The 108,940-nt window shown below is 30.4% G+C and overlaps 13 protein-coding genes, 2 long non-coding RNA genes and 1 pseudogene across 24 annotated transcripts; 7 read left to right on the top strand and 9 right to left on the bottom strand.

Annotated features, from left to right (window-relative positions):
* Positions 1 to 7,859: 7,859 nt before the first annotated feature.
* On the top strand, positions 7,860 to 20,232 carry LOC132952303 (uncharacterized). Of its 3 annotated transcripts, XM_061024577.1 has the most exons (7): positions 7,860 to 8,362; positions 8,673 to 8,778; positions 9,383 to 9,863; positions 10,260 to 10,523; positions 15,964 to 16,090; positions 16,872 to 17,051; positions 18,740 to 20,232. In XM_061024577.1, the coding sequence occupies exons 3-7, from the start codon at positions 9,770 to 9,772 to the stop codon at positions 19,758 to 19,760; spliced, it is 1,686 nt and encodes a 561-aa protein (XP_060880560.1). In that variant the 5' UTR covers positions 7,860 to 8,362; positions 8,673 to 8,778; positions 9,383 to 9,769; the 3' UTR covers positions 19,761 to 20,232. The 3 variants fall into 3 exon arrangements, with proteins under 3 accessions (XP_060880560.1, XP_060880558.1, XP_060880559.1); XM_061024575.1 differs by having other exon boundaries at positions 7,860 to 8,778; XM_061024576.1 differs by having other exon boundaries at positions 7,860 to 8,358; positions 8,673 to 9,863.
* Positions 10,103 to 12,705, bottom strand: LOC132952307 (uncharacterized). Its single transcript, XR_009665460.1, has 3 exons — positions 11,954 to 12,705; positions 11,706 to 11,788; positions 10,103 to 10,504 (listed from the first exon to the last, which is right to left on the bottom strand). It is a non-coding gene; the product is annotated as an uncharacterized LOC132952307 (long non-coding RNA).
* LOC132952306 (uncharacterized) lies at positions 12,787 to 18,840 on the bottom strand. Its single transcript, XR_009665459.1, has 3 exons — positions 18,702 to 18,840; positions 16,839 to 17,066; positions 12,787 to 16,079 (listed from the first exon to the last, which is right to left on the bottom strand). It is a non-coding gene; the product is annotated as an uncharacterized LOC132952306 (long non-coding RNA).
* Positions 20,233 to 21,387: 1,155 nt separating the features above from the next.
* LOC132952305 (UPF0547 protein C16orf87 homolog) lies at positions 21,388 to 23,743 on the bottom strand. The gene is made up of 3 exons (XM_061024580.1): positions 23,442 to 23,743; positions 23,082 to 23,321; positions 21,388 to 22,481 (listed from the first exon to the last, which is right to left on the bottom strand). Exons 1-3 carry the CDS (start codon positions 23,496 to 23,498, stop codon positions 22,233 to 22,235), a joined length of 546 nt encoding a protein of 181 aa, XP_060880563.1. The 5' UTR covers positions 23,499 to 23,743; the 3' UTR covers positions 21,388 to 22,232.
* A 3,185-nt stretch (positions 23,744 to 26,928) lies between these two features.
* On the top strand, positions 26,929 to 30,096 carry LOC132952302 (protein arginine N-methyltransferase 5-like). 2 transcript variants are annotated; one of them, XM_061024572.1, is made up of 2 exons: positions 26,929 to 27,324; positions 28,118 to 30,096. In XM_061024572.1, exon 2 carries the CDS (start codon positions 28,119 to 28,121, stop codon positions 29,889 to 29,891), a length of 1,773 nt encoding a protein of 590 aa, XP_060880555.1. In that variant the 5' UTR covers positions 26,929 to 27,324; position 28,118; the 3' UTR covers positions 29,892 to 30,096. The 2 variants fall into 2 exon arrangements, with proteins under 2 accessions (XP_060880555.1, XP_060880556.1); XM_061024573.1 differs by having other exon boundaries at positions 26,929 to 27,306.
* Positions 30,097 to 30,765: 669 nt separating this feature from the next.
* On the top strand, positions 30,766 to 38,888 carry LOC132952304 (cell-death-related nuclease 7). 2 transcript variants are annotated; one of them, XM_061024578.1, is made up of 8 exons: positions 30,766 to 30,925; positions 34,725 to 34,904; positions 34,960 to 35,134; positions 36,943 to 37,186; positions 37,279 to 37,482; positions 38,047 to 38,152; positions 38,220 to 38,364; positions 38,458 to 38,888. In XM_061024578.1, the coding sequence occupies exons 2-8, from the start codon at positions 34,777 to 34,779 to the stop codon at positions 38,560 to 38,562; spliced, it is 1,107 nt and encodes a 368-aa protein (XP_060880561.1). In that variant the 5' UTR covers positions 30,766 to 30,925; positions 34,725 to 34,776; the 3' UTR covers positions 38,563 to 38,888. The 2 variants fall into 2 exon arrangements, with proteins under 2 accessions (XP_060880561.1, XP_060880562.1); XM_061024579.1 differs by having other exon boundaries at positions 30,775 to 30,925; positions 34,704 to 34,904.
* Positions 38,889 to 40,063: 1,175 nt separating this feature from the next.
* LOC132952301 (cytosolic 10-formyltetrahydrofolate dehydrogenase) lies at positions 40,064 to 47,054 on the bottom strand. Of its 2 annotated transcripts, none has more exons than XM_061024571.1 (16): positions 46,435 to 47,054; positions 46,230 to 46,371; positions 44,571 to 44,805; positions 44,348 to 44,513; positions 44,124 to 44,232; positions 43,839 to 44,059; positions 43,516 to 43,727; positions 43,148 to 43,427; positions 42,665 to 42,999; positions 42,403 to 42,596; positions 42,136 to 42,329; positions 41,948 to 42,067; positions 41,200 to 41,450; positions 40,928 to 41,127; positions 40,782 to 40,854; positions 40,064 to 40,591 (listed from the first exon to the last, which is right to left on the bottom strand). In XM_061024571.1, the coding sequence occupies exons 1-15, from the start codon at positions 46,486 to 46,488 to the stop codon at positions 40,799 to 40,801; spliced, it is 2,769 nt and encodes a 922-aa protein (XP_060880554.1). In that variant the 5' UTR covers positions 46,489 to 47,054; the 3' UTR covers positions 40,064 to 40,591; positions 40,782 to 40,798. The 2 variants fall into 2 exon arrangements, with proteins under 2 accessions (XP_060880554.1, XP_060880553.1); XM_061024570.1 differs by having other exon boundaries at positions 40,064 to 40,596; positions 46,435 to 47,052.
* Positions 47,055 to 60,311: 13,257 nt separating this feature from the next.
* On the top strand, positions 60,312 to 66,963 carry LOC132951563 (aspartate aminotransferase, cytoplasmic). Its single transcript, XM_061023334.1, has 8 exons — positions 60,312 to 60,750; positions 60,842 to 61,020; positions 62,832 to 62,940; positions 65,571 to 65,788; positions 65,895 to 66,045; positions 66,130 to 66,295; positions 66,379 to 66,521; positions 66,590 to 66,963. The coding sequence occupies exons 1-8, from the start codon at positions 60,642 to 60,644 to the stop codon at positions 66,730 to 66,732; spliced, it is 1,218 nt and encodes a 405-aa protein (XP_060879317.1). The 5' UTR covers positions 60,312 to 60,641; the 3' UTR covers positions 66,733 to 66,963.
* Positions 66,964 to 69,141: 2,178 nt separating this feature from the next.
* LOC132951567 (uncharacterized) lies at positions 69,142 to 71,496 on the top strand (annotated as a pseudogene).
* Positions 71,497 to 71,923: 427 nt separating this feature from the next.
* LOC132951566 (protein FRA10AC1 homolog) lies at positions 71,924 to 74,042 on the top strand. Its single transcript, XM_061023337.1, has 4 exons — positions 71,924 to 72,873; positions 72,936 to 73,098; positions 73,528 to 73,687; positions 73,750 to 74,042. The coding sequence occupies exons 1-4, from the start codon at positions 72,776 to 72,778 to the stop codon at positions 74,022 to 74,024; spliced, it is 696 nt and encodes a 231-aa protein (XP_060879320.1). The 5' UTR covers positions 71,924 to 72,775; the 3' UTR covers positions 74,025 to 74,042.
* LOC132951564 (CUE domain-containing protein 1) lies at positions 74,019 to 83,477 on the bottom strand. Of its 2 annotated transcripts, none has more exons than XM_061023336.1 (6): positions 83,148 to 83,477; positions 81,766 to 82,099; positions 77,690 to 77,834; positions 75,924 to 76,036; positions 74,457 to 74,548; positions 74,019 to 74,312 (listed from the first exon to the last, which is right to left on the bottom strand). In XM_061023336.1, exons 2-6 carry the CDS (start codon positions 82,047 to 82,049, stop codon positions 74,179 to 74,181), a joined length of 768 nt encoding a protein of 255 aa, XP_060879319.1. In that variant the 5' UTR covers positions 82,050 to 82,099; positions 83,148 to 83,477; the 3' UTR covers positions 74,019 to 74,178. The 2 variants fall into 2 exon arrangements, with proteins under 2 accessions (XP_060879319.1, XP_060879318.1); XM_061023335.1 differs by having other exon boundaries at positions 74,457 to 74,552; positions 75,928 to 76,036; positions 83,148 to 83,473.
* On the bottom strand, positions 77,869 to 81,634 carry LOC132951562 (piggyBac transposable element-derived protein 4-like). Its single transcript, XM_061023333.1, has 2 exons — positions 79,370 to 81,634; positions 77,869 to 79,286 (listed from the first exon to the last, which is right to left on the bottom strand). Exons 1-2 carry the CDS (start codon positions 80,901 to 80,903, stop codon positions 79,174 to 79,176), a joined length of 1,647 nt encoding a protein of 548 aa, XP_060879316.1. The 5' UTR covers positions 80,904 to 81,634; the 3' UTR covers positions 77,869 to 79,173.
* A 4,482-nt stretch (positions 83,478 to 87,959) lies between the features above and the next one.
* Positions 87,960 to 95,106, bottom strand: LOC132951842 (nucleolar protein 56). Its single transcript, XM_061023845.1, has 9 exons — positions 94,966 to 95,106; positions 90,332 to 90,536; positions 90,090 to 90,257; positions 89,597 to 89,795; positions 89,346 to 89,533; positions 89,036 to 89,288; positions 88,828 to 88,976; positions 88,185 to 88,327; positions 87,960 to 88,123 (listed from the first exon to the last, which is right to left on the bottom strand). Exons 1-9 carry the CDS (start codon positions 94,966 to 94,968, stop codon positions 88,028 to 88,030), a joined length of 1,404 nt encoding a protein of 467 aa, XP_060879828.1. The 5' UTR covers positions 94,969 to 95,106; the 3' UTR covers positions 87,960 to 88,027.
* On the bottom strand, positions 91,679 to 95,105 carry LOC132951841 (RNA-binding protein 39). Its single transcript, XM_061023844.1, has 2 exons — positions 94,966 to 95,105; positions 91,679 to 94,379 (listed from the first exon to the last, which is right to left on the bottom strand). The coding sequence occupies exon 2, from the start codon at positions 94,366 to 94,368 to the stop codon at positions 92,863 to 92,865; it is 1,506 nt and encodes a 501-aa protein (XP_060879827.1). The 5' UTR covers positions 94,369 to 94,379; positions 94,966 to 95,105; the 3' UTR covers positions 91,679 to 92,862.
* A 2,547-nt stretch (positions 95,107 to 97,653) lies between the features above and the next one.
* On the bottom strand, positions 97,654 to 103,994 carry LOC132952711 (ADP-ribosylation factor-binding protein GGA1). 4 transcript variants are annotated; one of them, XM_061025104.1, is made up of 13 exons: positions 103,478 to 103,994; positions 101,690 to 101,931; positions 101,090 to 101,250; positions 100,791 to 101,024; positions 100,560 to 100,733; positions 99,988 to 100,210; positions 99,481 to 99,624; positions 99,145 to 99,270; positions 98,942 to 99,068; positions 98,692 to 98,864; positions 98,432 to 98,598; positions 98,245 to 98,355; positions 97,654 to 98,182 (listed from the first exon to the last, which is right to left on the bottom strand). In XM_061025104.1, exons 2-13 carry the CDS (start codon positions 101,799 to 101,801, stop codon positions 98,090 to 98,092), a joined length of 1,845 nt encoding a protein of 614 aa, XP_060881087.1. In that variant the 5' UTR covers positions 101,802 to 101,931; positions 103,478 to 103,994; the 3' UTR covers positions 97,654 to 98,089. The 4 variants fall into 4 exon arrangements, with proteins under 4 accessions (XP_060881087.1, XP_060881085.1, XP_060881086.1 ...); XM_061025102.1 differs by having other exon boundaries at positions 99,145 to 99,279; positions 103,478 to 103,950; XM_061025103.1 differs by lacking the exon at positions 103,478 to 103,994 and adding an exon at positions 103,126 to 103,149 and having other exon boundaries at positions 99,145 to 99,279.
* Positions 103,995 to 105,682: 1,688 nt separating this feature from the next.
* Positions 105,683 to 108,362, top strand: LOC132952775 (uncharacterized). The gene has a single exon (XM_061025201.1). It carries the CDS (start codon positions 105,841 to 105,843, stop codon positions 108,241 to 108,243), a length of 2,403 nt encoding a protein of 800 aa, XP_060881184.1. The 5' UTR covers positions 105,683 to 105,840; the 3' UTR covers positions 108,244 to 108,362.
* Positions 108,363 to 108,940: the final 578 nt, after the last annotated feature.

Below are 108,940 nucleotides of genomic sequence, written 5' to 3' on the forward strand. Positions count from 1 at the left end.
ATAAATCGTAATATTATTATACCGCAAAGTTATAATAATATAGCCACCTGGATCCTAATATTCTAATTCCTTAGTATTAGTTTCACTTTCTTTGCATTTGGAGTCTTAAATCATAGTTTGTACCTACATGGGACACATAAAATATACATAACTAGATACTTAATTTTATTTATCTCGGTATTATCCATTCTGTTTTCTTTAAATAGAATTTTATTGAATTTATTATTTTCAAATCACATATCAGAAATTAAAGTGTAAAGCATACTGCATGTCTGCATACATTACTATAGTGAATAATGAACAATAAAAAATTAAAACATTTTACAAAAGTCAATAGCAATTAGCAGCATATATTTATGAATAAATAGTATACATTATATGAACTTAATCATATTATAATTAATGAGCTAATGTAATAATATTTAACTTTACACATTTAAACAAGTATTCTATAAAAGTATAAGTGAATTTTTTTTATTTACTCAAATACATTAAACAGAACGTAAAATTGTATTACCATTTATCACTATTTAATATAGTAAATTAATGTTTATGTTGTAATTGTAAATATACCTATATGTAGGTAAAGACTAAAGAGTATTGAGTAGCTTATACATGATTTAATTTCAGTTCATTGCAAACAATTTTGAATTTTTTGTAGGTATATTTATACGGTTTCATTAATTACATATTATAATATTAAAAAAAAAAATCTTTGGTTCGACTGACGCCTGGTGGAATAGCTAATAAAGTTGGTCCTTTTTTTTGGATCCAATTCACATAATATACGTAAATAATAAGCTCACTAATAACCTTAGCAGTTGAAGCCTGTAAACTTTTAAATAAAAAAAAAACAAACTCATTAATCATTAACATACTATCATAAAAACCAGTAATTACGTATACGTAACATTAAAATGTGTTCTAATGGATAATAGTTTAATTTTAATATTATGGAGAACAAATTAACGCATTTTGCACTTTACTTTTAGAGAATTTTGTGGTGGAAGGATTTCCGAGCGAACTTCAAAACTAAGCTAGATAGTTTACGCCTTACGGCACCACGCACCGCCGAGTAACAATTTTGTCAAAAATAAAATGTTCAAATATGTTAGTTTTAACCTAAAAAGGATAGAAAACAGTTTTTAAAACGACGTTTATGTTACTTAGAAACTGCGCTATACTTTTTATTCAAATGGCGATCTATACGTTGAGGAATTATTTTGATTTTAATTTACTAGCAGGATAATTAATATAATATAAATAACATTATAAATGCTACGTTTTTTTTCTAAAAATCATTTATTTTAAAACTTGTATTTAGTATTGTTTTGTTTTAATTATATTACACTAATTAGTCATATAGTATAATAAATAATCACCCAACATCCAACCACCCACCCACCAAATTGTATAATATGTGTTGCTGAAGCAACACATGGCCATAGGATCGCCGCCACTGAATCTCGGGTAATAATATTAGATATACTATTATAATCTATAATATCGTATTATATAAGGTAAGCCTTTTTATTAATAAATATTTATTGTTTTAAAATTAAATTACTATTATAATCTATAAAACCGCAAATTATAAGAAATGTTTATTAAACAGATTACATAATTAAACAGATAATTGTATTCATCTATAGTCTATACATATAGTATACGGACGTGATGTACAAGTTAGATATGATTATTTACATAGTATAATGTATAATAATGGTTCATATTGTTATGTAGCGCCGTGTCCACATAAAATTCCTAATTTGTTCGTTATTGCTCTTTTTGTATGGACACACGCACATCACGAGTTTATGTAATAATTTCATGATCATATTATGGTATTTAAAATATGCGAGTGATTATTCAGATTAATATTCTTTTCGAGCGATATCGATTTCACCCCTTGACCTTTTGTTTTTATGACGCGCCTATTCTATTATGACGGAATACCTCATCTCGCATTGTAACAATAAATAGGCAAACGTCATATTTTGTGATATGCGCGTAGTATCTTAAGACCATTACATCAGCAGTTAATTGTTCAGTTGTATTTTGTATTTTCAGTTTTTTCAGACCTTGTAAGTCGTACAGTAGGTATAGTAGTAGTCAGGTTTTTCTGATAAAAATAACGCTTCACGCGTAAATTCGCACAAAATTAATGTTTCAAAAACAATAAGTTAACCTGTGTACACGTCACAATATTTCAATACATATATTTTTATCTGTAATATTATGTGCACAAGTTATTTTCTCAGTATTTATCCGCACATAGTGCGTAAGTATTTTACTAAATACTAAATAGTACCTACGATAACAATTCGCACCCATAATATTTACTATTGCGGTTTTATGGTTTTCTACGAGTTGTTATTTTTAACAGAGTTGAAACGTGTACTTATAATCATAATAAGACAATAATATTATTATTAATCTTTTAAGGATGAAGGTATAGCATGGTCGATTGTATTCCAAGTTCCAACTTAGAGGTACTACGTACGCTATGCAGTGACGGTCGTAAAAAAAAATAAAAGAGCAAGGGGAGCGTAGTCTTTAAAATTTCCGACCGGACTTAGAAATGCCGACTATCCTTCAGTTTGTCACTAACAGCGTTATAGTACTTGTTGGGCTACGATTGATCGTTTTACAATCAGATTTGGCCCATAAAATTCGTCCGACAACCGAAATAATTGCACCCCAAACCTCTAGTAGTGGTCTTGCGGGAGTGGTGCCCCCCCCTGGCCTATTTAAATGTGTAAATACGTAATAACTCTAAAAGTCATCATGATCATCAAAACATAAAACAATTATTATAATTAATATATTAAATATTTTATATAGATATAATTAATAAGTGTAAAACACATTAAATTACTGTTTATTACCTATCAACGGGAGGAAAGTGAAATGTGTATGCTCAATGCTCATATAAAATTGTATATGCGAAGTATTTTCACCTTTCTCCCCCCAGTCCCATAGGACTTGTCTCAATAACTGCTCCTGGATTGCCTCTAAGATATATTGACGATACAGTCACTAAAATTGTTCGAGCATACACTCTCAAGGTCAATATTTCGACATTTGTGCGCTAAATTTAATACCATGTGTCCGCGAAAACAGGGTACACTGAATAATTAAATTACCCATATTGGCCATATTACTCAGTACCTACCCTATACATATTTTTTAATTATGTTTACAGGACATAAAACTAGACTATTGGATCATAATTTTCACGCAGACGGAATTCTAAAATATATATAGGGTACTTATAGTAATGTAGGTAACTGAGTTATAGAGCGTAACCAGTTTTAGCGGACAAACGGTATATAAAGACACTTTTGCATGCGGGTGGAAGAGGCATATCTTAGCCATGACACTTCATCAATATTTGAAAATGAATGGGCACCGTCAGAACCATCATTACGAACAATAAGGGTGCACTTTTCCCAACCCTTGCACTTTGACAATGTAATTAATTTCCCCAACGAGACTGGCGAGGTTGTTTCAAATAACAATTATTGTCGAGAGTTAAAATTAACAACTGTGCAGTGTGTTTACTCACAGACAGGTAATTACTATCTCTATACTTATCTATATACCTTTTTACTTCTAGTTTGAACTGTACGCTGATTCGTCAAAACCTCGATCAATAATATTCAAGGGTGTATTGACGTATTGCCGCACTGTTTCATTTTAGACTGAAAAAGTATTTCGATATAAAATTGAAGTTATATACTTTGGTGAGTAAGCACGTTATCAGAAATTCTTCGTTTTTTGAAAAAATAATAAAAGACGTGGTTAAATCTAATATAATTATTATTTATAATGTACAGGGTGATTACCAAGCATGCTCAAAATTTGATAGGAATATTTATTTTATATTAGCGAGAGACTAAAAAGATATCTTTGCAATAAATAAATATATAAATATATAATATATAAAAAGTAATAAGTTATTTATTATTATATATTTAGGTACCTATATTCAAATAAAACTCAATTATTTAAACTCGTAATATTATAAAATTCACCTATACCGTTCCGTATTATATCATTTATATCTCCCGATTAAAATGATAATAACTTGTATGATAAGTTTGTTTGGGTTCGGTCTGAGATCGGTATAATATGTTTGCGTTATATACACGGTATAGTGTATACGTATGTAACATCTTCGATATCAATTTACACGATAGAAGCTATGTATCGAAGGTGTAGATGCTGAAAATGTATGATAAAGGACATAGTATAGATGCCAGTGGTTTAACATAAACGATACTATAAACTTATATTATATTAGTATAGTTTGCATATTTTTGAGTACTATTTTTCATAAATATAGCTCACCGATAAATATATGTTTCGCAACGACATAACCCCTGGAGTGAAATTTAAAAAATACAATTTGAAATGGTATTTTGCATAATCCAGCGTAGCTTATCGGTTTTTTTGTTTTTGTTGTTTGTTATATTTGCATGATTGAAGATAATATGTATTATTTCTAAAGCGACTGCGTGGTTTGATGACTCTCAATGCAACCGAAGAGAAAACAATTCGAATAAAAATGTCTAATTTATAATATAGGTAGGTATTTACATATTTGAAAAAAATGTCCACTACTTTTCGTTTAAGATCTCACTAAACGGCAATCTCATAATTAATAATATTTTTCTGGTTTTCGAAGAAAACATGCGCTCAAAATCACAATTTTTTAAAAACGTAAGCGTGATTTTTGTTAATGTTACGGGTCATGTAATGATGTTTTTGTGGCGTTCATATGGTAACGTTCTAAATAAAATATTATTTTATTTTATACGCGTAAACTAATAAGTAAATTAGAACTTATTTAATACCGGGTGATTCATTTAACTTAGAACACTATCATTATTCAACAAGTATTAATGTTTTTGAATATATTTTTTTTTACATGGTTTCAATCATTACAAAAATGTAAAACAACGTTTTTGTTAAAAATTATACTATATTTTTAAGTTTCTTACGTTTTTGACTTACAACATACAGTTTTAATTTCATCTGCGAAAGCAGAATATTTTTCTGAGTATTTCTATACGTACAAATCGACTTTAGGAGTAGTTTTTTAGTTATAACTCATAAGTCATAAGTTATATTCTATATCAAAATACTTAGGAAAATATTTTGCTATGGAATATGAAATTAAAATTGTATGTTATTCAATGATTTCTGGTCAGGTGGCACTGCTGGGAGCCTTCCTTCTCTTGTTATTTTTTTTTCTTATAATACTTACTTACTCTGTCACCACACTTACTCATTATACACTTATGTATAGATTGTAAATATACTTTATTTTTAATAAAAAAAAAAAAAAAAAAAATGTTATTCAATAAAGTGAAAAACTTAAAAAATTATAAGGATAAAAATAATTTAAGTCTATATTTTTTAAATATTGTTTTTAACGATTCAAAACCATGTAAAAACACATGTTTTCAAAAACATTTATACTTTTTGAAATATTGAGTGTTCAATGATAAAATGATCACCCAGTATGCATGAATGTAAATATTATTATGATATTATTTTTCAACATTTTTCTTATATTCAAAATTAATTTACAATAAAAATAGTATTTAGCTCAATTTCTGCAGGTATCTGTAACAATAGTAAAATGATAGCGTTTTGACTGTTCATCTCTCGGGTTAGTTTTGTTGTATTTTGTATACCCACATTCACATAAACCTATATAAATATACGTAGCTCAAATAAAGTTAAACAATACCTCGACGGGTTGTGTATGATGGATCACGAGCAAACATTGTTTCGATGATGTAAAATTTCCGGTTGGATTCGTTCGCGACTGTCTATGACAACAGGGTCACATTATTTGACGTCTATAAAAATAAAGGTGCTCATGTACCACTATATTTATTTAGTCAGTTGCTGGAATTATTTTTAATTATTATTAATTACTATTAGTATGAATTTGGGTTTTTTTTCAATTTTATAAAAGCAACTACCCGCCCATGGAAGGATTTCTGGATTTATAGATAATTATATAGTTATTTATTTGCAAAGTTTAAATGTGTGCCTGGGTTCTAAAATTATTTTCATTTATGTGAAATTTGAATCATCTTAAATTAATCTTTTTTTATTATTTTTGAAATTATAATAATTTGACCAAAAACATTGTTAATAGCGGGGATATCCATACAATATATAAAACGAAAAATAAACGGATTAATGAATATGTGCCTTATTTGTGAATTTGAGAAGTTGACAAATATTTATCTAATTTTGGATTATCTTTAATAATAAGTGTTTCTTTTTCGTTTGAGCTATCAGAACCACAACCAGTGGATTCAAAAATTCTAAGTTTTGCTGATCATTTATTCAAAAATAACATTTCAAAAGGTTTAGTCTTCCATCTATTTGCAATAATTTAAAAGAGTTAAATATTAAAGTAAACTGTCGCCAGGTAGTCTTATTCATACAAAATTAGGTTTTAATGAGGTTCCCTGCCGAATAATTTATACTTTTTTAGATGTTATTCATAAATAATTCAAACCGATATTGAAATATTAGCGGTAGAAGGTCGATAGTTTCTATACGGACAGTTTAGGAAATACAGCCAATATAATGTTTTATTTATTCAAATTAAAATCACCGAATTAAAATAATGTATATCAAAAAACTACTAACCTAATTTTAATTGTACAGGTGTATAATTATATTTATTTTATACTAAATTTGATTACATCTAGAGTTGTCATATTATATTTTACTTAAACCGGAACAAACATTTTTTATGTTATTTGTATGGGAACTATCATAACACTCCAGGGTACTCCACTATCAGTTTTAGAATCGTATATTTTCGTAACTGCAGTTTTGAGTACCACACAATAATCAGCATTGGTTAACGACATGCGTATAAAAGGTAAAAGTAAAATCGAACCTAATGTTACAAATCCGAAAAAAATGACCAAAAAAAACATCAAATTGAATATCATCCTATATCTATGAAAAAGTGATAATGAAAATTATCGTAGCCAAGTCGGGAATGTGATTTCAAACATAGATTTAGTCAATCAATCAAGTAATCAATTTGATTATTTTATTAATATTTTTATTTATCAAAACAATATAGTTTTTCTAATAGAAATTTTTAGTAAAAGATTAAAAGTTTAACATAAACAAAAAAATGATTGAAGTTTAGTTCTGGGACAATTGACAATCTCGAAACACTATTGGGACACCGGGACGATAATAATATAATCAAAACCGGTATACAGTCTCGTATGGCAACCCTTATTAGTTATTACATTACAATATACATGACAAATATATTATTGCTATATCATAATGTATTAACTTTTTAAAATCCTTTGATTATAATTTAAAAGACTATTTACGAGTATATTTCATTGTGTTTGGCTATTGAGTATTGATTAAATTCAATACGTATATGTTTGATTTATTACATTTCATTTCAATTTTTAAAACTAAATGTTTGATAGGTATACAAATACATTGTCATAATTATTTATTGTGATTATTAATTGTATTACTATAGTCGTTTAAGAACAATATACGAGCAATACCCAAAATACCGGGACGCAATGTTAAAGTTCACCACAATCTACGACCTACAATACCCAAGATATTACATAAAATTATATCAGATATGGCGAACCTATGACACGCGGACACTAATCAAGCCACACCCATATAAACGATCTGGTAAGCCGGGTCTGACGAAATTATATTATTTTGGTTAGCTATAGTGATTTTTATTTTGTATATTTTCATTTAATTCGTATTTCGTTCGCTTATGAAAAATAATAATAATATCTATTTTCTGGCAATTTAAACGGCGCCGGTTGAAGTGGGCGAGATGTGTCGTTTATTTTTATCACCCCTTCTATGGACCTAAACAAGACGTGCATGCAAGTGTTATGATTCTCACACCTATAAATACTGATGGGGCCAATATACACGTCCACCTTGGCTGGGATCACCGTCGCCGCCGTGTGTCGTCACTCGAACGAACGCGACCGTGATAAACATCCGGAATCGGTTTAGAGTCTTATACTTATATAATAATATTATATTATAATATAGCCTTTACCGAAAATATAACTTCTTCGCGATATACTAAATTACTAACCATCATAACGATAAAATATCACGGTGGAATTTGTCATATCAGCTGTCAACGATGAACGAACTACGAACTACGGTGAAGTGATGTGACTAATCCGGATTTGTAATTTACGTAGTTTTTTTTTTTTTATCGCGTCACGAGTAATAATAAAATCTATTATACATTTTCCAAAAAGTCCTTTGGTCATCGTTTTGCAGATTTAATAATATTATGTAGGTATGTATACGCCATATAATTGTTTGTATATAATATTATGTGTGAGTGTCAGAGTTTCAGAGTATGTTAATTGTTAAATGCTAATGCGATGAATTATGATAATATTATATTAATTATAATTGATTGATCGCAGCTGCGGTGAATGGTATTACGGTCTCAGATCAAGAGGAGTATATAAATAGGCGATGAGATGAGCGAAGAGCAATAAAATATATATTGTAAATTTACTTATGCTATTAAAAAATTAAGTTTAAGTGATATATTATACATAATATATAGTGATATAATATATTATTATTTTACTGTGTAGTTTTGTAGCGTTATCAGTCCACGCTGAAAGTTAAGTGATGATGAACACCGCCGTTCGGTGGGTGTTATTCGACCACGCACGCCGCTCGCGAACCGAATTCCGCTAAGTATGTTACAATATTATTATATTATTATTATTTTCTGACGAATAGTTTATACGACGAACGCGACAGTCACACGCGGCACTCATCGCGGTGAAGACCGACGCCACGAAACGAACGTATGATAATACATAACAATATTATTATTTTTATCGAACCACGAGACACACACACACACACGTGACAATTGAAATTGTGACGATTTTAATATTATATATTATTATAATACGTCGTGCTTATAGGATATAGACACCTGTTGAGTAGGTACCTATACTTACATAAGATTTGCGAGAGCGTCTCTCTCAAACGGAGTAAAAAAAAAATCACGTCTATGATAGGTGCCTATAATATTATATAATATACCTAATATACTATACCTTGTGCATTTACGATATCATAGTTTTAATACTTGCGCGTACGTATATAATTATGATAATTAATTAATAGGTAATAATAACAAAGTATAGCGACATATTTACATAATATTTGATATTATATACGCAGGACGTGGTAATAACACATTTAATAATAATAATATAATAACCGAGTGCGCCGTTCTCTCGCATTATCGTAGCATTAATTCGTGTGAGTAATATTATAACATTCACAGATCGATCGTGTATAATATACCATTAATACAATAATACCTACACTCGTAGTCGCAATCAGCTTCCGGACTCGCGATTGTTTATCGCTACCGAGGCATCGGCCGGTATGGGCACACACGCACCGCCGGACCAGGCGTATCAGTCGCGTCCGATAGGTCGTTCAGGTGGTACCTAGCAATATAATATTATTATAACCGCCACGGGCGCATCATGCCACCGCCGCCGCCGCCGCCGTCTTCCGAGTGATATAATAATATAATATCATGTGAAATAATATTATATTTCCGACTCGCCGTCCGGCCGATATTATCATATTATTATACCCGTCGCAGTCCTACTACGTCTGCACTGACCTACTACACACACCGGATTATTTGATTTACGGAAATATGACCAACGAAACGACGGCGAGCTGCAGAGGTCCGGCGGCCGGAGACCCGAAATCTGAACCCGACGAGTCGTCGTACATGCTCCGGGACAAAAGTGCGTATCTACACTATATACAATATTATGTTATATTATTAAGCGGTTTTAATTTCCTCGGCAGACCGAAACGGATGTTTGTCGTCCACACAAGCGCGTAGTCAGAATTTTGTCTAGGGGGGGTCTTAATTTATTTATATTTAAATATAACATGTGGAGAGCTCTACACACTCTCCATTGTATTCATTAGTCTTCACATATCATGAAATAGAACCATATGACTACATATTCTGTAGAAATCTGAATCATATGGTTCATATATTTTTTGATGCCCCGGGTGTTTAAGCATCCAAAATTCACCCTTGGCCAAGCCACTGTTTCTACATGTCCGGTGTCGTTTCATCACTTGTTTAGTCGTTTGTACATTTTTGATGTGTGTTTCTCGTAACGCCGCAGGACCGTCAACGTCGATTCGCCGCGACCAACATCACCAAAATTCGCGACAGGAACGTCAACACCGGACGTTCGACGACAGCTGGGCCTGGTACGTTGTGGGCGGGTGCGCGTTCGCCAACTTCCTGTTGCCCGGCATGCTGAGATCATTCGGTCCAGACGTCCTGAACGGGTTCGTCGAGGTACACGAGCTCGAGTTCTCGAACCGGTCCGTTGTCGGTTGCCGGTGGATACCGGCCACGTTCAACCTGACGTTTTTCATATCGGGTAAGTGCCAAAAACGATTAATATTAAATAATAATAAGACATAATAACAATTTATATATGACAGCTGGGCGCATGTATAAGTTTCACTGGGACATTCAGGAATAGTCGATTTTAGGGTCAGATTTATGACATTCAGTATTAGACAAATCTTTTGAGATGTAGCGTATTAGGAGGTAGGTACGCTTTATCACAACATAACGTCAACTTAACAACTGTATTAGGTAGTATAAGACATAAGTACTAAGTACTATCGTAATCTACACGATAATAATCATGAAATCAAATATTTATTTTAAGCAATAAAAATAATATAGACTATGACATTGAATGCGTTGTGTAATTAATTTTTAAAAAATTTAAAAATAAAATTGATCAACCAATAATATAGTTTAGGTTTATTTAACAAGTCAATATTTGGTCGGTACCGCAGTGGAATTTACATGTTTTCACAGGTAAAATCAATGGAATTTACATACAAAATAAAGGTACAATAGGTGGAATTTAGTATTTACAATCACCCCGGCTATAGAGAATCGATAGATTTGTATAAGAGATTTTGTGTAGATATCTACCTATTCATACACATTAAACATGCCGATTTTTGTGAGGTTTCACACAGACTCGAATAATATTCGCGTATAGAAAATATTGTTGATAATAATATGTTATTTGTTTCGCTGTTCGTCTATAATACGCATAAAACAAATATTGCGTATATTGTGCGTGAAGCGCGTGTGTCATCGCTACAGACCTATAAACTTATATAGAAATGGACTGCAGATAACAGCTAGCGAGAGAGGTCTGGGGGCCAACATTGTTGGAAAAAGATAACTTATACAATTTAAGACCATAAAGTTTAATTTTAATAGCGAGAGAGAAGAAGAAGTTCAATAGCAATAAGATAACAGAAAGTTTTTAGAAAAAGATAACATAATATGCACTTAGGTCCAATATTATGCATTTATGCACTGCACTATCTCTTTCTAACAATGTTTTTTTTGCTCTCGGCAACCTATAGCCAGTGTATGGGGGACGCACATGTCAATTTATCCTGTGTCAATATTATGGCCATCGCACTCTCGGACCGCCGCGATATTATAATATGTACCTATTGTACCTACCTATATAGTTTGGGTAATCGTTCCTATTTGTATATAATGTACCTATATAATATATACGCACCGAAAATACTGGGTCCGCTGCACTTTAGACGTTCAGCTCGAGTCCGGAGTACCGACTGCACGCGCGGTATCTATATGTCATACCTGTATAATAAATAATAATAATAAATCAGTAAACCATACCTGTCTGTATAGTGAGTCACGTGTGGCGCGGCGCACATTTCCATCGCAACCGTCGGGATTTTTTTTTCATTATATTATGTACCTTTTAATACTATATCTAACGTTTTGGCGCCGTAGAGTACTTACCTATGCTGCTCAGTGTGTGTGTGTGTGTGTGTGTGTGCGCACTAAACACTTGTAATTTATGACGCGTGCCAGAGAATCCAAACGCAGTCGCCTCTCCGCGCTCCCCGCCCGCGAGCCTCGACTCGTCGACTGCACGAACCGTCACGACTTTTTATTAATTGTGTTCGATGAAACAATCGACCCGGAAACCAGACGCAGCAGCAGTCGATATTGTATATTATACCGATCGAATGTTCCGCCCGGAAAATATTGTATAGAAGAGGCCTCATTATTGTATTATGACTAAACGTACGTGTACTTACCTAAAAAGCTACTGTGTACACTGTACACGAATCGTACACGTCAACACGTGTTTGGTTTTTTGACGAGTGACGACTGATACCGGTGCCTTCAGACGTGATTTCGACCCCTCAGCTTAAAAAACTATTCGCTTCTAATTTTTTTTTTTTAATCTGGTCACGCATTTTTACCGAATATATTATTTTCCAAAACGACATCTGAAAAAAATACCGTTTGTCTGCAGACTTCTGCGTGCAATATTATTGTTCGTAAATCGGACACAAGTACCTATATTAAACGTTTTAAAATGTAGATTGTATATAGGTATATTCCGATGATGCAATGGTTATAAATTTATAATAATTTTTTTTACATATATAATAATAATTATTGATAATCGTAATATTATAATATTATAATATTATAACATTGAGTCTTAAATATATTTTAATCAGTGCACTACAAACATTTATTTTGTCAAGTAGGTATTGAAAAAAATACATAATATATTATATCTATATAATAAATTATTTATTTGCTGAAGGATATCAGTTCGGTTGTACGTTATTATTTTAAATATAATATATATATTCATGTAAATAGTTTGGTTATAGCTATAGCATAAAGAAATTTGATATTTTAAACCATAGTTTGTTATTAATACATAGGTATTTACGTATTTTGACTATACAGCGTGATTTTTTATCAGTAAACACTGCTTATCTAGCAAAAGGTGTATTGACGTATTTAAAAATTATTTTTTTTACATAATTTATATAATTCACCAAACCATTTGGATAAGTCAATAACAAAATTATTAATGAAAACTAGCTATTTCAATACATAAAATTCGAATTTCGAATGAATGTAACTAGGTAGTAGTTGTGACTTATGTATAATAGTGTTTAAAGATTATACGAACAGAGTGAAGTAGCACAGGGATTCGAATACCCCGAAAAATGGTTGGTGTACACTACTCCAATCATCTAAACATTAAATAGGTGCATACTTATTTATTTATTAATTAACCACTCTTTCAAAATTTAATATATGTACATTAAAATTCTTTATATAATTATCTGTATAATGACTTAAATAACTATGTTAATATTTACAAAATGTTAAAAACATTGTTAAATAACTATTAAATATATATAGTTATGTAGCCATTGTTAAGAGGATGTCAGAGCATTATTTGCTATCTTATATACTTATCTCTCTTTCTCCCTCACTCTCACTCTCTTTCTCTCACACTCTCACTCTCCCTCTCTCTCACTCTCTCTCTCTCACCCTCTCTGACTCTGCAATGCACACATATCAAATTTTCGTTGTGTAGAACCAGTCTTGTGTCGTTATAGCTGACCTCTATTATCAAATTTAATGTTTAAAGCGTTATCTGTGTTTTAAAATCGTAATATTTTTAAATAATCATAACTTGCGTAAAAAAATGTCGTTAAAAAGTCAACATACCAACAATGATAATTTTTTGAACTTAAGGTTTGATAATAGGTCAATTCACTATGTAATATTCGATCTAACAACACAAGGTTGGTTTGCTATATAATAAATTATTAATAATTAATATTATGTTGGTGGGTCGGATAAATAAAACAAATAATGCACTGAAATCCTCTTAATATTTATCGAAATAATCAGTGATCACTGTTAAAAGAATCCTGTGTATGTGAATCAAGTGAACAAAATTTAATTTCGTTAAAATGTTTTATTGTTAAAAACGCTTCTCGCAGTCACATTCCCTAGTCGAAAGTCCTCCATTCGAACGGAAGAATATAATATAATTATATAAGTATATAACATAATTGCAGCAACCTCACTTGACCCGCGCTCCCATCGACAACAGTATTAAATTATAAAAATACTACTTAACACATATACACTCATTACTTACTATAAATAAATTCGTTTTTACGCGTGGGCGACAAATTCCAATCACCCTTCCACTATACCGGCAACTCTAACAACTCCTGCACCCTCGTCGCACATGAAATCCAAAACTATTTTAAACGGACGCCGTTGAAGCCTGCAGTCCCATCCTATTACAAACGAACCTTTGCCGCCCACAATTTGAATACAACATTATAGAACTCTTTCAATTTAGAAACGCGTTCTTCTGCGGTAGACCACAATTATTGGACTCGCTTTACAATTTACAAACACTATTATTATGCACATCATAATATTTTAGTCATATGGGCGTAACTATAGGATTTAATAGTTAATTACAGAGGCTATAGGAGTCCTAAAAAACCAAAGTCCAAAATAATCCGTGGGATGCAAAGCCCCTGTATATCCCTGTACTTAGACCCGAATGTATAGAAAATATCACTATCGATAATCGTACATCGTAGATAATTCTCTTTCTATATTTATTATAACCAGATAACTGTACATAGTATATAGTAGGTTCTTAACCGGTGGTCCATGGACCCTTTGGGGTCCGTAGATGGTTACTCGGGGGTTCATGTAGTGGCTGTGATTTTTTTTATTATGTAAATTTTTATTGTGATGATTTTGAATATAATTTATTATTTTTGTAGGTTTACGTGAACGGTTGTTCATATTTCTGTACAGTTTCCGATAACGTTTTTAAGATAACAATAATAGTTTTTTGCCCACATTTCACCACTTGAAAGACAACAACGAGACAAACCAGTCATTATTTTTATATACCAAACTTATATGGTTACGTACTAACTACTTACTAACTAATTATTACACACGAACATTCAAAAAATAATATGGCTTTATCCAGTTCCACAAACAAAAATTGTAAGCACCTATTGATGTGCAATATGTGCTTGAAAATTCATTTGGCAATTATTTCGATTCTACATATTTAAAACCAAAAATATGGTTATGTAACCCTTTTATCGTGGACTTAATCTCATGAATTAATGATTCAGACCTCGTTAATGATGAATTAATTGATTTAAGATCAAAATAAATAGGACACCACGATTTACAAATAAAAACTTAAATCGAATTTTGGTGTTCGTTGATAAACGCTTATCTGCGAGCTACATCCAGGAGTGCAGGACAATGTAATTTTTGATTCCATTCGCTATTATACATATCTCTGAAAGGCTGAATTTTATACAATACTTACAATTAAAAACAAATCAAGAACTCGATTGAACATTAAGGACGATAAGCGAGTTGCTCTGTCTAATATGGTCTCAGATTTTAAAGCAATATTGCAATCAATACAACAGCAAAATATGTCCCATTGAAACTTGTATACATAAATTATAAACTATAAAACAAAGTGATTATTTATAATGATTTAATAATGTATTAACTCTTAATATTATCATTAAAAATAATTAAAATAAAAATAATATTAATTTGGGGTCAAAGCCGGGTTATATTACAGCTATTATATCAGCAAATAAATAAATATTATATTATAATAGGTACCTACAAATATATATATTAAATATTTTACAAAAGAAAATTTTATTTTATGGATTGATTTGGATTTTAACCGGCGGGAGGTAGTAAGAGTAAAAAGTAAAAAGTAAAAACGTATAGGGAGACTAAACACGTCTATTGAAGGATGGAATGGATGACTAATCCCCCTCCTAGTCACGCCGATGCATATATAGCTATATTATAGTTTGTTAGTATTATGTTTTCAGCGAAAATCATCTAAGAGTTAAGACAAATTGTAATATAAAAATATACGATCGAATTTTGTTCGGTGGTTTCAGGGTCGCTGTCATGTCTACTGTGTAAATTGATTTCACACCGAGCCGTAACGTTCTGGGGTGGACTTTTGGCTTCCGCCGGTATGATGTACAGTTCGTTCGCCAACTCCATATCGCACCTGTACATAAGGTAAGTGTAAATAGTGGAATTTATTTTACTTTAGCTAACCGTAGAAGATGCATATATTTGTTACCTACGGGCAAAGTGCAAGACTATCGGGCAACGTAGTTAAATTATATATATTATAGAATGTTGCCCAGTCTAGCTCGGTAAATATACAATGTCAACCATATTATTTATTAATAATAATAATTTTATTATTATTATATTTATTATTTATTTATTATTGCTTTATTTAATACTGTTATTTATAATGCTTAGTATTAGTCAAATGGGTATTTGGACGTTTCCCCCTAAATCAATACATATATTTTTTAAAACTGGTATACCTACGTAGAACAAATAATATCTTGGAATGGTGGAGTAATACATTTACAACACTAGTCCAATCATCCAATTATATATTTTTATAAAAAATCACTACGTATACATCTTATTCGTAAAAAATTAACACTTTTATTATATAGGTATTATAAGTTGTCATCTATATATCTATACATATATTGCAATTGTATACATAATATATAGATATAGACAACGCCGATGCAATCATTTTTCACTCATTATTTTTGGATTTGACTCACTAGTGGCGTGACAGGAGGAGGAGGAGGAGGGAAATATATATATCACCAGTTCCTGTCACTAATGAGTCAAATCCAAATTATTATAAAATCCAAATAATGAGCGATAAGTTAGGTAATTGCATCGGCATTTTCTATCCTTAGTGTTATACTTTAATATATGATAATATACGTACTTGATCGATGACCGTTTTCCCGATTTTCCGCAGCTACGGCTTGATGGTGGGATTTGGCGCGGGCTTGTGCTACTCGGCAGGAATACTGATCGTCAACGAGTATTTCGACAAGCGCCGAGGACTGGCCAACGGGTTTTCGCTGGCAGGCACCGCCATCGGTGCTCTCGCCATGCCGCCGTACCTCGAGTTCTTGACCTTTTCATACGGCTACAGGTATATAATATTCTACTGTAATATGATGTTCATTAATATATTTGACCAACAAAAAATTGAAGAAAAAAAATGAGCTCATATTATTAAAGTCCCAAACTTCCAACCGATCTAAAATTAATTGTACATAATATTAGACAGGGTGATCATCCCCAGTTATTCACAATCTAATTCTCAGAATTTTTATCGCCGCAGTACACTTCTTAAGTAAGTTGCAGGTACTACAAAATAATTCTTGAATTTGAAAAGAAGTATATTTTGAGTATATATAAAAATTCCAAAAATAGAATTTTAATAAAATATAAATTCATTATTAAAAGGAAAAATGGGATGAGCATTGAGCATGCATGATGAATCAACCTATATAGTGTATAGCACCTATATAGAACTATTATAAGTTATAACTTACTAATAGTTTGGATTTTTTGTGGTCAATGGTCTATGAGCAGGTCTATAGCTTATGTCAACTATAAATTCTAAATGCTAATCATATTATTTGAAAAAAAAATCGACATATTTTATTTTGCTTTGTTTCATTTTTAAATATGTTCTGTATTAAGGTCCTTGCAAACCCTGTTAATTTTTCATCAAAACGACCTTAGCGACTGACAAAAATTAAAGTACTTCTAGTGGTTAGGTTGTAAAGATGTTTTAATTGGTCAACAAGTCTACTTTGCACCGGTCGGAGCATATTTTTTATATTTTAGATATTTTTTAATATATTCAATACTAAAAATTTATAAATTTATAAAATGTAAAACATTTATTCTCGTCAAGAATTTGCTAAAATTGAAAAAGTGCTCCGACCGATGCAAAGTAAACTTGTTTACCAACACAAACATCTTTACGTTTTTTAAATCAAACCACTAGAAGTACCTTAATTTTTGTCTGTGCGACGGCTATTTCACGTCCATAAATTGGTTTTCTAATAACTTTAAATAACTTGTGCATATGCGTGCGTGCGACCAAAAACCAGATAAGAAATAACAATGAAGTGTAAATTGATGTGGGTCACAGGTGATGGTAGGGGAGTATGCACACACTGATGATCATTTACTACACACACAAAGACGATCAGTAATCGCAGAAACGAAATAATTGCCTAAACAGTAAACACAACTCCTTAAAAAATACACATTTGCAAGGGCCTTAACGTGTATTAGTCATTATACTCAATTGGTATTTGCAATTATTTGAAAGGATAATATTTGTTATTATCTCGAATATTCAATTTCATGCCGTCATTATAGATATGTTTGAATACTTTTTATGTTTGTTTTTTAATTTTTTTCTGGTAATTGTTTATATTATGTAACTAGAAATGTTATAATATTAAACTATAACTAGTAGTAGTCACATTAGGAGTGTTTATTAGATTCAAAGAATAAAACAAAATTACAGTGGGTATCCTATGTCGTCTTATAATAGTTTATAAAAATATATTTTAGTGTTTTTTTTAGTTTTTAATCACATTCAAATTCGAATAAGCATTAGTTAGTAGACCGTGGACAAAGACAATCAAAACTTGTAAAATGGTACCGACCAAATAACAGCATAAGATCGGTACTTATTTCACGAACTTACGAGCTCTTCATTGAATCACTAGTAAAGTCTCGATAATAACCTAACCCAAAACGGTGATCTTTAACTTACTTCCGCCCCCATTACATGTCATATCGTTTTTCTTGCAGAGGCGGCATTCTGATCGTGTCCGGAATGATATTGAACACACTGGCGTGCTCGTTGACCTACATACCCGCGGTTGTTGATGCGGACAGGGTTCAACAGGACGAGGTGACCTACACGAGGCCGATCGCTTCGTCGACGCCAACGCCGACATCGATCAACGCGAGAGCAGTCGCGACGACGGCGTTTAAGGCAGCCACGGACCTGTACTACGCTGCGGTAGTTTCGTCACCGTCGCCGCCGCTGTTGAAATCCCAAACCACGGCGGCGGCGGTGTCTTCAACGGACGACGAAGACAATGACGACGACGAAGACGATGACGACGACGACTGCAAACGCTTGAAAAACACCCGTTGGTGGTGGTGGCTGAGGTGGCGACACCCGCAGTTCGGCGCCACGCCGGCCGCTGAGTTTCTGGCCGTGTCAGTCGTCCACGCGATCAGCCACTTGGCGTACGCCACTGCCGCGCCTGCGCGTGCCTCCGCCCTACAGCTGGCCGCGGCCGAGGCGGCCGGTCGTTTTCTTGCACCCACCGCTTCAGACCTGCTTTCGCCCGGCGGTTCGGCGTCAATTTACCTGTACGCCGCGGTGGTGGCCGTCGGCGGCACCGTCCTACTGACCGGCGCCGCCACCGCCGAATCAAATGCCGACCCGTTCCAGTGGCCACTGCGATCGGCAGTGCACGCGCAATGGTCGGCGTCCCTGGTCATGGCCTTCGGAATGGCATCCGGTGCCGCCGTCGGGCTCGAACCGCTGGTTGCGGTCCGAGCGCTAGGCCGCGAACAACTCGCCGCCTCCTGTTCCGCCACGTTACTCGGAAAAGGCGCCGCTCAACTGGCCGTCGACCTGTTCCTGCGCCAGTCGTTGCCCAGCCGTGGTGGACACTGGCCACCGATCTCACCGTGCGTGTTTTACACGCTCGGATCCATTCTTGTGGCCACCGCCGCTGCTTGGACGGCTGCGTTCCTTGTCAAGCGTCACTACACCTCCAAGACCGGGTGCAACCGGTACGTGAGAACCGCTTGACTACAGCAGCCACCGGTGGCAAAACAATCATCCTACTATATTGTATAGGTAATAACCGGAGTACCAGACGAGAATTGAAACACTTTGGGATCGGTTTTCAACTTAAGCTTTCAAAAAATCAAAATAATACCCATTCGTCATTACTCGTTTCTCGTTGTCCTGAAAAGTGTCAAAAACTATTTAATATTTTTAAAATTTAAAAAACTTTAGCAGCGATTAATGTTTGAAGTTCTTGTAATTTTCATAACTCGTTTAAGAGTAAAATTAACATTATTTTGTATATAATATAATATATATAGGTACCTATTATAGTAAGACGAGAAAATTTAATACAATCGAGGGCCTCAACAAAACACTACAGTACTCCAGTATCAAGTCGGTTAATAGCACTTAAGTGTTAAACCAGAACAATTGTAAAAAGTTACAAATCATTATTCCTGTTTGTGATGAATATAGTTGGTTATCTACTATAGATATGTACATTTAGAACTGTCATGTCGGATCCATTAAAATTGGTCGAAACAATAAAAAAAAAGTTCTGATTTTACATATGTATCTACCTAATTAACGTATTTGAGGCTTTCGATTATAGTAATGATATATACAATTTGTGACCATTAGTATTTACTATTTACTAGGTACCTGCATTGTTCTAGAAACCAAGACAAGAGTGCTTGATGTAAATACTCGTCATGACTCATGGGGCATAGTCCAATGCGTTTTGAGCACTCAGTTATGGTAAACATTTTAGTTCTAAAACTGTGCGTGTTGATTGCGAACCACGATTTTCGGGCTTAAATCCTATTATATATGGAAGTGCGCAGACATGTTCAACAGGTTTTGATTTCCAATATAGTGTGAATTTGCGGCCCCTGAATATTATAACATTATTGTTTCCAATACTGTAGAAATATTTAATTTTTATTATTGTATCTATTACTGAAATTGTATATATAATTAAGAATTATGTGTAAATACCTGTATATAAATATATAATTTATTATATTATGATCATATGATTTATGAACCAGGAATGGCCAACATTCATTTCAAACTTAATATTATGTTCAACAAAGACCAACATAAATATAAGAATATTTTTTAAATTATATTAAATTAATTAGTTATAAATCTATTACCAAATGACGAAAAATTAAGATCATGTAATTCATTACAATTGTTGTTACACAATAAAAAAAAATTATCAATAGTATATGAAACAACACAACAAAATATGGTCTATCAGTTGGTCTTTCCTGGCTTATACAATGTATTATTTTAAAACTTATACATAATTAATGGTGAAATGTGTTGTACACTGATACAACTAAATTAACCGAGTACTGATTTTTTTTTTTTCACTTTTATATCTGTGTAAGAATAAAATTGTATTTAATACCACAATGAAATTTTAATTTTAATTTGTTCCCAGTTACACATAAATAATTATAACAAATACAATGAAAACCAGTGTTTAATTAACATTAATATTACTATTATTATTTTTTATTTTATCAGTTTTTTTATGTATAATATATTATTCATAATCTAGTACTTATAAACTGAGAGGGGAGGGTGGATAAGTTTGCAGTTAAAAAATAAAAACTAAGGTTATTATTCAAATAATAATAATAACACTGTAAACTTAATAAAATTGAAACATATAATTAATTATACTCAGTTCTTTCTTTTGTAAATTTATCTTCAATAAACAACGCCAATAAACACAATATTGATTTACAAAAAAATCATGACACATAATAATATAAATTAAAAATATAATGAATATAATAGTAATGAAAAAAAAAAAATGATGCCATCATTAGTCTTAAAAAAATTAAAATACATTGACAAATATTAAGAAAGTGTATTACAATATTACGTTGATTAAAACACAAGTAATATAAAACAAACATTAAACACTAATTCGAACACATACTTTTTTCAAAATATAATATTTACAATCAATATAATATATTGTATGAAAATTAAAGTTAAAAACCTTATTTTTAATTTTTACTAAATAACTGAATGAAGATATCAAATAGTAAATTGGATAAAATACCCATTCAAAATCACTTATACAGAAATATTTAACTTTATATTTAACAGGAATTCTCAAAATAAATAATCGCTTATTGAATAATTGGAAATGCATGGCACATTTTTATTTAAAAATATATATTAAATAATAAAAATTAACTAGGAACAAAACGTTCCTGTTTCAATAAAAGTATCTTAGGAAGAAATATTTAGTTAATAAATCAATCAGAATTTAAAACTGCAGGTAATAATAAATTATACCTAGTAAAAATGTCTAAGTTAGAATCTAATTTTGATATTTTGATTATTTTATTTAAACATAGCTCACTTGAAATTTTACTTATTGGGAAATTTTAATTTTAATTATTCATAATTAAATGTTTTTAAAAATCTTATAGTAAGTTTATTAAAAAGTAATAAGTCTTGAAATCAGTTGTCTCCCGGCCTCCAAGAAGTTAACATTAACTTATGATTTAATTCAGATAAAATGATAGCACATACTTTTGCTTTTTCATTCTTCATGATAGTATGATATATTTTGTCTTCTGGATCTTGTACGACTTTTGTTTTATAATTTTGTTTTAGGGATGCCACACCTTTTTTAGGCTGCGATATCTGTACGCCTCGTCGACCTTGATAATTATCTTTTTGTTTTGCATTTGGTTTTTCAGTACGTTTCTGCAAAAATATATAAATTTAAGATGTATAATATAATAACTATTTATATTATATGTTTAGTATTAATTAAAAGAATTCAATTTTTTTATTTTAATAAGACATTAAGACACAAATTCTAAGAAACCTGAATGTTGTTATAAAAACATTATAAAATAAGTTTCTGCAGACAATATTTAAAAATTAAATAATGTTTTTTTTAATATTAGGAATTCCAAACATATAAAATGTAAACATTTAAACACTAAAAGTTTATTTTTATAAATAAAATTGTTCTATATTACATAATATCATATAGAGGAACAAATTTAAATGCATTTTTAATTTTTGCATTACAATGCATACCGTAGTTTAAGTAAATGGTAGAAATCAGTACCTAATTTTTAATGTTTGACAACAATCTATTTTTCTCTATGCATGATAAAAAATATTGCTGATAATATAAATATTAAAGGCTATTGGTAAGTACTAAGTATACTATATAAGTTAACTTAAGAAATTTAGATAGGTATTTTGTCAAACTCCAAACTGATTAGAACATCAAAAATCACTAATATATGAATATAACTCAAAGCGTACAATTTTTGTGATGAATCAACTTACCCGAGTTTTACGTATGAATGCAGAGGCGTCATAATAGTTAGGTTTTTCACGGCGTACACGTTCAGTCCTACGGCGGCCGTCTGAACGTGTAGTTGGAGCGGTTGTAACATCTTTGGATTCCTGGACAGACACGACCGCCGCCGCTGCCACCTTGGCTGGGGCGACTTTGGGGGTGATGTCTTTTTTGGACAGGTAAAACGAATGCTTGCATTTGGTACAAGTCTTCACAGCAACTGGGTACTGAAATCAACAACGATTTATAACAACGACAAACGAATAAAAAAAAATTTAATAGCAACGGTCGGATGACAAACAAAATGGCCATCAACCGCGGGTGGTAATTCATTTTTTTAACGTTACCTGTAAGCCACAACCGGGGCAAATTTTTTTCACGAGAACTTTTTTGTGTTTTAACATGTATTGATCTTTGTACGTGAATTTGACGGTGGAAAAACAACCGGCCGGCCCCGGTGAACTTGTACCGCGGTAGTCAGCAACGACGATCCGGCATCACGATTGACGGTCGGCGTGAAATCCAAAAAGTCGAACGACGCTTATTTTAACGGGGAAAACGAAGAAAACATCAAAACAAATTGATTTATTGCCATTTTAAATGGAAAAGGACGACGTCTAATCCAAACGCTGTCGGTGGCCTCTGGCGGACCATACGCCAACTACTGCCAAGTGGCATGTACTCAACTCGAATATTCCCAGGGTCCACGGTCGTCGTTATCACTGTATTTTCATCTGGCCGTTCATCACGTTGGCAACACTCATACGGTTACGCAGCCTTGCACCATGGAACGGTAACCGGTGGTGACTTTATTCTGTGCTGGGTATTCGAAAAAAAGGAGCCCCGAAGTAAGATCCCGGAAAAAAATCCCCGGAGAATAATGATCGTTAATTATAAATTTTATTTTATCAATATATCATTTTATAAGAATTAATACTTATTTATTTTATTATGTGACTTTATATAATATTATATTCATAGAATATTATGTTTTATGATTTGTATATTCTTTAAATGTGGTTTGTGATATAACTATAGACTATAGTTATTTTCGAATCTAGTATAAAAAATATAAATGTAATTTTTTTACAAACTTGAGTAAATATTCTATATTTTTATTTCTTATTCAGATGGTTTTAAAAGTGTTGTCATTATTATCATATATAATTACATAAATATATTGAATGATTACCTAATGAAAAACAATTTTTAGTGTACTTACCTATTAATAGGTATTTTAAAATTATACAAAATAATTATTAAATCTAGATTTAAATATGAAATTCAAAAAGTAAAATTTAAAAAATATGACTAATAAAACAATTATAAATATCTTATATTATGTATTTTATATTGTTATTAATGTTATTATTAATACGGTAACTGGTAAGTTGAAGTAATATTATTTGTATATTGTAATATTTATAAATTATAGCTATTTATATTATTATATACTTTAGAAGTTTAGAAGTATTTCAAGTAGATTCGAGTACCCACTAATAATATTTTTAAATTTCAACACAACACTAAAATTGTTATTCTTAATTTAAATATCTCTTTTAGACCAAATTTGAACCAAAGTCTTTAAATAACTAAAAAAAACTGTGTTTTTATATTTTTTAGATTTTTTGGTTATAGAATTAACTATTTACGTGGAACCTTGTTTTAAATTGTATTAAATGTAAAAATAAATAGTAAATAGTATCAATAATTAGAGCATAATCTCATTGAATGTTTAGTGTTTGTTGGTAAGGAGCTCTTTACCATGAGCTTTTTTCCTCAAGATTCTCTGTGCTGATACCACAGTTCTCCTGGACTAGGATAATAAGAAAAAGAAAGTTAGACAAGTTCACAACTCTGAACTTTAATCTTGGGTGACTGTATAACGACCATGAAGAGTGAAGACTAAACAGAAAATAATTAAAATGTATAGGTTTATCTCTAGTAGTATAATAGCACAGTTCACGACAGTACGACACTACTAAACTAAATAGGTAATGAATAATAATTAAATACACTGAGGCGTGGCCACGAGATATGCAGAATATGTAAACCTTGTGAAATTTGTCAAAAGTTCACACTAATTGACGAAAATTCATCAAAATCACCAGCACCGGATATAAGGAAGGTAGCCCACCATAGACGTAAATATAGCGTTTGAGATTTGGGGGGGGCTATGGACATTTTTTAGAAGGCTTAGACCCTAAAGCCCCCCTCCCCATTTGCGCCTATGCAGCCCACCGCAAGATTTAGTATTTTAACCGGCCCTAAAAGGCTCATTTTCATCTAAACATTACTAAAATGAACTACATTTTTGCGGCGCACCGAGTTAAATAAATGTCTTTAAAATTGTCTTGTAAAATAATTTCCCAAACACTCATGAACGGCCCACCGAGTTTTACCTACTCAGTAACTCGCCAGGCCAATCCTGCCCTGAAAATCACGAACATTTTTATACTATTTTGAGTTGGAAATAATTCACAAAAATGTTTCTTTTCAAATCTAATATTTTTTACGCTTAAAACGATGTTGTACATTTTTTTTACCGGAAACTATTATTTTAGAAGTTATAAAACTTAGCCTTCCAAAGTTTGCGATTTTACGTGTACGCGCACGCGCACAACGCTACATGACTAGCAACTGCCACGCGCAGGGCTATAACAAATTTTAATATTTTTTTACGTTGTTTAACAAAAAATAGAAAATATGCCTCTGTTTGTTGTGTAAAACTTCCTTGGGTAGGCCTCGGAATTAAATAAAGTTGTTAATATAAAAGCTGTATATTTGAAATACATATTTTTAAGCTGTTAAGTTGTATATTTCACCTTAATAATAACGTGATTCATAATATTTTTCACCCAAAAAATGTCCCGCAACTTGTAAAATACGTAAAAAAAAAATTTTAATTTGTTATATGTGCTACGCGTGGCAGTCAAGACTGAATAGTCTCTGAGCGTTTAGGTTCACGAATATTAATATTATCTTAGTTATGTACAGCTGTACCATACAGTGGCATAGACAGGGGGTGTGGGGGTCAGACCCCCCCCCCATTGGCTTTTTATTACCTTAGTAAAAAGTTTTGAGAGGGTGGGGGATTTTCCAATTTTCCCCTCCCATTTAGCTATGTCGTTTTCTTTTTTTGATCCTCCCCCCCTTTTAGAAATCATGTCTACACCACTGATAACATAGAAGAGTCGGATTTTTGTGTATTTTTTCTATAAAATATACTATATTACCTAATACCTAATTAAATAAATACTAAAATATGGTTTTGTCAATTTTAAAAACAAATTCATGTAGGGGATACGACATCCCCTGTAATTACGCCACTGACCGTCGTGCGATGAGTGCCGACATATAAACTAATGGACAGCGCATTCCATTCCGCCCTGCCATCAATACTATTAGGCGATCATATAACCACAGGTTAAATGAAAATAAAACTGAGAGATAAAGAACAAAAAGTAGTGAAGGAGCCCGCCATAAGGAACTGCATAAATTTTACTACTTGGTTTCTTTTCTCGCTCACACTATATCGTACCACTGACTTCTCTATCTAAGCGCTCCATTAGTTTATAATATGTCTGTGGTGCCGACTGCCGAACTTAATATTAATATTTACGTGTCGTGCACACAGATATTATACAATATTAAACATTTAATAATTTAATATTATATATCTATGGTCGTACATATTTTGTTGCGCATGTAAGTTGGATTAGTGATTACTGATTATTATGACCATAGGGCATAGATATCAATTGCCTATGATCACGACAAATTAAATTAAAATCATTACTGTGATGTGATCACAGTGATCACACTGTAGACACGTATTATAGACACTGTTGACTGTAGTTGTTGTTGTGGAGTGTAGACAGTCCACGGATATATAAACATACGTTATAACTTATAAACATATGTTTATATATCTGTCATCTGTGAGACAGTCACAGTCTGTAGTGATTAGTGGTGAAGTGCCGACCATTGAACATTGAACTATAATCTATATGATATAGTTTATTATTATTTAGTTCAATGGTGCCGACAAGCGACAACAGCTGACTTATGCAGTGCGCACGTGCGTTTTTTTGAACTTCGTCAACCAACAACCGCAATCAAAAATTAAAAGTCAAATTCGTACAGAGAATATCAAAATCAAAATACCTACTAACACTAAACACAATGTCTTATTCTGTGCTAACACTTCTTGTGAGTTTCGAAACATAAGTATGTATTTTTGAACGATGAGTAATAAGTACATATTCTTATTTTAAATGCCTATAATTCATATTATTATGATTTATTTATTATTTTATTAGTACTTTGTGTGGAAAAACAATACTTTCAGAGTTCCATAATTTCATATTATTGTGATAACAAACGTCCTATCGGATATCATAATATTTTCTGATTTTCATACCTATCTATACTTATAGTACTTACCTATATAATATTTCAAATTTGTTAAACTGTATAAAAACCATGGTTGTTTTGTTTTAATCAATAATCAATTTAAAATAGACGGTTTGTAAAGACTGTAGCATTGACTATAAATACTATATATAATATATACTAGTATTTATAATCAATGACTGTAGGTACCTTGATAGTTTTTATTTTATATTTGACAGGTAATCGATGGGTATTTCTAGGTATGCTATAAATTCTGATCATAATATAGGTAGGTTACATGACATTATAGTCTTATAGAATATTTAGGTATACTGTTTATAGTTTCATACTTCACACTTCATATAGTACATAATATTTGATATTTATAAATTATGGTCTGTGAATATGACCGATGCTTCGTATCACCATATACATAATATACACGTCCGTGCTTCATATTATTGTTAAGTATATCTCATATTTAATTAATTGAAAGCACTGATTTGAAGTTAATTTGTTAAATAAATATATGTAATGAGTACACCTATGTTATGTATATGTCCATAAATAATATAAAAATATAATTTCATATATTATATACTAATATATATTTTTTTTTACTCTATAGGATGAATAATAACAGTATGTCCATTATAAATACATTTTCATTGATAACGTCAAACATTCCTGTTGACTTGGCGTTTGATTTCATTACAAAAACTGATCTACAACAGTGTTTAGAATACCTTACAGCATGGTACTGCAAAGTTGGCTGTATCCAATTATTTGACAATGAGAAAATTTCAAGTTTGGATACAATACTATCTACGGATTTAAAAAAAAAAGTGATAGCCAAATTACCCACTGTGGATTGTGATGATTATAAACTTCAAAATGACATGGAAGATCAATTTAATCAAAAGCTTAATACATTGTATAATTTCAATATTAAAAAGTTTTTAATCGATTTTAAATTACCAAACAATTCAGATAATTTGGCTCGAGTGGTATGTAAATATTCAAATAAACCAATTATGTTTAATTTTAACGTACCAGCATTAGAAAATGCTTGGGATTCTTGGAATACTTTTAGAAACATGACTGGTTATAGTATACAAATTAGTATAGTTTTGTGCCTCACTAAATATGTGCCAACTCATGATGAGATAAGTCGATGGATTGGTGAACCCGTGTGTGCTTTATCTATTAGTACAAACCTTTTCAATTTAAACAAAAAAGGAAATCCAGTACTCAGTGAAGATCATGAAGATATTTTGAAAATAGCAATACAACAAAAATGGACAGTAATTTTATCAGGTGAACCGTTACCAAATATGAGAGACTATTTTTATTACATAATATTTATTGCTAAGAACATTCATATCCCAGCTCCAGTAATTTTGTGTGATGATCTTCTACAACTACCCTTGCAACCACTCAGGGACAATCTTATGTCTTGTGTATATCATGTTTTTGAACAGGATCCAGTTAAATATACACAATACCAAAAGGCAATATATTTGGCGATCATAGACAAAAAAGTAAAAAATATTGTTATAGCTGTTATTGGTGCCGGTCGAGGTCCTCTAGTTAAAGCCAGTTTGCGGGCTGCAGATTTAGCAGCCGTAAATGTTAAGGTATATGCAGTTGAAAAAAATGAAAATGCCATACCGACACTACTTATGTATCAAAAAAACATTTGGGGTAAATCTGTTGATGTGGTTTTCAGTGATGGTCGAGAATGGGACCCACCTGAGAAGTGTGACATAATGGTGTCTGAACTTTTGGGATCGTTTGGAGACAATGAATTGTCACCGGAATGCCTAGATGGAGCTCAGAAGTGTTTGAAAGATGATGGGATAAGTATACCTTGTGAATATTCATCCTATTTAAGACCTGTAATGTCACATAAACTGTATAGTCAGACTATAAGAAATGAAACCATCGATGAGTCATGCATAGCAAAGTCGAAAGATGCTGCATTTGAACAATCTTACATTGTTTTACAACCAAATAGTTATAAACCAACCAAGACCAAAAAATTATTTTCATTTTATCACCCCAAAAAAACACTGGAAAGCAATGCTCGGTATAAATGCCTTAAGTTTGAAATAACTTCTAACATGCAATTGCATGGTTTTAGTGGTTATTTTAATGCAGTATTGTATAAAAATATCATAATAAGTATTGAACCATCAACTGAGAGTTTTGGCATGTTCAGTTGGTTTCCTGTTTATTTTCCAATCAAGGACACAATGTTTGTTAAATCGGGTAATATTATATCTGTGCATTTTTGGAGGTGTTGCGATGAATATAAAGTGTGGTACGAATGGTGCGTATCTTCTCCAAACCAAACACCTATTTATAATTGCCAAGGAAAATCAAATTCTATAAGACTGTGATAAATTAAGTAGATACTAATTTTTTATTGTATTTGTAATATTTTTATATTATTGACTGATCTTTTACATTTTAATAGTAAATTTCCTATTTACCCATGTTGGACATGTAATAATTAGACATAATATGTATTACTTAATTGTTTATTTAGTTATGTCATACATATTTTATAATAATTATTAAATACACTTTTTATACAAATTATTATTTGATACCTACATCTTTTATTTTTTATTCAAATTGTAATTTAAGCTACTTATAATCTGATAATAAAAGAAATTGATGGCACAATGATCACAAAAGGAAGATAACTAACTTAAAATCAATTCTTATTGAGAACACTTACTTTTTTGTCAATCATTAAAAGTTACAACACATTATATTTTCAAAAATATTTTCCATTGATTTTAATTTTACTGGGTGACCATTACATTACCTATGTCGTTACGACATTTAAGTTTGAATAATTCCATAATCTTGAAATAGTCTGACTCTCCGGCTACTTGGCTCTCATCGGCATCCGGCAATATTATATTCAGTCATCGAGATGTATATACTACATGTAGTATGTACATCTCGATGTATACAGTATACTTTCGATAATTCGAAAAACTCTACGAATTGAGCTGAAGAGTTTAGAGGCTTGGTGCCCTGAGAAAATACCTATGTTATTCAAAGGAAATACGTATTTCGGTTCCCTGCATAAATTGAAAATAATTAAGTGGGAGACACTACATCTACTCTACTCAGTATTGATTTCATTAAGGTGGAAAAAAAAATAAATTTAAGAGTTTAAGACGTTATTTTTTACATAACCTTAAACTTGAGCACATACTTTTCGTATTGTGATAAGTAAAATCACGAATATAACAAAGGACATACTTAGTAGGTTCAGGCGGTGATCGAGATAAAGAACTAAAGGAGGAAGTTTTAAAGCCCTGAGAGGGTAGTCGAGAGTTCGAGATTGTATAGACAGTGCCTGTTGTATAATATGTACATTTGGAACATTTGTTAATTTTGTATCGTCTTTACACAGGTAGGTTATTATTTCTACTTAAGATAAAATAAAATGTTATGTTATGTCCAGGTTTTTTCCTGAGGTATTTTTTATTTTTTATCAATGAGCGTATTGCGTAGATAGTATAAACTAAGATATCTTAGTTCATGGTAGATAGACAAATAATTTATGATAGCCGACAGGGATTCATTTTTATAAGAAACTTAAACCAATATTGCAATTTCGTAATTACATTTTTGTAAAAAAAAAATGTATTCCAATTTAGGTACATTATGTCTTCATTACATTATTATAAGATAATTACTTACACTCATATTTATTTTTACTTATTGAAAACAAAATACTTATCGATTTTTTTTTAATACCTAACATGAACAAAGACTTATTATTGTTTAATGTTATCAGAACCGGAAACATATTCTTCCGATCTTCGTTCTTATTTATTGATGTATACTATATAGTGACCAGTTAAGAGGACGTCACACCCGCATGTGTTGTCTCCTTCTTAACAAATGTACAACATAGCAAAAACTGATTTGTGAGGGACAACTTTACTCCCTCTGTATTTATAGTAGAATTACCAAAATTCCACAACGCATAGGGAAGAACTTTATTTGTGTCGTAGTGTTTTGATTTTGTTGATAGCACAAACCAATAGTTTTCAATAATTGAATGAAAAAAAACAAAAAAAAAAAACTAATATTTTCAAACTGTTAGCTTTAAATATATTTTTGTTATCCAAAAGTAATAAGCCATAAGGTTAGGTACCTATATACCTGTTATTTGTTAAACGTTAAAAAAACGGGTAGGTATTTAGTATACACTATATTCTATTATAGAGTAGGTATTATCAAAATATTTCGAAACTGAGCATAAAATTGTCTACAAACAAAATTATTAAGTGTATGTATATTTTAGATTTTAGATTCTGAGTGGAACGATGAATGTATTGATTTTACAATGATGTGGGTTTTTTATTTTTGTTTCTGTCATCACGGTTTAGGTCAGTAAGACTGCATCGATTTTCTACAACAGTTTCTTGTACGATGGGAAAGTGAATCTAGTTATTGCATTCGGGAGGTCAAATTTGAAATTTCTCAATAGTTTTCAAAAGCCCCGGGAAAAACAACATACAAATTAAGAAAAAACGGGAATTTTAACGCAAAATCAGTTTTTGACAAAATCGATTTTGGTTTTTTTGTGTAATTTTAAAACAAATGAACATATTATATACATGCAATTTTCACGGGTCGTTTATATTTGCTTTTTCTATAAACGATAAAATTTTCAAAATATTTTGATTTGTTTTGAACTGTTTAGGAACATTTTCTGTTTCCAATTTTATTAGTCTTTTCTTCTATGATTGTCAATAAAACTTTATTTGTTGGTTAAAAAAGCTTGAAAATGTAATACAAGGCTCCTATTATATTGTTACAATGACATTTGAAAAATATTAAAAATCCTTACTTACAGTTTTTTTTATAAGCATCTCAAAATCTTAAAACATCATAAAATCTTGACAAAATACGGAAAAATCACGAAAATTAGCAAATTATTTTGAGTTGAGAATTCATAAAAAATTTTTCTTTTTAAATCCAAGGTTTGAAAATATAATACAAGATTATTCATAAGTTTGTCTACCTTTATAAAAAAAAAAAATGTCTTCAAGCAAATCAAATTAAATTTTTATGAGCGTTTGAAAAAAATATTTTTACAATATTGGATATTCACTCGATTTCTCATGTAGCGGTTTTGGTATTTTATTGTTATTCAAAAACGAATAACTGTAGATACATGTACATTTTACTGAATGTTTATATTAGCATTTTCTATACACCATAAAATTTTTAAAATATTTTGACTCGATTTGGGCTGTTTACGGACATTGTCAGTTTTCAATTTTTTATTTTTTTTTTCAATAAATATCAATAACATTTTATTTGTTGGGTAAAAAAGCGTGTAATTTTAATGCAAGACTCCTGATATATTGTAATAATAGCAGTTGAAAATTAATAAAAATACATAGGCACGATTTTCTTTATAAGAATTTAAAGTTCGAATTTTGACAACATTTATCAAACTTAAAATTAAATAATTATTTTCTAGTTAAAAATTTATAAAATGTTCAACTTTTATAGTTAAGTATTTAAAATTTAAAACAAGGTTCCGCGTAAAAAGGTAAATATATAAATTACTTTATTCACAATAATATCATGAAATATAATTAGTAATTAGTAAATAGGCTGAAATTTTGATTGATTGTAGATTGTACTGATAATAGATACCTTAAGTCTAGTACCTTCTTCAATTATCGTCGTCGATTCGTTGCGTGCATCGTGGTAGCAACGTCAATCGTGGGTATTATAATATTAATACTAGCTGATCCCGCTGGCACTTCGTTGCCCGTTAAATGTACCAATTCTGTATATGACACAAACTTTGTTCAATTCGTTATTTAATATTCGGTGTATGGTGTATGGTGTTCAAAATTTATCTTAACTTTTCTGTTGCCCGGAATAAAAATTCTGATTCGCAGCAGTGCGAAACCCCGTGCTGTTTGTACGTAAGTGTATGATTTAACTCTAAAGTATCAAAATTATACAAAGTTAGTCATTTTTACTTACCTACGGAAGATTAATATGATCAATTAATACAAAAGCCTAACGCAAACCGTACTAAAATCCGATGAATAAAAAAAAAACAAATTTAACACTTTTTAAATTAGCCTATCTTCTTACCAGAGGTCTAATCTACACACAAACATTCATTTTTATCTATACTAATATATAAAATGATAGCGTTTGTTTGTATGTTCAGGATAAACTCCGAAATTATTGAACCAATTTCGAAAATTCTTTCACCAATACAAAGCCACATTCTTTGTGAGTGTCATAGGCTTATTTAAAAAGGGAAGTGATCACAATCAAAATTTTTGTTTTTTAATGGTTGCTATGGGTTATATATATAGATAAAAATAATTGTATAGACGTTGTTGTTGTTTTTGGACATGTCGCCAGGTGTGCACTTAAGAGGCCATAACTCCGGAACCACTTATCCTACAGCGTACAAACTTCACAGAAACCATCTACATATCAATCTTAGTATGCCCTGAAATTTTTATCGAAATCGGTTTGGTTTAGTGGATCTTAAGTTATAAAATGTATTCAAAATGTACACTTATTTATATATATATAGATATAGTATTTATGAATTGTGATTGTAATATCATAATTAATTTAATTACGAAGTATGAGAAATACATTACTTCGATGAAATGTACCTATTAATAAAAATTTTTTTTTATTAAAATGTATATTATATTTAACATGTACTATTTAATTACTGTAAGCCATTCAATTATTATTATTTAAGCGGTAAGCGGCAACGACCGAGTCAATATTCCTAGACAATAATAGGTTTATTAATGATAATTGACAATACCTAATAAATTGATTCAAAAATCGCGATGAATATAATATGTGACCCCCATATAAAAATTATACAGTGAAACTTCCATTTAACGAAATATTTTTGAGAACCAAACAATGTTCATTTAATACTATTTAACGATTTCTCGACTAATTTTTGTATTGACCATGAGATTTCGTATTATGGAAGTTTCATTATAATAAATTGTAACTCGTTGACCTTTACATTTGAGATAAGAACGTAGAAATCGTTCAGACATAATAATATTATCTAATATAAGTATACCATAGTTGATTACTACAATTAGTATACTATGTGTTTGTATTTACTGTTTATTAACTGGGTTTTTATAACGTTTATTAAAAAGGCATATAATCTTGCTTGTTAGTCTTGCTGCTGCAGTCGACAGTCACCGGTGAAGTATTGTCACGATAAATTTAATGTCTAGTTACGACATGGAACGAACGTTTTCGACATATTATTTTGTCGTCATTTCGATAGCTGTCATTGCGGTGGCTTTGGGAGATCGACTGCAATGTAAAGACCGTAATGGACAACCAATCGACTGGTTAGTAAATATTTATTAATATTCAGACATTTTTTAAAATTTATCAAAAATATAGGTTCACGGCTATTAAGCTGCCGAATCTCAAGTCGAACTTGTCCGACGGGACAGGTTACGTCTATATGGACGCCAAGAACCCGGAGTGGACTTACTCAACCGGGATCACTACCGAGGAGTCAGCTGTTGGACACACAGTGGCGCAGATGTACACGACCAACCAAACTTATAACGAGGTAATTTTCATAACAACACGAGAATAATTATTATTATATTTTCATCTACAGATATATTTTGAGAGTGCACTTGCGTCTTCGTATATAGACAACAAAAATCTAGAGCTTAAAAAACTCGTTGTAAGCATAGGCATTGGCGCAAATTGGCTAAATTTTTCCCCATGGCCATATTGCTTAATACCATGGAATATAAAAATTAGTACTAATTACTAGATTTTTAACTGGGGGGACTTAGTCCCCCCAAGTCCCACACTATTTGCGCCAATGTACATGTATAACTGTATGAGTTCAGTGGGATTTGACGTCTAACGCTTCCGCCCCCTACCGGCTTTCATCTTAGTTAGTTTTAAATGGTTTCTGCGTTAGAAAAACAATTTAGAAACTTTTTTTTATCTTAACATCGGCAACTAGGGTCATTAGCATTTCATAGGGGGGTTACGATCAAACACGATTCTAGGACTACATTTTCGTATGGGCAACAGTACATATATTTTATATACATTTATAATTAGGTCTTAACTATACGAATAATATTCCTCCCCCACAACATTTTCTTAATTAAATATTTATGCTTATAGTCTTCACTGCGGTGGCGTATGCAGATGGGAGGGGGGGGACTGAAGCCCCCCCCCCAATTGCCAGTATTATTACTACTTTTTAAAATAAATATTTATCAAATTTCAACTGTCGTAAACTAGAAAGACGTTCGTTTTTCCAAAAACATTGTATTCGCATTCCAATTTTCCTAAAATGATCAGTCATTTTTTGGTAAAAGTATAAACTGCTTGTATGAGAGACCCTTCTATTCAATTTTCAAGCCTTAGCTTTACAAATTAAATATTTTATACATTTTAAACTACACATTAATTGTGGTTTTGTCAAAATTTTAACTTTAAATGCTTAGGTATAAAAAATTTAAGTGACTTTATGTATCGTTAATATTTTTAGATAGATAATAGATATAATAATAACTTGTATTACATTTTTTAGCTTTTTGACCAAACAAATATTTTTTTATTGACGATTTTAGAAAAAAAAAATGAATAAATACAATCCAAGCGAGGACGGTCTAAAAAAGATTAGTGAACAATTTTAACAAATTTTTCTTAATTTTTACTTTTCCTGATTATTTAAAAATATACTGAGAATTTTCAATTTTGACCTCCCAAGAGCCAATTTGCTTCCAAAAACCTCCATCGAAGTTTATGATCAAAGCATTTTTACTATATAGGTACTAGAAAATTTGAGAAATGAAAGTTGTACAAATATTTTCAAATATCTCACCTAAACGTCCAAAACTATTAGACTGGACAAAATAAAAATAAAATTGTTGGTAGTTAATTTTCAAGCTACCCCCCCCCCCCCCCCCCCCACTGAATAATATTGGGTACGTAACAATTAGTGCACTGATATCCTCGGATAACTATTAATGCTGTATGTTTAACTGCTTAAGCCTTTAAGCGTTTTAAATATAATTTTTGGGAGACAAGAGTGTGCCGCATGGATCTATAACATTTTAGCATTTCTAACAGTTTTTTTACTTATCACTTTGGGTCCACTGCTATTATGTTCGTATAATATGATGACTTTTACTAGTTTTACTACCTACTCATTACTCAAAAGTTCACAGATAATATTATACGCACGTTTGAGGTTACATTTTAGGAGAACACTATGTCAATACTCGTCGAACAATTAATTTTATTATAGTTTCTTGAATTATATAAAATACACGATTTCGTCAACTCTGAGGACAACAAGAACCATAAATACTTGTGGTCTATATTATACACCTGTATATTTCGCAGTCAATAATGTGGGCCGTGTACAACGATGAACCGACAAATGGTCCAGTGACGTTCTCGAAGGGCCATACCAAAGGCATGGTGGTGGCCAACAATAGTTCGGGCTTGTGGTTGGTGCACAGCGTGCCCAAGTTTCCGCAGTTACCTTACCAGAACAACAACTCGTACACTTACCCTAAGACTGGTGTCTTGTACGGTCAAAGTTTTCTGTGCATGTCCATGTCAGCTGAGGAACTGGACAAAGTAGGTGAGTTTGTACACACATTTCTTTTATTATAATGTTAATTGTTCAGAGGGTAACCTGGTTTTATAATATTAATCGTTGTATCGACCCTGCAGGCGATCAGTTGATCAACAACGAGGTGCTAATGTACGGCAGTCACTTTGGGGGTGATCTGAAATCGACGTATCCAGGTCTGTACAACGCCACTCTGCCGCACCATATTCCCGGAGTGATAAACGATGGAGTGAGGTTACAGCCTCTTCACTCTACTGGAGGCATTGAGTTCTTGTCCATTTCAAAAAACAGGCACTTTGGAAAAGGTACATTATACGCATGTAAATATGTACATAATATGTTGACTACTAGACTTTATATAGTTTAACCATACATAAATCGTAAAAAAAAGGTTATAAATTGTCGAAAATGTCAAGTATCTATAAATAACTCTAAATTTTTTCTCGATTATTTTGAAAAGGACTGTGTTTTTTCTACCCAAAGTACTAGCTATATCAAATTTCCTAATAAAGACCACCCACAAAGTTTAAAATCGAAGCATTTTAACTGTTCTATTATAAACAATCAGCGTTATAAAATTAAAATTGTATCTCTCCGCTAAGAATCTAAAATTATTTGTAACGTTTTTACAAATTCTATTCAATAAAATCTACTTTTGAAAAGAATTTGAGTATGATATAATGACAAATGTTATGAATAATGATATTGTATTGGAATATACCAATTCCTATATTTATACACCTATAGGTCTACCTAAACAGTAGCCTGACATGAATGACTTTCGGAGTATTTGACCAATTTTTGATATATAACCTGTTGATTTTATCACATTAGTTGGTACACATGTGTTATGTTTTATGCAATTGTAGATTTATACGAAGACTTAATCACACACATGGCACAGTCCAATGTGTACACAGAGACTTGGTTGAATTCGGCGGATAGGTTCAATTCGTCATGTTCCAGCAAGTACAAGTAAGTTGAGGTAGAAATACACTGAGTGGATTGTCAGATTATTTTGCTAAATAATAATGGTTTTAAGGGCTATGAACATTAAGTCGTTGGCCATGAAGGACATAAAGGGGCTGAAAAACGTGTGGTACAAGTCGGCTAAAGACCATTCCAAATGGGTTGTGACTGGGAAGAGTTCTGTACATTGGACTTGCATTGGCGACATCAATCGATCTGTATGCTTGTATTAAAAAATACTATAGTATAAAAAATAAATAACATTAATAATATCATTCAAGATTCAACATAAAAATGTTATGGTTTTTTAGGAAAAACAAACCAAACGTGGAGGTGGAACAGTATGCATAAAATCATTACCAATATGGAATCAATATAAACAACTAGTGTCAGATATTGAAAAGTGTAAAAATTAGTGCTATAATAATTATTCCTATGACTCTCACCAGAGTTATTATTGTTTAATATTCTGCCGTCATGTATTTAGTTTTAAGTACCTACCTACTCGTTTAAAGAATCTTCGTCTAATACAGACAAAAAATTATAAGTCATAATTTATGACTTATATGACTTATGAGTGTTATACTTATAATATTATATTATACGTTAGTATAAGTAGACAAATAATAATAGGTATTTTTAAAATAAGCTAAAATTATTCTTGTAACTACATTTAAAAAATATCGTAATTTATTCAAAATGTCGAGTCAAAGTTATTTGTAATAAACTATAATCACATATACTTCGTTGTTTTTGTTAACAAAATATTATAAAAAGCCAAACAAATATTTTTTGATTGATAAATAAATTTAAATTTGGGTTGAACTTTATAATAGTAATTACGATCATCGATGGACAAATATTGTTATTATGTTCTAATGTTTGAGTACATGACATTTCATGTGTGTTGAATAAAATCACGAATATAGTAAAGGACAGAGAGGGAGGGAGTGGCCAGGATAAATAACTGAATTAAGTTAGCATTACTGGCTAGACAGTATACTGTACATATGTCTGAAACTTTTTTTTTTTTATCTTAAACATCGACAGATATGGTCATTAGCATTTTGTAGGGAGGTATTACAATTAGTTGATGAAACGGTGATATTGCAGAATTGAGTGCCACAAATATTTTTGAGTTATCAGAGTTGAGTCCGACCAATATTTGTTAGGTTGTTCAAGTTGAGTCCCTTTAGCCTATTAGCATTGTTCATTTGATAAAACGCGGAAGTTGGCTAAGTAGTCTCCCAAAAAATCTGTGCGATTGTTTACAATGTTTTTTTTTTAATCAAAAATAATCATTAGGAAATAATAATTATGTGTAATAAAATAATGCTTAAATATAAATAGCTGCTGGGAAAAATTATTTAAACGATACTGATTTTAAAAAGTAATCAGCAAATTTGTTTTTTATATATTTGTTTATCTGTTCCCATAAAAATGGTTCCTTTTCCAATGTTTTTTGCATGGTTTTGTTGTTTTGCTTCATAATTGTATGATATATCTGACTGTATTCCCAGAAGATTGTCAACAAGAATAAACAATATTTGGATGTCCATGAATATAAAATTCCTAATTGTTGTCGTCGATAATGTGGGTCGTGACCATTAATACAACAAACAGTCCAGTGATGTTCTCAAAGGGCCATTTCAAAGGCATGGCGGTGGCCAACAATGGTTCGGACAATGGATCTGAAATCGACCTACCAGGGTCTATATAATGCCATTCTAGCTGTCGCACCACATGATGACACCATCATGTCAACTGGGGGCATTTGAAAGAACAGGCACTTTGGAAAATGTACATTACACATAAATATATATATATATATACTACTTATTATTTATATTTCAACTTTATTAATGTGCGGAATGGAGATACAAATATTAACAATAATAAAAATAATTATACAAAACATAAGATTTAACACAAATTGTATTTAATAACATGTACTTATTTAACAAATTGAACTGAATGTAAGTATGACAATATGAAAAAGTATTGGAATGCACAAGAAGTGACTAGAAGTTAATGGTTTTTAATTTATTGAACTTATTTTTAATATAATATAATCTGTTGGTTTTATCACAGAACAGATAAATATAAAAATTATAATATACAATTATAGATTTACAAAGACTTTATCATAGATATGGCACAGTTAAATGTTTACACTGAGACTTGGTTCAATTCCTCATGTTGCGGTCAGTACAAGTGGGTCGAGGTAGAAATAAATTGAGCATATTGTTTGGCTTAATAATAATGGTTTTAAGGGCTATGAACATTAAATTGGTGACCATAAAGGACATAAAAGGGTTGAAAAATGCATGGTACAATTCGGCTTTGGATCATTCCAAATGGGTTGTGACTGAGAACAGCGGCAATACTTCTAAACATTGGACTTGCATTGGTGACATCAATCGAAGTATATGCTTATTAGAAATACTGTACTATAAAAAATAAAAATATATCAATATTATTTAACTTGAAAACTTTTTTTAGGTAGGACAGATAAAACACGGAGGTGGAACAGTATGCATAAAATTGATGCCAATATGGAATCAATATAAACAACTAGTGTTAGATATTGAAAAGTGTAAAATATAGAGCTATAATAGTATAATGTGACTCTCACCTGAGTATAACTGTTGCTTAATATTCCACTGTTATGCATTTAGTTTTTAAGTATTCGTTCAAAGCTTCTTCACCTAATGCATATAATAATGAGTATAAAATATATTAAATAAAAAAATAAAAAAAATCTTAAAGGAATCACTGTACCTAAATCCTTGCCAAATCCAGATTTTTTGAAACCACCAAAAGGCGCGGCAACATCAGTTTTATTATAAGTATTTATAAATACAGTTCCAGCATCAATTTTTTCTGCAAATCTCAGTGCCTTGCTTATGTCTTTTGTGAATATGCCGGAAGACAAACCGTAATCAGTTGAGTTTGCTCGCTTGATGACTGCATCCAGGTCACTAATGTAAAAGTTGATGTAATACCAAGAATTATATAATATTGTACTATAAGTATACAATTATTATTTATACCTGCTACTAAATTTAGTAACAGCCATAATGGGTCCAAATGCTTCTTCTTGAGCAATAAACATATGATCTTCAACTCCTGTGAACACAGTCGGCTCAAAATAATATCCTGGTCGATCCACACGTTTCCCTCCAATCTTCAGTTCAGCTCCTTCATTCTTTGCTTTCTTGCAATAATTAATTAATTTTTCCAAATGGGCCTTATGATTTTGAGGGCCGTGATGAGTGTCACGTTCTAATGGGTTTCCAATTTTCTAACATGGAACAAAAAAATGTTAAATTATAATCATTTACTACTACTCAACACTTAATGAATTGCAATAAAATAACCAAATTCAATTTTGTTTTTAAAAAAAACTCGTTAATATTTTTTTAGTATTTACTTGCACTGGAAACTAGGAAAATTAAAAATGAACTACAAAGAACTAACAAGACTCTACTTAAAATTTGGAGGAACTTATATGAGCTTTATTTAAGACAAACTTTGTGTACTTTTTTAGTACAATTTAATATAGACAGCTTACAATACAGTAAAATGTTGGTACAATTTTGAGTATTTTCTGTTTTAGTAAAAATGATTTTTTTTTTTTTTTAATTTAGTCAAGTTTCTTATATAGGTAGAGGCATTAATTTTTATTTATTTTTTTAGCCACCTTCTAAGAAAAAATAACTATGTGTTCTTTTTACGATAGTATTTAGAGTACCTACTTTACATTAGTTAAATACTTCAATTCTTGTCTGATTTACTTACAATTTTTTTTACTTCTTCAACAACTTTGTCGATAAATTTGTCGTGTATGCTTGATTCAACAAAAACTCTACCTGCAGCTATACAATTTTCTCCTTTGTTGAAGAACACTCCTCCCATGCTCTAGTAACATCAAAAGTCAAATGCTTACAAAATGGATAAAATGCCATCAGACAAACATAGAAACACACCATTCTAACAGATTTATCCAAGTCGCAGTCATCGAGTATAATCAGAGGAGATTTTCCACCAAGTTCCAAAGATACTTTTTTGAGATTTGATTCAGCCGATGCTTTCATAATTGCGTGACCGGTTGCTGTACTGCCTGTGAATCCCACTTTCCTGATGTCTGGATGTTCAGCTATTGCTCTACCAGCCTCAGAACCTAGTACACCATAAGTTTTAGTACATTACAATTACAAAACTAAATTATTCACTCAAATCTACTGTAATAATACCAAGCCCAGGAAGAATGTTTATAACGCCAGCTGGAAAACCAGCTTCTACAGACAATTCAGCAAACTTCAGTGCAGTGAGGGGTGACACTTCTGTTGGTTTCATTACCACTGTATTACCCGCCGCTAAACAAGCCGCCATCTTCCAGGACAACATCATCAATGGATAATTCCATGGTGTAATAATACCACAAACACTGTTTTCAAACAAAATCATATAATAATATATTGTATGCATTTAAAGTTGTCATTTAATAAAACCTACCCGAATGGCTCTTTTTTTGTAAATGTTAAATTTCTATTGGGTCTAGCATGGGATATTGGTATTGTTTGCCCATGTATTTTATCTGCCCAGCCGGCAAAGTATTTCCAAACATCAATAGACATGCCAATATGAGTTTTCAATGCTAATGTGTACACTGCACCAGAATCAATGGACTCAATTGTCGCTAATTCTTCTCTATTTTTATCTAATAAATCTGCTATCTTATACAAAACAGCTCCACGGTCTCGGGGACTCATTTCAGACCATTCTCCTTCAAATGCCCTACTTGCCGCAATAACTGCTTGATCTACATCAGCTTCAGATGCACATTGAATCTAAAATTATATGAAGTTCCAATAAGTTAAACCCAATAAACTTCTTTGCAATTTGTAATATAAAATAATACATTAGAAAATTGAAATAAATAAAAAAAAAGTAAAAACTTTTCATTATCTATAGACAAAATTTTGGAGTAAGTCTTACTGAACAAATAACAGATTCGTCAGCAGGATTGATGCATTCCAAGGTCTTTCCAGACTCAGAGTCTACAAACTGTCCATTGATGAATAATTGTTTTGCAAACTGTAATTTCATATTGTTGACGTCAACCACAACTGGATCATATTCTACACGAATATTGTCATCGGTTGAACCTCTTGACCTCTTAACCAAGGTGTTACAGAAATCAGAGAAAACAGGAGACATGTATACATCATCATTCTTCAGAGTAAATTTTAATTTATCCTTGATCTCTTCAATTAACCTAAATTATTTTATCATAGAAACTGAGTGGTTATTAACTATTAAATAGTTATTTTGGAAAATTAAAATTACGTTTAATATTTTAATACCTCACAACGTCCATAGAACCTGCACCAGATTGGAAGAAATGAGTATCCTTTCCAATTTCCATGTTTAGGATATTTTTCCAAATGGATTCCACTACAGGGATGTATGCTTTTTCTTGAACTGTATAGTCAATAGTTTCTTGAACAGTGTCTGCATTACCGTAATTTGATGCAGCCATCATTTTGCCATCCACAGACAACCTCTCGATGTTTATCTAACAGGAAAAATTAAAGAGATTGCATTCAGTATATAATTAAAATGTATTGAAAAAATACAATTTTAGATGACAAAATTAATGCCTAATATTATATAATATCATATTTACTTTTAGACCATCATTGCAAGTAATCAATAAACCATTACTATGTACAATAGCTGGGAATTGGATTGTATCAACAGTCACTTGTTCACCAGTAGGTGTTTCATTTGTCCAAATAGATGATTTGTATAATTTTACTTCTGTTTCATTTATGATAGTCCAAGCACCTGGAGAACTGTCTAGCCCTCTAATGAAGTTCTGAATATCTACTCCACTCCTGGACCAATCTACCTAAAATCAAACACTAAACATGACAATAATTCCAACAAAATTATGCATTGTATGCGGTACCTACTTTTTGTAAAGCCTTTTTTCTAACAGATGGTTCAAAAGAAGACCCTTCTGTAGACTGAGGAATAACTGGAGCTGTACCATTAGCCACCATATCAACAGCTTCAGCCTAAGTAATTTATAACATAATTTTCATTTCATATTTATTATTGTGTAGACTAATTTTTTTAAAAAAAACTAGAAAAATTATTGCACTTTATTTTTAATATAGAACTAATAATTACCATACTTTTGATGCCTTCAGGATATAAAAAACGATTATACAAAGAATCAACGGTGTCATCTGGTAAGACTGGGCATGCTTTTTGAGACAGTATTGGACCAGTATCAAGTCCGTCATCAGCCCAAAATATAGAAAAACCTGCTTCTTTGTCTCCATTCATCAGTGTCCTAAAACACATATTTAATTATTAATAAATAATACAACTCATTATATTATTATCTTACCAATTTATGGCACTAACTCCTCTGTGTTTAGGCAAAATCGAAGGATGGTAACATATACTTTTATGTTTTGGATGTTCAATAACCTCCATAGGAATAAACTGTGAACAGAATGGTAGCACATTGAGTTCAGCATCAACTTGCTTGTACTGAGCCACAATTTCAGGTAATGCATTTTCCCCTTTACGCCACGATTTAATTTTAAACACTGGAGTATTGTTTTCTGAAGCAACAGCCGCTAATTAGAAAAGAGAGAGAAAATTATTAAATAATTATGCATGAAATAAAATAACTATATGTATTTATTTTTTGATCCATTTAACAATAGAACTATAAAAATAAATTAAATTAATATACAACAACTATAACAATTAAACCTACATAATTTGGTGTTAGATCGCTATAGTGTCATAACATAATATGAGTCAGTATTATATGCAGTTTTTGATTTATTTATTTTAGGGTAAACCTAGAGGCATGAACCTCATTTTTGATAATAATATAAAATATATGAGTAGAATTAAATATTAAATTACATTTAGTAAATCAAATTCCAATTTTTAAAAATATTTTTTTTTTTTATTGCATGAATGATAACATGAATTTGTCTTTTTTAAATCTTAATGAGTAGGTATACAAATTATGTAACTACTGATAAATATTTTATCTCATAACTAAGTAAGTTATTTTATAATATAACATTTAAGGTTGTGCGTCTTTAATATTATATTTAACTTTTCATTTAAATTTTTAATGAGCTGTATTTTATTTGTAATGGTATGCTTTGTTGCAAATTTATAATACACTAATATTATTACTATTTAAATTAAATATAATTTTGTTTTAGATAGTACCCATTCTTAATAACAATTATTCAGACAATTATTACTAACTATTAGAATTATAATTGATTATATTTCAATTAAATTTAACTATGAAGTATTTCTTCCTTGAAATATAGAACATTTTACCGGTGAATTGAATCTTATACAATAGTTCAATTATATTGGAGGATTTATTTAATATTAGTTATAATAAAGTGAAACCAATTTGATTTGATTGATTTCATAAGTACTATTATTTACATTAAATATTACCAGTTGTAAAGTTGTTCGTTGAACTAAAGTTTGAACTAGTTGAACTAGATAATTAATAATTAGTACAAAGTTTAACATTTGCAATTTGAGTTTCTGAATATATTGACATTATAAACTTTTTAGATATTAAATAGATAAGCAAATGATATTGTTTTATACATAGCTAATAATTTATTAAATTTTTATTTGACAGTTAGGCAAATAGAACATTATCTTCAAGAAAAGTGTAGACATGTTTTACTTATTTTAAACATTTAAAAAAATAAAATTAAAAGGATTAAGTACCTCCTAACTTTTTTTTTAATAACATTTTAAAATGAGTAAATTGTTAAAGTACCTAAATTATTATATATTGGACTTGGACATCAAAAATATATTTTTGTGTATAGTTTAAAAGTTTGTATACATAATAATTACAATTCTTTTTTTTTTGTTCTTAAACTGATAATAATCAGTATTAATATATTTTATATTAAAAAAAAATGTATTCCCTAGGTTTTTTGATAATTAAACATGAATAATGTAGGTCATACCAATGTGAAATTAGTTGGTACCTACTACCTACCCAATGGATCTTGCCGATTGCCTTTGTCTAATATGGTAAACACACCAACTACACGGTGACCATTTTTCAACAACAACTTATACACTTCAGCTGCAAATGTACTCTGACCGATGATGGCAACATTTAAGTCCCGTCTATTGGTCTACAATGAACAATAGACCGTTAGAAAAAGTGAGGTGATGAACGTTTGAAAAATCATACTTACCAGACCGAAACGGCCTGTCGGTCGACATTTAACAAATTTTCTGAGCATAAGCATGTTGAACACCGCTGGCAATACCACAACAGCTCGGATAAGTACTCAACAGGTTTCAATTAATAATTATTAAACTATCCTTACCTACACTTAACTTAATCCTAACGGGAGTGTACTTGCACAAAACTACTCACACCCGTGGACCGAGGTAGGTCCTAATATCTAAATACTAGTATAAAGAATTTATAATTCAATTAATGATCTAATTTGAAAGACGACCGGGTGTATAGTCGGCCGTCGGCGAGTGAATTTTAATTTTTCATAATTGCGTTTGGTGATAAGACGATGCACTTATAATATATTATCACGAAATAGGACAAACACGGCACGTCGGCACCGGTCCACACACGTGGACTGGTTTTTTTTTTTTAGATAAGGTAGCCACACAGAATTAATTCGATACCGCATAAATGTATTAAATGTACCAATACAAATTGAAATATAAAAATATTAAATGTAATTAAATTCAAATTCTATAAAATCAAAATACACGATCCAAATTAAAAAAAAAAGCGGTTAAGTGGATGTTGCTCTGCTGTACAGTAGGTTACAAGACGTGGGTCAATGTATAATGGATTCAAGGTGACGTATTGATAAGCAGATAAGGTGTCGTCACTTGATTGAAAATTTTACTACAGATAGTCGTCACCACCGGGAGCGCTGTATGTCCTAAAGAGGCCGATAAACGAACACTTTTGTACACCAAAGCCGTAGAAAATTGAAAATATATTATGATTTAAGGAATAAAATTCAAAATTTTATCATTGCATAATGTTCTAAATTATTTGTAAGCATGTATTTAAATACTTTCTTTTGATCAAATACAATTATTAATATTATTAAATATTGTTATTTTTAAATTTCCTATTACAAAAAAATATATGAAAAATGTGAGAGTTAATTCACTAAATTATCATACTTAATGCTTTCAAAGTGTTACAATTAACAAATAATAATTATTAATTATTGAATACATATATTGATTTTAAATACAAATCATAATATGTTGATATTGAGGACTGAGGTTAATACTAGTATTCATATTACCTATGTGTTACCAAAATGCATATATTTTGAATGTCTTTATAAGCATTTATTACTCAGTTGTACATATCACCATTGATTTTATAATATATTCATAATATTTATAGTATATTATTAAATCAATGTCATTACCTATATATTATTAACCGAGATCCTGGGGATAGAAACATATCTATATGCTAAATGGTTGATAGATTTATATGGTCATCCTAGATCAGTGCTTATTTTATTTAGACTTTAAGCGTTTATGGAAAAAGTTTAAATATTTAAATTTTAATACTATTATTAATATTTTTCAAAAGTATATTAAAACATTAATTTACTATACATTTTAATAATTTATCTGTGTGAAATAGTACATGTAATTTTAGTATATACCTAATTTAGAAAAAACAATAATTTTGATTAAGAGGGCCTTGACAGTTTTACATTAAATTTAAGGAGCCTCATGACAAAAAAAAATTGAGAAGCACTGTACTAGGTTATACTGTAGAATATCTAAATATATATAACTAGCTGTCCCGGTAAAAGATCATGTTTGTAGTGTTGCATTTTAATTTAAAAACTTCATATACATTTTTCACTGTTTATTTTTCTAACATAATTTGTAGTTATTGAAGAAATATAAAAACAACATTTTTGACCAAGGTTGGTTGCTCAATAGTCAATACACAGTCAAATATTAACCAAATTTATCATAACACATTATGTCAAAACAAGAATGATATTCACTTGCAAAAGTAAAAAATGAGCAAGTTGCTAAAAACAAGAAAACACCAAAAAAACCATACATTTTTTCAAAATTAGTTTGAAGTTTTTAAGATAACTATTATTGAATAATATTATAATATAAATAAAATACCTAATCATTTAATAAAATATGCAAAATATTTTAAACATGTTTTTAGAGTTTTTTATGAGCACTAGAAAATAATACTCCACTCTACCAGACTACTATTAAAATTAGGAGCAGAATCATAATAGTTTTAATTTAATTTAAAGATTTTAAGAAGAATGCAAATATCCAAAGAATAAGTGACTAAATTATACATCATATTTTATAATTGATGTCTACTCAATAGAAAATATTGCAAATGATTAAAATGCAAATGTTATGTATAATTACAGGCTCCAATTTATTATGCCAACTCGATTAAAAAAAACCCTTATTATAATTCAATGTTTTTGTAAATACTAACTTCAATTTAAAAAAAAAAAAATAGCATTTTAATTCTTAAGTTTTAAGACATTTTGCATTTAACAGTATGAATACACAGGCCTTCATAGGACAGGAAGCGCGCTCTGGTGACTATAGAACTGTGGTAATATTTTCAATCATAAGTGGATACGCGTATAGGCATAGAATAATATTATAATATTCTATGATATTAGTATATTACATTATTACCTATAATGTAGCAATATATATAAATTATGTTTATGTTCAAAAGTAAATTGAAGAAATATAAATATAAATTCATAAATTTTCATTTTTTAGAGGTTATTTTAAAATTGTATTTGTTTTTCGTTTACATGGTGATAAACTTAGATCATATACAATGGATAGAGCCATACGAACTATTTGTGAAGCCAACATCACTGTAGGACCTCGATGATATGCGCATGCGCGTGGTCTCTTATCATTAATGCTTGGCGCAGAGTGTCGGCATTATAATAATATGAACAGATTGAAATATTATGATAAGCAGTTGCGCATGCGCAGATGTCACAGGTCCTATAGTAATGTTGGCATCAACTCTTTTTATGCCCGTAGTATGCTATGACTCCATCCATTGTATATGATCTAAGGTGATAAACAAAGCGTTAGAAAAAAATAGCTTAGCAATGGGGTATTATGGTGGTTCTTAATTGTTCAAGTAAAAAAAATATTATTATTATTATTATCGAACTTTGACTATTTCATGAGGCTTGAGAGTTTTTCCTTTGATGCAAGTTTGTACAAAAACACGTCTGCTCAGACACCACCTAAACGTTACAGCTAGTCGTTACTATTAAATAATTTATTATAATACATTTTAATAATAATATAATTATGTTTTATATTTATTTAAATAATCCTCCCGTGTTTAGGTACTATAAATAGGTTTGTATTCTGTTGAAAAACAAATTATAATTATGATAACTGGTGAACTATTAATGACCAATGATAATTATAAAACGAAAAAGAAAATATAATTTTATTCATCAGGTAGAACTGATGTTTTCTAAAATTAGTAGGTATTTCCACTATGTATTTATCTGTTATAGTATCTTCTTCAGGTTCAGACGTTTAGGGTATTCCACTAGACTCACCCTCAGTATTTTCAGGTAATTGATTTTTGACATTAAAATTACTTTTTAAATAACACTCATTAAACAACGTTGACATATCATTGATTATTTCATCAGTTAGTGATTTGTACATGTTAAGGTCCATTGTTTTTATTTTACATTCTTTCGGTTTATTACCATTTACAAAAATAATATTATATTTTGTGAACACGTTTTCAATTTCCTCGAGTTCCACAGAAATTTCATTAATTTTCATCTCACTGTTAGTATACATGTTTTTTTCAAGATGCATAATTCGAAAAACTAAACTATCTAAATACTCAGGACAATCTATCTTACGTTGTAATATATCATATTTCTTTGTTTCTGTATCTTCAGGCTGAACTAAGCTGTGACCTCTTATAGTTTCTTTCCAATCGGCCTCTTGAATTTCTTGACTTAGAAATGTTTGGAATATTATTTTCATTTCATAATATAATGCTGCGATATGATACATGAAATATGTATCATAGAATATGTAAAGGTAGTGAGAGTTGAAAATTAAATAACTAAAATCAGCGTGCAGTTGTTGAATAGTTAGCCCTTTTCCTTTCCATTGAAGTTTTATGACGTTTTCATATACTTTTAAAGTTTTGGATTGTTTTTCATTTGTAATGAATGTATTATATAAATATTTATAGTTAAAACATCGATAACTTTGTGGTTCATTTAAGAATAATATATTTTTATACTTTTTTTGTTTTTCGTACATTTTTTTAGTATCATTTTCTTTAATTTTATTAATATGTGCATAACTGAATAACAAAAAAGGAAATTTTGGGTATGAGCAATATACGAGTCCCCAGCTATTTAGTTTGGCCATAATATAATTGATTATCCTTTTTAAGTATTTTACGTGTTTTCTTTCTAAACTTATTTCTTGACTTTTTTCAATAAAATCTGGCAGGTTTACCAAAACAGTGGCTATATCAATTCCTATTTGATGAAGCTCCAAATTGTTTCCTTCTATTTTAATGAAATTGATGAAATAATTTCTGATTTTATAAATAATGGTCTTTGCTTTTGTTAGAAAATAATTATAATAATTATTATTATTTTTTTTCCCCATAAAAATGTTTCTAATTTTGCTCTTGCGATTTTGATTGATGCTTCCATTAAGAAACATGACACTACTATAGCACATGTAGTACATGTCTGTGATAAAATAACATTCATTACAGTTTCCAACATCATCTTTCGATTTCTTTTTTTTATCATTTTTAATTTTATTTGGTGAATTATTATTATTTGGTAGTTGAAAAATATTATATGGTAGATATTTTTTATTAAATTCATTTTCAAAATGTCGAAAATATTTATTGAAACATATAAAATTACTCAAATTATTGCTAATTGTTTGCAGAAAATTTTTCAAATAAACTTCAAATGAAGTCTTTCCCATTTCTCTTATATAAGAATCTCCCTGTTTTTGACTCGCATCAAGTACATCGTCTATAGTAAGTTGAAATTTTTCAAATTGAATGTAGCTATATTTTTCATATTGATTATACAAAACGGACATTTCATATATATATTCATCATTTTTTAAGTGATTTCGGTTTTTAGCATTCTTAAAATGCGCAAACTCTTGAAGTAACTCTGTGGGATAATCTTTTCTACTTTTTTCTATTACAGTGACGATACTAAGTATCATATCAGTATGTTCTTGTGTTAAATACATATTTTGCATGCCCTCCATTAATGTATTGTATAGAAGTTTTACGATTGCACCTAAAATAGATTTCATATACCAATATATCATATTTATGTCATATGACAGTTGAATTTGTTTGAAAACATCTTTAATTTGCATAACCGTACCTTTTTCATTATAAATATTTGATTTTGAATTGCCAATATCGAGTGAAAAAGATGGATAGCTTGTAAGAAATACAAAACTTTGTAAAAATGTCTGTGGAAAAGTACAACTACTATAAGATTCTGTCAAACGAGATTTACTTATAAAAACAAAGGTTGTAACTGGTTCTGTTATCATGTAGCCATACATTTGGGAAGTATATTTTGCGGCACGGGGTGTGATATTATCGCAATTCAATGACAAAAAAATTTGAATTGCGTTCATTTCTTCAAGCATTTCTCGGATAACTATGACATCTGAATCAATCGATTCCGGCGCATTCTCTATTGTAAATAATATTATTTCAATTTTTATCTGTATTAAGACTAATGTTGTGAAAATAGAATTGTCCTTGTGATGTAGGGAATTCGATGTATTTTCCATAAGGTTATTTAACAGTTGTATGAATTTTTTTATGTTCGTTAACATACTAACCAATAATTTACTGTTTTTAATCAATTCATTTTTATAATTAGTATTTAAAAACTTCCGCGAGTAAAATAATGGAAATTTTAAAACAAAATCACATAAATAAAATATAGTCCATTCAGCAGCACTACAGCTTGATACTAAAACTAATGCATTTACTTTATCCATTGATATTTCATGTTTTCGATCTTGTATTTCAGGATCGGATAATATGTTGTAATGTAAATCATAAATGCTAATTTGGTTATTACTATGAACTTTAACTTTATTTAATATTGATTTATCACAATATATTATTGTAAACAACCACAGAAAAAAAAATAAAAATCCTTCCTGGCACAACATTTTAACTAATTTTTTGACTATAAATTAAAACGGAATCTTTTTTACTAAAAGTTCTTATTGGCGCTTACAGAATAATACATTTTGTAGATATGCCAGAGTCCTCAGACTCGTAAGAATGCATATTACGTATATTATTTGTATATAAACTGTTATATTTATTTGAAGAGCTGGTTAAATAAAAAATATCAAAAGCAATATGTGACGATATCGATACAATAGTATATAATTTTTGTAGTTTTATTTTCTGTATTATTTTTACCCACTAGTTAATAATTTTAAAAAGATAGCACAACACATTTTCAAATAACGACATGCAAAATTGTTTTACCATTTTCATAGTACCTACCATCATAAACTATAAAGAGACTTATATTTATTCTTTTAGTGGGTTTCAGCCTTTAAGACTTTAAGAGCCCTATTAATTGGCCGCCATCTTTCCCTGTTCTTTGCATTTTCCCATGCTTTAACATCATTTTTGCCATTGTCTTCCTATCGTAAACGCTGTCTACCAAACAGATTTTTCCCAAACGGATCTTCCTTAAAAAACCGTCGTTGTATATTATAAATAAATTTATTTTTATTTGTCTGCACTCTACATACATGAAAAATTATCAAAAAAAAGCTTTAATGTAGGTGTAATTTCATGTAGCAAATTAGGTAACAAATATGGACCTAATTGTTACTTTTGAGATGACAAAATTAAAAGTTCTCAATAGTTTCCAAGTGTCAGAAAAAACAAAACGAAAAAAGGTGGGCAGTGGGTGTTGCTCTGCTGTACAGTAGGTTACAAGTGGGTCACTGTAATGGATGATGTTACATTTGAATTCAAGACTAGTGTTGTACACGTCTTGTAGACTGTATTCGGTTCATGTACTGTACATTAATATGTACAAAATTAATATGGACAAAGTTACAAAAAATGTTTAGCAAGACTGATGAGTAAGCATACAGTTTTTTTGTAAGCAAAATGTATGTGTAAAATATTTAAATATATCAAATTGGAGCGTAGTGAGTAAATTTTTTTTTGATTATTTCCTTGTAAAAAATGGCGTGTATACTGTATACTATTACGGTCGTTATATTTATGTTTTCTCCCCAATACATTATCCCTTAATAATTACGGCCCTGTTTATTATAACACTGTTTTCATTATGGCAATAATTATTGATTAATATTGTAAGAATCAAGCCTTTATATTTATCTCTCTATTTTCCTCTCTTAATAATAATATAGTTGACTGTGTAATAGTAATATAGTATAATAGTTTAATTCTAAAAAATAGTTTAAATGTTGCGTTAAATTGTTTGTATAGTGGTTTAAAAGTATGACAGTGTATATTATGGACAGTATGGTTTATTTAATCACATATGCTATATATTATAACAGCTCTACAAACATAAGTAGGTATGTTCTAAGCTAAGAGTTAATATCACCATAAGCATAAACATAAGAAAAATACCAAAAACACAGAATATCTGTTTAGTAATACAATCTTGCAGTAAATATTATAATATACTATAATTTTGAAATACCTATCTAATTTTATTGTTAAAATGGTGAACATAAAACTATTTTTTTTTTTCGTTTTGTGTTTGACAGGTAAGCATTTTGAAGTTTTTTCAAAACGACTTGAAACAATGCTAAGTTCTGTAAAAGTTAGTAGCATAAGTGATAATGATTTATTTTACAAAAAAGTAAAAATTTCTGAAACAGAACAATCAACAATATATATGTACAATTCTGCAGTCGAGGCTCATAAAAAAATATTAGACCTAGAAGTAAATGTATTTTACATTTATGTAAACTGTAAGTTTTCAAATTGGACCATATATGAGTTGTATCATTTCGTTAGTAAATTTCCTTCATTTTATTTAAATAAATTACCAAATAGTTCAACTGAAAAAAGTGAATTTAGTACAGAATTTGAAAAATTCAAGGAAAACTTAGAATATATTTTAATACATATTGAACGCTTTATAAATGAATTGAACACATTTATAATCAAAAAACCGCAGTTTTCATATTACAGCGACAAGTCTACTTTAGATGAATTGCTATTATTAAAATTAAAATTAAATTTTATAATTACCAACAGAAATCTATCGGATAATACTATTATTGGTATGGTTCTTGGAACTATGAATGCAATTCAACGTTTTTTGACCATGAATTGTAACGATTCCCCATCCAATTATGAAGACCCGAATTTTTATGGTTTTTCAATAGTAAAAAATAATTCCGAGGCGGACATTTCTAATTTTTTACAACTTATTGAAAAAAATGATGAGGAATTTAATCCAACAAATCAGAAAACGTGTAAAATAAATGAAATATTATTAGGATCAATAGCAGAAACAATCTTTGATGAGGCGACTATCCAGACAGAAGTGTCTACTACGGAAACCAAAAGTATCATATTTAATGATTATTTAAAAGAAGTTCAAACATCGTATGACATTGAAAGTATATCCAGATATCAGACGACTGTTTTTAATGGAATCATACAACTAATATACACATTAATCATAATACTAAATGCTCAATCCAAAATTAATAAAGATTTAAATAAATCATGTGTCCCTTTTATAGAAGAATTAAAAAAAATTGAGGATGTTCCAAAAGATTTTATTATTTGTATAAATGAATTGTCAAACTTATTAAACGAAACAGCTGTTAAGGAAGATATTATTAAAAACATTCACAATCATAAAGATTCACTTAACAGTATAATGAAATTAGATTACTCTACGTGTGGAATTGATGACGTTCAAAACAAATTGATTGACACTTTAAAAGTGCTTTCATCTAAAATTGGGGAATTTCAATGTTTCAATCAGTATTTCAAACGGTTACATAGTGAACACAATAATGGATATTACAAACCATTTACTAAAAATACAAAGATAATTAAAACCAAGACAGAAAGTGAATTTTACATGGAATCGTTCTGCGGTTTTACCAAAAATATATATAAAATATGTTTTGAAATTACCTTACTTAATAATAAAGGTGCCAGTTCAGTGAAGAATAGTTCTCTTAAATTTTACAATGAAGTATTGAATGACTTTCAGGAAATCAAAGAATTTTTATTTAGATTAATTCGGAAAATAGGGACAAAAAATTTGGAGCTTCTCAAAACTGCAAGTAATATAGTCATTATTTTGGAAAACCGGAATAACTATTATCGCGATATTTCTAGTAATATAAATCGACTAGCGCATATTGTTATGCATGAATTAGATAGGTATGGAATTAAATACTGCAGTAAACCAGGCAAATATAATTTTTTGCACATTAACAATATATATTATAGTGAAATCGGAAATAAAAACATCATCACTAGAGATATAAATCAGTTTTTGGCTGATCGACCGGAAACTAAATATAATTATGATCATTATAATTTATCGTTCTTGTGTAATAAATATGTGAATGTCTCTGTTGTTTTCAATTCTTATAAGGATCGGATAATGGTATACTGGAAAGGAGAAAGGATAAATATTGAAACATTTAGCGATATTGAGCAATCGTTTACATTAAACCCTGACTTTTTATATGCATTTTTTGATATTTACTTCAAATATTATGTTGCTGCGTATTTTTACGAAATAAGAAATTTGTGGGATCATATAAAATATAATAGCTACAAATGTAAAGACAATATTATAACAACAGTTTTTGAAGAAGAAGAATTTCCAGAAGGTCTGAGATCATTTATAGTTAAAATAAAAGGCTTGGAAAAATTATTAGTTACATTTAAAGAAGATGAACATAAAGATAAGTTGGTTTCTGAAGTTGACAATTTGTTACAAAATATTGAATTACAATTTGATGAGTTTGGTTTTGATTTTGTTTATAATTTTAAAGAAAATGAAGCTCATACAAACGATAACTTAACGCAAATATCCTCGGAAATATCAACTAAAGTAAAAGAGTTTAATAATAAATATTATTTATTAATTAACCCAACGCCACGGTCGATTATAGAAGACAGTACGTGATCGCTTTCAATCCCTTTAATATCGATGTGTTTTTAAGTATCTTAAAATTACTGCAAATATAAAATTTCGTACATACATAAATTTATCAATTTATATTATATTTGATTAAAAATACTTTGGGTGTAAGTATACGATATGTCTGTATGATTATAGTAGTAGTATAATTTATAAGTTACCTAATAACTAATTACATAATTTTGTTTTTGCAATTTTACTATTAGGTACCTAATATTTGTGTATAATAGTTTTAATTGATAGTAAATATTGTTAAATTACACAAACTATTAAAATTATTAAGGGGACGTGACAGTGTTATTTGTTGTCTCCGTCTTACAAGTGCGTAGTATAGCAAATTTTACGCTCAGCAGATCACGTTTATCGCCGTTAATTTAAAAATTAGAGTGAATCGACTTATTATAAAATTTAAAGGTAAGATTATTATCTAGGCAAATTGTAAATTGTTTGCTCGCTTTAAAACTAAAATATAATAAAAATCCTATGTTTAAATAATAATCTCATCTTTAAATTGCATAAGATATCGATTTACTCAATTTTTAAACTAACGGAGCTAAACGTGATCTGCTGAGCACAAAATTTGCTATGTTACGCACTTGTAAGACGGACACAACAGATGTCGGTGTAATGTCCTCTTAATATCAAGTTATCTTTTAAGATACCCCAAGTCTCAACACATAAAAAACCAAACATGGATTAGGTATATATGCTATTTCCTATTGGGTAACATAATGGAAACATAATGGCATAATATGCAGACATTTCATTCAGTATAAAATGAACACTAACGAAGAAGCGACCATAATATCGTATATTATATCACTTATCACAACCATCGAGTTTTTTTTTTTACTTTAAGTTATTATATACTGTAAACTTATTTAATAGTTTTATTTTGTAAAAACGATAGTTTTGAACATAGTCATAAGTATATTATGTGCATAATAATTCCTTATTAAGTGGTGTAATAAATAATTTGTGTCGTTACAATTATACTTGAATTAAAATTATTCTATTGTTTCTTTCACGATACCAACTAAATATGGTAAAACATTATAAACATATACATATTAAAAACATGATCATTATGATAAACTTTATAGTTTCAACTTTTATAGGAAAGAACTTTATGATGGAGCTTGTATTATATTTTCAAGCTTTACTGCCTTAGGTGTTGAAATTAAAAAGTTGAGTAAGTCGCAAGTGAATACCGCTCTGCTGTACAGTACTGTCTTGAGGGGTCACTGAAATGGATATTGTGTTAAATTTTAATTAAATTATATAAAATTATTCTATACGAAAATGATTCTGAGCGAAGACGTCAGCCTATATTACTAAGTATATTTTATGATATTATTGCGGTTAAAGTAATTTATTATACTCAGATTAGACTATAGTGATAGGTTAAATACATTTTTTCCGAAAAAAATTGCAGTTATAAAAATTTTATTGTGTGTAGATATATAGGCTATATAGGTAGGGAACTTTAAAAATGTCAAGTACCTACGAATAATATTTTTCAATTACAACAAAATAACTAAAACCGTTGGTCTTCGTTTCAATGCCTAATTTTGAGCAAATCTGAACATAAATTATCTATAAAAAAACTGTGTTTTATATTTTTTGGTTAAAGTATGAAACTATATGAAATGTTTAGGTACAGGAACCTTGTTTTAAATGTTCAAAAATTGAACATTTTATACATTTTTAACTACAAAATAGTTTGTACATTTTCGAGATTTCGATGAATTTTGTCTACATTTTAACATTAAATGTTTATAAAAAAAAATCATGTCTATGTAGGTAACTAATATTTTTAAACTGCTATTATAACAACTTAAGAGGCCCGTTTCTTTGTGGCCCTTATTAACGTATACCTATGTTATATAACTTATAAGTTATAAGTATTAAAGTTTATGCACCGACGTGAAATCGTAGGAAGAAAAATTAATTTGGTTTGATATTTTGAATAAATAGCTGGAATATGGCCCCTATTTAGTTTTTAGGATAACATGCATAAGCGCATAGGTACTAAAACTAAATACGTCTGTAGTACGTCCTATAGGAATAGTCAATAAACACACATAATATTTAAAAGGTAGGTATAACGAATAATAACGTAACATTGGGCGTAATAACAAAATAATATTATATACTCATTAGTCATTATTAAACTAAGGAGGGTACAATAATGGATACAAATCGGGTACAAAAAAAAAAATGAAATTGTTTTCAGGAGGTAATGATGACTAACGGGTGCCAGTCATTGCCACTACCTACAACTCACCTATACTTATGTATCATACAATATACATTGATACATTACTTTAAGAACCTATTTAGTATTGATAATAAGTGATATACTGATATCCTATGATACGAGTATATATAACTATATAAGTATACCTTACTCGTATATCTACTTATAAATTATAGTGCTAATAGTAGTAAGTAGGTATCTATATTCTATATAAGGTATAATATTGTATATTATACTATACACATTACACAATGTACTAGTTTTATCTATTGTTATTAATTTCTTAATAATATGGCGTATTACTATAATATAATAAGTCTTATTCACAATTGCTGCCGTATCGTGTATAGTGTGTGCTATACAAATATAATAAAAAAAAATATCATATAGACTTATAGCGTTGATAAGACTTAAATAATCGTTTCATTGACGTAAATAAATTAGAAATACGTAATATATATTATTAGGTAGGTCATATGTAGGTACTAGGTACGCATATCTGGCAACTGCGAATTCTGATTGCTCAGTACGGATGATTTATCATGTAGATATATACCCAATATCATTAATTATAAATACTAGAATATACTTCCACCATTTACAATTTACATTAGTTAGGGCCTTAGAGTGGACAGTTATGAATTCGTGGGGCACGCGGGTATTTACGGTGTATAGTGTATAAATGTATAATATATAGGCACAGTTTATAATATGAAATAATATAATTTTCATATAATCTGTGACATGGGCATCCTAGGCCATCGTAGGTAAAGGGAGTGGCTTACCCTTTGACGGATTCCTTCCTCTCCATTCTGGCTGCCCTGTAATAAGATGTCACATGTCTCATGTGTAACTGTGTAAGCTTAAAAAATATTCTACAGTTATTTATCCTATTGGACAATAATAATAACCACGAATTAAAATATAATTTTAAATATTTTAATTCGTGATAAAAACTATTGGCAATAAAAATATTGTCAGATTGTTTTCAATAAAATATTGAATATTTTTCTGGCCAATTTTTTACCATCACCGGGTCATTTTAATAATAAAACTTGTGGAGGAGGGTGTGCACATGTTATACGAGTGATAATATCGATATTCCGGTAGGTACAGACTACAGACAGTTTTAGTAGGTACCTATAATAATACAAAACAATGAAGAAGGGGAAGTTTTGTAAAGGTGTGGGTGTGGTCGTGAGGAATGAGGTTAAGATGAATTTCGCACTCATTAAGGCCTGAACTAATTTTTCAAGGGAGTCACCCACTTATCGTAAAATGTTAAGTATGGTCTGAAAATGTTCGCTACCACGCTGGAGTATAGCGAACCTTTTTATAGGGTGATTAAATTACTAGTAGGTATCTAGTTGATTCTAACTATTCGATGGTTGATTTACGAACGCCCTTGCCCCTTGACTCTTTAGGCATAAGATGGCACAAGTCATAGGTCACACTGTCACAGCTGTTTCGTCCTCCCTGTCACCTGCTGCCAGAGGTCACTCACGCTGATAACATTTGTCATCATTCGCGCAGTCCGCACTCCGCACAATAATCTGCACTGTGACTGTTTGATGATAATATAATGATATATTTTTTTATACTTAATCAGTGCCGACCGCTGAGTGGCTGAGCTCACACTACTGCCAGTACTTAATCCAAGTTATTAAGTAATAATTAACAATAATAATTATTATGCTGTCTATTATTGAGAGTTAATCGTGTAAAAGTGTAATTCCGTTATTTCTCAGTCCTCACTCATCTGCTGAGCGTGAGCATAATTTAACTTATTTTAGTTTATGTTCATCTGTTTCATTACTAACGTTACTATTATTAATCATAAATCGTAATATTAAAGTATACCGCCAGCCACATTATGAGTATTTTCAGCGACGTCGAGGAAGCACAGCCCATCGAAGTGTTCCATTTAGTGAAAGTCTTTAATGAAGACGACGATCCATCGAAAGTAAATTTGACCATTGGGGGTATGTACATTTTGTAATTTTGATTTCTGTCTGCTATAGCTACAAATTTGTCATTTGTATCGACAATTTTTTTATTTTCATCGATTTTTAGCGTATAGGACAAATGAAGGCAAACCATATTATATTCCTGTCGTGAAAAAAGCTGAGAGTGTGGTACTTGATGGTACATTGAATCACGAGTATTTACCAATATTGGGCTTGGAATCTTTTACTAAAGCTGCATCGCAACTACTATTGGGCGATATCACTCAACGCCAAGAAGAAGGAACTGTAATAATTTATTTTTTCTTATTTTTCTTTTGAAAAAGTTACCTATATTATAATAGTTGTATATTTACTGTCGAAAGCTAGAGCAAAAAATCAACTCATATTAACTAATATAATATTATATAGAAAGATATTATATCCCCAATTAAACTAAACAAAACAAAAACTTTGCTATAAATATTTCCAATCATTTTGAACATATATCTGGATTATTTTATTTCAATTAAAAAATGAACTGTTATTCTACCCTTAACACATTTACAATAACTATAATTATGTAACTGGTTTCATATTTTAACTTATAACTTATATGTAGGACATTGGGGGGAAGGGGGGGGGGGGGTTTAGAGTTTTGACTGACAGATTCTACAACATAAATAAGATTAATAATATTTGAAGAAAAAATTTAGGAGGTGGGTCTGAATTCTAAACCCAAGCCCCCTGGCTACGATTATGTTCATATATAATAATTTTAAATTACAACAAAATAACTAAAATTGTTATTCTTTATTTAAATACAACCGTATGTAAAATATACACGCATAATATTATACATGGGGAGAAAATGTGTCTTACGATATGTCTATCTGCCATGGTTTGTAGTACATTCATTTTAATAATAAACTAATGCAAATGTTATCGGTGGTAGTTCAAAGGTATTATAGAAGTTAGGTTAAGTTACTAACCTAATAAAGGAGTTTTTTATCTCATCGATTTTATAGGCATGATTAGAGATGGGAATTTTACTGTAATTTTTTTTTTTTGTAAATTTACCTATAATTTTTTTAATACTGCATAATATTTTATATTATAAGTATGCATTGGCGCACAAACGGGAGTGACAAGGGGTTCTTAGTACCCCCAACTTATATTAATTATATTGAACTAAAAATATTGTTTAATGTAAATCAGAGATGATGGTTTTAAAAAATTGTCTTAGTAATAATTATTTGCTGGAAGATCTCACGTGCATGATATAAATATAAGTAGGTATATAACTAGTTATATTTATATCATGCATTGTGGAGATATGGAAGTCAATATAGCGTTGTTGTGCATATGAAAACAATTAAAATGAGTGGTCACTCATATTTTAAAACAGTACAATTTACCAGGTAAATTTACTGAGCTCCCATCCCTAGGTATGATTGACTATTGGAGTTATATCAGTTACCACTAAAATATGTATTTAGTCTCAAGAAGTCTATATTTAGTTCTTAATTTGGAGAATAATGTATTATTCAGACTAAAATAGTTTTGTTTCTTCTGAATGTTTTCATATACTAATTGTTATTTTGTTTTAGTCTAAACTGTTCTTAGTATGCTGAATGAATTGGATATAATTAGGCATGAACTATGATAATTTTGTCATACAACATCATTGCTTTTAACTTTCATAATATACATAATATATTAACAATAATTAATGTAAATTGATGTATAAGCATATCTTAAGCATTTGTTAACGAAATACAATACCAGTTACTTTTTACCATAACTGGTATTAATACATAATAGTAATTATTATAACCTTTAAAAAAAAATCTTAATTATATTATAGAATTATTTTTATAGTTGTCATAATATCTATAAATTATAAGCTTTGGTAATGAAATACTAGAAAAATTGTGTTTATTTCAATTGCAAATTTGTTTTGTCAATAAATAATAAAATACGACTAATGAGTCTATAGTAGCATAATAATCCTTGCTTCCCTATAATAGTGAATATTTATTTATATTCTTTAGTACTTTTAATTGAATAATATATAATAAAAATCTTGTAATTAATATTTTTTTATATTATTATTTTAGATATTTGGTGTTCAATCAATCAGTGGTTCTGGAGCACTTAGAGTGGGAGCAGAATTTTTAGTCAAACATTTGAAATGTACCACATTCTATTATTCAATACCGACTTGGGGTAATTATATGCAAATACTATTATTTTATTTATTTATTTATTTATTAATATTTATACGGACAATGTCCAATTTGCAATATAGAATAATAACAATAATAGTGTAATAATATTTGACAGTTAACACATTTTTAAATAATACAATATAAGCAGTACAATTAATACAAGGAATAAAATAATATACAGTTTAAATTAATGATAACATAGGTAGAAAAAACATAAAGTGAGGGACAGAGTAAAGCTTAGTGATACAAAATAATATTAAAGAAAAATTAAATAACAATCATAGTATTTTTTAATTAAATGATTATTTAAATAGTGTATTAAAAATTTGGTTATTTCCGCAAGACATCAAAATATTTAAGGGATTATTTAACATGTACTTTTGAGAGAAATGTGGTATATAAAATAAATCATTATTGCATAAGTTATAAGTATTGGTTTTAAAATTTATTTGGTTAAGTAAAAATGATGCATCATTGATCTCATTGTTTATTAACTTGAAAATATAGTTGCCATAAGTAATAATTATATGTGTTTTTAGTGATTCTAAGTGTAAAATATTTAAAATATGTTTGTATCCTGAGTGTGGGGTTCTGTTTGAGTTTAGTTTTGTTGAATCTAATATGAAATACAAAAGATAAATTGCACAATATACAATTCATTAATTAGTGTTACGTGTTTTAATTATTAAATATTTAGTAAGAACATCATTATAACTTGGCATACAACTGTAGAATAATACATTTTTAGTTATCTATTTTTGATTATTGTTTTGGCTGATTTTTTTTATATTTGTTGCGATTAAAAATAATAATGGATTGTGATGTATTATTTTTAGGTGTTTAATTTATATTGAGGTGTGGTTCATATTTGTATCTTATCTATACTCAGTAGTCAGTTCAATATGAAGAATAACAGCTTCTGCGGCTGGTGGGTGTGGTTGTTCTTCTTTAAATGTATACTAGTGGGGATATCATTGTATTTAATAAATACTAATTGCTCTGAGATTCTCCATAAACAGAATTTAGTAGTTATAATATAAGATTGAACCCGAATTGAACAGAATTTAGTTACTATTATGCCATACAAAAAAAAAAAGCAAATGTATCAACTTTCAAACTTTAATCATCCAGAATATTATTTAGTAAATAATATCTTTGAATTGTCTAAAATTTAAATAATGATTCTTAGGCTAGATCACTAGACACAATATTATTAAAATAACTTTAAAGTTTTTATCAAATTTGAGTTGTTAAACTGTGGCTTGCAGATAGTGGCTCAAATTATTCTTTAGAGTGAAAACTGTGAAGTAATAGTTAATAAAGATGTATAGTTAATAGTTATTAATTACCTACCAGTATACTATATAATAAAATAAATAATATTAGTTAAAATGTACTCTGTATTACAATTATCATTTCCCAAAGAATCAATATCCTAAGCTTTTGTATAGATGATAGATTACATAACTATATTATCTTAAATATACTTAATTCTTAACCACATAGGTATAGCTTAGCCCCCCAAAAAATTTGACCACCCTACGCCTATGCTTAACTATATTTGAGGTCATTCACTCATTTATAGCTATATCTTTCATATATTTAATTATACCTAAATTATTGCCGTTTAGCTTATTGTCTGTCTAACATTCTACCACCAACTATTTCCTTGAAAGCTATATCACATGTGGTTAAGTGGTTAATCCTATAATAGTTATTTCTTTTTAAATTAATATCCTGGATCAATATCTAACGGTTATAATCTAGTCTTAAAATAATAATAATAGATAGTGTAATTTAACACACATTTTCAAGTGATAATTAAAAGATTGGGCCTTTTACTTAAAGTAATAATTGGTATCTATTGTATGATTGTAATTAAATACTACAAGAATTTATTATTATTTTACTAGAATATCATTATTAAGTTTATTTGTTTTATACAGTTGCGCCTATAATCTTTTATTTAATACAATATACTTTTGAGCGAAGACATTTGTAAATATTAGTGTGAATTGTGATAGCGTTATCTTTATTCTATGGTAGACTATGTATACATGTACATTTTGTACAATATATAAAGAGTAACTGTGATACTGGTAGCTGGTGCGATTTAATTGAGGAATTTGTAGTAGTAAAACTATTAAATGAAAACCTACATATGTAAAATTATATTGATTTGTTTGTATAATTTATAACTGTAACATACAAATATTCTATTTAGGTTATATTTTAAGCTTTATGATAATAATATTAAATTTTAATTTTAAACACGTAATTGTGTAAAATAGTCGTACAATTATTTTCTAGTATACATTATAAAAATAACACATTAATTCTCCTCCAACACAAGTGACTACCCTCATAACAATGATTGAATGATCTAAATATATAAGTATACAAAATTAATTTGTTTTTATAAATAGATATATAGTTGAACTCTAAAAAAATAAACAATATATAATTAAATTATAATATGGAATATTGTTCTTTAAAAATTATACATTAGCATTTTATCGGAATAGTGAATAAGGTCATGTTTTTAAGACTATTATAATATATGTATATAGAAACTTTTGTTATATATTAAAACACTTGAAATAGTTAAATGTATACTTATTTGTTTAGAAAATCATCATTTGATTTTCATGACTAGTGGATTTCAAGATGCCAAAACTTATCGCTATTGGAATGAAGAAACAAGATCTCTCGATTTTGATGGATTTTGTGAAGATTTATCAAATGCGCCGGAAAATGCGGTTATTATATTACATGGATGTGCTCATAATCCAACTGGATTAGATCCAACTGAAGATCAATGGAAAAAAATTGCAGAAATTATAAAAGTTAGTATTGATATTATTTTGCATAGAAAATCTGATAATTATTATATTAGCATAAAAAAACATCCATATTTAAAGTTCCAATGTAATTTGTCGATATATATTTTAGGAACATAAATTAATACCGTTCTTTGATAATGCCTACCAAGGATTTGCATCTGGAGATTTAGAGAAAGATGCATGGTCTGTGCGGTACTTCCTTAGTCAAGGGTTTGAGTTCTTATGTTCACAATCATTTGCTAAAAACTATGGACTTTATAGTGAGTTAATAATATTAATACACTATTTTTAACTTTTGGAGGTAAAATGTAGGCTGTATTTTATTTGATTAATGTATTTTGAAGATGAACGAGCAGGAAACCTAACTTTTGTACTGAATTCTGTGGAAAATGTCAAGGCTGTAAAATCTCAGGTGACAATGATTGTTAGAGGGATGTATTCAAATCCACCAAACCATGGTGCACGTACTGTCAGTACAATATTAAATAATGATGTATTCAAAAATGAATGGTGAGTTTTAAATAATATATTATTCTATTTTGTTCTAAACAGTTATAAATGCATGTATGTATTTATATATATTTGATATTTAGGATGAATACCTTGAAGCTAATGACAGATAGGATTAAAGCTATGAGAAAATCTTTACGAGAACATTTGGAAAAGCTTGGTACAATTGGAACATGGAATCATATAACTGATCAAACTGGGATGTTTTCCTATACAGGATTATCAGGTAAAATTTTAAGAAGATACTTCTACTGTTAAAATAGTTTTATACTATAATTTATTAAAATATTACAGCAAGTCATGTAGAATATTTACGAAGCAAATATCATATTTACATGTTGCGGTCGGGGCGTATTAACATTTGTGGACTGAATACCAATAATATAAATTATGTAGCTGAAGCAATTACCGATACTTTATTAAATGTTGCCAAGTAAAATTATAATATTATATTGAGAACCATTACAAACAAATTGTTTTTATTGTTTATTTCTATGGACTAGAAATATTTTTAATTTAATTTATAAATAGATATTAACACAATTATACTAATAATTGTATATTGTTTTATTAATAATAATAATAATTATTATTATTATTGTAACTATCGATTTGTTAAAACGTTGTTAATAATACTCTACTATTAAATAATTTACTTGTTTGATTTACTATAATTTATTATTTAATAAGTAAATTATTTAGGGATGCAAATTGTATAATACATTTTCTAGTAGAAAACATGGTGAACAAAAATAAGAATTTTTAAACTTGGAGGACTAAATAAAAAATACTAGAAAATTTCATTTTATAGCACTTTAGCTAATTTGCATCTCTAATGTAACCTTGTGATAATAACAATTTGAACAATGTAGAGTATTCACCATTTAATACCTGATATTTATAACAAGACTTCTCAGTTAAATAACTATGTATGTTTGATGATAATGACAATAAAGTATAAATAGGTTACTTTTTTATATAAACTATAAGTGTTAAATATTAGAATTTAGAAAAATATTTTGATTTTTGGCTTAGTTTAAAATTAAAGTAGATAGTTCAATATTATATTAAGAATTTTCTGGTCTTAGTCTAATATTTATTTTAGTACCAATGTTAATGTGTTAGTACTTTATATCAATAATGTTGACAAATATGTACTAACAAATATAATGTATAGATGTTTTTGAGCTAAATATACATAAAAACTAATTAAATAGTAATTTTTATTATCAGTAGATTTTTATTTTATATAGACAATAGTCTGTAACATTTCACTATTTCAGTATTTAACAATTATTGAATTTTCATTTAAACTAGAATCTGAATTAACGGAAATAAAGGTACAAATATTTTCTAAAATTCATAATTTTAAATCCACGAAAAATTGTTAATTTTTTTGGTTCTATCTACTATTTTCTTAATAACGTATTTGTGAAGTAGAGAAAAATATTTGATGCGCAAGTTTTATTTCCATAGACCGTAGCCATAGTCCAGTTTCCTTGCAAGCATAAAATTAAAATTTATTTTTTAATTCTTCATACCAAAATTAAGCCAAATCAAATAAAACAATTAGATATGATATGCAACTTTCTAAACAGCCCCCTGGCTCCCTCCGGCCACTCAATAAATTATAAAATCTATTAGTCTAATAAACTACCAACAAATAATCCCCTGGATATGATTACTAGTGGTGTAGAACAGGGGTTGCAACCTTTGTATGTTAGCAAGTGGCAATCCAAGATATTGATCAAATTTTTCATTTGACATTTTTATAAATAATGTGCAATTATTATGGTCCACTTGCCCAGCTAGGGCCAAATTTAAAGGGGGGCAATGGTGACATTTGCCCTGGGCGGCCAATTTTTGACACATTTAGGGGCTTCCAGACGCCAGTGTATATTATAAATAACATTTTTTTTTTTTTTGGTAAGAATTTGTTTGAGTATCTATACTTGGACTTTTTGCATTGCATGACTATGATACGGCCATTTGGCGTCATTTATTCATTATCAATCAATGATTGATAAGTATTAATTTTTGTAATTTTTTTGTTGATTACATTTGTATGTAGTCATACATTTGACAATAATTAAAATAATAATGTATCATCGTGATCTGTGTTCTTAACAAAATTTTCATGAATAAAGAACTACAACTAAACTAATAAAAAAGTGGTTAAGTGGATGTCGCTCTGCTGTACAGTACAAGTGGATCACTGTAATGGATGGTGTTAAATTTTAATTCAATGATATAATATCATTGTATAAGAAAAACGATTCTGAGCGAAAATGGTCAGTCAGCCTATGATATTACTAAGTATATTTGATGATATAATTGTAAATAAAGTAATTTATATATTTACTTATTTACGTGGAACCTTGTTTTAAATTTTCAATCCTTAGCTATAAAAGTTGAATATTTTATAAATGTTGTCGAAATTCGAACTTTAAATGCTTATAAAAAAATTTGTGCTTTTGTATTTTTAATATTTTAACTGCTATTGTAACAATATATCAGGAGTCTTGCATTAAATTTTTACGCTTTTTTACCCAACAAATAAAATGTTATTAATATTTATGGAAAAAAAAAGACTAATGAAATTGAAAACAGAATTGTTCGTAAACAGCTCAAAAGAGTCAAAATATTTTGAACATTTTATGGTGTATAGAAAATGAAAATAAAAAAAAATTCAGTGAAATTTTCAAGTATCTACAGTCATTTGTTTTTTAATTACAATAAAATAAGAAAATTGTTACATGAGAAATCGAGTGAATACCAAATGTTGTAAAAGTATAAATTTCAGACGCTCATAAAAATTTAATTTAAGTTTCTTGTAGACATTTTTTTTTTTTGATAAAGGTAGACAATCTTATGAGTAATCTTATATTACATTTTAAAATCTTAGATTTAAAAAGAAAAATTTTTATGAATTCTCAACTCAAAATAATTTGCTAATTTTCGTGATTTTTCCGTATTTTGTCAAAATTTGAACTTTAAATGCTTATAAATAAAAACTGTGACTAAGGATTTTTAATTTTTTTCATCTGCCTTTGAAACAATAACCTAGGAGCCTTCTATTAAATTTTCAAGCTTTTTTACTCAACAAATAAAAATTTTTTGATATTTATAGAAAAAAAAAACTAAAAAAAATGGAAATTGACAATGTCCGTAAACAGCTCAAAATAAGTCAAATTATTTGGAAAATGTTATGGTGTATAGGAAATGCAATTATAAACATTCAGTCAAAATTTTCACGTATCTACAGTTATTCGTTTTTGAATAACAATAAAGTAACAAAACTGCTACACAAGAAATCGAGTGAATATCCAATATTGTAAAAATATTAATTTTAAACGCTCATAAAAATTTAATTTGATTTGCTTGTAAAGATTTTTTTTTGATAAAGGTAGATAATTTTATAAGGAATCTTGTAATACATTTTCAAATCTTGGATTTAAAAAGCAAATTTCTTATGAATTTTCAACACAAAATAATTAGCTAATTATCATGATTTTTCCTTTTTTTGTCAAGATTTGAACTTTAAATGCTTGTAAATAAAAACTGTGACTATGGATTATTAATATTTTTTAAATTTCATAGTAAAAATATAGTAGGAGCCTTGTATTAAGCCTTGTTCAAGCTTTTTTACCCAACAAATAAAGTTTTATTGACATTCATAGAAAAAAAGACTAATAAAATTGGAAACAGTAAATACTGTTCAAAACCAAATCAAAATATTTTTAAAATTATATCGTGTATATAAAATGCAAATATAAACGACCAGTGAAAATTTCATGTATATACGTTCATTTGTTTTAGAGTTACACCAAAAACCAAAATCAATTTTGTGGAAAACCGAAATTAATTTTTATTAATTAAAAATACTTGTTTTTCCTTATTTTTTATGTTATTTTTCACAGTGCTTTTGAAAACTATTGGGAATTTTAAATTTTGACCTCCCCAATGCACCAACAATATTCACTTTCTCATCAAACAAGATACTGAAGTTGAAAATCGAAGTATTATTTCGACTACCTATCGAGTACATACACAAAAATAAAAAACGCACATTGTAAAATCAATACATTCATCGTTCCACTCAGAATCTAAAAGGGATTATTATTTTTTTTTTTTGGTGGGGGGGAGCGATGGGGCGTACAAATATTGTTGACCTAGGGCGCAAAAAGTGTAAATACGGCCCTGCGCCTCGCATATTATATTTACGCGCGTTTTTCAAATGAACTAATGAGTGTGGGTTATTTATTTATGACGCTGGGGCACTTGGGGTTTGGTAATACGCCGCCCGGCACTCAACCCGCCACATTTAATTTTTCTATTCAATAATTACCATAATTCCATAACTAAAAGAAACAGTTACTTAAAAATTATAACTTTTCGTTTATTTTTACTCATATTACCTACCTACTTAATAATATACCAATAATCTTTATATAATGATCATATTGGTATTAATAGGTAATAACATAATTATAATTAATTTTTTAGCGACCCTGTGGTTTCCCCCCCCCCCCAAATTTTTTGTCTTTTAAACAAAATTTTTGTCTTAATTATTTTACTCACTCAGACAATGCCAATTGCATAGCAGACTTGGATGAAATTTTATCTAAAATAAATACTGATTCTTGTAATGACGAAACCATAAAAATAATATTTCAAGATAAAAATCCATTTAAATTTAAAAATACACTTAAAATAGATACCCCTGATTATAGGAATTTATCGATGTCTGAGAAAAATGCTTTTATATATGTTTGTGGGTTTTTGATGAAAAAATGTTTAGAAAACATAGTTGCGAAGTTTGTATTTATTATGCAAAATCACAAAAAAAATTGGATGACTCTTTTACTTTGTTATTTCAAAGCATATGAAAATTCAGAAAAATCAATGTTTGGCAATTTAATGATGCCACAACATGAATTTTATGATTTTATAGATGAGTTAGAAAACATTTTTATAAATAGGTTTCCACAATTGTCTATTGAAAATGAAGTAGGTATTAAGTTAAAGTTAAGCATGACTAATGTTGTATTTCGACATCCGTGTCCACTATTTAATAAAGAGTATTTAATTAATTATTTTATAAGATTTAGGATTCATGCTACTATTAAATTTTTAAATAGGAATTTAATATCAGAAAAACAAAAAAAAATAGAAAATTGTGTATATTAAATAATTTATAAATAAATTAGAAAGAAAGCCATTTGTAATAAAATTTTGTACTTAATTATGTTAATAATTTATAATATATTTAATTGTTTATAGTAAAAAGTATAAGGTATTTGTAATTTACCTACATTCTAAAAATTTTTAATTGTAAAAATACTGTTTGATATTGGGATAAATTTATATTAATATATTTTTGGAGACAACGATTTGCATTTTCTACTTTTCTATTACTTTTACCAAAGTACAATATTATGAGTATTGAGTTGCAATTGAAAAGTTCACTGAGCTTAATTCAATAATTCAAATTTCAATATTATGGTATGTAAGTATATACAATAAATTAGCATTGGTATTTGTGGTCACACTGATTTGGGAGACAACCAATCAGAACACCTTATTCATTTTTTACATTGCAGCATAGGAAGACGTGCACAATCTGTTTTCATATAATCTGTGTCAGTACGATAGGCGTCGACAGCGCTCCTAGTGTTAGTCTTTCTTCCCAATAGTAGTCGAATATTCTGTGACATTACTCAATTACTACAATTCGTGCTCACAACAGTCACAAGTCACATTAGTACATTACACAGACTGCTATAATACCACGACAGAGGATGTTTTTACTCAGATACACTACATTATTATAGAAATCTGTGCTACATTATTATATAGTCACGATTATGGCCCCGATGGCTTCATATATTCTGTGATTATAGTACCCCTTTATCATAATATTACATAATAACATGGTATATGCACAGAATATTCTGGGTTTCTGTGGTATAAGCAAAAAAAATTAGTAAATACACCGAGATAGATAGCAGATTTTGAATTGTTAATTTTCGTATTTTTGTTCTCTATATTATATTTTGTAGTATCTAACTAGTTATATAGTATAATGTACTATAATAGTTTTATAGGAACTTGTCGTGAACAAATTTAATCGACGTTTTAATAGCATTGTAATTACAATATTATTATATTAATTTTTATTATTTTCATTCTTTTTTTTTTTAATCAACTAGTGTAAACACTTGTTTGGTAAATATAATGAATATTATAAACTATAATTATAATTTAAATATAATTCATCGTAGCTTACTACTTATTGCAATTTAAACTGTTTAAAACTTCTCTATATACTGGTATCTATTTTACAATTCATATAAAATATGGAATTCGTTTTATTTAATTTCACTAAACTAAAATCTATCTGACCAATTATATGAACGTTGTGACACTCAATTATTGTTTATTTATAAATACAAACTAAATAGTAAACACTAACGCAATATGGATAGAAAAAAATTGGTTGCTCTACAGCCGTTTGAATTGCACAAAGAATTATTGGACAAGTATCTAGAGTACTGCAAATTCATTGATATAAAAAAGTATGTTTACCCTTAAGTTAGATTGGTGTATGGTAATTATCATCTTAGGTATTTTGTTTTAGACGTGAAAAACGTGATTTCGATGTTATACAGGAAAACCATAAGTTTGTATGGGAAGAAGACGACGAAGCTTCCACTTGGGAGCAGAAATTGGCTAAGAAGTATTATGACAAATTGTTCAAAGAATATTGCATTTGTGACTTGAGTTTATATAAAAAGTCTAAGGTTAGTAAAATATAAATAAGTATTTTTCAATCTTTCCAATCAATAAGTGTACCTTGGTACTTAGCAATAACTCTCTACACAAAAATTTAAAAATACAAACATTATCTGCACTAGCCTCTCAATATTACGATACACTCAGCATAGCCACATCAAACCGCCCAAATCCATTGATCTCCAATATTTAATAAACGCCTTACTAAAATACTACCTAAAATGCTACTGGCCAAAAGACCTTTTAAATATATAATACATAAATAATTAGTTTAAATTTGAGACTTTTACTTATTGTATTGTACTCATTTACAGATGGTAAATATATGCTTTTATAATAATAAAAAAAACAGTTTGTCATCTATTTAATGTACAATGTCTATTATGAAATTGTAAATCATTTGTTTTAATGTTAACCTAATATTATTTATTATGTAGGTAGCAATGCGTTGGCAAACTGAAGGTGAATTGGTTAGTGGTAAAGGTCAGTTCATTTGCGGCAATAAAATTTGTGATGAAACATCACATCTACGGACATGGGAAGTAAATTTTAATTACATGGAACACTCTGTAACAAAAAATACTCTAGTCAAACTAAGTATGTCTTACTTATAAGTTATAATTATATGCAATTTATTTTTGATATCAAAATGTATTTAGGATTATGTATGGATTGTTCCAATAAATTGAATTATAAACATAAAAAGAAAGAAGTCAAACGCCAAATTTCCAAATCGAAAAAAGATAAATCAAAACATTCTAACAGAGATCGAGAAAAATCCGTTAGTCGACCAACTACTAGCGTTCAGAGTGAAATACCAGTAACTTCTAAACTAGCCGTTGAAGATAATGTTTGGAGTGAACAGCAACAAATAGATGAGGAAAAACCAAGAGAAGATGATTTTGAAAATTACTTAGAACAACTGCTATTTTAAATAAATTGTTATATTTTATTGACTCTTTTCTAATCTATATTATTTAACACTTTCTATTAAATTATTCTAAATGATAATAACAATAGCTATAACATGATTGAATATAAAAGAAAAAGTTATTTTCTAAACAACAACAACAAGTAAAATATTTGTTTCAGTGTTCTTCCTCGTGTAGAAATAAATTGTCTTTTGTGTGAGTGTCTCCTTGATTCATTATATTGCGTGCAGAGCTCTTCTTCTTTTTTCCTGTAAATACTCGTGCAATTTGGATAAATTTCTTTCTGGAAGCTATAGAATATTTTTAATGATATCATTAGGTTTGATAATAAAATTCAATGTGTTTTTCATAATCTATAATACCTAAATAATCACTTGAATATTTTGATAAAAAATTATTCCGATACCCTAAACTTATCATTATTATTTTCATACCTTTTCCCATATTTTTTAGCCTTTCTTTAAATGCAGCATCGTCGTCACCCGGTGTCTGATTTGGGATGAAGAACTTTTGTTCTTCAACAGGACTGTCTGTTGAAACACAAACATACATATATGATTGACTCAAATCCAGTGAGATTCACACTACATGCTAATATATATATACAGGATGGATTCACCGAGCATGCCACCTCTCTGGTCTCCATTATCTTTTAACAACTCAATTATTCTAACTTTTGGTTTTTTTATTTTATTTAAGGAGTATCCTGCGGCGATGCAAACTTTATTTTTAAATCCTGACATGTATATCAAAAGAGTTATTTTTAAGTTATTAAATGTATGTACTAAGGATAGATAATAGGTCTTCATAATTATTTTTTATAAAATATATATAACCTTTTTTAGTCTAGGTTCTAAAACAATCTTTACAAATTATTAAATTTTAATACCAAAATCAATATTAATTATTATAACATTCTAATATCTATTGCACTGTAGGTACCACTTTCTAAGCCTATTATTGTAATAATTAACCCTCAAAAACTACTCTATTGAATTTAAATTTATATAAAGGTAGGTACATCAATATTTTCAATCAACCATCTCCTTTACAATTTAGAACCTATATCCTATTTACAATAAAAATTGATGGCTCTGGTTTGGTAATATGAAGTTAGAACCTATGATACATGACTCTCTTTAACCTAGGTAGGTATAAAAATTTCTAAGAGGTAAAAACTAAAAAGTGATCGCTCATATTTACAGCGTAAACCTTACCAGTTAACAGGACATTCTAATAACACCCATAAACATGAGTGGGTATTTGAAAAAAATTTCAAAGTATAATAGAGGTGAGTCGAGTAACTATGATTGGTGAATCACTAGGTATATGTATAGCCGTATAAGTAGGTATAGATTATAAGGTTATAATAACTTATAGCGACTATAGTAGATAGGTTTATTAATCGAATGAGTCTGTAAAACAGTAAAGATGTCATAAACCTAATTCGAATCAATATTTTTAAATTCTGATTTTGTTATTAATATATCTTGGAGAACATTCAGCGTTTGAAAATAAGAACTGTATGATATATTTTCAGTGATGAACGGGCATAACAATTTCAGTAGCGTAGCCAGAATGTTTTACGAGGGGCTGATAATTTGTGACATTGGGGAGGATTAACTGGAATCCGTCAAACGTTTGCATCGAGTTTTATTGAACAATAATAAACTAAAATTATTAACTGTAGGTAATACAATCACGATTCGTTTTGTGCCTACGCAATTCGTTCGCAGAACACTTACATTTTTTAATTTTCCAAAAATCCCAGCACCCCTGACTACGCGCCTACGCCACCGAATCATTCAACGTAAAAAAAAAATATACACGTCAGCACTGCAATATGAATTAATAAAATTCAAGTTTATAGCCTATAATATACTTTGTATAGACTACTTAACGTGCCTTTATCCAAGGTGGAGAGGAATTGTTCGTTTTTCCGCAGCTGTACGAGGAATTCTTCGTTTTGCAACAGAATCGCTATTTGCTCGTCGTTGAGTTCGCTCTCCGAAACCTGCAGTCAGGATAAACCGTCAGTGCCAGTTCCGTTTTTATACTTGCGGGGAGGGGGGGGGGGGTGAATAGAGAGGATATTATAGGCAAACGATCAGCCCTTGCCCGACGACCCAACTTTCTGAATATTTTTTTGAATTCCGATTTCCAAGAAATTATTTCATTATAGACAGAGAAAAAAAAACAAATATTTGAATATCGGTTGCCCGCCGGCAGTTGTAGGTATAGAGTTCTAATGTTCTATGGTATAGATGGCGTTTGAATTATATGACGAAGAATCACGAATTTTAATATTTAAAAAAATATAATAATAATTCTATACCTAATTACTATTTTTTTTTTCGTTTAGCTTATTGTAAAACGTTATGTACACTCTTTGCCTGAATGGACGTTGTAATAAATAAATAATAATAATAAAGAATGTCCCATACTCCTGTGTTGATTCTGACAATATAAACATGGAATATTCTAAATCTGCCTACCTATATATACACATAATATACCCTGCAGTACCTACCTATAATCTATATAATATATGGTATATAGGTCCTAGGTAGGTACCAAACTACCATAGCACAAATATATAGGCAGTGTTGTATTTAGTTTTTCTCCGCCTGTATGCTCTTTATTTCTAATTAATTGCATTTGCCTAAAGACAAAAATTATATTTGTAAATTATAAAATATGTTTGAGTAAACAATTTTTTATGATATTATCCTACCTATATAAAATAAAGATACATTAAAATGATCAATTTACATATTTTACGACTTAAAATAAATATGATAAAATGTCGTCGCTCCAGGCCCGTTTCTATTATAGGCTTATGCCTAAATACAGCTCTGATCCTCTGAATATAGGTAGATACCATAATTCATAGGTAGGTAGTATAGTTAGAAGCTATAACCTAAATCACTCGCACTGGTAAGAATATAGACTTAAATACTAAATTACTCAATATGTCACAAGGAAATCCAATCTATGTCAGTCGTCAGTTGAAAGCGTCACCGGCGAGTAAGGTCTAAATAAATTGAAAATTGGATTTTGTTATATTATTTGTTAATGACTCCGGATATGTATAAATTATATTATTAAGCACTTGTCTACCTACGAGTTACGACCTAGCTAATGAGTGTAATAATTAACAACTAACGAGTTTATATTTATTATATTACGCGTAGTACTATGTTTATATTTCGATGATGAATGAAGTCAATTCTTTTCGTCATAATATAGGAGCAATAGATTAAAAATGTCTTAATTATTAGTATACACAGCGCTCTGACGTCAGTGGTGGATCCAGGGGGGGTGGGGGTAAAGGGGGCATCCCCCCAATCGCCGTAGTTTTCCTTTGTTTTACACTGTGTTTAGCCAATTTTGTAGCCAATTTTGGAACTTTTTGCGCCCCCCCCATGCCCCTTCCAAAATTAAACCCTGGATCCACCACTGTCTGACGTGGCCCTCGGTTATGCCCCCTTCCCCCCCCCCCCCCCCCCAATGGATCGGTACTCGAGTCGGCGAGCTCTGCATGGCTGTATAGGTAGGATATACAAACACTCTCTCCCACAAAGACAAAATCCTAAACACGCCACGGCTGTGCGACCGATATACGGTCCGGGACAAGAGCTGGTGGCGGATAAATGTATACGTTTACCTGTGATGTTAAACCGCCGGCGGTCGTGAGCCTGAGGAAGTCGGTGGGCAGGGGCCCGAGCATCGGCGGATTCCAACGACTCGACGAAGAGCCGCCGATTTGTCGGGCGGCCTTCTTGCCGAGGTTGTGCAGCACGTCGGGCAACCTGAAAACCGGAGACAGACATAGAGCGAGAGAGAGTAAGAGAAACTCGTGCGGGCCCATCGATCGTTGAACCTACAGGCCCTGATTTACGGATGTGCGTGCGGTGCACGCGAGCACATGCAGGGTCCACACATTTTAAGGGCCCGTTACTGCTTTATTCAAAAAAAAAAAAAAAATACTTGTCAATGCTATATTATGCTGATATGCGCACGATTGATGTCCAAATGTCCAATTGTGTAGTATAATAAACGTTCATTTTCTGCACTTGAATGCATTTAAAATTCACATTCGGTATTCTTTAACACGAGAAAAACTGCAGGACTCTTTGTCATCACTGAGGCAATCAAATCACAAGGTTCCAAAACAAATTAGCATATAATTTGCGCTATTGTTGAATTTGTCGAAAAAAAAACCCAGAAAAAATGCAGTTAAAAAATATACAACTGACTTGGAGAAAATACGGATTTGACTTATGGTTGTCAGCTAGGTAGCCTAGGTGAGATAAGTAGGTACCTTTGTGCTCAATTAATATCAGTGCATACTAGTTGCCTCCCAAAATATACGAATTGCCTCCCACACTATTATCGTAAATGAAAAGGTTAATACTTTATATCTATACACTAGTCGACTAGTTGCCTCCGATGATGAGGTAGTTCATAATTAATTACGAGTTTCCTCCCAAGAATTTTCACACTAGTTGCCTCCCGTATAGAATTAAGTATAGTGGTTCATAAACTTCATAACTAATAATAAGAAGAAGAACTTTATTTCAGAAATACTAAAATAAATTAATTATTTTTAATATTATGTTTCATGTTTATACATTATAAATTGTTTTATACTAATAGTCATTACTCATTATAGGGTTTTAAAAATATGTATATATATTTTAGTTAAAAAAACATCAGTGTTAGGTATAATATACCAGATTTACACTAAAAAATATTTGTAAATTGTATAATATGTATCTACAGTTAGGAGGCAACTAGTATTGGACCATTAACAGGTTGACTGCCACTATGATTTTTGATACGTTTTACCCGGCGCCGTGTGTACTAAATTGTGTACACTCCTTTACTTACCATTTTTCTTTTCGTGTACATTATATTGTACACGAGTTTTTTTTTCAAACAAATTTCGTGTACAGAAATGTGTACACGTCTGTACTGATATAACATTGGAATTAAATATTGTGGCCCCAAGGACCAGTTTTGTCTACTTAGCGTAGATAGGAAATGGATATTTCTTATTTAAATCAAGTTTTTATTTTGACCTTTCCAATGCATTTTATTTGAAGAAAAAAAATCATAAACAAATTACTTATATTACAAAAATACTTATTAATTGAATCTTGCTTTATGGTTCACAAAAAAACATTCTGTACAATAATGGTTTCCACAAGTAGTGCACATTGTCTTCACTCTTTTTGCTTTATTTCTGGCTACATTTGTTCCTATAAATAAACAAATATTTAATGATTAATTCATAGAAAAGGAAATATTAAAAAATTAATTCAATTAAATCAAATCTAGTTACCTTTTTCTTTAGAGATGATTTCATAACATCGTTTACACCTTCCAGTTGTTGATGTTTTTTCCAATAAGTGTTCATTTTTTATTTGTGTTGGCACGTGTGTTGTATTTTTATTACTCAACAATCCTTGAATGACGGCTTCTCTGAATTCCACAAGTTTCATTCTATTTCCAGTTACACCAGTATACAATGATAGAGCATTGATCATAGAAGTGTTACATATTATATCAAACATTATTTTTCTATACCATTTGAGAGATTTCCTTAGGCAAGAGTGATAAGAGCCCATTTGATCTGTCAAATCGATATACGATTTTCCTCTATTATAATCTGCAATAACTTTAGGTTTTTCGATTACAGTTCTTCTTTGGTTAACATTTATCATTAAATTTGTATGCATTGTGCTCAACATCAAAACATCACGTCGGTCTCTCCACTTCAGTACCATAATACCACGTCGATTTTGTTTTGAAATTACTCCTCCTCTAACTAGTTTTTTAGCTATCACCTCTTTTGGATTTCGTTTTCGGTTGGATCTTAACGTCCCCACTAAATGTGTATGTCTATCAAGTAATTTTTCTGCAAGATCAATACTAGTGTACCAGTTATCCGCGTATAAACATCTCCCACTGTCCAAGTAAGGTTGCATAAGTTCCATAACAACTTTACAAGATACAAGTTGCCCAGGAACGGCTTCCTTTCCGGCATATATTTTGTACTGCGATGTATAAAAGTCACGAGTACATAGTTTAAAAATTTTTACTCCATAGCGATGTCTTTTATTGGCTATATATTGGCGGAAAGAAAGACGACCCAAAAATGGAACCATTGATTCATCAATACACAAGTTTTTTTCTGGTATTAGGGCATTGTTATACTTATTTACTAAGATGTCAACTAATGGCTGAATTTTGTACAGACGGTTATTTGGAGGTGCTTTGCTATTATCTGATACGTGTAGGACAGAAAGTATCAACTCAAACCTATTTCGTGACATGTATTTTGGGATTTCACACTTATATAAAAAATTATCAGATTTCCAGTAATGAGCAATACTTGGCTTTTTATTCAAACCCATCCACATAACTATTCCAAAAAAACATTTAAGTTCTTCTTTATCAATATCGGTCCATTTTTTTATTCTTGCACTACGACTATTTTCTTGTTTGTTCAATTTATCCTGAGCATATTTATTTGTTTCTACCACTAGGAGATTTATTACTTCGTCATCAAAAAATAGAGAAAAAAAATCAAAAGGGCTTAACGAAACCATAGTTTCTGTAATGTCTGGGTTTATACCAACGTCATCATTATTTGGATTAAAAACTATATTTGAATTCATGTTTGGTTGTTCAGAAATATCTATCCACTCACTTGTTACTTCATTTTCTTCTTCAGATCTATAGTTTTCTCCTTGATTATCAATATCATCATTTTCCCAATCAGGATCGTCGTCTGTGTCGTCGAAAGATGAAAGTGAGCTATTTAAATTGGTATCACTCTCATCAAGTAAATCCGAAATTTGACACTGATTCATTTTGCGGTAATATTATATAAAATAATCTACACTTTTTACAAACACTAAATACAAATTAATGAATATGGCACACACATCGAACTATACAAATGACACTGACGACTGAACTGCAACGAAATAATATTATTACGTAAATTCCTCGTATTATTTTCGTTTATATATAAGTAAGATAATACCTATAGCGATAAACATAAACAATCGCCGTGGCGTCGATGTTGCCTTCAATTATTTCTGGGGAAAAACAACCATTACTTTGCTAAAAATAAACGAAAATAAAATCCGAATATAACGTTGAAAAATAGACACTGAATAACCACGAATAAAAGTAGAAGCATTGCTCTGATTATCGAGTAAATTATAAAGCCATAAACATGCCTATACAAATTGTCGACTACCCGTCGACCGCGGCATTGAACGTGTTGATGGTCTGGTAGGCCACGTGTACATTTATTTGACACAACATAAATTTTTAAAATATTAACTAGAAAAGGCCTAGTAAGTAACAAACAAAAAAACAAAATTATAAAAAAAAGAAGTTTTTGCAAATTATCAATTACAATTTGTTGGACAGTATAAAAATATTTGCATATACATGTATGGAGAATTAGTCGTGTACAAAAAAATGTACACATGGCAGTCAACCTGTTAATATTATATTGTTGTTTTTTTAAAATAATATTCCTGTTTTCAAAATCGTTACCAATCTTATTTTGTATTAAAAAGGGCCCCAGATCGAGTACCTACTGAAAAGTGCACCACCAACTGACCACCACTTCTCTAAATCAGGCCCTGCGTCGAAACGACCGAGGCGGCTATCGCATATATTATTCGCATCGATAACACGACTCGACGATCTCCTCACATCGGGTCGAAGAGCGCGTGCTGCACGGGCAGACCACCGGCGTCGCCGGGCCCGTTATTGAGCAGGTCGGCCGCCCGACACTCGCAGCTCATCGTCAACAGTTGGTCGACCGTCCGGTCCACGCTGCCCTTGTTGCACCGCAACACCGCCTCGATCACTTCGTCGTCCAGTGTCGGGAACATCGTCTTGAAGTCGGCCATTGCTTCGTTGAAGTCCAGCCCCACGGTCGGCGGCCGGCGAGCCGCGGTCTCGGCAGATTCGGCCGCCACGTCCACCGCCTCCATTCCGAGTGCGGTAGGTTCGACCTAAACTTCGACCGCCAATTTAAATACACCTGCCCAATGACGATACATTATTATGGGCTTATATTATGTGACTCGCGCCACATCTAAAAATTAATTTTGTTGGACGATTTTCGTCACTTTACAACAATTAATAGGTACATATATTATATAATAGTGTTTTTTTTGAAACTATTATTTATGTACGCATTTTAAATCATTCATTAATCGAGTTCATTTTGATCGATATTTAGGTATATCCTTGGAAATTACTTAAGTGTTCCTACATAAAGTAATATAAAAAAAAACACATAAGATCTGACTGTAGGTAAGTGCACACGTAGATACTTTGTGACTTCGTATATAAACTAAGGGTAGCAAATTCAGGAATATTATAATTTATTGTCCAATTGTTTACCTATATGTTTTAAAATATGTTATTTATTCACGTTTGGTATAACTACTGCTGTGAGCACTGTACAATATATTATCGGGTAAATGCCATCAATTGAAATTGACGATTGCAGTAAGTGTGGCGTAGAATAGGTTTTCCGTCATGGCGCAAATTACCAAAATTAGTAGGTACCTGCCTACTGAGTTGTGGCGCAAATCAATTGTTGTTTTTTTATTTTGGTGCATATATTAGATACAATCTCAAATGTGCTAATAATTGGTGGAAAAAAAAATTACAAGTACTTAGCACTAAAATTGGCGCAAAATACCTCATCCTCTTATATTATCTGCAGCAAATGATAATTTGTTATAATATAATAATAGATATTTATATTTTAATTTACAAGTTATAACACTTATGCCCGCGGGTTACATGAACAATTTCTAAAATTGTGATGAATCAATACTGAGCCATGAGCCAGCGGTTCCTTAAACATGATTTAGTGGACCATGATCGGCCTATTAAATTTTATTAAACCATAAAATTAACCAATTATTGTTCATGCAACCCGGCATTATTCATGTTATCTGTATATACCTACAAATATTATGCTGCCTGTAACTATATTATATATTTTTTATTATTGTTGTATTTTAAAAAGCCGAATGGCGTTAATAAATAAATAAATAATATTATATTGCGTGTACCTATATACTGCAGAGCGAAACGGTGTTTTATAATGACATTAATTGCGGTTTGACCCTTCGATGGTGCAAGTCCGATGATGCCCTTTGCCGCAGGTATATGTGATGAAGGAAAACCGAGTAGGTACCGGTTAGCTGCGGTTAGAACCTGTCGCCGAGAGAACCGCGATGATTCGAATTCATATTTTATTGACCGGCTTCAGAAGAGGCGATACGGAAAATATTATTATTTGCACTGTTGTTGTTGTTGTTGTTGTTGTTGTTGTTGCAATTTTCAGTACCTACATAACATTATTACATTCCTATAGACTGAGAAAATTTAATACGTCCGTGCGTCTCGGAAAATCAATAATTCCCAGTGCTGACGCGTCTCTCGACAAAACATTTTACCGACCGATTCCCGCGGTTTACGTAAGGCTAACGTAGGTAGACCCACCCACGTAAGATTCGTATGCACTATACATCCACAGAATTTATTAGAATACAATATAACGTATTCTGTGCTACAACGACCACTATTTTTTTTATTGACGCTTGTTTGAAGATTTTCCTTACTGCACCCGGCCACTACTAAGTTCATTGTTTTTACAAGTACCTGCAGTTCATAAGTCACAATATTAATAATTGTAGGTAAGAGGGTTATAATAGATATGCATTTTTTTGAACACTTTTTTTATTAAATATGTTTATATGTACAATAATATACATTTATTGGTTTAGTGAATTGACAAATCAAGTAATTATTTATTGAGAATAGCCAAATTTAAGAAACACTCTCGTAGCAGACCTATCCTACGGCTATGGTACTCGTATTTGGCCAATTTTTTGTCTCAATATTGAAAAAAAATATGTTTTTTGTGACTTATTATCCAATATGTATTCATTGGAGATTAAATACTCTAGTATTTAGGTACGGCAGAATTAAAGTTTGAAAATGTTATGCTTTATTTTTATGTTTAATTTTTACTAGTATCTACTATCTATTGGTATTGAAAAATGAATACTGCAATGTTCACTAATCACTATAGGTAAACTGTATAAGTTAATCTATCCACGATTTAAAAAAAAGGTGGATAAGTGGATGTCGTTCTGCTGTGCAGTAGGTTACAAGTGGGTCACTGTAATGGATGGAGTTAAATTTGAATTCAATGATATAATATTATTGTATAAGAAAAACGATTCTGAGCGAAAACTGTCAGTCAGCCTATGATATTACCAAGTATATTTGATGATATTATTGTGAATAAAGTAATTTATATATAACCTATTTACGTGGAGCCTTGTTTTAAATTTTCAATCTTAAGCCATAAAAGTTAAACATTTCATACATTTTTAACTACAAAATAATTAATAAATTATAAATTTGATAAATGTTGTCAAAATTTTAACTTTAAATGCTTATAAAAAAAAATTGTGCCTATGTATTTTTAATATTTTTCAACTGCTATTAGAACGATATATCAGGAGCCTTATATTAAAATTTCACGCTTTTTTACCCAACAAATAAAATTTTATTGATATTTATAGAAAAAAAAACTAAAAAAATTTAAAACTGACAATGTCCGTAAACAGCTCAAAAAGAGACAAAATATTTTCAACATTTTATGGTGTATAGAAAATGCTAATAAAAAAAAATTCAGTGAAATTTTCAAGTATCTACAGTCATTTGTTTTTTAATTACAATAAAATAAGAAAATTGTTACATGAGAAATCGAGTGAATATCAAATGTTGTAAAAATATAAATTTCAGACGCTCATAAAAATTTAATTTAAGTTTCTTGTAGACATTTTTTTTTTTGATAAAGGTAGACAATCTTATGAGTAATCTTATATTACATTTTAAAATCTTAGATTTAAAAAGAAAAATTTTTATGAATTCTCAACTCAAAATAATTTGCTAATTTTCGTGATTTTTCCGTATTTTGTCAAAATTTGAACTTTAAATGCTTATAAATAAAAACTGTGACTAAGGATTTTTAATTTTTTTCATCTGCCTTTGAAACAATAACCTAGGAGCCTTCTTTTTTACTCAACAAATAAAATTTTATTGATATTGTAACGATTATCGTCATCGACATCGTACATTACTCCCTACGTTGAGCACGGCTAATATGCTGAGTGTTAGTAATGACAAATGTGTATATATGTATGAAATATATATTATGCTGACGCGATGTTTAGCTCACATCGTGTAAATAACCGACCTGGACGCCTGGCGGGAGTCAGTTATGATAGAGTCTACAGTGAAGTAGTCGATAGGATATAGTCGGCGGTTGATAGTTGGATGGTCAAGAATGAGGAGTCATGGTCGGTGGTCGATAGAGGAACTCGAGGACTGACAAGACCTGAAGAGGACCTGCGGACGACCAGCTCAACCCACATTTGGACATCGGCACCCATGACACACCATGGCCCGATCGGTAGCCCGGAGTATAATTTATAAGTATACTTTCAATATTGTAACTTGTAGTAAATAATAATAATACATCAATAACAGATATATATATATATACACATTACGTTGAGTACTTGCTTCACATAAGGTAACCCTGATCCCTAGTAATAATATCACACACCGAGGTCGAGTCTCCGAGACCTCGTTAATATAAACAGAACGACACCGGAACGGGTAAGAGCCCAGGTGAAGAGGAGACGTTACAATATTTATAGAAAAAAAAAACTAAAAAAAATGGAAATTGACAATGTCCGTAAACAGCTCAAAATAAGTCAAATTATTTGGAAAATGTTATGGTGTATAGGAAATGCAATTATAAACATTCAGTCAAAATTTCATATCCCTACGGTCATTTGTTTTAGAGTTACACCAAAAACCAAAATCGATTTTCTCAAAAACAGATTTTGCGTAAAAATTCCCGTTTTTCCTTAATTTTTCTTTTGTTTTTCACGTCGCTTTCGAAAACTTCTAGGAAATTTTTACTTTTGACCCCCCCCCCCTCAAAGTACCAACTAGATTAACTTTCCTATCAGAAAAGTTACTGTTGAAGAAAATCCAAGCACTTTTACTGTCCTAAAAGGTGATGACAGACACAAAAATAAAAAATAAAAAAAAACACATATCATTGTAAAATCAATACATTCATCGCTTCGCTCAGAATCTAAAACAATTTTTGCATTCCCTACTATCTATTATCTTGTTTATAGGTTAGAACTTTAACTGAAATTAATTATTTTCACAAATAATTATCCCAACACATAGATAATTATTGGCACGATGACAATATTTTGAATACTATAATATGTTCACGCCGAGTAATAAATTATTAATGTATCCACGAGCCACCTTGACCATATTACTACACACATGTTGAATTAAATGCCTAGTTTTACCCCTTAAATCATGTTTTTTTGCTACAGCTTTAATGTGACAACCAACACGGACAGTCTGCCGTTCTTTTACTCGGTTTTATATGTATAAATATTTTTGTTACAGATATATTTATTCCTATTAAAATTAAGTTTTAAATTAGCACTTGAACGTCGGTCTCAAATAATTATCTTTACCTATGAATCACGTTTGTATAACTGTGTTCATTGTGTACTCCCAATTAATTATTATAGTTTCAATAATTTAATATGTAGTTATAAGATATTAATCGTCCTCACTGATATTGGCAAATTTATGTTTATATTATTTATTACGTAGGTATACCGTATAGTCAGTAACACTTCATAAAAACTGTCAGAATCAGAATCAAACAAATAAAAGATTAAAAAAAAAATTAAGTTAATTTTAAAACCAGTATTCTATAAAATATATCAAAGTTAACCACAAGTTAGTGGTGATGGGCACTAGTCCAGTAATATGAAGACAATTCTATCTATTCTCCGTTAGTTAACAATAAGAGTTAAATGAGTCTTTCAGAAGTAGTTTATAATTAGTTATATTGCGCGTTAAATTAGCACATTAGTTTACATGTACCAAGTGTCAGACCAGATCACATGAGCCATTTCTCCTCCCCACATCAAGCCATTAAGGTCTAACTTTTCGATGAGCCATCCCTTAGTCAGAGCCATGCGCTCGTTAAATAATAATAATATTGATCTTTGGCCTTAATCAAACATGTTTTTTTTTTCTGTCAATCTTAATTATTACCTATGTAAAAAGCAGTGTGGCATATATTTATAAAAATAAAAAAAATAATAAAATATAGTAGATTTAGTCTTTTCTTTAATAGTTTGAAATACTATTTGATGTTGTACAAAGGTATACTTTGATTCAACATTGTTATTAGGACTCATAACTTTTCTGACTTCACTTTGGTATTTAAGGGGATTCGATACCGCGATTTTCTGTTTTTGTTTAACACACGTGCAACATAGTATTTTTAGACGGGTTTTTTGCTAAGCATTCCAATTGATCTACTTGAAATCGACTTTCCTACATTTTTGATATAATCCCCTAAATTCCAGAAAACATTTTTGTATTTCAATTTTTGGATGCTTAAATCAAAAAATCAAAATTGTGGGAAAGACTTGACAACGAATTCAATCTGTTTTCAGGATTCTTATCACTTTATTAGATCAATTGATGTTTGGCAAAGAATCCGTCTAAAATCCCCTCAAGTTAAATGATATTCTGAATAGTGCCATATACAATTGTATACCACTATTATGTTACTTTGAAAAATGCAGTTAAATTACATTTATGTCCGTATGCATAGTCAACGTATGTGATACATCAATTAACTATGCATACGGGTATTGGTAACATTATACAGTTGAAGTGTGACTTTTCATTGTATGTGTAGAAAATTATAAAAAGATATCAGTGTAAAGAATAATTAAAAGTTGAAATTAAATTATTAGTCAAATTAACTTTTATTTAAGTGTAAAAAAAGTTGTTGTTAAAAAATACAAAACAATTATTCTCCATTTTCTTTTTCTTCACCCTTAGACTTTTTTGATTTTTTCTCCTTCTTGGACTTCTTCCGTTTGACACTCGTATTCAGACTTTCGTTCTGAAAACAATAACAAACATGAAAGATTGATAAGTTTTTAAGTTTAACATACACAAAATACCTGTTGTTGCAAGACAAGCGATTCTTGGAGAGCATCATGCATAACATCAACGTTTTTGGGAGGTTTTTCACCAGTCTCAAAATATTTAAGTCTATCCTCACATTGTTGTTTCATTTTCTGTCCAAAGATATTACATGGATTATCTGAAACATGAAACATATTAATAAAATTGTTTTTAACCCTTTCACTACCGCATTATGTTAGACGTAACAACACTGGCATTTGTTTTATTCGTTTTACAAGTAGACAACATACCAAATATAAGCTCAGTAGATGATGTTTAGCTTTGTTTAAAAATTAGAACAAAATATCATCTCATTATGAAACTAGACGGTAAGAACATTACATGTTTGCATGCCGGTCTTTTACGAGTTAGAAGTTAGTTGAATTTTTTAGCAAGTTTTGCGTATATAATATAGCATTAATTAAAAATGCTCATAACTCACTTAAAAAACTGAATAAATAAATCATAAATAACCCATACAAACACAGATAATGTTATTACCATCAAGTTTCATAAGAAGCCAACTCACTCTATTCTAATTTGTCAACTAAAGAAGCCAAACATGATCTGCTCAGTGTAAATTTGCTATGTTATGTCCTCTTAAAGAAATTAGAATAGAGGTAAGAATTTAAATAATACCAGAAAAGGCATCAATTCGGCTAGCAATGCTCAATTTATTTGAAAGAAAACGAGAGGCACGTCCTTTAAACTGCCTGCCGGCACGGCCAATGAATGTTGAATGATATATGAGACCATATTTAGGAGTGCTTGTTTTGGTCTTCATTGCTCTATAAGAGTAAATTAACAAAATGAAATAACAATGAGCTATAGGTATAAAAATAGTTACCTGAAAAGGGCTTTTTCTGCACCCAAAATTTGAACGGTAGATGCAGGACATTTAGCTAAATTTGTCAATGAACCAGCTTTTGAAATAAGTCTAGCCCCTACTTGTTCCCCAATTAGAGCAGCCATGTTAGGTGCAACAGTCCCCATTTTGTTTTTCAAATACTCTGATAGACTTTTTCTGTACTCGGATAATGATACGACACGGTTGGTAAACATCAATACATTTGTTAGATCAACCGGAGAAATATCCATGCCTAAAAAAGGAAATATTTTAACCATAGAATATCAATCATGTTTAATTTAATCATTACCCATCGATGATTTGGCAGCACTCAAGATCGCTGCTGCTTTCCCTGCATCCATTATGATCTCTTCAAGACCCTCCATTTTTTCTTCAGTAAGTTGCTTACGATCACCAACATACTTCACTACTTTAGCGTACAAATAGTTCTCAGGTACAATCTTGTAAAGTTCTGGGAAATGGTAGGAGTACCATTCTCTATTGCATAAAATAAATTAAGTTTCAAAATTACGTTACCGATTATTCCAATATGTATATTACCTGATACGCATCGAGTAAGTGTTCAGATCTTTGTCTAACTGATCAAGCAATGAAACACTGTGTATGATCATGTTATCTACTTTATTGACATTGAACTTTACTTTAGCTCTAGAATAGCTGTGACCTAAACCCAATTGAGCAATACCTTCCAATTTTGGCGCAAATCCTTTCATGAGAGATGGGAAGTGGTATCTAATACCTACATAATATCAATAACATAACCAAATACTTAGTAACATTTTAATAAAAAATAAATAATTATGCATTTATACTTAAAGAATCAATAAATTAAGTAATTAATATTACTTACCTGAAACATAAAAACATATTTTATGATTTAATGAATATTTATATTTAATAGAACTTTAACAATTATTATTTTCCGTTTAACATTTTAAAGAAAATCATTAAATTAAAGCTTTTAAGCATGATACAATTAAAGTTATTTTTAAATTGTTATATCAAAGCAAAAAGAAAATGAAACAAAACAGACCTCTCAATATCTCGAGCACAAATCCAGTATGTTGTATCTTGAGCCCGAGTTTTTCATTAATGCTCGCGCCCAATTTTCCATCAGCGACTCCCAAAGTGACTTTTGACAATTTACCCACTTTAGGTACATTGGTTTCTAAAAATATTTGCAGACTCTCCGGCAATACACCTATGAATGTGATAATAAACAACTTGATGAAACCAGGACACGGCAGACGGACGTCAGATTTTATTGTTTTGTACCTTCAGAGATGCTGTTGATGGATTCCAATGCGTCAACTGACGTTTTGAAAGGAGCAAATGCCAAAAGCTCAATGATTTTGGTGAAACGCTGCAAGTCGCGAACAGATTTTTCAACTTCTGATAATTCTGAACCTATTTCTTCAAATTCTTTTACTTTAAACAGTGTGAAGCCGGTGGCATGCTCGTAAAGGACTGTTAGTTTCGCCTGCGGAAATGAAGATATTTAGAACGTAAAATTCTACTAAATCTAGTATTTAAGCTTAAGCCGAACAATTAGGCGCTCAAAATACATCCATAAAATTGAATTTATTTTAATCAGTAAGTTTCTGTCAAGATTAATATTATATTTTGGTAAGATTTTTCGAATTTTCAAAAAATACAGTTTAGGTAATATAATATAACCATTCTATTATAAATATAATAAATTAGTTAAAACAAATCAAATAGGTATGCAGATAATTCAATAAAAATTTTATTTCAAATTTTAAGTAATATAAATTTCAACGACTGTCGGATATTTTATTCAATACATCTTTATATTTTTTTAAATAAATACATTTTTTAAAAGTAAACTTAAAATATAACAAAAATATAAAACATACGTTAATAGCTATTTTTTTTTTTTTTTTTTTTATTTAAGAACACTACACATTACTATAAACCAGTATGAAAATATTGATATTAGTAACATTCGTATTATTTATTTCATAAACAGAAAAATAAACTTATACTTAGGTTGGTTATTATTAAATATACAAATTCAATAAGATGGAATACAGGTGGTTTTATATCTAATTGGTAAGTAGATAGGTACTATTAATAAAATAATTAGTAGTATATTATATAATATATAGGTATTTCAAAAATAATTTTATATAAGAAAATATTTAAGTTTGTTTTGATTTAATTAACAATTTTTTTTATTCTAAATTGAACTGTACAAGTATAATTTCCCATTCACATTGTTTGAAATAAATAATATGAGTATTAAAATCTAAAAATTAAAATAGAGGTGATTGATTTCTAACTTTTCAGCTTGTTTACTAACCTAACTGCCAAACATATATTAAAATAATGTACCTACGATGTATTTTAATTAAAAAGTAAATTTATACAAGATAAAATGAATGTTATAAATCAGGTTAAATGCTAAATTTTAGATTATACCTGTGCATCAGATTAAATGTACACAGGTCTGTCTATTTAATTTTAAAAACAGAATTAAAAAGTATAGATACATATATGCCAACATTGAATGGCTTTTCAATTAAATAACATATAGTGTAATAAAATAACGAGGAAAAAATGTGACCTTTGTTGTTACACATTAAACAAATATTTTGTTGCAAAATTAAAAAAAAAAAATTGGAATAAAATGATATAAAGCTAGTCAGCTAAAAAAAAAAAGCAATGGTTAATTATTATAATAACTATTAGTACATGTTTCTGTTTACAAAAAATAAAAGTTAAAATATTAACTAATACAACTTGTGAGCTATTGGTAACCATTGCAAATCAATTTAGCAAATAGTAATTATTATATTGTTTAAGGTATATTCAAAAGTTGAATACAGGCATTTAATTATTGTTTTACTAATACTACAATATGTAGATATAGATAAGCTAATGTTATGTTTAACTATCAAGTATACGATAAAATAAATATATTTACATGTGTTAAATTATTAATTTATTTTTATTTTTTAACCAGCAAGTTAAAAATATTGTTCATTATTATTGTACCTACTGGATAATATTTGTTGGTACCTAATATAATAGATAAATAATTTGGTTTAAATTTAATGAATTTTAAGCATATTATCCACATCAATAAACAATAGTACGATAAAAGATATATTGTTGTACAATTATTAAGAACCACTAACCAGTCATATTTTATTTTATGATGTTAAGCAGCCTTCTTTTAATGGTTTATTAAAAATATAAATACAAGATTCATGGATGTTTCAATGAATCAGAAAGGGTAAATGGTAAACCAGGACGAATAGAAAATATTATAACAACTTGTTTTATAAGTTGTACAATAATACATTAAAAACAAATAAATGACGATTTGATATTTATTAGTACACATTTTTTTTAAAACAGGTAATAATGCCAGCAAAAGAAAGGAATTGTATTCTGATGGAGGCCAACAGATGAAAAAAATAAAATAAAAATTCAAACAGTAGCCTAACTACTTATTTATATTTCAAAAAATTACTCCAAACACATAATTATGTCCTAAAACTATTCACATCAGTTCACATGGAAAAATGATTTACGTAAAAGCGAAATAGAAGAAATTGATTTAACTTCTACAAATTTATTCGATCACAATTTTAATAATATAAGTTATAACCATATTAAACATATTAATTAATTACCTAACAAAAAAGGTTAACTAAAAAATACTATTAGGTAGGTATAGTTTTTACTCTACCTAAATAGAATAATGTAAACATTTTATCATTACTTGTCAATCGTAAGTTTAAAAAAATAAAATCAATAAATTGTATACATATAACTCATTAATTTTTACTTCTGGATGATACCAACAGTTTTGTAAGTGAAGAAGCTTCGGGAAACAAATTGTGATAGTTTGTTACAGGCACATATGCTGCAGTAATTACACGTCCACCAAACCATCGACCATGTAAAGCTGCTACAGATGCAAGCGCAGTTTCAATTGTTGTACATTTGACATACACATTGCCTTGTGGAGATGCTTTATCCACATACACATGCAAAACACCGCCATGTTTGTTGCATTCCTCAATCACATCATCTCTAATCTCAGTTTCCCAAGTAGTATTACTATCTACGTCTTCTTTGTTTGGATCAAACATGTTGGCTAATAAAAAGCATTGGGTTGCGATTGGAGGAGTCACCTGAACAGTTGGTGCGGCTGGAGCTGCCTGCACCCCAGAGGCAACTTGAAGCGCATTGGCTGCAGCCTGTGGAATTGGAAATCCAGTTCCTTCTGCTAGTTTGTACATCAGTTGCAATCTACCAGTAGCTCCCAAATCATAACCAGCTCTGTCCAACTCGTCAACTTCAAAAGCAGTTTTGTCATACACAGAATGGTTTTCAGTTACATGACCCACCTTCATGGGCCGACCAGCTATTTCAAATCCATTCAAATGTTCAAGGGCTTTTTTAGCATCTTCTGCATTACGATATGTTAAAAATCCATAGCCTTTGGATCGGCCTGTTTCAGTGTCCATCATTAACTGTATGTTATCAACGTGTCCAAAAGGTTCAAATATTCCTCTCAACATTTCTTCAGTGATGTTGTAGTGTAATGAACCGACGTATAATTTCATTGGTCCATAATGTGTACGTTGTACCATATTTGGCATTGAATTAGCCATACGGTTTTTTTCGGCCTGAGTGGGTTGAACAACAATAGGAACGCCTAAGAGCTTTTGACCGTTTAGACCCATAGCAAGTGGAACAGACTCGGGATCTTTAAATTCTATGTAAGCAATACCCTTAAACCGACGAGTTTTATTACAAGTGATCATTCTAACATCCCTGACTTTGCCAACAGATGAAAAAAATTCTTCTAAATCTCTAGCTCGAATTGTCTTTGAAAGTTGCATACAAAACACTGTCCTAGCATCTCTTTCCTCGGGAGTTAACATACTAGCTGGAGGCACTTTGGACGCCAGAGGTGATGGTTTTCTACTGTAGCGCGGAGGAGGTAAAGGTGGTCCATATTTTGGTAGTTTGATAGGAGACCGTGTACGACTTCGTTTGTCTTTAGAAGTGCGTCGGCGCGAATGTCGGTCTCTGGAGCGACTACGATGTCGGTCCTTAGAACGACTTTTTCGTCGATGCTTGCGGTCGTCTTTAGACCGACTGTGTTTGCGAGCCTTGTCGCGCGACCGAGATCTAGTACGATGGCGACTTTTACGGGACTTGTCTTTACGTGATTTTTCCTCAGTGCCGTTACTCTCTTTTGGCTGCGCTTCCGGCTCTTTTTTGTTATAGGGTGCTTCGAGCAACGCTTCGATGTCAAAATCGTCCGCCATTATCAATTTGACTGGAGATGGAAGGAAACGGCAGGACAAGATTGCGTAACAAAACAAATAGTATTAGTTCGGCACAGGCCACGGACTTAACTACGTATATGTAAGTAAATGTATATATAAATCTATATCTATTAAATTGTGCGTGGTGTGACGGACGTTTTATCGTCCATCTACGTGAAACGACAACTGGTGTGACGGGGACGGTGATTATGCAACAGTCGTAACGGAGAAATAATTTATAACGTGTCCGGCAAAGATTTGACCGTCAGCCTAGCAACGCGCGCGTGCACACACACACACACACACACTCACACACGCGTTATTGCAATAACACGCGAGCCGATGGGTTTTCCGACACGGAGAAAATTCCGGAAAACGAGAACTCACGAGGAGTTTGAGAAAAGTGCGCCGAGAGCACGCGCCGGGTGTCTCCGAACTCGGTCTCGGCGGTCAACGGGATGCGAGTTGAAAAACGTGTCTCACGGACCGACGATGAGGTGCATAATCACCGAATGATCGTGCGCGTTTATCGCGGGGCGAAAACGTAAGCAAATCGTAATAAAATAATAATGTCTGTTCAAGTGTGGTTCAACTCACCATTGTCTTGGCGTGCGGAGTGAATGCGGGTGGAAGGATTTCGGGCGGACTCTTCCGTCCGTCGGCTGCTCGTCTGCGACGTACACACTACTCGTGTTGCCGGGACATCTTTGAAACGATTACAAAACAATTATTATGAACGTCGTGTGGGTGACCGACGAACAAAAAACGGAGTGTGAAGTGATGCGCCGAAACAACGTGTTCGTGACGCCTGCTGGAGTTGTGGATTCTGTTGCGGTACGGCGGTCGGCGGAACGGACATGCCAGCGCCAGGGCCACTCGTGCGACCGGTTGATGTTAGCGACGGTATTGTGGTAATGATGCCGCGTCGCGCCACTGTACCTGAACCTTGGTCACGGTTACTGCTGTCGGTTTTTCTCCGATGGAATGGACGTTGCGGCGTGTTTGCGCGGCGATTTCGAATCTTCGGTCGAAATAAAATATAGTGATTATTAAAATAATATTATGTCGTCCGGTCGCACAACTCACATATACCCATAGGCGCAAATTGACAAAATTTTTTGGGGGGACTCAAGCCCCCTCTTCATAGGCCATATTGCTTAATACCACAGGATATAAAAATTAGTACTAATTACTAGGTTTTGAACTGGGGGGACTAAGTCCCCCCCCCCTATTTGCGCCAATGCATATACCGTCACACTCTGTACAGTAGATACGTTTTAAGAATATACATAATTTGAATGTTTACATGGTTTTTGAAACATTAAAATTGTATTTAACTATGATCCTAAATAGTTTAACTGTTTGATTCTTGCTAATACCAAATAACATAACGTATCTATTCCAATATATTTTTACTATATTTCTGAAATCTGAATTTTCTAAAATATACAATTATCTATATTAAATCATTTCAAAATCACGTTTTAAATATGACAGTCGAGTTACTTAAATATTTGTGTTTGGCAAGTTCCTTAAAAAAAAAATTCATTCTTTTGTCGTTCCTTTAAAAATGAACGAGTTCCTTTTTTAGTTCCAAATAAAATAAAAATTCTTATTTAATCACTTATGTTTTTTTTTTTGCATACTTCTTTAATTTTTAATTCTAATATATACAAGAAGGTACATATTTTATAATTCTATTTTGAGATTTTCTTCAAAATTAAATTGTTGGCCAACGTATGTCGATTGTCTTAACGATGATGTTGATACTCGATAACGATCACTAATTAGCAACATACATTATACACATAAAAAAAATATATCTTAATTTCAATTATTTACATACTTATCTGTGTAAATTATTGGAACTAGAAAGGAACGAACAATTTTGTTATTTTTCCTTGACAAAAGAATTAGTTCATTTTCTCGTTCTTTTTTTTATAAAAAGGAATTTGTTCATCCCGCCGTTCTTTAATAAAGAATTTGTTCCAGGAATCCATTCCTTCCAAACACTGATATTTGATTTTATTGATGATGCAACGACCAATACATGATTCAATTTACACTAATATGTATATACTATAAACTATTATATATTTTACTACTCAGTACTTTTAGAGCCGTTCTTACAATGTCCGGTTAAAGTTAACCGGCCGAATTCTGCCGGTAATAAAATCTGTTATCAGTTAATTAGCGTTAACCGACACTTTACCGGACATTTGTAAGAACGGCCCTTACTATATTAAGGATTGTAATATTGTATACAATTTGGTAATACGTCAAATGTTACATATAATACATTTGGCAAGAATTTTAACTGGTAAATATATAAACATATAATTTACAATTTAATGTGGTTGGTAATTAGAGTTCATTTTATGGTGACTAGTGGAAGCATAGAACAATGGTTGGACGCAGTTAGGTTAGGTTAGGTTCTGCCTCACATAAAAAACGCGTACCAACTGTAGCCTCACACAAACCGAATGGGGTTGCAGAGAGTCAAAAAAACTAAGTTAATTTTATGATTTATTTTTGAACCTCTCGCATGACAAAGTGAACTGCAAGTAAAAATAGTGGTGTGGAATATTTTCTACAGTAAAAATGGGCTAATAACCATGCAGTTGAAGTCTTAAAAAAAAAAAAACGACACTATAACCTCCTAGTTATTTACTCAAGAGCTTTAATTGGCTACGACAAAAATAGTGTTTGCACCTTTTTTTCTGCTAGTCACCAATGTCCAAAAAAAAAAAAAAACACTATGTTTCTTTTAATTAATAGTATTTGTTATAAATGTAGTAAAAAGTAAAATGTATAATAGTATAATAATTTGAGATTACTTGCTGTTTTCCCAAATGAATTTTACATATATACATAAATTAATACGTACATACATATTATATATGAATAAATTAGTTATTTTTCGTTATTGCATTTATAATATTATGGCGAGTAATGTTGAGTACAATAAGTGGTGTTTTGGAGCCAATTTGGAGGGTATACAGGGGTATACACATTTATACTTTGTGGTGTATTAGCATACTTGCGTACACCCTGAAAAATAGTAAGTACAAATACTCACTTATACCTTAATGTTTTTATAAAAATTTAGTAATCCATATTCTATATTATTATTTATTGGTGATAAGGACTTTATATTTTTTTTAAAGATCAAATTCTATACCACTAATATATTATAATTATTTTAAAAATAAAAATAAAATAGCCTCAGTCCAATTGTTTTACACTGATAATAATTCAAGTTAATGCAAATACAAATACAAAATATAATAATAATTTATGACATTTAATATTTATTTAAAAAAATAATGTTTCGTATAATAGATCATAAAATTGCATTTTTAAATTTTACATATCCAATTATAATATTGTATATTTGCTGACTAGATTGTATTGGTAAAGTTAAGTATTAAATAGCAAATGTCATATTCACTATAATTTTAACATAAATATTGAAAAATTCAACCATTTAATACTTTTTAATGACTAGTTTATGAGTTATAAATAAAAAATCATTATATAATCCCTTAATAATTATTATTTGAAGAAGTATTCATAACTTCTTAACATTGAATATAACTTAATATTATTTGTAAAATAAACTGTTTGATTATAATGTAAATTTAATTATATATAAATTTAATCAAAATATGTACTCAGTATTTTTTTGAAATAAGTTTGTGAGATCATAACATTCATAAACTTAGTTTATGCAGAGCTGTTCAGTTTCACCAAATTCAGTAAACATTTCACCATCCATTGTATAACTTATCACATATTTTAACGGTTTAATTTCCTATAAAGTAATTCAATCAATATTAATTTTTAAAAAAATTATCACTTATATAAATAACCAACTTTATTTAGAGTTGCAACTAGTATGATTTGTACAATGGTTTCTTGTGGTAAAAATGCATTATAAATAGGAAGATTGGTTCTTGATTGTGGTAATATACGTAACCTGCAGTCCTTAGAAAAATAAAAATAATAATACTTAATAATACATTTTATTATTCCTTATAAATATAATACGTTAATATTTTACTTTTGGAACAACTGGTTGGAATGAAAAATTAAATAATGGTAGTTTACATTTGCTTCTTGTCGTAACAACAAAAACTGTAACGTCTTCTCTTGGTTTATTTGCAGCTAAATGTAGTTCTGTACTAATATCATTCTTATCAAATAAGCTCACAATGATGGAATCAGGACCTTAAATAATTTTAAAATATAATATTAGTATATTTTATAGATATATAATAATACAAAATCATAAAATGTAAAAAGTTAAATCTTTGTACGCACATGGAATAATGTCTTCCAGTTTAATATTAATATCACCAAGAGGCTTTATCTGAAGACTATAGTTTTTTTGTTCAAATAATATTGAATCATGTGTGCCTAACAATGGTTCATCTGATGGACTATTTTTTTTTATATTTTCTGAACTCAATTCTGCGTCTGTCAAATTAAATGGTCTGTAAAATAATAAAAATGTATGATTCATGTTAATATATAATATATATGTTTACAATATTATAGAATAATAAGTTACTTTTCATCTATTTTAGTTTCATGAGGTTTATTCAAAATAACTTTTCCAAGAATATTTAATTCTTCGAATAGGTCTACATTTAACACACTGTCCTTAATTTTTTCATGTTTTTGAGAATCTACAACTTCTGAAAAATAGATGTTACAAATTTAATAAAACTATAGATAAATATTAAATATGCATACATTAAAGAATATACTTACCAGGCAGTGGAGGAGTAAATCCTTTTAAAGAATGCGACATTTGCAAAAAATCATCTAGTTCCTTAACATTTGCAGATCCATTATTTGAAAAGTTATTCCTTTCACAATTAGATTCACTAAAAAAGTCTTTTTTCCCTATAATTATTAATTGAAACATCAAGTCAAACGTAAATATAATTTTACTTTTCATCATTGGTTTTAAACATAGTTTAATATTGGAAATTTAAAAATGTATATAACATACAAAACCAAATTATTTGAATAAAAAGGAGTTATTTTAAATTAATGATAAAATTAGGTAAAAATAAATATAAATCTTGTGCACATATATTTTACCTGGTGAAACAGATGATATACTAAGGTCTAACAAATATTCCTCATTTTCTTGATTAATTGGGTTTTTATTGTTGAGATTATCTAAAACTTCATTGTATATTTTTAAAGTTTCATTTACGTCATAATTGAGTTTAATTATTTTTCCTGAAAAACAACAACTTATTGTTTAGAAAGTTATAACACATTAATTTTTTCTAAGAAAATATTTAAATTTGCTATTTTTTAAGAATTAAATGGATGGTAGCTTTATTATTGTCATAAATAAATTATAAAATATAAGATTTTATGAGAAAAATATTGCTATAAATATAGAAACTAAAATAAACATTTGCTTGTTGCAGGATTGGCAGGCAATGGAAAAAAAAATTTAAGATAATATACATGAATTATACAGCTTAGTAGTCAGTACAAACATAACAACTTACTTGTAGCTAATGTTTGAATACAGTATACACATCTATTTATAGGTAAGTTATTAAAAAACCAAACAATAATAAAGATACTTACTAACAGTATCCTCGTTTTCTGGAATTTCTAGAGATAACATAGTTTGAACTTTTGGTTCTAGTTGTTTTACAGTAGTATGCAACTCTTTAATAAGTTCTAAATCATTTAACGAACCAGAACCATCACAATATGATTTGAGCATTTCTGATAGTAATTTAACATTATTTGAAGTTATTTCAATATCAGCCAACATACTACTAATTCTTTCTGCTTTTTGCTCTTCCTATATTAATATATTAATATACTACTATAACTTTACAATTGTAGTTTTTCCACAGATATCTATATTATAATAGATAGCTGACTCCAGATGTTATTATACACTCAAAGTTAGTCGCCATATGCAGTTAGGGCAATGCTTACAAACTGATGTAAATGCCAATATAATAATTGATATGTTTGATAATGGATATTGGTTATTTTGCTGAGTGCTGACAAAAATTATATAAATTATCACAATAAGAAATATTTGTAAACATTACTCTATCTGCATATGGCTGCTAGGCGTCATTGATTTGAAGCTAGTCGGCTGTCTATATTAATATAAATATCTGTGAGTATTTCTTACAAACCTCTTCAACCATAGATTTAATTAATTCGTTAGCAGCTTTGAGATCTTCTGATTTTTTACTTTTAAGCAACTTCTGCAGCAATAATGATTTTTCTCCATTCAAAATTGATACTTTATTAGAATCCAATTTAGAAGCAGAAGTTGCTCTTGATGGCATATTTTCAAATAAAACATCCTATAGTAAATATTGAATATTACAAATTTGTTAAATATTTAAATTATAAAACATTACCTTTACTACACCTTGTTTTTTTAACATGTCTAAGGCATCTTGTATCTTAATTTCTTTGGGGAATTGTGATGACCATAGGCCAAGAAGTTCAATGATTTTGTTTTTTATTAATTCTGGTGTATGGATTCCATTGCAGTTGGGGGATACTAAACGTATAAGTTCATTAAGGAAACTGAATTTCCCAACTTCAGCTTGAAAACTGGCACTACCGGTCTGCATACATATGTCTAATAACTAAAATACATTTCATTATAAAATAATTTTGGATTTGATTTAATTATTGAAAATGTCAAATATACATGAAGGGCTTGTAAAGCTTCCCATTCCTGCATTGAATGAATTTTAGCTAAAATACACTTTGCCGCTAATGGTGCACATTCTGGATCTCTTTGCACAAATCCACTAAATGCAATCATTGCAGCACTGTCAATTTTTTCATTGCTATTTTTTGTCGCTCTTTCTGAAATCAATATAAAATAATTACAAATTAACTGATTAATTTAATTTTAATCGTTATGTACATGTAATATGTTTTGTTACATTTGTTTTCATGTTTAATATGGTATTATCATATTACACTAGTTTTTTTTATAATCTTAATTATTTAACTATTTAGCACAATAATAAGTGGACAATGATTCTATCAAATAATAACTATTCCAGGTATTGGTTTGATTTGTATATATATATATTACTTGATGTTAACTGCTATTTCTTCAAGTTTTTGGTATTAGTCTGAACTAAGATTGTAGGTCTATAGTATACTACTTTTTTAGTTTTTTTTTAGTTAAATTAGTGTTACCATCAATAATTGTCAAAATAGAGAAAATACATTTTTATATTATTTCAAGTCATATTTATTTTAAAGATGTAATATTCATTATTTTCTTCTTTCTTACTTAGATTATTTTTACAACTGGACCAAACTGGTTGAACTAGTTTTATGGTTTTTATTTCTTGTATGTTTGTAAATTGCACGCATACATGAATTAGGCATCTTGCTAGGAACATAAATAAAACATTTCAAAATTGTCTAGTATTTCTACATCTGTTTTTCCCTTTTCATTAAAGTTGTTTGTTTCCTTTGCTAGGGCAAATTAGGTAGTTATTTTCTTACACAGCGCTTTTATACAAATGTAAACTAAAAAAAAACAAAGTCATAATAGTTTATTTTAATACAAAAATAAAATTTTATAAATATAAATATTAAAACATGTTAATACAAATTAATAGAAGTGTCCAAAGATTTTTTTAAGTTTCTTAAATTTCTTAGTTTTGATAAAAAATATAATATGCTACTTTTATCCAGGAACAATAAAAAATATTTCGGAAGACTATACGCAACCTCATATATTTGATCTAACTATAAACTTTTATAAAATGAAATACTTTAAAAGGAAACTTATACTATTTATATTTAATAATTTTTGTAATCGGTATGCTGTAAAAAACGTAGTTTCCTAGACACTTCTAAAACAATAGTCACTTAATATTATTTGCATAAGCCAAGTAGTGATCAGTTGCCAGTTGGTTATTTATTAGCTTATGCATTACAGAAGTAAAATTTTTATGCTAGAATTATGTGTTTATTTTATAGTATGTTAAAATTATTACACAGGAAACTTAGATTAGGTATATATTATATTATATTAGATATAATAGGTACAATTCATATATTTTACTAATTAACAATTGATAATCAAATGTCATAGGTAAGAACTACGAAAAATTTAAATAAAAACATATTTTAATTATAGAACTCAAATTAAATATACTTTCAATGGCAATAGATACATAATGGTATAGATAAGCAGGTGGTTCTTTTAATATGAATTAATCAATCTTCATAAAGGCTAAATAGTAAATATCGCTATTATACCTACTTACTAAATAATAACCAAAAAGATTAAAATATATTATTTTTTTATACGAGTTAAAATAGCGTAACCAGTTCTTTTGATGCTTTTAAAATATATATTAAAAATATATATATATTCCATTTATCATATTGTACTTCCATTTTTTTTTGGAAAAATAGATTTTTGAATATTTAAATTTGTAATTATTTAATGGTTTATAGATATGATTAATTCACATAAAAAGAATAACCTATCAAAAAAACATGGATGTTTCAGTTACTACTACGATATGAAATACAAAACAAATTTTGTTTGTAGCTTAAGCACTGACAAAGTTGTCTAAAATTAAATATATTTTTAGTAAACTGAATACAGCCATGCTTAATTTGTTTTATAAACAATTTTAGTTGAAAATATAATATAGGTAGGAACACAAAAAAACCATTAAAATCTCATAAAAATAAGTAGGTACCTACTATAGTGGTTGGTACCTAATGTTTTCCAATCAATAACAGTAATTGTTGTAAGTAAAGTTAGTAACCTTGTTATAAAATATAAGCATAAAATAGTAATTACATTGTTATGGGACACATACATGCTTACATGATAATAATATGTTATTAATTTATCACACATGGTCAGTGTATCATTAGTGTCTAAAGTGATATTATATAATACAAAACTAATTTACATAATACTATTAATTCACAAAGTAGAAATGTCTTATCTGTAAACCCACGAGTGTATTTATTCACAGTATCTAATTGACTTGTACATCAAACATAATATAATAATAATATTATGCATTATGCAATTATTTTAACTCACCAATTAGAGCTTCTAGGCTCGTGGACACTATAATCGGATCGATGTCCATCATTGAGTGACAATCATTCGCAATGTGCACTACCGCTTTGGTCGGATTTATACACAGGAATAATATGTTGACGTAGGTACTTATTTAGAAGACGTGCAGACAAGTACTACAGTGTATTGTTTTGCACCCGACCGATCACATCGCACAGTAGTTGTTACTAATAGTGTATTTTACTCGACACATTATTGACGTCATAATCGACTGTATTCTGCTAAAGACCTGTTAGCATTTTGACTTGGGTGGCCGACGTTCGGACTTAAAAATTTGATGTACGCGAAGTATATTATTGAAAGAATATTGTGTGTAGGTGTGCGTGGCTGAATGGCTGATACGAGCGGCGCTGTTATCTTCCCCTATCATCTATATTATCATGAAAAGGGGATACATTTTCCGATTTTCATACGTCGTATCACGACAGCGATAGGTGTGATATCGGCCCGTCGCCATCAACATAATAATAATTAATAATAATATTAAACTATAACTGAAGTCCGTTGGCTATAGAAAGTCGTTCAGTGCTGAATTCATGATTTAAGATAGACTACCTAGACTACCTAGATAGTCGGCCTGTCTTAAATCGTGACTGAAACTGATGTCGTTTGTATCTAGTTTTCGTTGTGATATTAAGACGAGTTTCGCCCAAATTCCAACATTAGGTACTAAAATAATAACTATTGAAAATATTATTGACGATTAATATTCAACTGCCGGTGGACGATAGGTAGGTACTGCACAAAACACACTCGACAGGGATAATCATGAAGACAAGAATATTATAGCCTTCATGGGCATAAATTTCATAAAGGATAACGGAAAATTACGGGAGCCGTGGTCGGGCACTCTTTGCGTACGCGTGATTACTATTTTTTTATAACTAATATTATTACATGACAAATTAGATCTAATTTGTCGTGTATTATTATACCAAGTCCAATTCCAATAGGTACCTAATTATAATAGGCCTAAGACGCACATCTTAGTTCGTGAATCGTGATTAAGAGGATGCCACACCCGCATGTGTTGTCTCCGTCTTACAAACCAAATTTACGCTCGGAAATTCAAGTTTTATGCCGTTAGCTTAAAAATTAGATTGAATCGACCTATTATAAAACTTGATGGTAAGAACATTATCCGTGTTTTGTTGGAAGTTTTTTTACGATAAATCAGTTTTTAAGTGAGTTATAGCGTGTATGATAATTAATGTAAATTTATAATGCTCATTATTTGTTAGTCATCTTTTATATAAGCTTAGTGAGCGCCGAGCGGATTTGTTATTTTATCAAAATAATACAAATATTTTCTGTAATGTGTTATTTTTAAATCCTTGTGGTAATCTTGTTAATGGCATAATGTAATTTATTTATTGGTCTTCAGTTTTAATTTGTAAATAATTAATATTCGTTTATATTAATATTCGGGGTGCTACCATTGGATGACTTCCCCCTCCCGCTAATCAACCCACATTCAATTTAATTATTGTACTGCATGTAAATGCAGATTGTAAATATAAATTTTTGTTCAATAAAAATAAAAATAATTCCCTAATAATGTATATATTATAAGGGGGACGAAAAAAAATCCACAGGCAAAAATACCCCTAAGTTTTACCTAACTGTTGGATACAGCTTTAAAAAATAATAATTAATAATAATAAAAAAATATAAAATTTGAATGATAATATTATTATATTATATATATATACATAAATTTATTTTTATTAATTATTTATAAACGGGTAGGTACCCTTTAGTAGTAATAGTACAGTAAGTACAATCTCAATTTGACAAAAATATAACAGTGAAATTAAATAATATTATGTTTTAAATGAGTTAATATTTTTAAAATTAATCGTATTATATAATTGTTATGTCTGAGTGGAAACAGGAAAACGTCCAAATACCTTAGCAATGATACACGTATAAAACCATGAGTCATGAAAGATTAAATTATGTATGTCATCAATACTTTACCGGCTTTGGAACAAAATCGCGCATCCACACTCCACCCAGCCATGTATACTGTAAATTATAAGCATTTCGCCGTTTCTCATTGGTCTGCCGCCACTACCGCCGCCGCCGATGCCTCCTCCACCACTACTTAAATTTGATAAAATTGCAAGAGTTATTGGTTCCAAAACCATTCGAGCATGATAAATAAACCTAACGTCCTAATCTAACATTTTCTTTATTATGCATTCGAGTACAGACTGCAGATCGTAGTGCACGCGTGTTGTATATGCTGATTTTTTTACCGACGAACCGCGCAAACCAACGAACAAGGTCAATCGAGTACGCGACACGTGCATACGACAACCATGGATTTTTTAGCGCCCGTGAGTATCGGAGACATACACAACAACGGCAACAACACCGTGGATAAGTTGACGATTGGCGATTTACCGCCGATGACGGACACGAGTTCGTTGTTTAGTTACACGGAGTTGTTGGATCCTGAAACGAGTTTCCGTTATAAAATACCTTTCAACAACGACGCGCAGAGGAAATACCGAACGTCAAACACCACTCCGTACGACGATCTCGAGGACATAAAGTACCATAAACAGATCTACGTCCGTGAAAAATTAAATCTCGAGCAGGCGGCCGTTTTCGACCACGTCACGGCCAACCCAAACGACATCGTCGTACTGCAAGGCGGACCGGGAACGGGAAAGACGTTCGCCATGCTGACGGTGGCCAATCATTTCCTGGAAAAGGGGAAACCGCCAAACGCGGTGATATTCAAACGGGATGCCGTGCACGATTACCGATTTTCGGCCAACGGGTACACAGTCGCACAGTTTATGATGCGCATACTTCACTTGAACTATTCTGATTATGAAACGCTCGAGCGTCAACTGAGCGAACCCATGAGCGTCGAACATTTCCTAAACGCCGTCGTATACCTGACACGAAAACTGACGTTATGCCCGAAAGGCGACGATTTCAGACACCCGTTGCTCATACTGGACTTGTACACGGTGAAACCGAAACCGTTTTTACTGGTAATAATGATGACGCTGCACAGGTACCGTATCGGCGCCGTTATTTGCGGGGACAAGAACCAGTTGCAAAACATATACAATTCAACGCATGCCGGCCAGTGTTCCGCGTACGACATCGTTTCGACGTTTTCGACCAAGACTTTTCATCTGTCGCACAACCTCCTACGTTGTTCCGACCCTATGTACAACGATAAGGTGAACTTTATCGGTACGCTTTCCAACGACAGTGAGCTCGACGAGTGGGGTTACGCCCTCGTGAGCGCGATGTTCTACGAAAACCTTATCAAAACAGTAGAGCCGGCCGACACGATTCTGGCGAGATACCATAAGTATCTGACCGGAACGTTGATCAAAATGGTGACGGATAAAAAAATACCCAAGTCCAATTGGTACATCGAAAATTCGGGAAAATTTATTTTGCCAAGTGTGGTGAGAAACTGCGGAAAATTTTCGATGTTTTTACCGTTGATCGTGGGAAACCCGTATTTTGTAAACGTGTTCAGCGAACGTATGCTGTGCACGTTGGAGAAAATCTACTTTAAAGACGAACATCAAACCGAAATCCAAACGGTGACGGTGCGGATGTCGAAGACCCACGAATTGAGACAAATCGAAAGGGGTATATGCTCGAGTGTGATGTTTGAAAAACATCTGGCGTACCTGTTGAACGGTGGTGACGACATGCTGTCCTGTGACACTAGTTGTGATGATCTGTACAATTTCCCGCTATATCCCGCGTTTATCAAGACGATACACATGAGTATGGGTCGAACGATACCCGGCCGCGTTTCGCTCATATTGACCGAGTCCACGTACCAGTGTCTGTACGTTGCGATTTCGCGCGTGACGTCATCGGAAAGCATCAACAGCGTAGGGATACCGAACACAGTGCAACACTTCATATCAGTGTTGTTGAACTTTGACGTTACCGACCTGAAGCCCTTGGACATCGGCCAGATTAAAGAAAAAATTTTGAACGGAAACTACGTGTATTACGACGTGCCGTCGAATACACACTATTCGACCATATTAGATTATCTGAAAATGGTGGCCGAACATTCGTTGACGCTCGAAACGAAAAGTGAACGTGTAGCCGCGCGCGAACATTTGAAACAATGTGTCGTGAAGTACCGCATACCGACGCGAGTGTTAAGGCCGGACATAAACCAAGTCGACGACGATCAATCGGCCACGTACAGAACGACGTTACCGTTTTTGTTGAAAATGAAAAACACGATAACCAGCCTCGCAACGCTCACTCCACTGGAAAGCCGTGTGTGGATACACGAGTTTTTGAACGAACCCAGAACACTGGAATACATGAACGAGAGTACAAATTCTGTTTTCTCGGAGCCCAGCGATTTCCATAGAAGCTTTGAACTGTTAAACTGCACTTGTGACTTTACGGTGTCCAACACGTACAAACAGGGCGAAACCTCTATGGATTTTATGAAAAAAACGTCGACCCAAAAATGCAAAGAGGATTTGGAAACAGATCCATACCTGCTCAAAGAATGGGTGGTCATGACGGCGGCGGATGACGACGAGTCACCACTAGTGGCGACGACGACGACGCCGACGACGAACGATAACACATTCGAATGCGTACAATCGTTTATATACAATTTGGTGCACAGAGATCGTGGAGATTCTAATCAATTATACGAATTGTTAAAAAAACGCATTAAAAACAACACCAAAAAACGGACAATTTAATGATAAATAAAAGTATTTGTTAGGTAAATGTTATATGTCATTTACTATATGAATACTATCTTATAATTTTTGTATAGTTATAATTATAATTTATAAATAATACATTTAATTTCAATTTACTTGAAGCTTCAATGTTTATATTTATTAAATGCTTTATCAATCTAGTAGGTATTCCTCAACGGTTTAACCATGGATAATATTGGATATTGTATAGGTAATCATATAATATAATAATTAATTAGAGGTAGGTATAAAATATCAGTCATATAGGATGCCAAACTCATTCATATAAAATGTAATAATTATAAGAAAAAAGGGTGGATAAGTGGATGTCACTCTGCTGTACTGTAGGTTACAAGTGGGTCACTGTAATGGATGGTGTTAAATTTGAATTCAATGATATAATATCATTGTATAAGAAAAACAATTCTGAGCGAAAACGGTCAGTCAGCCTATGATTTTACCAAGTATATTTGATGATATTATTTTGAATAAAGTAATTTATATATAACCTATTTACGTGGAGCCTTGTACCTACCGATGTATTTTTAATATTTTTTAACTACTATTAGAATGATATATCAGGAGCCTTATATTACATTTTCACGCTTTTTTACCCAGCAAATAAAATTTTATTGATATTTATAGAAAAAAAAACTAAAAAAATTGAAAACTGACAACGTCCGTAAACAGCTCA

The sequence above is a fragment of the Metopolophium dirhodum genome, chromosome 9 (genome assembly GCF_019925205.1).
Source record: "Metopolophium dirhodum isolate CAU chromosome 9, ASM1992520v1, whole genome shotgun sequence".
Classification (NCBI taxonomy): domain Eukaryota; kingdom Metazoa; phylum Arthropoda; class Insecta; order Hemiptera; family Aphididae; genus Metopolophium; species Metopolophium dirhodum.

Bases quoted from the DNA above. Each gene is read 5' to 3' on its own strand.
- LOC132952775 (XM_061025201.1), top strand. From the start codon at position 105,841: ATGGATTTTTTAGCGCCCGTGAGTATCGGAGACATACACAACAACGGC.
- LOC132952301 (XM_061024571.1), bottom strand. From the start codon at position 46,488: ATGCTTATGCTCAGAAAATTTGTTAAATGTCGACCGACAGGCCGTTTC. The intron at 44,514-44,570 runs GTAAGATAATAA...TATGTGTTTTAG, and splicing joins GGAGTTAGTGCCATAAATTG to GACACTGATGAATGGAGACA. The intron at 42,597-42,664 runs GTAGGTTTTATT...GTTTGAAAACAG, and splicing joins ACAAAAAAAGAGCCATTCGG to TGTTTGTGGTATTATTACAC.
- LOC132951563 (XM_061023334.1), top strand. From the start codon at position 60,642: ATGAGTATTTTCAGCGACGTCGAGGAAGCACAGCCCATCGAAGTGTTC. The intron at 62,941-65,570 runs GTAATTATATGC...TTATTTGTTTAG, and splicing joins TTATTCAATACCGACTTGGG to AAAATCATCATTTGATTTTC. The intron at 66,046-66,129 runs GTGAGTTAATAA...TGTATTTTGAAG, and splicing joins TAAAAACTATGGACTTTATA to ATGAACGAGCAGGAAACCTA.
- LOC132952302 (XM_061024572.1), top strand. From the start codon at position 28,119: ATGAATAATAACAGTATGTCCATTATAAATACATTTTCATTGATAACG.
- LOC132951841 (XM_061023844.1), bottom strand. From the start codon at position 94,368: ATGGCGGACGATTTTGACATCGAAGCGTTGCTCGAAGCACCCTATAAC.
- LOC132952304 (XM_061024578.1), top strand. From the start codon at position 34,777: ATGTCTAGTTACGACATGGAACGAACGTTTTCGACATATTATTTTGTC. The intron at 35,135-36,942 runs GTAATTTTCATA...TATATTTCGCAG, and splicing joins CCAACCAAACTTATAACGAG to TCAATAATGTGGGCCGTGTA. The intron at 37,483-38,046 runs GTACATTATACG...ATGCAATTGTAG, and splicing joins AAACAGGCACTTTGGAAAAG to ATTTATACGAAGACTTAATC.
- LOC132951566 (XM_061023337.1), top strand. From the start codon at position 72,776: ATGGATAGAAAAAAATTGGTTGCTCTACAGCCGTTTGAATTGCACAAA. The intron at 72,874-72,935 runs GTATGTTTACCC...ATTTTGTTTTAG, and splicing joins AAATTCATTGATATAAAAAA to ACGTGAAAAACGTGATTTCG. The intron at 73,099-73,527 runs GTTAGTAAAATA...TTTATTATGTAG, and splicing joins GTTTATATAAAAAGTCTAAG to GTAGCAATGCGTTGGCAAAC.
- LOC132952305 (XM_061024580.1), bottom strand. From the start codon at position 23,498: ATGTTAAAACACAAAAAAGTTCTCGTGAAAAAAATTTGCCCCGGTTGT. The intron at 23,322-23,441 runs GTAACGTTAAAA...TGTTGATTTCAG, and splicing joins GCCCCGGTTGTGGCTTACAG to TACCCAGTTGCTGTGAAGAC. The intron at 22,482-23,081 runs GTAAGTTGATTC...ATATTTTTGCAG, and splicing joins CATTCATACGTAAAACTCGG to AAACGTACTGAAAAACCAAA.
- LOC132951842 (XM_061023845.1), bottom strand. The intron at 89,796-90,089 runs GTCTGTTTTGTT...GATATTATGTAG, and splicing joins TGTGCTCGAGATATTGAGAG to GTATTAGATACCACTTCCCA. The intron at 89,289-89,345 runs GTAATGATTAAA...TTCCTTTTTTAG, and splicing joins TGCTGCCAAATCATCGATGG to GCATGGATATTTCTCCGGTT.
- LOC132951562 (XM_061023333.1), bottom strand. From the start codon at position 80,903: ATGAATCAGTGTCAAATTTCGGATTTACTTGATGAGAGTGATACCAAT. The intron at 79,287-79,369 runs GTAACTAGATTT...GTTTATTTATAG, and splicing joins AATCATCTCTAAAGAAAAAG to GAACAAATGTAGCCAGAAAT.
- LOC132952303 (XM_061024575.1), top strand. From the start codon at position 9,770: ATGACCAACGAAACGACGGCGAGCTGCAGAGGTCCGGCGGCCGGAGAC. The intron at 10,524-15,963 runs GTAAGTGCCAAA...CGGTGGTTTCAG, and splicing joins CCTGACGTTTTTCATATCGG to GGTCGCTGTCATGTCTACTG. The intron at 17,052-18,739 runs GTATATAATATT...TTTTTCTTGCAG, and splicing joins ACCTTTTCATACGGCTACAG to AGGCGGCATTCTGATCGTGT.
- LOC132951564 (XM_061023336.1), bottom strand. From the start codon at position 82,049: ATGGAGGCGGTGGACGTGGCGGCCGAATCTGCCGAGACCGCGGCTCGC. The intron at 77,835-81,765 runs GTGAGGAGATCG...TCCGGTTTTCAG, and splicing joins CACGCGCTCTTCGACCCGAT to GTTGCCCGACGTGCTGCACA. The intron at 74,313-74,456 runs GTATGAAAATAA...AATATTCTATAG, and splicing joins GCTAAAAAATATGGGAAAAG to CTTCCAGAAAGAAATTTATC.
- LOC132952711 (XM_061025102.1), bottom strand. From the start codon at position 101,801: ATGTTCCTAGCAAGATGCCTAATTCATGTATGCGTGCAATTTACAAAC. The intron at 101,251-101,689 runs GTAAGAAAGAAG...TATTGATTTCAG, and splicing joins CAGTTGTAAAAATAATCTAA to AAAGAGCGACAAAAAATAGC. The intron at 100,734-100,790 runs GTAATGTTTTAT...TATTTACTATAG, and splicing joins AAAAACAAGGTGTAGTAAAG to GATGTTTTATTTGAAAATAT.